The 144,179-nt window shown below is 42.6% G+C and overlaps 3 protein-coding genes and 1 long non-coding RNA gene across 26 annotated transcripts; 3 read left to right on the top strand and 1 right to left on the bottom strand.

Moving 5' to 3' along the window:
* Positions 1-23,037: 23,037 nt before the first annotated feature.
* On the bottom strand, positions 23,038-70,508 carry lmo7a (LIM domain 7a). Of its 17 annotated transcripts, none has more exons than XM_049006412.1 (35): positions 70,197-70,508; positions 69,802-69,924; positions 62,825-62,895; positions 61,275-61,344; positions 56,045-56,151; positions 48,149-48,179; positions 47,313-47,426; positions 45,982-46,177; positions 44,642-44,891; positions 43,960-44,232; positions 43,307-43,603; positions 42,832-42,993; positions 41,727-42,446; positions 40,308-40,337; positions 39,203-39,317; positions 38,293-38,435; positions 37,280-37,799; positions 36,680-36,928; positions 36,095-36,209; positions 34,866-35,027; positions 33,757-33,935; positions 33,042-33,105; positions 32,639-32,698; positions 32,453-32,494; positions 31,193-31,218; positions 30,902-31,009; positions 30,231-30,320; positions 28,922-29,262; positions 28,645-28,701; positions 27,856-27,911; positions 26,184-26,382; positions 25,384-25,647; positions 24,733-24,841; positions 23,880-23,982; positions 23,038-23,673 (listed from the first exon to the last, which is right to left on the bottom strand). In XM_049006412.1, the coding sequence occupies exons 2-35, from the start codon at positions 69,868-69,870 to the stop codon at positions 23,651-23,653; spliced, it is 5,415 nt and encodes a 1,804-aa protein (XP_048862369.1). In that variant the 5' UTR covers positions 69,871-69,924; positions 70,197-70,508; the 3' UTR covers positions 23,038-23,650. The 17 variants fall into 17 exon arrangements, with proteins under 17 accessions (XP_048862369.1, XP_048862379.1, XP_048862372.1 ...); XM_049006422.1 differs by having other exon boundaries at positions 33,757-33,854; XM_049006415.1 differs by having other exon boundaries at positions 43,307-43,600.
* Positions 70,509-78,015: 7,507 nt separating this feature from the next.
* Positions 78,016-80,235, top strand: commd6 (COMM domain containing 6). 2 transcript variants are annotated; one of them, XM_049024138.1, is made up of 7 exons: positions 78,016-78,127; positions 78,389-78,447; positions 78,968-79,033; positions 79,118-79,194; positions 79,320-79,488; positions 79,583-79,735; positions 79,912-80,235. In XM_049024138.1, the coding sequence occupies exons 1-7, from the start codon at positions 78,106-78,108 to the stop codon at positions 79,960-79,962; spliced, it is 597 nt and encodes a 198-aa protein (XP_048880095.1). In that variant the 5' UTR covers positions 78,016-78,105; the 3' UTR covers positions 79,963-80,235. The 2 variants fall into 2 exon arrangements, with proteins under 2 accessions (XP_048880095.1, XP_048880096.1); XM_049024139.1 differs by lacking the exon at positions 78,016-78,127 and adding an exon at positions 78,160-78,251.
* An 852-nt stretch (positions 80,236-81,087) lies between these two features.
* Positions 81,088-116,506, top strand: tbc1d4 (TBC1 domain family, member 4). 6 transcript variants are annotated; one of them, XM_049024016.1, is made up of 20 exons: positions 81,088-82,104; positions 95,261-95,845; positions 97,727-97,816; positions 97,964-98,068; positions 98,390-98,522; positions 98,611-98,702; positions 98,793-98,903; positions 99,335-99,454; positions 100,236-100,286; positions 101,759-101,976; positions 102,591-102,731; positions 106,490-106,650; positions 107,229-107,438; positions 108,137-108,298; positions 108,396-108,554; positions 109,934-110,178; positions 111,485-111,644; positions 111,962-112,131; positions 112,889-113,065; positions 113,566-116,506. In XM_049024016.1, the coding sequence occupies exons 1-20, from the start codon at positions 81,706-81,708 to the stop codon at positions 113,782-113,784; spliced, it is 3,708 nt and encodes a 1,235-aa protein (XP_048879973.1). In that variant the 5' UTR covers positions 81,088-81,705; the 3' UTR covers positions 113,785-116,506. The 6 variants fall into 6 exon arrangements, with proteins under 6 accessions (XP_048879973.1, XP_048879965.1, XP_048879980.1 ...); XM_049024008.1 differs by having other exon boundaries at positions 101,756-101,976; XM_049024050.1 differs by lacking the exon at positions 81,088-82,104 and adding an exon at positions 82,525-82,629 and having other exon boundaries at positions 101,756-101,976.
* Positions 116,507-122,049: 5,543 nt separating this feature from the next.
* LOC125748244 (uncharacterized) lies at positions 122,050-129,791 on the top strand. Its single transcript, XR_007399500.1, has 3 exons — positions 122,050-122,218; positions 128,576-128,640; positions 128,862-129,791. It is a non-coding gene; the product is annotated as an uncharacterized LOC125748244 (long non-coding RNA).
* The last annotated feature ends 14,388 nt before the right edge of the window (positions 129,792-144,179 follow it).

The raw sequence follows: 144,179 nt of genomic DNA, 5'->3' as shown, positions 1-144,179 counted from the left end.
TAATGGTGTATTAAAATGTGTTATAAAATACCCAATACTTTATTTTGAGAATACAGAAAATATATTTAGAGAGCAGTAGAATATATTAATGACCTGAACTCAGCATTGATTAAATACGCTCAACAAATGCTTATTTTCACAAAACAGCTTGAATGGACAGAGGTCCAGCAAGCCCTTCAGTTATACAACTAGTGGGAGAACTTAGCACGCTCGTGGTCTGCTTCTCTGTAATTGTGGCTAGCATGCCTGCGAAGGGAGTCTTTCGTGAACTTAAAGAAACTATGACCAAGATAGATCACTGAGCAGATGTTTCTTAAGCAAGATCAGAGGGGAAATTTAGAGGGATTGGCATAATTAGTCATGAGCAACAGTGTGGGAGCATATACTACATAATCATGGTATTCACCAAGCGCAAGGAAAAACAGGGAAATAAACACAGAACTGAGACAGAACTGATGTCATGCCTTAGTAAGTTTTCGCCTGCAGAATGTCATATTTGCATTTGGGGTAGAGCATTGGCTATTGACTACTGAGTGATGGAGAAATTACATACATGCATCTAGTTGCTGAGCAGAACACCAGTGCTACCTGCACGATGTAAGCTTCTCAATCCCCAGATCTGAAATTAATGAAGAGTTTATGGGATATTAAGAAATTCCTGGGCCCATTTTTTTCACCTCCAGAAGACATGCCAGACATAACACAAACTTATCCGATCGGTGCTGCATTCACACCTGCAGAATTTTAGACACTAGTAGTTTGCTGCGGTACATGTGGTCCCACATGGCATGTGGTAGAAGAAAGACATTTCAAAATTCACTGCAGAGCGAAGAGGTGTTATCAAAAGATCTACCCACAGGCAAAAAGAGAATCAATTACAGCAACTAAAAGAAACAAACAAATCAAATCAAATCAAAAACAAATCAAAATAGATGTAAGACAAACTAAAGAAGTGCCTAACTGTGAGACATTTTTATATGAATAAAAAGGAAGTCATTTGTAATGCGGTAATACTCTCTGGGAATACTTTAATGGGAAATTAAGGTGGTAGGGTGGAATAAGATGAAATGCTAAATTACTCTATATTTAATTTCATCGTAATTGACTTTGGAAGTGTTGAAATGGCCTACTGAGGCCTATTCTTTTACATCATAGCCAAAGGGAATTTAAGGGGGGATGTGATGGTGGTGCAGTGGTTAGCCCTGTCGCCTCACACCTCTGGGACCAGGGTTTTAGTCTCTGCTAGTTTTCCATGTGTGTGGAGTTTACATGGTCTCCCTGTGTTGTCATAGGGTTTTTAGGCTAACTGGAGTTGCCAAACTGCCCGTAGGTATGAATGGTGAGTGTGCCCTGTGATGGGCTGGCATCCCTCCCTGGGTTGTGCCCAGTCTTATACCCCTTACTCCCCTGACCCTGAGCAGGACAAGTGGCTTCAGAAGATGGGTGAAAGGGAATTTGCAGTGCTGTGTGGAGCTGTGTTTTGATTAACATCTGTGATTTATGCCATAAGACTGATTATTTTACGATTCGTATATCACATGTAAAGAAATTCGTTGTGGCAATTGTGGTTCTAGCATGGGTAATGGAGATACTGAACTTTTTGCCTCAGTTTTGCTGTCTGAGAATGAAAAACCTGGATAGTAAAAGACTTTTTCTTAATATAAGGAGGAAATCATTATAAGACCAGCGATATTCTCTAGCTATTTTGACTTCACATTGGTGGAAGAAAGATCAATAAAATTCAGTATTCTGGTGACATCATACTTTGAAGAAGCGCGTAAAGAAAGTTTAGGAACAGAGACAAAATGAGACTTGCCACGCCCTGCTCGTCTGATCCTCCTGTGTGCCACGCCCCCTCGTTACCTCGTGTGGAATCCCTGTGTGTTCAGCTGTCTGGAATTTCTGTCTGTCATTTGTCTTGTGTATTTAAGTCTGCGTTTTGAGTTGGTTTCCCCAGTCCGGTCATTAACGTCAGTCCAACGTGTTTCCCCGATTAAACCCCGTATTCTCCTGACACCTTGAGTCCTGCGCTTGCTTCCCCAGTCCGCATCCGCTCGATTCGTGACAGACCATGGCTAAATGTGATGAAAATAACCAATGCAACACTGACAGTTTTTGTCTCCATGGAACAATCATGAACAACAGCAGTCAAAAAATAAATCTAACTAATTAGCACTTTGCAGAGCTGAACTGAGGGACCTAGAAAAAAAAAATCAAAAGTACTGACATATTTCTAAGATTGAAGGTTGTTCAGTTTTGTAATTTCTTGTGACTTTTGGGATGTGGAAGCTGGATAATGGAGAAACAGGAACTTTTGTGTCGGCTTTTAAGAAAACTGCGGACCGCGAAGAAAGCAAATAAGTAGATTCTCGATCAAAGACGACTAAATGTTATTTTGAGAAAAATCACGAGAATTGTTATGAGAAAAACTGTTCCATGGACCTTAATTCTTGGAAAAGTCAAACATGAAAGTCTTCCATCTTCTAAGGACACGTTCCGGCATGAGGTGGATTGTAGGCCTGGAGTCTGTCCTAGACGACACAAAAGCCATTTCAGTCTGATGACCAGCAACAAAATGGATGGACTCATCATAACAATGCACATAGAACTTGGGGAACATGAAGAATTAGACAAAAGACAGGACATTCTGGAGGAATGCCGTCTATGTGGTTGTTAGCGATCGACATTAACTTGATTGCACCTAATAATAATACGGTTCTGAAAAAGGCTTTGCATTGGTTTTCCAAAAGCAGGGAAGGGCAATACTACAGGAGTCATCTGATTTTAATCATACCGTGTGGGAGTTCATTGGTGTCGGCGACATCCAGCCATTGGTGTCCCAGATAGCAGACCCATGACAGATATGTGGCATAACAACATTTGTATAGGATTTAGACTAAATCTCCGTGTTATACAATCTCCTCTTACCCCTTTCCTGGAAGTTGTAGACAAACAAAATATTCAGCTGAATTTTCTGCAGACCAGTTGCCAATTTAAGTGCTGTCCACGATCCAGAAGTTTAATTACTTCACCTCAGAACAGCCTCTCGCTGTGACATTGTTCAAAAGGTTGTTTTTCCACATTTTCCTGACTTTGATATAATTAAATCTTACCATGTTTTTACCAGAGCATGACAAGCATCCCTTCAACCACTCCCAAGCTGTTCCTAACCCACCTGACCAGAATTCCAATGGCTCGTCAACCTGGTTTATTGTCACTGTATAAAAGAATCTTGATGTCACTTATCTCCTGCTGAATGTCTCACCTTAGTGCAGTGTTGTCCTCAGGGATCCCCAGGCAATACACATTTTTGCTCCTTCCCAGCTCCTGGAGCAAAAATGTGGACTGTATGGGGGGGTCTCCGAGGACCATGTTGAGAAACAATACCTTAGTGAGTGATTGTTACACACTGTGGTTTCTCTGTCTAGTTCCTGTTTGTTTTTCCCAATTTTTTTTGGTCCTTGTCTTGAGATTTGGATTTATTTGCTTTAAGCAACCCATATCAACTTTTTGAGGTTCTGCCTTTGTTTTACAGTAACTGTGATTTTGGATCACAGTTTGGATTTGTTGGTCCATGTTTGCCCCTCACTGGTTTTTGACTCTTTGCCCGTTTGTAGACCACTATTCCGGAAAAAAAAAACATCGCTCCCACACTTGGATCCGCTCGCTGTTGAGTCATTACACATGGGACCATTTCTCATACAAAATCATGTGTTCTGTTTGCCAGTTGTGGTCTTCTGGAGTGCAGAAATTGCACAAATAACCTTTCAAAGGGAACCAAGAGAGGATTAGCATGACTGTGAAAAGACTTTGTGAAGAAAACATCATTATACAAAGCAATAAGTTAATAAGGTGCGGGCGGAAAAAAGAGGGACGATGCATGGAGCCACTCAAACAAAAAAGGGGTTATTAACAAAGAAACACAGCTAGGTAACAGAGCATCAGGGAGCAGGACTAGGAAACAACCACAGTCACTAATACACCTTCAGTGACTAAAGAACATAATGAAGGCAGGCACTTAAAATCTTCACAGATAAAAGGGCAAGTGTGGAATATGACCAAAAACAAGCAATCAGCAAAGGATAACGAGCAACATTCGGAGTAACTTACAATTAATAAACACTGAAACCTTAACAACACGAGGGAAGTAACAGGTGAGTGCAGCGTCTGGCTAGCTTTGAGCTCATGACTAGTGAAGTGCAGCTGGGGGGCCATTCCCTCGACCCACTGAACTACACAGCAGCCTTAGAAACTGGGAAACACACTTGGAGCCGAAGAGCTACAAAACAGAAGGGGGGAATTAGGATGACCAGTGACACCTGCTGGCCAAAACGGGAGAAGACACATAGGACAAGGTCGAATGGGCCCCGACCCTGACAATTAATGCTGAGTGATCATGGATTTGCATCTGAAATACATGTAAGCTATAGTTTAATAGTTTATAGTTTAATGGAATTAACAGTGTATACAATTACATTTTAGTGCATTACAATGATCTATTAAATTAGGAGTGGCCAACTCCAGTCAAATTGAACATTTTTGGACTTACCCTCATTTAACACACCTGATTCAACTCCTTGTGCTAATTACCACACGGCTCTTGAGCTGAATCATTTATGGTGGAACAGGGAAAGAACTAAGCAACACAGGGCTCTGGGCTCCCCAGGACTGGAGTTGGGCACCCCCTGTATTAAATGGTACTATAGCTCCAGTACACGGGTAGTACAGTGGTGCAGAGGTTAGCAGCGCTGTGTCATACCTCTGGGACCTGGGTTTGAGCCAAAGTTCCTAGTGTGGAGTTTGTATAAGATAAGATAAGCAGAATGCAGAAGAAAAGAATCCATCCATCTATCCATTTTCCAAACCGCTTATCCTACTGGGTCGCGGGGGGAGAAGAAAAAAAATTAAAAAATAACAGTAAATAATAGAAATAACAGAAAGCAATAACAGTAGTATCAAACATTAAAAAATAAGAAATATAAATAAAATACAATATGTACAATACGATACAATACAAATGGTATGTGCTTATTGCTTGTTGTGAAGTCTGATGGTAGATGGAAGACCTGCGGTATCTCTGTCGCACACCTTGGATGCTGCAGTCTGTCGCTGATGGAGCTGCTCAGTGCTGACAGTGTGTCCTGTAAGGGGTGGGAGATGTCCTCCAACAGGAAATGTAACTCAGCCAATGTTCTCCTGTCTCTCACCACCTCCCCTGAGTCAGGGGGACCTCCCAAGACAGAGCTGGCCTTTTTAATCAGCCGGTTCAGTGTTTTCCTCTCCCCAGTAGAGAGGCTGCTGCCCCAGCAGACCACAACAGAGAAGATGACTGTCCCCACTGTTCCCCTACATGTTCCCACTGTATCATTGCTGGCTTTCCTCTGGGTACTCTGGTGCCCCCCCCCCCCCCCATAGTCCAAAAGCATGCTGAAACCCACAGGTGTGAGTGTGGCCTGTGATAGGTTGGTGCCCCATCCTGCATTGTACCCAGCCTTGTGTCCATAGGCTACAGAGCCCATCCCAAAGAGCCGGAAAAGGATAAGTGGTTTCAGAAAATGGGTGGAAGTTTCATCACAGTCTAAAGACATGCTACACAGATATGCTAGTGATTCTCATTTGCTCTTAGTGCATGGAAACCAAATCGCTCTGCGGCAATTTGGTGTTCTGTCCAACCCATGCCATGTCTTCTGTGAAATGCTCTGAAACGTCATGACCAGGCCTATATGCATGGATATTGAAAATGGATGGATAGCTAACACCTTTGTAAAGATATCACCTCTTTGAAAGTGAATCATAAATTTTGCGTTGTGTTTTCAACAAATGCTGTTTCACTTACTGTACAGTAAAGAACATTTCCGTAAAAAATTTGGTTGTGGCCTTTTTTTTGTAATCTTAAGAGGAGCCAGATGCAGGCAGAACCTGGTCTAGTTATTATAATCTTTTTTCATTCCCCATTGCTAATTATTTTATGATTAATTCATCAGGCCAATCACGGAGTGGGCTCCATTAACATTTTCCTGCTTATGTGATGTCTAATCACCAGAAGATAAAGAGCTAAACCACAGTTGAGAAATAGCTTGTAAAAATGCAGCAGGGATGTTGTCCCTTGTCTGAAAAATCCGACACAAAAATCCTGTATTAAGTCATTTGCCATTTTTAGAAATATGTGTCTCTTCAGGTTTATTATTTTACCCTAAAGGCACATTAATATTGTTGTTTTTGTCAAGCAAATTTTCCGGCAGTAATAAATTCTAAATATTGCTGTGCATTCTCAGTGATATGGGACATATCTTTGAATTTCTGGCTTTTGGTTAATTACACTTTTCTGTGCTGCAATGTAGCAACCCTAAGAGCAGCTCCTAGTATGACTGACTATTTGTGATTCACTGTGAAAAGACAAGAATGTTTTCTTTGGGAAATTTGGGACACAATGGCCGAAATTGCAAAAGATGATCATTAAAACAGGTGTCCTTCTTTTTCATATTTTCTTTCAATCACATAGCATTTTAAATTTCATGCAAACTCAAAATGATGATGCTTTTTGGTTTTTTATCTGGTACTTTTTAAATGTTCTGCACCAAGGCAGCTCACAACACCGAAAAGAATAGCGACATTTTCTAAATGCAATTATTTTTTTCCTTTTGCAATGATCATGTCACTTATAAATTCAAATACATTTATTTATCTAGCGGATGCTTTTTTCCAAAGTGACATACAATGTAGGTTAATAGTGAATTACAAACATGACTGTCAAGTATTAATAGAGCAAGAGCCATACAGTAATTTCAAACATTACAGCAAGCTAATGGGATTGTTCACACAAAAACAAGATGCAACACTAAGCACATTCAGGGAACATAAGTGACTGTCAAGGGGAACATAGAGTGGTGCAGACTAGTAGTAATGATTTATGTTTGCACTATGAACAGAGTAGTTGTTTTCAAAAAAGAAATATGAATGAATTGTGAATGAATGTTTTGTGCCTTGTTTTTAAGTCACAAGTTCAACAGAACGAGGCTATTGTGCTCAACTACAACTACAAATGAGAGTAATGCTTAAGGAAATATACAGACTCATAGATACAGACACTCCCCTACTTACGAGCGCGTTACGTTCCGAACGGCCGTTCGTAACTTGAAATGTTCATAAGTTGCTGTTCAACATCATTTTAAGGGTATACGCAAGTACAAGGAACTGGGATGCTGGGATTACGCAAGTTACACTTCATGGCATCCAGAAGTCGTACTAGGCAGAATTGACACGCAGAAAAAAATTGATGTTTCGGGCAGGAAGCTGGTAGTCCAAGGAACACAATTTGGACTTACAGTACAGTCCTCTTCGTTCGTGTTTCTGAAAGCTCATAAGTTGAACGTTTGTAAGTAGAGGAGCGTCTGTATAGTCGGTACCTGGATGGAATCTTATTGCTTTTAAAATAAGATTTCTTTCATTTCCAAAATCTGACATCCATAAACAGTAAAGTCTGTAATCTCCTTTCTTAGTGGCAAGTTATTTTCATATCCACTGAGGTCAAATTGTACACTTTCATCAGATGTTTCCCTACATTTTGAAGGAGCTGCTTGGACTGAGCAGAATATTTCTCTAGACAAGGAGTTCTCCATTTTCCAGAGCAGCATCGATCTGCCTAGATGAAGCATATGCAAGAGCTCCATCGCTGACCTACAATTTACTGAAATAAGGCTGCTGCTGGAAGCGCGACATCGAGCTGATGATGCAGTGATCGCTTACAGGCGACAGGTAGCTCATCTGGATGACATTAAAGGCCAGTGCATCCGTCGCTATTGATTACGCCTCTCTTCCTCAGAGAGCCAGGAAGTGGCATTACACAGGATCGGCATGATTCATTTAGAGATGCTGAATCAGTTGGCAACAGTCTAATTGCAGATTAGTGGAATTTTGACCTATTACTCTCCCCTAAAAAGCTAGCAGGTGCCTCAGTTTGACCGTGGAGGGCGGCAGATGGGCTTCTACATCACCGGCAGGAAATCCTTGGGAGCTGATTCGAATTTAAAATAAAGCAGCACTATTGATCACCATTAACTTCCATTTAGTAACACAATAAAACGTAGCGTCTGGGGGAGTTTTGTCACAATCACAGGAAAACTGTTCATTTCTGGTCCAAAAATGTGTCTATGGTGAAAGAATCCAGGTTTTCCAGACTTTTGATACACTGAGGAAAATGTGCATTGTGTAGAGTTGCGACAGACCAATCAATGAGCATATTCCGTATGTGCAAATTTTTTTCTCTAGATACAACAGTACAATGCGAGAGCTTTAAGTGACTCATTTGACATTTGTAATAGACTATTTCACTATAAGAAGTTTTAAAGACACAGAGGCACACAAAGAGCTTTCAGTTTTATTTTTTACATGAATGTAATAACAATAATGATGTCAGTACTGTAAGATAATACGTACAATGAAAAAGGTATAGAATAATTGACCAGAAAAAAATATATATATACAGTATGAAATTCATTTTAGCTTTAAACATAGTCATTTTTTTCTAAATCATAATTTATTTTAAGAGAATAAAATTTAATGTTGCATAAAGCACATTTTTTTCAATGGTAGCACATGAATAAATACTAGTGGTTCTGCACCTTTTTTGCACCACAGCCCAGTGTTCGCCATGCCAGCTCAGTTGTGACCCAGTATCAAGTATCAGTCTAAATTAACGTTATGACCAAGAGTGCAGTTCACTCTGTAATTTACGCCAATCAATGCCTATCGCACAAATCTGATTGGATGTGCCAGTGAATTGTAAATTAAGCATCTGTGGTTTCGGTGTGCGGAGTTTGCATGTTCTCCCCATGTCGTCGTGGAGTTTCCTCCGGGTACTCCGGTTTCCCCCCACAGTCCAAAAACATGCTGAGGCTAATTGGAGTTGCTAAACTGCCCGTAGGTGTGCATGTGAGAGTGAATGGTGTGTGAGTGTGCCCTGTGATGGGCTGGCCCCCCATCCTAGGTTGTTCCCTGCCTCGTGCCCATTGCTTCCGGGATAGGCTCCGGACCCCCCGCGGCCCTGTAGGATAAGCGGTTTGGAAAATGGATGGATGGATCTGTGGTTTTGCTTCTTGGATTGGTTGAGTGGTCACTAGTTTTGCGCTAAGCATTTGCAGACCTAAGACCCATTTATATAGGTTAATTCTAGGATTGGGGCTAAGAAAACTGATCATGGATCAGCATAGGAGCTTGCTGGTTTTAAAATGCTTACATTTCCAACTCCGCCTTGCAACCCTTTCAGAACTTGCTGCAACCCAAATTTGGGTTATGACAAATGGGTTGAGAATCGCTGTTGTATAACATATCCTGATGGATGCATTGAAAAATACTTGTTGATCCATTTTGTGAAATGGGTCTGCAATACATTATACCTATCCCTTTGAGGAAGCCTATTCATTTTGTGAATCATATTAATATGTATGCTGCAATATAATAAATTATATAAATATTTTACTTCCTATAAAGCACAGCTAAACACTATCCATCCATCTATTTTCCAAACCGCTTATCCTATTGGGTCGCTGGGGGTCCGGAGCCTATCCCGGAAGCAATGGGCACGAGGCAGGGAACAACCCAAGATGGGGGGCCAGCCCATCGCAGGGCACACTCACACACCATTCACTTACATATCCACACCTACGGGCAATTTAGCAACTCCAATTAGCCTCAGCATGTTTTTGGACCACTGCACCACCATGCCGCCCCACTGAACACTATATGGCACATTATTAAAACATTATGTAATATATTTAAATGTTTTCTCTTTCAAAAATCAATCCATCTGGTTCATCTGGTATCAGGTTACAGTGAAGCTGAAGGCTGTTCCTGGGAAGCACAGGACAGGTGAAGAGACCCTCCAATCCAGAAATACGGAGGGGAGAAGTTTAACGCAGGACCTTGAGGCCATGATCCTACCCATTGATCTACTCGGTCATCTCGTTTAAAAAAAATGTTTTGCTTCCTTTCCTGTTTGCATTAGCAGGACTGAGAGAACAGCTGAGCACACACTTTCAGTTTCGCCCTTTGACCTTCTTTGTTTTTTTAATGTTTTCCACTGATTAATATTGAAACACACGTTTTATAACATCTGGTGCTTTTCCCAGGCCTGCCAGAAGTGACATGTCTAAACCCTTGAATTTATTATTAATGTCAATGTTGCACTCAGATATTATTAAAAGGCAGGAAAAAACTAATTACAGGAAGAAGTCAACATGTTTACACTCACCAGGGCAATTATAATTGATGGTGTGGAGACACAATGTTCGTATTATTGAAAAATGAGGCAAAGGGATGTAATTAAATTTTGAAAATGTCATATAAAGGTAAAAAAAAACAAACAAAGATTCTGATAGGTATCCTGAAACAGCACACGACTCTGGTAATGTCGTCTTATGTTCTCTTATCAATGAGAATCACATGTTTGTTTGTTTAATTACATACTAGTGAAAACACATACATCTTTCATATTACTGAATGTAGAATCATATACTAAAATCCTATGTTTATGTAGCCGGTATATTTTCATGAACAACTTGAAAAATGAAATACATTTTCCTGAAAAAAGAATCATTTCAGTTCATTTAAAGACAATTCTCACTTCAGTTAGCGTGGTCCTTGACATCTAAAGGAGGCAGATGAAACAAAGTGCTTTTCATATCAGCTGCTTGCAGAAAACAGGTTCTGAATCCATTTCGCTTAGACTCTCTAAAATCAGGGAAATATTAAAATGCACAAAAGTCATTCCCTGGTTCACCTCCATTCTCCTGATTATATGTTTAAATAGCGACCGCTGACCTCTTCATAGACACTGTACTGACTTTACGGTAGCTGAGATGCCTCATCTTTCATGCAGCCTCTGGGATGGAGAACAAAGACCTTAGTCTAACATCAAAGAACTCCACCACTGTAAATCCCAGCCTTCACTCCTTTTGGTCAGATTTACTATTCATCCATCCATTTTCCAAACCGCTTATCCTACTGGGTCGCAGGGGGTCCAGAGCCTATCCCGGAAGCAATGGGCACGAGGCAGGGAACAACCCAGGATGGGGGGCCAGCCCATCACAGGGCACACTCACACACCATTCACTCACACATGCACACCTACGGGCAATTTAGCAACTCCAATTAGCCTCAGCATGTCTTTGGACTGTGGGGGGAAACTGGAGTACCCGGAGGAAACCCCACGACAACATGGGGAGAACATGCAAACTCCGCACACATGTAACCCAGGCGGAGACTCAAACCCGGGTCCCAGAGGTATGAGGCAACAGTGCTAACCACTGCACCACCATACCGCCCCGATTTACTATTCAACTGATGTGAAATACCTTAAAATGTACCTGCGTCCTGTTGAATGTCTTACATGAAATATATTGATTGGTTTGTATCAGATCATAATGGAAGTTGATCTGATTTTGCTCACCCTATTCAATACAAGTTTGATAAAGTTTGACCTTTATCATTAAAAGTGACATTGAAGAACATCATCTCATAACACAAAGGACATATCTGGAAAACAAATCATTATTTTTATATGGAAACACTTTACTTGAGGGGACACAAATAATGCAGTATTATGCAATTACTTCTGTATTGATTAACCGCAATCTAAGTATTAACTGATGTCAAGTCACGCATCGTTTATCCCAAGCAGTCACTTTATTTGTTACAAATCTGTTAATTCTGTAAACCTTTGTGAACTACTGACTCGTTACTTTATGAAGATGTGAAGAACTTTCATAAAAAGAATGAATCCTGCTTAGTACCTAAGAGCTCTGCAACAAAACATGTCTGTGAAAAACGGGGAGGGTGTCGATATTTTGGGGTGGGGATGAGGAAAAAAGATCACCTTCATTTTCAAGGCACTTATTAGGGTTAGGAGCCAATCCCGGGCCCACTACGTGGTGCTCTCCATTAGAAAAAAGGACTCAATTCATGCCTCATAGCAAATCAAGAGCGCCATCTAGTGGGGTCAAAAAATACAGCAAATGGTTCATGAAGCTTCATTTTCCCATCATTACCAAACAACTTTGGACTGCAGGAGGAAAATCCTCATCACATGGGGAGAATGAACAAATCTGCACAGCCACAGAGCAAAGTCAGGATTAAATCCTCCAACCCTGGAAGTATGAAGTAACCGAGATGCCCACAGAGTCACCAGACCACCACATCATATGAGTCCTAAGTCATCAAACATTAAAGACTGTATTATGGAAAGGTGTTTACACTATACCTGCATTCATATGATTCTCGGCAACTTGAACAACAGAATTTGTACAACAGAAAATTTTAGGACCACCTTGTTGGACTTTGTTGAAATATTAATGCGGTTAATTCATATCTGAGCAGCTGTTCAATCAATACGAAAATTGCATTGATTAGATATTCTGGGGAATCCTAAAAAGTGTCGATCCCTCACTGTCCTTTTTCTCTGTTCATTATCCTCCTTCCTCTTCCACCCTTTAATCACTGCTACTGTCGTCTATCCAAAAATAACACGCCACTGGCCAAATGCAGTAAGACCACTGACCAAAACAGTGCAGTGAACACTGAAAAAAACCCCGGTGTCCAACGAATGCCCCGTATTACTCCTCCCAGGCAGTATAATGGTCCACCACAGCAATTCAAATCAAGTGCGTGGCTGCGACTACAGGGGAAGTCGTTATCTATGCTCTTCTATTAGACACAGAGAGATTTCCTGCAAATGACAAAGACCACTGCTAATGTGGACAGAAGATGGAGCAGAAACGCTTCATTTGTAGCCTGCGTTTCCTCGTTTCCTGGGTTTTGTCAATTTGCTCTCCTGGCAGGACTTAAAATACACTTTCATAATGATTTCATCCGCCGTTAACCCTCCTCCCCCCAGAATTGTGGAGATATACACGGTGACCTAGTTAGTAGGACTAGGAATGTAGTTACCAGGGCCTGACGAAGGCGTAGCCATGTTCAGAAATTATCATCTGTCTTTTTTGGCATACCTTCAGAAGAGAAGGAAAACAGAATGCATGTTGTGGATAGATTTATACAGCATCTAGAGAGGAACGGGTTGGAAAAATAATAGGCGTTCTGAAAATCCTCCGGAACATTTCAGTATTAATGAAACAGTGCCAAATATAATTTTTAAGGTACAAAATGTATAACAGGCATAAATCAGGCACTGGATGCTGCCTGTCAGCTTGACGATAAGCGGAACCTGGAACGCGCCCATCGCTGATGGAGCACAATCCCCACCTGATGCCAGCTGCTTCTTCCAAAATCACTTCCACAGGAACAAAAAAAAAAATCAATGGATGTTAAAATTCATCTCCTAATGAATTAGTAATATTTCTCAGCGGTGTTACCTCCTTACTTTAAAGCTTTACTGACGGCTACAAAGAAATGTCATGTGGGACAGCTGAACACAAGACAATTTAAGGTGTCCCTCTTTGAGAACATAGGTCACTCATATGCACTATTCAACTATTGCAGATATGTGCATCCATTATTATTATTACTATTATTATTAACCTTTGTTATATGTTCAAGATGATAGCTGTAAAAATATATTTATGTTGACTTCCATCATCTATTCAAATGATAATGATTTTTCACTTACAGCACTATCAAAGGACCACTGCTATTAAGGTTCAACTATAATCATGAAAACAGTGTCATCCCGGTTAGGCTGTTTCTCAAAAAGCAGACTGAGGATCGTACTGGGCTTTTGAGATAACCATCGATCGCAGTGGCCACTGTAATATGGAAACAGACCTCGTGTGGAGTGTGTATGTTCTCTGTGTTTTGTGCAGGTTTTTACCTGCAGTTTAAAGACACAAAGGTACTACGATCTGAACTTTATCAGTACTACACTATAGTACCAGTCAAAACCAGGACACACCTACACATACAACAGTTTATTTGTACTGTTGTCGACATTTAAACTATCAAATAACATATATGGAATATGCATTGGCAAAACAGTATTCAACAAAAAGATAAATATTGGGGGGGGGGGGCAGCTCTGTGGGTTGGGACTCAGGAGGTTGCAGGTTCAAATCCCGGGGTTGGCAGAGTGAACCTCCTAGGCGCTGAGCAAGAACCCAGCACATGTGAAACTGCAAGGTAAACTGCCTGTAGTCTGTGTATATGCATGTGCCCTGTGATGGACCCAACGCCCTCACCAGCTTTAATGAGATATTAAGTGTGGTAGCAGAATTCTGAAGACTTTTGAATGATCAAAAGTTGTTTTGGTTACAATGTTCAAGTGTTGCTCCACAGTGTTGCTGTCATTGTAGAATGTATGTTATTTGTAACATTCTTTGATAGTTAAATAACATTACTGCCAATATCGTTTTGGTCATTAGTGTATACTTCTAGAAAAGTGGAAGGAAACATGAAACACATGAAAACAATGCAATTCAATGCTAATAAGCTATCCTTTGCTTGGCCTAAAAAGAAATTTTTCCCTGGTGGAAATTGGGCTTTTGAACTAAAGTGCCTGATGTTTGCATACGTAAACATATTGAGCAACAAACATAAAGTATAATGTAACAAAGTCTTGTGATTCTTTGAACCGTGTTGTTGGGATCAATATTGCAAACAATTGCTGTGTTGATAAAATATTTAAAAAAATCAAATGCATAATGAAGGAAATATTTCAAAAGTCGTGGAAACGCAGGGGAGTTTCACACTATTTTAGAGGCTTTGAAAATCAAATCAGTTCAGTTTGAATATTAATATTTATTTTCGTTTGAGAGACAGTTTGTCTGTGTTTCACCCAAAAATGTAAACACAATTCTCAGTATATATAGCGTATTAAATATCTAAACATACACAGGACAAGATATTAACATATAACATCCTAGTAAAAAGCATGGGACACATATAGGTAGGAATAAAACATTTACTTCCGAAATGAGTGTACTGACATCCCTGGTGTAATCCCCGATAGAAAGTTGATTGTGAGCTCCAGTATCCATTAAAGTGTCAGTAATCTTAAATCCCACAGAGGCCTCTTTTGCTGTAATAACATATCTGTACATAGCTGCCATCTGAAAAGCCACACTGACCTGTAAAATATAACTTTAAAAGGTTTTTCACAAAGGTTTAAAGTATGCTATTGTGATGTATAAACATTCATAGAAGGGTGATCAGTTTTCCTGTCTGGTTGTCTGGTCAGGATCGGGCTTTGTTTAGTTTTATTTACATTAGATGGCTTCTGGTCAGTCTCAGATTTCAGCCGGATATCTTGCCGAGTTTCACACGGAATTTTATGAGCTGCTGTTGGCCATTCCAAAGGGCCCTATTTATTGGAAAATATTCATTAGGGAGGTCAAATTTCAAATTACACAATCACCAACATAACAGAATCATTTAGACATTGACGTACAGTCTAACAGAGAAAACAGAATGAAATATCCTACCTGCTAATATAGCAACATTCATTTTCAGCATGTATCATCAACATATGCTCCTAATAAGCCCAGCCATGCATATAAAAGAGCCCTTCTGGCACAGAAGCTAGCTGAGTAGCCTCTAGGATTAGCTATCCAAATGCCCGAGCCAGCATTTTGTGCACAGTTTGGTATTCAGTTCCTCTAATTCCAAAAACATGCAGTTCGGTGAATTGGCGACTCCAAATGACCCAGTGTGTGAATGTGTGTCAGTGATGTACTGGCATCCCAACTCGACGGCGCTTGGGATAGGCTCCAGGCTAACTGTTACCCTGCAGTGGATAAATGGTATGGAAGACAAATGGACTTGCAATAACTGGCTGAGTAGGTAGAACTATGGCCTCAAACCTTAAGGACAGTGAGATCTCCCATTGTGTTCCGATTAGCAATGCAATAGTATGCCATTCAAAGGGTCCCCATCCCAGTGCATCCTGGGATAGGTGCCGGCTTCAATGTCTCCATGCAACAGATCAGCAGCCATGTAGGGTGGATGCATGTTCAGTACAGCGCAAAGGTCTTAGGCAGTCAAAGAAAATGTGTATTTGCTCAGAAAAAAAACTATTTGAAATTAGAACGTATGCAAAATAAAAATAAATACATTTTTCTATTCTCCAAAAAGTTACTGATATGTTCGACACCTCTGCTTCGGACACCCGAGCCATTCCAAGTATTCCTATCTTTTCACCACCAGCACGATTAACAAATTACTCATTCATGGTAGTGATTATTCAAACATGGGGGGACTGTGATTGAATCAAAAAACATACTGTATGGGTGCATTGCTGCAAATACTGGGGTGATTTTAGGGGAGGTTTCAAAATGGCTACGCTGACCCACTCTGACACATAGAATATCTTAGTTTTACACCAACGTGTAGATCATCTAAGCATCATGTTCCGTCACTTCCATAGACTGCTGGGTATAATACCTTCCAAAGGCTGATTCAGACAAGACCATGTGACATCTCAGGAAATACCAGCGAAAATATAGAATTCACAAATAAAAACATTGTAACATTATAGCAGTACACCTGGGAACACTATGCATGCATGATTATATTCATTAATCTGTGTATTTATGTAAATGTCAGTATAAATTGAAATGTTGGGTTTACTGTTTGCTAGGAAAAATCCATTTGCATGTATGAGGAATTTAGACTGAAAGCTACGACATGGTGGCGTCAGACAGAGGGTGAATAGAGATGCACTATATGACAAATATAATGTTTAGGGAACATTGAAGCATCCACATCTATTGTAGCGGATCCCAAAAATAACACTACAAATGGGGAAAATGAGCATAACAGGTCCCCTTTAATAATGTGTTAATGTTTGTTTTGTATACATTTCTATTTTCTATACAGAACCCAGACAAATAGTCTTAAACATTTTCTTTGGGTTTTGCAGTAATATATGTTTAATTAACTGGTTAACAGATAGGAAACAGCGAGTAGTTATAAGAGGCACAATGTCACAGTGGGCTTGCGTTCATAGTGGGGTACCGCAGGGTTCGATTTTAGGACCACTATTGTTCCTAATTTACATAAATGATATGGATACCAATATATATAGTAAACTGGTGAAATTTGCAGATGACACCAAGGTGGGTGGTGTAGCAGATACTGAATTAGCGGCTCAGCAGCTACAACGGGATCTTGATTTAATTAGTGACTGGGCCGATACCTGGCAGATGAAATTTAACGTCGATAAATGTAAGGTACTCCATCTAGGGAGCAGAAATATAAAGTACAGGTATTTCATGGGTGTCACTGAAATAAAGGTAGCTGATCATGAGAAAGACCTTGGTGTGTATGTTGATGCTTCCGTGTCCCATTCTCGCCAGTGTGGGGAAGCAATAAAAAAGGCCAATAGGATGTTGGGGTATATCTCCAGGTGTGTGGAGTTTAAGTCAAGGGAGGTAATGCTAAGATTATATAATTCCTTGGTGAGACCTCACCTAGAATATTGTGTGCAGGTTTGGTCACCATATCTTAAAAAGGACATTGTGGCCTTAGAAAAGGTGCAGCGTAGGGCCACAAAAATGATTCCTGGTCTTAGAGGAATGTCATACGAGGAACGGTTACTTGAGCTAAATCTGTTCAGTCTCAAGCAAAGGAGACTGAGGGGGGACATGATCCAGGTGTATAAGATTCTAACAGGTTTGGATGCTGTTCAACCAAATAGTTACTTCAGCATTAGTTTAAATACACGAACTCGTGGCCATAGGTGGAAATTAGCGGGAGAACATTTCAAGCTGGATTTAAGGAAGCACTTCTTTACACAGCGTGTAGTCAGAGTATGGAATAGCCTTCCTGATAATGTAGTGCAAGCTGAATCCTTGGGTTCCTTTAAATCAGAGCTAGATAAGATTTTAACGACTCTGAGCTATTAGTTTAGTTCTCCCCAAGCGAGCTTGATGGGCCTCCTCTCGTTTGTATAGTTCTTATGTTCTTATGTATATATAGTAATTTAAAAATAAAATCCATCTTAGGTTGTTCCCTGCCTCGTGCCCATCGCTTCCGGGATAGGCTCCGGACCCCCCGCGACCAAGTAGGATTAGCAGTTTGGAAAATGGATGGATGGATGGATCTTAGAGGGTTTGGGTGTGAGAAAACAATGGCCGTGATGCAGAGGTGAGGTAAATGAACATCCATATCACCTAAGCGGACCCCCCCTGGCAAATCCCCCTGTGTATCTTGCAGCTAGCACACTCTGCAGTCCCCACTGCTTCAGGACGTAGGAGACTTTCAGCTGAAAATATTGCTGTACATAATTTAAAAAATGATTATTTTGTATCCATTGGCTTGGGAACTGCAGAGGAGCCCCATTCACAGGAAACAGCAGCTAGACTGAGTGCATTTCACTGTCTGCAAGCGAAGCCAGCTGGCCATTGAATAAGGGAAAAAAAAAGGTTGTTTTTCTTTTTTGTTTGCAGACAACTTTTCTCTGAAAATCCTGATTAGCAACTTGGCTCACTTGACCACAGTCCTTATAATGTTGGTCATTCCAAACAACTGGGCTAAACGTCAAATTAATTAACTGGGAGATATGTATTGTAGACCTTAATTATATTTAAGGAAACAGAGAATGGGAGCAACCGGCCTGAGTGTTTATATTTCAGGTACGCGGTTCTAAATTCCGCCGAACCTTTTTAGACGCAAAAATGAAGCATTTAAACGACCTCTTACTGAAAACAGTGAGGAATGAAAAGGACTGGCCAGTCAACAAGAGGCCAGAGAGAGAGCAAACAAAACAGCGTCTATGATAATGTGAATGATTTTTGTTGAAGATGAAAACAAAGCAAGATCCCTGGCAAAGCCTTATAATGTTTGTTTGGCTTTTTACCGCATGTCAAACGCACAGCAGGAAAACTGTATTTGAATAGGCTCACTCCTGCTTTCCTTAAAAGGTTCAGGAGACAGAATGTTCTAAAACACTTAATTGAAAGTCAGATTGTGGCTGGGAAAAACGACAGCCTGTTTGGGCAGAGACAAAAAGAACAGTCCACTATATAATAAGCAGTAAACAATAGGCAATTCAAAAAATGTCTGTTTATGCAAGACTTGCTCTGAAAAAGAACTGGCCGACATTTTTTTTCTGTGTTCAATGTTGACACCTGCTAAATCATCACTCATGACTAAACATTCAAATAGATTTAAATATATTCAAATATATTCAAATATTGAATTTAACTCTAGGTTCAACACCTACACTTGTCCAAACAAGACTTCATTATTCGTAACCATCTCCAATAGTAAAATGAATTAACAAATCTATTCATGCACAAATCATCTATCAAGTTATCAAAATACTCCTTGCTGATACAATAAGACATGATCCACTGCAAAAAGTTATTACACCCTGTAATTCAATTCTTAAAAAGAGGCATGTTTTCCACACAAGCCAATAGTAGCATGCGGTCAATTTGCATAACAAAATTACATTATGGATTTAGCAGTGAGAGGCACTTGGTAGTTGCATGGTGGTTCAGTTGGTTCATACCTCAGTGGGTGCAGTTTGCATATTCTTCCTTTATTGTACAGGTTTTTTCCAGCTACTCTGGTTTCCTCCCATGGTGAAAAGACATGCAGGTGGGCTAATTGGTACTTCTACATTACCCATAATGCCATGTGCCAGACTGAAATCTCATAGGCTGTTGTCCTGCCATGTGCTCTAAACTGCCTGGGGTAGACTTCAGCTCTGCCCATGACCCTCTACAGGATGAATGGTCGGGGGATATTAAAAATGAATGGCTTCTGGGTTCATTATTATTGCATTTGATGGGGGAATACCATTTCTTAACTTAGTTATGACCATCGTCCATAATTGCTTAATGACCCCCGTATAAAAGCGGGGAGAATACATACAGACATACAGAGCTGAGAGTCGGGATCAAACCTTGGTGCTGCCTGCTGAGCGACTACACCATCCATCCATCCATCCATCGTTTAATTACTTATCCTGGGGAGGGTAACAGGAAGGGTTTGGACCCTAACCCTGACAGCATAGGGCACGTGACAGGGGTACAAACTCAATTAGACGCCTGTCTGTCGTAAGACACCTCTACAGTACACATACACAATCATACACTATGTGCAATGCATAGACAGCAATTAGCCTAAGAGCATAACATCATACTATGGGGGGGGGGGGGGGGGGGGAGACCCACATGACATGGGGCGGAAAGGCAAACTCCATACGCACAGCGGGACGCGAATCCTAACAATGTGCTAACCACTGAGCGACAGTTCCACCTTTCCAGAGAATTTTAAGGGACAGAACATCAGTCTGCGGGTCCTCACTTTCATTTCAAATTGACCAGTCACTGTAAATTGGTGCCGCAAAGAGAGTCTGAAGTGTAGAAAGAGCTACGTCTGTCAGAGCTCCAGAAAATGTAATGTCCTGTGAATGAGCTGACTTAATACTGCCACCTAGTGTTTAAATGGGTTTGCACAATTTAAAATTCACTTTTTATAACATGGGAAAATCATTGCGGTCATAAACCAGACGTGTGACCAAAACACACAAACACATCACAGCATATTGTGTGCTCTGTGATGGATTGGCATCCCTTCCAAGGTACTGGTCTGCTTTTTTTCCCTTATGCTACCCAGGATGGGCTTTGAACAGTCACGTACTATGGTGGCCATTAAGTATCTATGCACTACAAATTTCATATTTTTCGCATACTGCATGCTACTTTTTGATCCAAATCAGTACATATGTACTAGCAGTTTAGTATGCATCTTCAAAAAGACAGACCTTTTCTGAAAATAAAATAAAGGGTAAACATTCAATACACCATCCGGCCCTAATGGTCCATCTAACATCATCATCCCCTGGACTCCTCTGTTGTGTTGTGCACAACACAGATTTGTAGCATTTTCTGTTTTGTGTGTGTTTTCAGAATTCACAGCACATTGCTTCTTGGACACCGTACCTTTGTCGTAAGAAACAGAGGGGAACGGTGCCACGCTTTATGCATCTTTGACCATTTCTCACTGTTCACTGAAAAACGCAGAAAAAAAACACTGCACTAAACACATAACACCAGAGAATGTGTGTATATATAGTATAGTTCATATAGTACATACATAGCATAGTACAGAGGCACGGGAAACATTGAAGGTAAGGCAACATCCAGCACCACTCTGACGACAAAAATAAAATCCAGAAGTCAGAAACAGTTACTAATATTTTCCATTGACCCTTCCGGCAAATACATGGATTTTCCCTAGTATGCGTATTCCATCAGAGAGATACTATTTATGGTAATGCATACATTTCAATTTAAATTCTAAGTAATGCAGCTAAATGCTCCCATAAAACCCGTCACACTTGGATATATATGGTATAAATACAGTGAGCAGATCCATGACCCCAAGACCTGCCTCTCACATCCTTCCAAAAAAATCAGCTTGCTATCCATCACCAGTATCGACTTGCCTACATAACCCCAAACTTCATGGAACAGAGTAGATGCTTATAAAACATTTCTTACACCTAAGTTTCTCAAATAATACTAAAGCTGACTTTTCCTTTTCTCCATCTTAAATCAAACCTGTCACTGTGTTTCCAAGCAACAGCTGCAAAGGTAGATTCATCACTTTTCAAACTACTATGTAATGTCATTGACCGCCAAGTTTTAGGTCATTGTGTTTCCTGCATTGCAGCAGATTTTCGCAAGTTTTTCTTGTGAGGAAGGAGGAACAGGATTGCAGGGGGGGGAGGGTGAGATTACCATTTCTGTATCATAAGCATTACACACCGATCAGCCGTAATATTAAAACCACCTGCCTAACATTGTGTAGGTCCCGCTTGTCTCTCCAAAACGATCTGACCCATTGAGGTATGGACTCCACAAGACCTGTGGTATCTAGCACCAAGACATTAGCAGCAGATCCTTTACGTTCAGCAAGTTGAGAGGTGGGGCCTCCATGGATCAGACTTGTCTGTCCAGCACATCATTCAGATACCTAATTAGACTGAGATTCAGGGAATTTGGAGGTCAAGTCAACACCTTGAACTCATGTTCCTCAAACCATTACTGAACAATGATTGCAGTGTTGGAGGGTGCATGACTTTTCTGAAAGAGGCCACTGCCATTGGGGAATACTGTTGCCATGAAGGGGTGTACTTGGGCTGCAACAATGTTAAAGTAGGTGTTACAAGTAGCAGTAACATCCACATGAATGCCAGGACCCAAGGTTTCCCAGCAGAACACTGCCCAGAGCATCATACTGCTTCCACCCACTTGCTTTCTTCCCAGAATGCACCCTGGTGCCATCTCTTCCCCAGGTTAACAACACGCCCACCACCGGGCCATCCACTTGACGCAACAGAAATCGCAATTCATCAGACTAGACCACCTTCTGCCATTGGTTCATGGTCCAGTCCTGATGTTCACATGCCCATTGTAGGTTCTTTCGGCAGTGGACAGGGGTCAGCATGGGCACTGACAGGTTTGAGGCTACAAAACCCCATACACGGCAAGCTGCGATGTACTGTGTGTTCCGACACCTTTCTGTCACACCCAGCATTAATTTTATCAGCAATTAGCTCTACAGCAGCTGGCCTTTAGGATCACACCAAACAGACTAGCCTTTGCAATCCACAAACACCAATGAGCCTTTGGTTGGCATTTCTTGGACTACTTTTGGTAGATACTTTCCACTGCATACCAGGAACACTCAAGACCTGTCTGTTTGGAGATGCTCTGACCCACTTGTCTAGCCATCGCACTTTGGCCCTTGTCAAAACCGCTCAGATCCTTACGTTTGTCCATTTTTCCTGCCTTCTTCACATAAATTTCAAGAACTGACAGTTCACTTGCCTATTACATAATTACACAGGTGCCACTGTAACTAGATAATCAATGTTATTCACTTTATCTGTCAGTGGATTTAATGTTAAGGCTGATCGGCATACGTCAACAAATTACATCCTAAACAAGCAGTCAAAGCCCACAGTGTAACTAAGAATGCTCATTTGATTTTAGCTTCAATAACCAAACAAAAAATGTGACAAAAACTGCACTGTAGTTTCATTTTCAAAATTCACCCCAAAACCACACAGTCAGAACCTTCAGAAACGCAGATCTGATCATTTTATTTACAAACATAACCGAACAAAAACTTTAGTTTGTGTTCAACTCCACATATGACGCAAATCACCATCCATGCTGGTAAATGTAAATGCTTTACTGTAGTGTTTCACCATCACAAAGAAAAAGGCACATATAAAACAACAAATACACGTCTAAGGAAACACACCTTGGAGGATGAAACAAAAGGAAGAAAATACTCTGGGACTTGAGGAAGCACTAAAATAGCAAGTTTCAAATACTTTAATATAAACAATTTAACAGTGCTACTCTGAAATCAGTCAAACCAGCAGAAATCACTTAGATAGACAGAACATGTAACTTGTATGTTTCTAATAAAGCATCCTATATATACACAGGTACATGCACGTCCGTTATTCACTGTACAACACATTCACCACAGTCTCATATCTCTGATATTCCCACTTGGCTTACAAAGACACCAAAACAGCCATCATATAATAAGGGCCTGTAGAATCAAAGTGAATGAGTATAAGTATAAACTCATATTGCAATATTTGAAGCGCTTAATGAATCGTGTTTAAATCTCTTCTTAAGCAGTTTCCTCTTCAATCTGCTGTAATGTGGTTAGGTCACATGGAGGTGGGGTGTCCAGCTAAATAGGAAATTAAAAAAAATGATAAATACATTTAAAACAGTCTATTGTCTAGCGTCTGATCTCCATAAGAGGAAACATCTGGCATTACGGCAGCTGAGAACACGAGCACCTATGAGGGAACACTCCGACACACAAAAGCTAAAACAAAAGCAAAATTAATTGTCTTTGTGCATTGCTAATAAGGGACACAAACTCAAACTCACTTTTGAATCTGACGTAGCAATCATTGCAGTAGAGCTGTCCATTCCGTATTCGGACCTCTGCTCCGGATTCGGACCCGCCGAGATCACACTTGCAGCTGTTGCACTGTGTGTGGGGGGGGGATAACAGTAAGATTGATGCTATGCCAATTGCCCCAGAAAATAACCTGTGGAGGCAACTACACCAGCGGTGGTGTGGACGCAGGAGGACATTCAGGCTACCCACAGGTCGGCGAGGTTAGACAGTGCAGGGAAAGGATCACCACCATGAATCACAGCCACATGGAAAGACAGCATCACCCTGTGAAGATGACCCAGCAGTAACAGCGGCCCCGTGACGGACAGCCAGATGAGGCACAAGCAGAGTACGGCAGCGCAGCCAGTGCAGAGATCATTCGGGGTAGAAGAATTTGGCACTAGTGCATTCGGAAGTGAAAACGACAGACTATAGGCAACTCATGAAGACCCTGGAAACTCATCTGCTACTCCATGGAAGCTGTCAAACTTAAGGTATAGAATGTAACTTGAAAGTTTGTGGTAAATCATGTGGTTCTGTTAAAAACCCTGGCATCCATCTCGACTGAGTGACATCTACAGGTTTAAAATTAGACTGGCAGGTGGTGACATGCCTGTCGATCAGCTGTGCCTCCGTTGGTCTCAGTGCATCCTGAAATACCATAATAATGTGTCTGAGTTTACGGGTAAAAGGTTCATGAGGAGACCGTGTTTCCTCGAGCGTCTTCCAGAGCTGCTTGGATTCGAAAGGCGGCGCACAGATCAGGTTAGTGTTGATGCGGGAAAGGCGAGGGCAGCTTGTAAGTACTGCGGACAAGCTGGTCCTGAACCTCACGCTCACCTTGAAACAACTCAAATGATAACAGAGTCCAAGGGACTCGATGACCATGGCGGCTCCTTTGCCCAGCGGGAGGTCACAATGCGTACACATTTTCCTCCCACTGACTGACCTGGGTCACAGATCACAGGCAGAGCATGACGCAAGAGAACTGTAAGGTGAGGCGAGGGGGGGGGGGGGCGATGGCTCCCCTCAGTAAGAGGGGGGATTTAACTAATTGCTAAAAAGGTCAGGACCTTACGCAGACCGGGGTCACACAAACAACACAATGATGCTATTAATACCAGTTATCGGTATAGAAAAGCAGGAGAGAAAGGAACAATTGCTGAATCGAATCTGGTATCTATTATGGGATGGGCTCATGACCCTGCATTGGACAAGCAGGTATAGAAAACAGATGGATGGATCTATTCGCTTGTTAATCTGCGTACTTCTAGTATGACGTGTGTCAGAACTTCCCAGAAGCCTTAGGCTAGCGGACGTGGAGCGACACATAGCAAGGGTTAGTTGCTGAAGTATGTTAAGTGTTCAACAATTGTCCCCAGTCTCTCCTAACAAGTAGAGTCTGTTGCATATGCAAAACTCATTGGCCTGCGGTAAAATACTAGCATACAGCAAACGTATACATTGGGTGTGGGGAGCCTCTGTTCATACCTGCTTTTCTGTGAAGAGGGATGGTTTTTAAAAAGCGACTCATCGCTGGCGCCACCTGCAGGCGGGGATGGGGAAGAGGCAGGAGGCCAGGCATTTTGCCTCAGGGAGCCGGTGGAGAGCGAGGTGGGCAGAGTGGAGGCACCAAAGCGGCTATAACTGGAGCCGGAAAAGGAGGACTGCGGCCGGCTGTAGCTGGCTGGTCCTGATGTCCAGGAAGAGGGTCTCCAGGGTCGAGCAGAATCCAGGTTATCCAGAGACTCGCCTCTACAGGCAGGAAGAAGCACGATGAGATCAGCAGAATCAATTCAGGCGGATTTAGAAGTTTCTGATCTAACAGTGCAGGTTTGTTCCTATGACTATCACTATTTTTTGTTACTATCGCCAATATCCATTTCGGTATAGCCAATATTTGTAGGCTCAAGATCCTGCTACTGTGGAAGACCTTTACTCAGACACCGATGACTGGAGTTTTGTTGCCACGGAAGTCAAAGCTTAACGGTCACAGACTGGGTACAAGACCTTATATTTTCACTGTACTACACCTAGCACAGCGGTAGGCATCCCTGATCCTGGAGTGCCCAGTATCCAGCAGGTTTTCTGATACTATCTGCCTGAGATCAGGTATGGTTCCTCAGAGTCCAGGTAGAATGGAAAACCTGCTGGATACACTCCAGGATGAGGATTGGACCTAGCAGATGCTTCCACGGTGACTTACACAGCTGATTCTAGACATCAAACAGCCATAGATCTATGCTTTAAATGCTAACTGTGACAGCACATGATGTCAATAAGATCCTGACCTCCGGATGGGACCCACGAGGGCGACGGGCTCCTTGTTAATGCTAATGCTGCGCTGGCGGATCCAGCTGCTGTCCGTCAGGAGCTGCGTCTTCTTTCTCATCTCCTGCAGGATCTGCTGGCGTTCCTGCTCAGCCGGAGACAAACTCGGGCCCCTCCTCCTCTGGCTCCAGAGGGTCTCACTCATCCCGCCACTCGCCACTAGGAACGATAAGAGCAACGAACGGTCACCGTAAGCCTGTGCCGCCAAACGACGGCTGCTGAGAACAGCTGGTCAAGAGATCAGAGGTACTCGGCAAAATTAGACATTCATAGCTGGATAACCATACATATGTAGCAATTCATCCGTCTTCAGCTGCTTAATTACATGGTACAGACGCTCCTCCACTTACGAACTTTCAACTTACGAACGAAGAGGACTATAAGTCCAAATTGTGTTCACTGGGCTCCCGTTTCCTGTCCACAACGTCAATTTTTTTTTTCTGGCCGCCAATTCCGCCTAATGCGACTTCTGTCCGCTACTCCCGCCGCGCAGCAGTGTAGCGTACGTACTCCCAGCATCCTTTGTACTTGCGTATTCCCTTAAAATGACGTTGAATAATGACTTGTGTGCATTTCAAGTTACGAACGCCCGTTCGGGACGCATCTCATTCATAAGTAGAGCAGCGTCTGTATTGGCATTAGTCAGTGATTCATAGTGGAGCAAGGCCTAAGTTTGACAGACCCTGAGACTGACCTTGCACAGTCTTGAGTGTCATGCCACCCTTCGCATCTCATTAGCTTGAACGGTTTTCCTGCTGTGTCATTACGTACCACGCATACTAATGCATAACGTCGGATTTGATCCTCAGCTAGAGGCTTCTAGTAATTAACTGTCCGATGAGTCAACCTTGGTCGATACTGCCGGTTGATATTCAAACTTTATCAAAATTCTAAAAGTTAACAGTACCAGAGCAAAAATTCACAAGTGAAATAGAGATAATTGCATAAGACACCACCCATTTGCTGTAGCATGGGACAATGGATTTCGTCAGCTTATATTTCACACTTGCAACGCGTACGTTTACATGTGCTGTTGCTACGCAAGTGGTGTTGCTGCTCATATTTGTGCGTGTAGTTTATGTAAATCTGGTGGATTTCAAGTTATGTCTGCCAGAGAGCAGTCTGAGAAACTGCTAATTCTCTAAAAGTGCTGCAGCATTCGAAAAATTTGTACCCTCTCCGCCACTTATTACTCTACTTCATGTTGAATGTTGTTAGACATCTTGTAGTAGTTACTGTTTTGGTCTTAATAGTATGGCTGCATTATATTAGAAATATCTGAAATAGTGATGAGTTTTTGTGATAAAATGAAAAAAAGTTCAGAAATGTATTTCTCAAAACCCATCTATTAGTGATTTCAACAGCAAAATTAGTATAATTGGCTTGAAAAGAACATGCAGAACTCATCCAGTAATAGTGGTAGCTAAACTAACACAGACAATCTTCAACAGGAACAATCACTAAAACTACAAAGTTTGCTGAGTTTTGTTTCCTATGACAGTAAATGTTTCAGTGAAACTTAAAAATGAGATTGCACGCACTGCATACAAATCAAGGTTGTGAATTAAAAAACGATTAATCACGCAGCCTGAGGATATAACTTGCCCATTGTAAGTGTTCGGCAAAACTCACCTTTTGCCCTGGGTTTGTCCACATCATCAAGCTCTGAAGTGGATTTGGATTTTGTCCTGTAAACCAGAAAGACGACAGATTAGGAGTAAGCACCTGGATTCAGTTAAGCTGAAATACGCGCAGGAACGGAGACCTTTGTGTCAAATGGAGACCGGCATTGAAATAAAGGGCCTTATCTACAGCTCTGGAAGGCTGAAAAATAATTCATGTGCTTTCATGCTGCTGTAAATCAGCATTTCACCCCTGACAACCCAAATTATTACACAGTGCATGATGGCTTCGGCTCCAGCTGCACTCTTAATTGTGATTCACTGAGATATTAATAAAAAGTCTCCTTATTCATATTACATCGAACCAAATTCTACTGTACAGCCATTCTGATTGTTCAATACAAACAACAGATGAAAGGAACAGCATTTTCTTTACCAAAACTTAAGCAATTACAAAATTACCTGAAATTAAATGCAACTGTTTAAGGGGGAAAAAAAATAAACCTGATATTTATGCATGTTATTTCCAAACCAAATGAAATTAAGTTTAAACCAGTTCAAAAATTACTCAGAGTCTTTGATGCTGGGGTGAATTAAATGTGATCTGATTTGTTTATATTACAATATTACGTAATGCAAATTACCAAGTAGCTCAGCTGGCAATGCACAGAAGACACAAAGTGAAAAGAAGTGGAATACCAGAGTTATAAAGCGCTGAAAACTGCTTGTCTGTATGAAGAAAGGTCTGACTGGAGATGGAGCTGATTATGGACATGGAGACAGACAAGCACCTACTGACCTGTCTGATACGGAAATCTCAGGAAGCACTTTGGCGAACTCATAGGAAGGCCCTGACCTGCGTCACAGCGGCAGAGAGAACAGCACAGGAAAGCAGTGCTTTAGAGCAGGCAGGCATGACAGGAAGGAGGCCAGGCAGACGGTCAGCCACGGGCACAATCGGAGGCGGGGCTTTCTCTGAGGGAAGCCGTATTGTGCCCAGTTGTGTGCAAAGCCTCATGGGATGGAACGCAGTGACTGTGCAGCCCCAGCAGATGCTCCCCATCTGTCTGCCTTACCACTGCTCCTCCTGTAGCCTCCTGCTCTCCTTGCACTGCTCCTCATCCACCTCCTGGATTTTGGGCCACTCGTCGACTTTCTGTTGTCGTTGCTCCTTCTCGTCCTCCGGTTGACGTCTCTCCTCTTCCTCCTCCTGCTTCTCTCGCTTCCTCTGCTGCTCCGGCAGCCACGCCGCCTCTTGCTGCCATTCCTCCCTCTGGAGCCCCTCCTCCTCCTCCTCGGGTTCTGTTGCCTCCTGCCCGTGCTTCTCGAAAGGAGGGAGGACGTGCTCGCTTGGAGGACCCAGGGGGCTGCAGAGGGTCACGGCGCTCCTGGCCGCCTCCTCAGAAATCACCTGCTCCTATTAGGAGAAGCAAAAGAGCGACTCCACACAACATTCCAGAGATGATGTATAATAAATATGTATTAATAAGTATATAAATAAGTATTATGGTACAAAAGGAGAATGAGTAAAAACTTACTGGCAATCGATCAGAATATGTTCTAAATCAAACCAGGATACTCATTTTCAGCACAGTGAACGGATACATGAATATGCAAAAATGTTCCACAGCTGTTAGCTAGTTAGTGTCAAAGTCACCAGACGGCCAGTCGCTTTGGTTTTGGGCTACATTGCGGTTTTAAACCAGGGAATACAGATACTAAACAAAAAACAGTTCTCTCAAAGGACTATAATCATTTATTGCAGCTCAATATTTAAATTAATATCTTAATTAAAATTGTACTTCACGAGATTGTCAATGATATTAATATAGACGTGCAGAATATTCGTTAACTCTGGCTTTAGGGGTAATTATATTCACGATATGTTACAGTCTCTACTGCCTCTATTCATACCAGCCATACAGCATTACCCACACCTCATTTAAGCAGTACATATCAAACTAGCACAAAGGAACCATAAATTCATATTTATATGGCATTACACCTCTGTGCATGGCCTTTATGTGGGATTAGGTGGCTAAATTAGTCACGCGTGTCCTTGTTTGTGTTACGGATGACTGGCATCCCATCCACGGCGTCTCCTGCAGTCTGGCACAAGCTCAAGAGACTCACTAGCCCAGCTTGGATAGAGTTACAGAAATCAGAGGGGCTGACTATTGTAGCTGACGCTCTCACCGAGGATCATTAAGAAAAGTGAAATTCTAGAAAGTCGGCAAAATAAAAATCAAACACTTGAACCCATATATTTTGCATAAACTATGTTATACTGCTGGAAATAGTAACATGGAACTAGTAGCTAAATATGAGCAGTATGAAGCTGCAGCTATGTGGGGGCAGGAATACGAGCATGATGGTGGCCCCCACCTCATTACGGACGGCATTATTCTTCATGGCATCCAGCTGTGCACGACGCCACGTTTCCTCCAGCACCTCCTGGTCCCGTTTGTATTTCTCCTGCACACAACAGCGCGAGTATAAAAGCCCTGGTAGCTAGAGGTGGAAAGTTCCGGTCCGGAAAGTACAAATCCAGACCAAGGTTTTGGTTTTAACCAACCAGCTGCGTATACAGAGTCACAGCCAGAGTACTCAATTGGCTGTGATTGGTTAAAACAAAACCTTGGGCTGGATTTGTACTTTCCGGACCGGAACTTTCCACCTCTGCTGGCAGCATGTGGTGCCAAACCCTGCAGTCGAATCATGTTTTATACCCCGGATGGGTTACACGCCTCGTCAAACAGCCTCTCAGAAATATCAAACTCGAGCAACACTTAGATTTTCATTCTAATGAAAAGCAGGTATCCATGATAAATCGACAGACAATTATAATACAAAAGTTCAATAGGCAGTATCCTGTTTAATTTTGTTTTTTTTTTTACGCTTTTGAGATTTAAAATTGACAAAACTCTGAAGCTTGCGGACTGAATCACCATTCCACCCTTAACTAGATTTTCCCAAACTGCTTGAAACGCCACGTGAGATACGAGGGGCATCTTGAGACTGGTACAATAGCAGAAAGAGGGAGTTGCTTTGGAAACCTGCAGCTGTCGCTCCTGCTCCTTCTGCCACTTCTCCTGTCTGCGACGCTCTTCCTCAGGGTCCCAGGACCAGCGGTTGGAGGGCATGCTGATAGAAGGAACCGGAAGCTGAGGGAGAAGAGACCAAACAAAAATACTAATTGCATTCACTAATAAAAACTGTAATGATTTGCATTAGCTGAACATCATAAAACGCAAATCAAATTCTGACCTCAAGTCTTTAGAACCAATTGCTTTAAAAATCACCAATAAAGTACTGATCCAAGAATTGGGAGATTATGAAAGACTTACATCAGATATCGCAGAGTCTGAGCCACCTGTGAGGAGACAGACAGGCTTTCATTGGAATATTGCTGAGAAATATCACACAATTCACCAAGTTTGAATAAATATCCAGATTTCACAAAGCTTTTGTTACCTAGATGTTAGAACTGGCTGCGCAAGACACTGAACACCTTAGTCAAAAAAAATAATAATTCGTACCCAAAATTTGGCCTCCACACAAATTCGCTTGAGGAACATGCAAAAACAGGTAGACATGAGTACTGAGGAACAGGCGTAAAAAGATACCGTCCAAGGCGAGAGAACCACAATGGCATCGTTCATAGACACATGCAGAAGCACCGGCCGTTAGTGAGGGCCATGACCACAATCACAGCAGGCAGAGCATGCAAGACAGGGAGAGCAGTCCGCAAACCAGACGCCAAACCAAGCCACAAGACACCACTCAGAATGGTTATGAAAGGGGGTCATTGCCTGAGATAATTTCAACCTGATTTTTTGGTTTTCTATCATTTTTCAGAAAGATCTTATTGAAGAAAAAAAAAACAGCTAACAGTATTCACACCCCACATGACTGAATAAAAAGCAACATCTTTGGATTCATGTAGGAACAACTGAAATCATCAAGGGCTACGTGTCAGGCAACTCGTGACCAGTTTCGCCGTCTGTCACGGTACAAAGTAATCCCGGTTTTATCAAACTGACCCACTTCAGGGGACACAACACACTGCTGGATCACGTCATTTACTTTTCGGCATCGTTGTACGGTTTCTGAGTATTAGTGCGTCCTCTACTGCCTTTGTCTAACAGAACGTAGTCATGTAGATGTCCAAGTGCAGCAGTTCACTTCCATGGCAGCTAACAACTTAAACGTGTTTAGACCGGTGCGGCCACCAGCAGATGCACGTGCTTCATTACAGTGGATATCCTGCTAACTCAAGTTAATACATACAGCCTCATTGGTGCGCATTACGTACCACACACAGTTGCTTAGTACGAGGTGCAAATACAGCAGAGTGTGACCATTAAATGCTGTACTGTATAATGCATCAAAAAGAGCTAAAACTATGTTTTTGCTCCCTCCAAGTTCCCTACCAGATAGTCCAAAACGTGGGAGGAAAAAAAAAAAAAAAAAAAAAAACGGATTCCAGAGGACCGGATTGGAAAACACTGCCCTAAAATTCATAGCTGGATTTCCATCTGAAACCTAAGTTTAAATGTCAGTAAAGGGGATAGAGTGGCACACTGCACACGCAACTTCCAATTTACCACAGAGGTAGACCAGCGAGCTGGACGCAGAATCTGAAGACGCTGAAGGAAGAACAGGGGGGGTGTTATGATGCAGTTACATGAGAGTGTGGCAGAGATGAAGGCCTAGCATCAGAGCACCCGGTGTCCAAAGCTCCCCTCAGCCCAAAGCTCGCGACGAGTAATAACCATCTGCAAAGCGTTTACCTTGTTGCTCAAAAAACTCTGATCTCCGTTTAAAGTTTCGCAAAGCTATGGGTTCATATTCTAAACGGGAAAAACATAGGAATAGAAGAGGTAAGATGTAGGTGGAATACAAGGGCCTTCCACTTGATTCAACAACATAAAAGCCTAGATAACTGCTACAGTGAGCGCTGGAAATAACATACGAGTTATTCACTGTGGCAGAAGCCGTCTTCCAACATACTGTATGCTACGCCACCTGCAGGTATACCCTCTTATCACATGATGCAAAGGCAAAAGTGCTGATCAGATACAAACCACAAAACTTGCCAGTGTAAGACAAGGTTACAACCAAACCGAGAAAAGACCCGACGTCATTTCATACGGATATATGCAAGTTAAAACAGCGAACCCGCACATTCCTTACCTTGGTTCCTCACGGCCATTGGTTCATCACGGAAACCACCGTTAATTCCTTTAGGTGCCTGACCCTTCAGGGAGAAGCCAAACATAGACATTAATTATTTCAACAGTTACCTTTGATATATTATAAGCTTAGATGTTCGAAAGGAAAATAATCACATGCCATTTCAGAACAGAACAAACATAGAACAAATCCTTCCATTAAATCGACCTTTGCTAAAACGTTCACTACATTAACACAGCATGCCTCTGAACGAAAACAACGGTGCGCTCCATTTGAACGGGTAAGTCGGGAGTTTGAGTTCAAAATCTTTACTAGAATGCCCCCTGAAGTGAAATTTCCAATCCGGGAAAGTCAGACGAACCTCTACAACCCCGACCTCGGAATCCAACATGGCTGCACCCCACATCAGAAGTGTAAGCTACAGTCATATACTGTTATATTAGCACTTACATCTTATTTGTGTCTCATTCTGTGGGTTGCGCACAGTACTGATCACCTTCCGTCTATGGATATGTTGCTATGGTGTATGTGCAAAATGCCATGTAATTATGCGTTAACTCATCGCTAACAAAGAACCTGACTAAAGCCGATTTTGCTAAATGGCTTTCCGACTTGCACTGCAACACGCATAACTTGAGTGTGGCGTCATTCATAGCTCCGACTTCCGAGGTACCTGGAAGGCATCATACGTTTCCCTTTTGTATCGCATACTCACTTTGACCGGCTGGCTGCTGACCTCCGTGTTCGTTACCGTCTCCCTTGGCGGAATGGAAGCAAACTTCCCACTGGAGCTGACATATTTTTCTGGGCCACCTACAATCGTTGTATCCATACTGGTCAGATTGATGGTTTTATGGCTTTTATATGGTAGGGAAGGTAGATCTTTGTCCCAGTCTGAATGGTTATCCAATTGAAAACACAACATTAGCAAAGCGTGACACATTGCCACAGAACTGACAGCTAGCGAGATCCACAGTGGGAGGAGTCTGTCGATGACTAATAGGTTAACCCAATTTCTGGTGAAGATTTCATTGGTTCCCAAAGCAACTAACCATGAACTGACTGGAAAACTCCACCCACTTTGGATTTCATGACATCATTCCTCCACCCCATCACAAGTGGTAGGTAAAAAGATGTATTGAAGCTGCTGTTAGAGACGTCTGAGCAGATATAACAGGCAGACCACCTTCCCCAGTCATGCAGTCTACAACTGAGCTTAGGACAACTGCTTTAACAACAGGATTACAGTCTCGTCTAATGCATTCTGTTCAAAGTGACATTTCAAGTTCCTGTATGTTAAATTATTTCCACTATTAGTCATCATGAGGTAAATTCAGTTTATCAAAATATTTCATTCAGATGTTCAGCTGTATTTGTAAGATTGTTCGCATCTGCTTTAAATGCAGACTCTTGTACATCTAAAAATCGATAGCTGCTTTAAGCCATGGACCGCTATAAATCAAGGGAAACTGACGTTACAGTGGATGAGCATGAGCGGATTAGTATCCGGCAAACACCTAAATATAAAGGCAGGCAGGTATTAACAGCTTATCGAGGTGGAAATCTATCAGAAAGGAACACCTAAAGCCAGTAAATAGTGTCCTTAGAATGCAACTGTGGTTAAACATTCACTGAACTACTCGAGGTTTACCGATGATTATACAAAGACCCAAAATGCATTTCGGTTAGGGGATCACCAAGGAGACAACGCCGTAGTCACAGCACGGGGGAGCGGCTCTATGGATCTAGTTTCCTATTGGGGTGGGTGCTTGACCTGGGGACTACCAAGCGGAAAGACGGAGGAGAGAGGCCCGGCCAACTTACTGTTCTTCCCATGACGACGGACATCCATCACAAGGCTGCCCTGCTGCAGCGCGGCATCCAAGCTACCTTTCCATTCGTCATAGCTCATCTTTGATACAAGCCTGCCACCTACTGCCAGGATCTCATCGCCAACCTGCAGCTGACAAAGCTCTGCAGGGCTGCCTGCAATGACAAAGCGAGCTGCCGTTCAACGTGGTGCTTCTCCAGAGCATAGAGCAGCAAAGGAGACCCCACTAATCCAGAGCAGCGGCCTGGCCCCACCCACTCAGAGTCTGACCCCTCCCATTCACTCAGACCCCTTCCACTTCAGACCCACCCCAACCACTCACCAATCACTTCCCACTCATTCAGCCAAGCCCCTCCCACTACTGAACTCATCCCTTCAGTCAAGACTCAGTCCTGCCCACTCATCAGCCCCAACTCCTCCCACAGACTGCTCACAGATGCTTTAAAGACTTGCGTTTCACAGCAACATTCTCATCAAATTCAGATCCAACCCGGAAACATTACTTTAAGTATTAGGCAGGCGTCTAACATTTAACTGCAATGTCTCTCCAAAGCTATTGTACTGAACAGATATGACCTAGAAAAGATACGTCCTATATAACCTTGGCATGTGCTGTGAAAATGATCAGTTACTAGCTGGCAAACTGAAGACAGTGCAGCTACCATCTGAATCCTCCCCCATTTTGTATGCTACTGCAGAAAGAGCAACATAAAACCCATTCTACCTACAAACCCAGTGGTAAAGTCACATTCATTCAGTGGGAATCCAGGCAACCGGCCTGTAAGCTCCAGGTGCAAGGAGGACCTCTCCTTAAATGAATCATTCATGGCCGTATCACAAAACAAGTACGACTGCTCCCAGCACACATCACACTATTCTAACAGCAAAAAAGCCAGACAGACTGTAGTCTTTTCCCAATTAAGCTTCTATGCAGACAATCAAAAAAACTCAGTTTTGAAAGTCAAATTAAGGATGCACAACATGATTGAATAAATTGATCATTTATGTTGTTCTTGTCTAACAGAATACTCTTAAAACTTACAGCTTTGAAACATTTAACCACATTCTCATGGATCTAGGGCTGTCAAAAACACACAAAATACCATCTAGTGGAAATAAATTAGTAGAGACCTGTATATATGTATGGTCTGAGCATCTCCCTTTCCTGCCTGTGCCGTTTTAGCTTATTGGCCCAGTTTGGGAAAAGCGCAGTTCGCTTTACCTTGTCGAATGGACTTGACGTGGGCTCCGGTAGAATCCCAGTCGGTCTGGAAGCCGAAGTCCTGACTGCTGTTGGGTTTCTGGTTCAGGCTGACTCTCATGTCGCTGTAATACTCCTGAAAAACACAGAAGGCGACACCTGTGGATCCGGTGTCACCCATTTCCACGGGAAACCGATCCCCCGGCCTCGCGCGCGCGCAACGAACTACGGTGAGATTCGCACAAAAACCTGCCCATGCACTGCTCCCAGTGAGAAGAGGCACACTTACAAATAGCAGATTAAGTTACATGAAAGGTACTATGCAAAGACCACTGCAAATAGCTGGATGCAGTCCAGAGGAAACTGAATTCTGTTTCAGATTGAAAGACTGGATAAGCCTTCAGACAGCCTAACAACCCAGCACATTAAATAAAGCACACTCAACTGGACTTAATGCCTAGAATTTTTTTATATATGATAAACCTAATCCATCTGTTTGTGCTAAACCAGACTGTTCTCAAACAGCAAGAATGCTGAATAATGCATTTGAGCATAAATAAGTTAAAATGCGCGCTGGATATGAAGCGGAATTGTGGGAAATCTCACCTGTACAGCATTACTCTCAGAGTTCAGCTTGGGCGCCAAATCTGGCTGTAGGGCATTCCGACCTGTTTGGGGCGCAGAAGAGGAGTTCCTCTGGTCCACCTGGCGCTCTTCCTCATCCTCATCTTCATTGCTACTCTGCACGGAGCTGGACTGCGAGCGAGTTTCGTCTTCAGATGTTACGAACTGGCTGTAGCGGCTGGGTTTGTGGCTCTCGATCTCACCGTTGAAGCGCTTGTGTGAGTCATCCATCTGAAGAAAACAATCATCTGCTACTATTTAACTGATTATTTCATGAACACTACACAACTCGCAGGCTTGCCATCGGTTGTTGAACTGCTAATTTTTTTTTTACATTTGCTTCAAATAGTTTTTAAAGATGTTTTTCATTGCAAAGCAAGTTGGAGAGATTAAGCTTAAGGCCTTTTCATTATTCAGCAGAACTGTAAAGAGATCTGGTAGCAACAGGTAACATAAGGCTTCTCCGGGAGAACAGCGCACACAACATCGTCCCCGTCCTTTGCCCCTTAGTGATTGCTTACCAGATCACGGGAGGAAGGAGGAAAGAAAAGAACACACAGTAAGAAAGGTAGAGTGACTCACGATGAAGGTCCGTGGCAGGGAGGAGATCTTGGTGGACTGGGTCCCGAAAGGTCGGGGCGTGACCACGGAGGTGAGGCGCGAGCTGTCTGACCGATGGTAGCTCCTGGGCAGGGACACGGAAACTCGAGCCATCCCAGGTTTTGTATCCATTGAATGGCTGGTGTACAAAGGGCCGGAGCTGTAGGGCCGATGATCTTCAGGCTTGCTGTTGGACGAGACGGCAGAGCTCTCCTGCGTTGTACCGGCCTGGTTGTCGAGAGCAGGCCGGATTGGGTCGGTATGACCGTGACCCGGGTGATCCCGACTGACTTCGGCTGGACCCTCAGGCAATAACGAGCGAGCTTGCCGGTTCCTCTCTTGTGAGGCGACCGTGGGTGGAACGCTAGCTCCGTCAGCTGGTGCGCAAAGGGTATCGCTAGCACAGCTCTGCCCTGGCAGGCTCCTCGTTGGGGGTTTTCTTTCAGAGGCTGAATATAGGCTACCGGCGTCTATGCTGGGTGCGACCTGCTCTCCGCTTTCCCTGCCAGGAGAAAGGAAGAGAGGTGCCAATGACGAGTGAGATGCTATTGGCTTACACTATTACACTATTCCACTATTCCACAGGATAAACATACAATCAGTAAGAGGCAGCCCTTTCTGCTGTGTGACCACATCCACACGATACACAACTACCGCACGATGTAAAAGACTTGCAAGAAAATCAGCAATAAAAATTCTCAGTGATATATGAATCTGACATGTAGACCTTCACCTATTTAAATTTGGAGCCCAGTAGATTAGCAAATCGGCACAATGCTACATTAGTCAGTCGCCACTAGAGAACCTTTCGAGAATATTTATACATATCGGCTGACAAAATTTACATCTTGAAACTGATTCACAAACCACAGCATAGAGATATGCAAATCATTTCAGCAGAGAACTGCAAAGGTGCTGTGAAGAGTCCTAATTTCGGACCCGATGAAGACCCTCTCCGGGTGCCGGTCACCGGATGCCACACCATACTCCCATACCTGTCCTCCTGCATCTCCCTGAAGGTCTTGTACCCCCTGGTGCTTCTCCCACTATCAATTTGCTCTATCTGCTCACGCTCTTCCTTTTTCTTCACGATGTCGGAGTTTATACTCCTGCGCCGGTTCTTCCACTTGGTCAGGTCCTGGCCAGAAGAGAGGTGGGTGAGAGACTGCGGGAGAGCTCACCCTTCCATGGGGAGAGACATGTGGCCACAGGGTGGGGTGGAGAGTGAGTGGGAGGTGGCCAAAGAGAGAGTGCTACATTTTCAGGTGGCCTACTTCTGCGTCTAACTCCACCCGCCTGCCGTCCCACGTGCATCGGGCCATCGGCGTGACCTACATGTAGCACGACGGCTGGAGCACACGGAGATCCACACTAACACATATCCGGCTGCTCCACATCACTCTGCATCGAGAGCCAAGCTAACTCTCAACAGAGGAGGAGAAGCATGATGAATACGGCTGTGCCGGAGACTCATTCACAGAGGACGCACTGGGGGTCAGTCTCTCCAGTGGCCGTTTATCTTTAGCTCTTTGCATGGCCATCAGGCGAACAAAGAGCCTCCTGTCTGTGAGCAAACACAGACAGGCTTTGGACATTACCCAAAAATAACCTGCTTTTTTGACTTTGCGGCACTAAAAAAAATAAATAAATAAAAATATCAAAAAGGAGAGAAGCGAAAAAGGAAAAAAAAAATTATATAAAGCTATTTAAAGTGATTCTATTTACAGTTCTGGAGGAATTTGGAATTTAGTTTTTTTACAGTTTAATCTTTTTACAGGCTGATGTTAGTTTATGCACAGCACCCTGTTCTGCCTGAGGTTCTGAGACACAATCCTCTCTCCCCCCCCCCCCCCCCCCCCCACTATCCCCCCGTGGCCGAGTGCCACTGACGGCACGCATACTCACGTCCTGCCACTTGTCCTCACACTCCTTCACCTGGGCTCGGATCTTCTGCAGATCTTCGTAGCGGACCTGCCGCAGCACCGTCGGCTCCTCTGGGATCTCGCTCACAGACTTGCTCCTGTTTTGGCCACGGAACAACAGGACGTCAAAGCTAACGTGCTAACAGCCTTTCCCCTCGCTCTCTGCTTGCTCGTTTGGGGAGAAAAGCAGGAGCTATAGTCCTTCCACAAGGACCTGACTATGCTAAACTATTGACAATTTAACCAAGTACTGCATACGAGATTCTTTGGGACAGATAGAGAATGTTACACAAAAACCCTGACAAGGCAACTCTCCCACCAGCATGATATAAATTTTCAATGAGTCAAGTATAGCAGTTCTCAAATACTTACCTAAGCTTTTCAAAATTACCTCTGCAGTCACACAATCACATTCTTGATACCTGCCAGTATTGAGGCATTTCTAATTTACCTACAATTTCATCACCCCACAAAGAAGAATTTCTAGTGTAATCATTCCGGAGATATCCCCCCCCCCCAGCCCAGCCCCACCTCTCCCGTAAACAGGATTCCTTTGGGCATACGAAAAGATTGGGCGAGCAGAGCATGGGATTCAAAAGGCACTGACGAAACGAAATTTCCATCTTGATAACAGCAAACGCACAAAAATAAATAAATAAAATAAACCCTGAGTCTCAAGAGCCTCAGAATAAAGGAAATTGTCACATAACAGGCAATTTGCAAGCACATGCACATGACAAGTTAGACAGCAATATGAAACTAAGCAGGTATGAAAGTTTAGGCAATTCTTATTTTTAAAGCCCTCGACACTGAATCTTTATACAATCAACTTACTTATTATAGATCGTACAAGGAGGAATTATCACAATCCAAAGCTCTCAAAAGCACCAATCACACTTCAATGACAATGATTTTGACTTACCCACCTTGTTATTAATAGACAAATAAACCCCACCACAATATAAATGTATGGCAAGGCAGCAGAATGCAAACTTAGCAACATGCAGAGTAATATCAAGGGTGGGGGATGAACACAAAGCATTATGGGAGCTCGGGCAAGGCATGCCTCAATGTAGCATCTGACTCACCCATTGCTACCAGAGCCCTTTTGGAGCAGTCTAGGAGACCAAGAGAGAACCACAGACAAACTGGGTCACACCAGTCCCCCAGTCTCCACAGTCACTGGACACACACGGGCGTGCGCTGATACACACACAGACACACACACACACGCATGACACAGTCAAGGCAGTCTTATGACTTTTCTTGTTTTTTTGTGCAGTATTAAAATAGTCTAAGAGCAGTCCAGGAAAAATACAAGCATGGCTTTTCCGCTTTCCTTTGAATTATGAGGGACAGAATTTGCGTGCAACACAATGGAGTCAGTCTCCAAGGTGGGCAAAGAAAAAAAAAAAACACACCATATATTTAAACAACTCACTTTTTTTTTTTTTTTTTTTAGACGGAGACAGCAGTAAGGAAGATGACATCATTGGAAATGCTTAGGTAATTTCCCACACAAAAGAAAAAGCTTTAAAAAGGACTTGGTTGTGTGTCTTTACATCTAAAATTAAGCACTCACAGTACAGACATTCAGTGTTTTTTGTTTTTTTTTTATATAGAAAAATGCTCCTCTGTAGTGCATTATGGGAATAGTATTATATTTTAAAAGCACTGTTTGAATGAGTTCAAATTGGTGCTAGACGCACAGTCTGGTTGATGTGGTAACAGGGATGAGAAATTTCAGCAGGAAAAAGCAGTGTTAGCCAACGCTAATTCGCACCATCCCAATGCACACGTTTGTTACCTCCTCGCCTTATATTTGGATCTTAAATCAGAACAATCCTCGCTTCTCCATTCACTGCAGTCGTTGGCTCCGTGTGAATTCTTCAAGCTAGCCCAAGAACATACGCGAGGTCCCATAATGCATCAATTACGCATGCTTCGCACAGCTTCGTCTTTATTGGTCATAAGTACAGCCAGGCAAATGTCAACCTTGCACAATGCCACAAAAGCACCAGATGAGAAATGCAAGTTACTCTTTCTTTGGTCAGTAATTGCAGGATAGAAGCATTCAGTTCCTAATTTTAATAAATTATAAATATTAAAATACCCTGACATTCATTAAAAGAATTGTCCCCCATTTCCACTCAGTCATAAAACAAATTAAATATATATATTTAGTTGGGGCTTCAATTTGTATATCGCATGGTAAGATAATACATTTCAGTACTGAATCGCCTTTGGTTGATGTCACCCTTAAGACACAAGGTACGATCTAAACCCTTTGTTGCATTGAAGGGGTCATCAATTAAGCAGCTTTGACCTCAACAGTCCCCTGTAGCGTGTACTGGAAGCCCACTTTAAACTCAGATGCAAGCTGGAAAAGCTTAGAACTACCGAGGTTAGGACTCATTCCCAATAAGCACAAAAAGGGATGGATGCATGATGGCGGTGGTGAGTGGGTGGGTGGTGGCAGTCATTCCTTAGGGTTGCAAAAGGCTAACCTCTCCACCATCAGCTTCTTCTTATAGCGCAGACGGCTGGCCTCCCGTATGGCCAGCCACTTGTCCACGTCCTTGTCGCTGCAGGTCGGAGGCACGACAGGAGTCGCTCGACAGGCGGTGGACGGGTTCCCGGCTGCCAGCCTCCTGAAGAGCATGTCATCGCTTTCGGCGGGCACCCGCTCTTCCTGGCTGCCCTGGGCCTCATCCTCGGATTCGGGGGGGCAGGGGATGCAGAGGAGACGTGACTGAAGTTTGCCCGGCAGCTCATGGGGCTTCGGGATGGGCAAGGCATGGTAGGAGTCAGGGGCAACCGATCGAGGTCGCTCTGCCTTGTGGAGGTTTAATTTGCGGAAGACCAGGTCATCCCGTTCTATGTCTGGGGACACAGACGCACCCCGCCGGGGCTGGGTGACTATCGCGACTTCCGGCCATGAGGGGGAGCCAGCACTCATTCTGCTCTGAAACTTCCGACTGGCTAGGCTCGTCCCCCTGAGGAAGTTATTGGTGCGACGGGCAAACATGTCATCGTTCTCCAGATCTGGGAGGTCGTCTGCCATAGCACCATAAGCCTCAGAGGGGTAGAGGGACTCCAGGGTGGAGCCATTTGTACATTTAACTAGCCGGGGGCTGCAGGAGGGGTCTAGCCTGGCAGACCCTGTCTGACAGGGGGCTGTGCGGCTGGTGTGGGGCTGTGAGACTATGTGAGGCGGCGTGTGAGAACTGCATTGTGGGCAAGAAGAGAGAGAAGCAGAAAGGAGAAGTTTTAAATGTAGGAGAACTAAATACCAAAGCAAAGCCAAGAGTCAGAGATAAGTAGGGGGTGGATTTGGGGGGGGGGGGGGAGTACTTCCTGGCTTATCACTGTTACTGTGTTTAAAATACTTTTAAAATACTTTGGCGTAGCACACACAGTACCTTTAATACTTATGTACTGAGATAAGGGGGGGGGAAATGATAAACTTTCAGAAAAGCTACACAGTTACGGGACATTTAGTCCACCATAATCGTCTACTAAACTTAATTCCAGAAAATCACCCAGGAAGAGGCTATGTTGACTGTGACTTATTATGAGTGAGTGTCTTTCCTTTGGCAATCATGCAGCAACCTTTGAGTCGTGAGATGGTGGAGGTGAGGGTGGGAAGAGCTTCCGAGTACATGTGGGTGACTGGGGGGCGTGTCAGACTGTGGCCGGCCAGATGGGGGCGCTGCATGCCAGGGACTGACATCACAGTCCGAATCCTCTGATGACGAACTGGAGATCGTTTTACTACAGCCAGAGGAAAGGAGGGTGCAGACGAGAGAGATAGTCAGCAGGACACCAGAGCACAGTGAAGAAGATATAGCCCAACACAATGCAAAAGTAAAAACGGGAAATGAAAGAGCAAAACAGAAGAACAGGTGCACTATGAAACTGCAAGATGAAAGAACCGCATTCCATGCAACAAATACTGACAGAAGAGAGTGTACCCCACACCGCCCCCTATATCACTACCACCAATTCAAATGTATAAACACAGAATGAAAAAGCACAGAACTAAGTGACAGGGTAATTGGCAGAAGGGCTCCGACCCCAGACACACCTGAATCCCTGCATCTTCCTGTACCACGGACGGCGCTGTGACCCGAGCTTGATTCTCCTCACGTGTGCGTCTTCCTCCGGTGTCCAGAACTTGGGCAGGAACTTATTGTATGATTCACTGATGGAGGATTGCAACAGCAGGCCTATCTTGCGCGTATAGAGGTCATCCTGAACAGGATCAGCACGGCCCATCTCATCCTCATCTTCATCTTCCGAGTCGTAGTACAAGTCACTGAAGGGGACGTCACCGACCTGTGCCCGTGTCCTGCCAGGTGGGGGTGACGAGGAGGCGCCGCTGCTTGAGACACAGCCAAGCGTGTCAGCTAAGGGGAGGCTATCCGGTGCTTGGTACACAGTATACATGGCAACCAGGCCCACTCACGCTTTCCGTACACACTGCCTCCAGGCCAGCATGCCGAGGTTAGTGGAGAACAAGCCCAGGGTCCACAGATTGGATAAGGGAGAGGGAAAAACTGTGACAGTTAAATAAAATATCCAAAAACACTCTGCTGGGGCGCTGGAAAACCCAAACGGGAAAGTTAGCAACTCAACCAATCCGTTAGTGACGGCACGGGAGTTAGAGATCACGAGAATGGCAGTCTCTTAGCAGCAGCAAGGCAAAAAAGGAGCAGAGCTCTCTTGCAGGTTTCTGACCTGAGGAAGGCCACGGTCTTTCGCAGGGTATTAGGAGCACTGGAGAAGAGGCGCGGGGCGCCCAGTAGCCGTGGGCTCATGGGCATGGCATAGTTGGTCGGAGGCACCGGGGATGGGCTGCGGAACCTCCGGCTGGCCAGGTCATCAAGCACCACATCTGGCTCCGGCCGACCAGCGTCCGAGTCGCTCTCGCTATCATACGCCCAATCCACTGGGCTGGCCAACGAAGCATACCCGTTCTGGTGGGCGGGGCCCGTACTAGATCTATCCTTGCTGAGAATGGATGGCAGTACCAGTCACACCCATACAAAAAAAAAAAACAAAAAAAACCAACAAATAGTAGTGGGTGAAGCGAATGGGCCGTCAAACATCTGCATAAACTAGTCAAAAGCTCAAGATGAGTGTGTTACAAACAAAAGAACCTTTCTCCAGATGTGGGAAGTAGTTCTCCCTCAGTGCGCAGAACATTACCAGTATACCCATGAAAAGAAATGTAAGCATGTTAAAGGATAGCTCTCTCAAACAACAAAAGTTAGGTTTCTGCACAGTGAGGCAAGTGGAAGTCCAAACCTTTGCAGATACTGCCCAAACACACACTAGTATGTACTGCCTATACTCCATCTACAGATGTTCCTATGTTACTTTTCCTGGAAGTAACACAGGAACCTAAGGAATTCATTACCTAGTGAAGGTGCCATCCTCCTCAGTGTACATCGGACTGGCCCAGCTCCGCCTGTTGTCCTCATGCCGCTCGGCCCGCTTCTTCCGCAGAGGTGCTGGGAAATAACCTGTCTGTCTGTCCTTGCTGGGGAGGAACTGATTGAACTGTGCAGTGTTCCTGGGTTCGATAACTAGGGAGCGGCGATACTGGAGAGTCTCCTTGCTGTCAGCCATCCTGAAGCCAAAGTCTGGCTCTACGTCGCTGCCGCAGCCTGAGTAGGTGGGTGGAGGGGGTGTCGGCAGAAAGCAGAAATCAGGTGATTAGAGGACATTCGTGGTCCACCATTGGCTGGAACAGTACATAAACAACGTATGAAGTATGGTGAGCCAGTGAGCAGTCATTAGCACTATGGTAAGAAAGTGAGGAGGAATTTCTCACATAGGTGCACGAGGAGGGAAAAGTTCGTACCAGCTCCCAGCAAATTTTTCAAACGTCAGAATCCCCATTTGCAAAGGTCGAGCCATTATGGTAATTCGGCATAGCACAACTGGCTCTCTGGATTGCAAGACGATGGATTTGAAATTTAAATTCAGACATTCCTAATCTGATTTGTACAGAAAGTATAAAAAAGATAACACTTCAAAAACTCAAGTTTCGGAAAAATTTCGCAACCTTAACCTCGAAAGCTCAAAACAAAAAAAAAAAAATTTTTAAATGTAAAACAAAAACTCATTCTGGTTTTTAATCCCCTTATCAGATGGACTGAATCTATGAAAAAAGACAGAACAGCATCGTCTGCAAAAACACACGTGATCCGCACAGACACATACAGCACAGCCCGACATTCACGTTCCGGAGGGAAAAAAAAAAAAAAAAATGTGTAGGTTTATGGCAAGACAGACGTTTAAAAAAAAAAAAGACAAAAACTATTAGATATGTTGCATTTCAACAATACTTTAGAAATATCTAATACATAGTTAGAAATGAAATATTTTAAACTAAAACATAATTCTGCAATAGTAGTATTAAGGGGTACAAAGTGGTTTATTACTCAAGTTGTCAAGTTTATCATCAAAGAATTCCATAACAAGAGTTCTACTTTGTTCAATGCTTTCGCTAGAAGCAGCAACTAGCCACTAGGGGGAGTACTACTTTCAATATCATGCGGTAATGTAAAAATCAAATGGAATGAACAATAACATCTGTTGGCACATTTACGAATAATAATTTTATACATGAGCATGCTGCTTACTATACCCTCCTATGTCAGTTCTCTACTGATTTTAGAAAATAAAATACCACACCACCAACACCACCCCCCACTGCTAAAGGGGAATGATGTGCATTGAGGAGTCCCATACCTTCGCTGCTGCCTTTGAGAGCGGCGTCAGACGAGATGTTCAGAGGTCTGGACTCCACGGAGTCCAGGCTATCCAGGGAATCTTCCCTCCTGTGACCGGACGGCAAGGAGAAGAGCTCGTCTTTCTCCGCGTACCAGCCGTCGCCAAAGCCGCTGTCCCGGATGCTGCCTTTCTGCCCTGCCGAATCCTCTAGTGCCTGGAACATGACATTCAGCCTCGGGTTTGCGAAGGCCTTTCAAAAGAAGTGCGGCTCACTCTTTGCCCCGATCTGGTCAGATATACTTGAGATGAAACTATTGTTCCTTCAGCTCTGAAGCCTAACACTACTGAATATAACACGTCGGTATTAGAAATAGACCACATAACGTACCGGTTTTCAGTACATGTAAGAAATCATTAAAAAAAAGAAAAAAAAGTTACGAGTTGAAATATTTCTGGTCCTGCTTAATATATAAATGACAACAGATCACACGCAAGCCAAAAGGGGAACAGATAATGGTTAACTTTTTGTGCATATGGATATTTATAATACACGCAATATAAACTTGTTTACCTTCTCTAATTTAGGTCAAACATATTAAAAGGATGAGAGTTCTGCTGAGCTACACTTCCACTATCAATTATTAATTACACTAGTTCTTAAGTAATTCATTTCATAATGCCTAAAAAAGTAAGTGAAATGATCCGGTTCTTTGCATAAACATGATCAATATGCCAGAACAGCTAGTAATATATCCACCTAGGGGATTACATACAGCGTTACCATTTAAGGGCAAATGGACGCTACATTATTTTCATTACATTTATTTTAAATATTTTACTGTATTTCCTGCCATATGGATCATTAATTTTTCATGTAAGAGGTCTAACTATTTGCCTTAGCCATAAAAACATTCCGAGATGAATGTATGGTTCTATGAACTCCCCACAAGACAAGAGAATCCAGCACAGCTCACATACCTTCATGTTACGGTTTATATATATAAAAAAAAACGAACCTAAAGCCAAAGTCTGTTACTTCACCAAGTATGCAGAATCCAAAGCTTTTCAGTATAAAATGCGATCTGAAATTTGTAAACACCATTGAAATACCTGTGCGGAAAATTCATTACAACGGAAAGTGCTCGTTCTTTTCTAGAAGCCTGGGAGAAGATAAACATTGTTTGTTGCAGGGGTGTGTAACGACGAAGAATAGAATCTAATCGGAAGGTGAACTGAAACTCACAAAAAAAGACACAAGACTACTCTAAGGACTTGTGTATCAATATCAATATCGCCAAAGAGCAGTTTAAAAAAAAAATTATATACACACACACACATACATACATTACCTTAGACAGTGCAATGCCCAACAATCCTTCAAAGGCTTTCAGGTTCAGGTGAGGTCCATTATAGAAAGGGTCAGCTTGTGCTTTTCTTCCCAACCAGTAAATGGTGATTAAAACCTACAAGAAAAAGGAACACGACTTGTTTAATTGGTTTTTCCATTGTGTTTTACGACGTGGTAGAGGTGCCAAGTCAGCTCGCCACCCTGCATCTCTCAGCACATTCACGATGGCCTTGGCCGCACTGGATTACAAGGCTGAATAAAATATCAGCGATATCCAACAACCTCGTCTTCACATGCATCACAAGCTTCAGGCTCCCTCAACAAGGCCAGCAGGGAGACACGTTTGCATGTGACACTACATGTAGCCCTTTTATATCTGGACAGCTATGAATGGTTTTCCAGCAAAGGTCTGTGGGGTGATAGTGTAGCCAACGCAGTGACATGGGGCTCTCAATTCACACGCAACAGGCTTTTGTGTTCTTTAATAGGTTTATCCAGAAATCCCCACTGTCTATGCAGCCTGCTGACCACACACACAAAACAGTATACTGCTGAAAGCCAAAAACCATAGCGAAAGAGGGGAAAAAAAAAGAGCCACATCTAGTGCATTTTGGCACACTGCTATGCTACAATATCACCACTCGGCTCCTACCGTACAAGCATGGGATGTAAACATTGGATGTAAACTGACTTTTGCCACAAAACACATATCTCAAAAAAGCTTTCTACCAACATCATGGGCCAGAATGATCAGTAGAAAAGCACTACACTGTTACACTGTATGTTGGAAAGACATGCAATGAGGGCGTTTTAGATAGTTTTGGATTGACCACTTACATTTTTGAGCCGTCTCTTAGTTTCCTCCTTTCTGAAACGGAAGAGATACAAGTGGTTAGATTGTCCAGCGTGGGAAAAAAAGCAATAAGACAATAGCCAAATGTCTAACCTCGTGCTCTACAATGACTGCACTACAAAGTAAGAGTACAGCCATTGCTGCCTGACCCCCCCGAAAAAACAACCCATCCCACAACCTCCCAGCACAAACAGCCCTGCTGTGAAGCGTCACACACTGACAATGTCTGTCCCCTCGAAGAAGGGCATGCTGTTACAGGGACTGCCCCCTGCTGGCCTATAACCCTATAACGATGGTGACCTAATGAGGTGTATAATGAGCCTGAGGAAGAGAGTTTGCCATACGCCAAAAGAAAAGATTTTGACGAGAAAATTTCACTCTCTCATGATGTACTTGCCACAAAACTAAAAACCATTTAACTAATTTGAGCATATTTTTTTGCTCAGTCATAGGGTCAGGTTAGAGAACTGTCAATAAGCTTAAAAGTATAAAATTTACGCTAAACCTCACAAAACAGCTACTAAATAACACCACGCTATCCAGTAACAACTGCAGGTAGGATACTACATTAGCTCAAGGACAGTGCCTCGGTAACATTGGGAGAAACGGTGCCCAAAGACGGCGTTCGCAATTGGCTATACCGTTGTGCTTCTGTTAGCCTGGCTACCTGCAAACACTATGTGCCCAAACTGAGTGAGCATGCGCCCATCCTAACAACTGTGAAGAATGAGAGACCCAAGGGGGTCCAAAGATGCCGTCGTCCATCTCTAAGCAACGCATTGTCTCGAGGAGAACGACAGTGGTGAGGTTCAGGATAAGGTGTCACATGGTTCCACCCCAGAGAACTCTGGTGCCTCTTTGCCACCCCCCACCACATTCCACGCTCGGAGTGGTATTCTGTGTCAAAGACGGTGAAACCTGCCAGGGATAACGAGAACATTCTCCTCTGACACCTGAGTTTCAGTTTTGCCTCTGACCCACAGATGGGTTTCAATCCACTAAAAGTGGACCTCTGCATTACTGCCCCCCCAACTGAACGAGTCTGGCTATAGGAAGTCCGAGTAACACCACCAGCACTGAAACACTAAATTAAACGGCATCAGAGACTCTGACTGGGTTTCACATTTGCATTCTGGGATACCAGTTTTCATTAGTGGTCAGCTCTTACAGGTATCTGTGCAAAAACAAATCCTTCCGATGTCAACAGAGATTATATTAGCATTCTGGCTGGAAAGAGAGACTATTAATAATCTCCCACAGGTGGCTAGTTAGTTAATGGCAAATTTAGGCAGGTATCTCTGTTTCTCAAGTAACTTTTAGCCGATATAGGGTTGCAAAAGATTTTTATAATCAACATTATGAAAGACCTGTGGTATAACTTTTCATAAGAACTACTTGGGGGGGGGGGGTGATATTTTAATCGAATCATTTGAACCAGATTCTTTGTTTCAGAAAGATATGGTTGTTCCTCCAGCATTTACCTCAAAAAGGTAAAAATTTGTACCTGTGCTTGTCACTGGGGCTGTACCCTTGTGATTGTACCTTTTAAAAGGTACAGGAATAGACTGAGCAACACCCCAAAAGGTACAAACAGCATTAATGTACCATTAATGGTACAGACCATTTTCACAGAGTCCATATTTTAACCTTAAAAGGTACATTAACCTAAAGCCAAGGGTATAATTGCCAGACCCTTGAGGGTACAGCCCCAGGAACAAGCAAAGGTACAAATTTTTACCCTTTGAGTGTACACACACTGCTGAGGGATTTTTTTTCCTTGTGTCCTAACAAAATCTAGTTCTTTCTGGGGATATGCATCCATGTACTAAGAAGCTACCTTTTGTAACACCTGTGATGACATTAACTAAGTCATACGATCCTGACCACCCTGTCTTAGCTGGGACGCCAACCCCTACCAGCCAGAGAGAACCTCCTTGCAAACATACAAGCATCAAAACTACAGCAAGTTAGTGTACAAAACTTAGCACACTTACCCAGAAAGGCCTGGATTGAGACGACTGCCAAAATGTACTATAACCAAGACGTTGGGTTCAGAGTTATGACTCCAAATTCTTGTGGAAAAATATTGTTTCAGTTACAGAATATCTTAAATTACAGTGCATGTCAGCAAAACCTGAAGGTATCTAAGCCTGAGCACTCAGGTTTGGAACAAAATGCAAAGCAGTGTGCATGTCGGTTTCCAGACTTTTCCAAATAATACCAATCTGAGGACAGAGATACTCAGTGCTACCACACACTGCGTTACTCTCCTGAGTACAGGGAGTAGCTGGAAAGCCAGACTTCGAGTTCACTGAAGAGTTGGTGGTCATCCTCCCACAACTCAGAGGGGAAATAATTCCAGAAGATTCTGGGCATTCCAATTTCCGTCCAAAAACACCCATTCTGTCTGGCACACCATGTTCACAGAAATGGCAAGATCTGCTCGTTAGCGATTCAAAAGCTTCTGACCTTTAAAAGCACCGAAAATCTTGTTTGTTTTTCAGCAAAGTTTAAGGTGACAACCAAGCAAACCTTTGAGCGCAACACATCCGCCAAATGGGGCTGGCGTTCATGACCCACACTGTCCGTATACATGTCCCTCTAGATAAAAAAAACTGCAACAGCACCGGAGTTTAAAATATAAATGTAAAACAGATTTTTTCTATACCGTCTCGCATCTCAACCTATGCAAGTAACCAAGAGATAATGCAGTAAGCACGTATGAAAAATGGTCATACTATAGTGTAATGTCATGTAACTAACAGGCTGGCAATATCTAAAAGTTTTAAAAAACAGAACAGAGCAAAAGGCAGTCAAAGGAAAAGGTTATTTACCTGGGTAGGCAGCGTATATGTGCTCATTACAAAAATAGATTAGAATATGTGCAAATTAAGAGCAAAAATAGAAACGAACAAGAATGTCTTCTGCCCTCCAAACGTCACTGATATCTTGTCAGAGTCAGATGAACACCATTTCAGTTTCCAAATCATCTTTCAGAGGGCACCTCAGCCATTCCGTGCATTCGTTAATTGGTGCAGTTTAACTCCAAAGCCAGTGAGGTATTGATTAGCCATATAAGGCGTGCCAGTGGCCGCATCAAAAAAAAACATGTGCGCATCACACACCTGCTGCAAATTCTGCGGTGACATTAGCAGAGATTTTGGCAAACATATTATCGCAGTCCAAGACATGGTGATCATTTAAACCAGGGGTAGGCAGCCCTGATCCCGGAGTACCAGTATCCAGCAGGCTTTCCGGGTGAGTTACTACCTGCCTGAGATCAGGTGTGGTTCCTCAGAAACTAACTAGGATGGAAAACCTGCAGGATACCGGCATTCCTGGATCAGGGTAGCCTACCCCGGATTTACAGACAATTTTCTTTGACTACCTAAGACTTTTGCACTGTACTGTAAATATGTGTACGTACACACACACACACACACACACACACACACACACACACACACACAAAGATGCCATAACCAGTGGAATCATTTATGACTGTTCTCTGTTGCTTGGGGGTAAAAATGGAGAAGAAAAAGCCAACTGAATCCAGTCAATTACCATTCCATCAGACTGGCAAGGGAAATGAGGCAGTCTGTCAGGGCATGTGCACACTTAATAGGTAGGTCCCTGAGAGATGCATCAAGACTACAGATCACTTTAGTGCTCTACTTGACACCTGGAAGAGACTGAACGGTATGGGGATATCGTTCACCATACAGAACAGGCCATACATGTTTCCACAGACACTTTACTCACACTATACAATAGTAGCTTGCGACAAAAGGGCTGCTGGTACTGAGAATACAAGACCTGGTGAACACAGTAAAAAGCAAAAATGTCTGGAGCACTGAGGCAACTATGTTAAACTGCAGCTACGCGAGTAAGCAGCCAGAGAAAAAAAAAAAAATAATAATAACGCTTATTTTTCATATACTGCGAGTAATGTTTCGATATTTGTAGAACAAAAAATTCAGACACAAACATAACATAACAAAGCGTTATTTTAAAGGGGGGAGGAAATAGCCTTGACATGCAAATGCATGATTAAACGGATACATGAGCAATGACATCAGCTCCTATCCAACACTGACTGTTTGCAGGCAAATAGGGCGAGTCTGGCCTTCCAGCGTACAGCCCAGAAGGTCCCAGGGTGGAAGCCCAAGGTTAGCATTGCCTTGTATGGTGAACCGCGTAAGACACGCATCGTGATAAAGCACCGTCATGCGTATCACGCCGTCGTTGTAGGGTACGTAACCAAACAATACCACGCCCCCACAGAGCAAACAAGGCAGGCCACCTGAATTATTTGTCCAGATTAAGAACACAAGATATAGTAGCACCTTCCATACAGAGACTACCAATGACATAACAAAAAACAATTTTAAAAAGTATGCTTACGAAGATATCAGCCCATTGAGTGGGTCTACAGCAGGGGCGGGCAATCTTATCCAGTGTGTGTATGTAGATTTTCACTGCAACTCCCCAATTAGATCACAAATTAAAAGGACTAATTAGCTGAAGAGTCCTCACACCTGGGTTTGAACAGCTGACCTAAAGGTTATCCCAAAAACCTGTATACACACCGGCCCTTTGAGGATAAGATTGGCCAACCCTACATCTTTGAGTATGCCTATTGGATAGGTGAACAGTAATTCCTTTAAAGGGAAAATGTTTAATGGAATCAAATGGTTCAAAGGCCAAATATTTCCTTCATAAATGCTTCAGTCATCATTAGCCTTTTATGGAAAGTATCTGTAAGGTAGGAAACAAGCAGCTGTAGGAAAACAGAACATCAAGTCTCAAAAGACACTCATTTACTAATTCACTATTTATCACTGCAGATATTTAAAAGCCCGTTTCAAGTGTCAAACTATTTAAGCAAAAGAACAATTCATCAGAAAAGATGTAGGCGATAGCTAAAATTCCAGACAGAGAAGGAATCATGTGGTATAATGACAAGATCTATATCTTATATAATCTATGATTATATGTATTATGTCTAGAGACGTAGACTACACTAAGACCTACCCTCACTATCTGCATCAGACAGGGTCACCCTTGACCATGAATAAATTAAAGCTCGGAGCAACAGCTCCCCCGTAGGTAAAATACCTAAAATATAGTCTTCATTACACCTCGGAACCGCGAAATGCGGCTGGAACAGGAAATGAACACACACGCCTAGCGTAGGCGAAGGCCGGACACGAAATCAGCACCAGAAATAGATGTGAGGACAGAGGTGCTTGGGACTGAGATGCTCACCTTGCCCCTAACGGTCTGATGACTCAAGGAGAGCATGGTCATTGCTAATCCCAACGTGACACGGATCTGCGCAGAACACCCAGGCGCATTCCTTTGCGGCTGACGTCTGTGTCCTCCTCCGACACGACATGGGGAGTCACAATATAGAGTATCAAAGGCCTTGAAATATGCAGAACGACAACAAAGAACTCATCTTAGATTGGCTACCGTGTATTTGACACACGCAACTTGGCCATTATGGCCTCTGCCTGCGCAATACTTCCTTTGACCTTAAAATGAAATACGAGCGACTCAAGATTTTCAGCTGCATCCTCATGGGCATCTTCAATCCAGCGAGCTGCTGCCGAGTGTCACTTGTGCAACGTTTGGCCCTCAGCTCATGAACGACAAGTCAGAAGAACGTCTAAGGGAAACGCTGAGCTGATGCTTAGAGGGGAAAAACCAAATACCTCCCCATGCAAGCTATGCACAAGTGTCTCTGAACTGGTTATCTAACAAAAGGATCTTCGGTCCTAATACACACAAAAGATTTTAAATTACTGTATGACAAAAGTGCAGTGAACAACAAAATTACAATAATCATTCAAGAAAATTCACAGTAACCTTCAGGCAAAAAAAAAATTTTAAAATTGGCTCTACTCAGTCAACCTGTCTCCTGGTGACAAGGACCTTAAATTGTTGTGTATTGCTTTTTTTAAAACCAGTATTTAGTGTTCAGTGTTCTTTGTTCCAGCCATCTGACGCTCTGCAGAACTGGCGGCGACTTAATACCCGAGCACTCTGACAGAAGCGCCACCACGTTCTGTAAATGCTACATAAAAATGTTCTGAACTCGCACTCGCCTCACTGCCACCTCACCGAAGACGACACGAGTTCACGTTGTGGGAGTCACATTAACACAAACGCTGAGCGGGGTGGCAGCTGCGAGGACTCAGGAGTTCAAATTTCAAACTAAATTTGCACAGATCTCTGATTGCCAAAGCAAAAAGACAAACAAGGACTTAAACACACAAACATACTGGGGGCTGTACAGATACAACAGACAAGTGCTCTCAGTACGCTGCAGATTCGCAGAACCCAAATGTCACAAATAGGACTTTCTGGTTCTATAATTAGCAGGACTGAGCCCCTGCATTGAAGCACCATGTGAATGCTGGAGTTACAGCCAGGGGGGGGGTTGGCGTTTACAGCCTAGAAACCGCTTGTTTGCCGCCCAGAGAAACAGCAAGGCCTAGTTGCTAAGGAAGGAAGGGCGTGGTCTGTTACTGTCCAGAAGCAGTGAAGGCTTTATACAAATGCCAGCCAAGCAGAGAGGGGAGCTCACTCAGACAGGGGAGCCTGCAAAGGGCGACGGCATGGGAAAAGTCACGGGGAAACCCCAGCCCAAAAGGCCCCAGGGCCCTGCCCCCTGCCCCCAGGGCTCTGGCCCCCAGCCCCCATTGACCTCTGCATGTGACCCAAGGGCTCCCAGGTCCCTCTGCCTCCCACCTGCACAGCAGAAGCCGAACACGTCACTCCGCCAAAAGAGGAAGGAGCGCTGACTAAATATCTCTCTAAGTTTTTTTTCCCCTCACGCTTGATAGGAACTTTTTTTGGGATATACGCGTACATTTAATACAAAATTCAGCAAGAAAATAATAAAAATAAATATATCCACACCACACATGCGCGCACACACACAGAGATACATTATATTTACATTAAACAAGAGCCATGCAGGTCTACGCTGAAGGACACAACAGCAGATAACCCGATGACCTGAATCACCAGTCCATCATCACTCCAGTTTCATAACAAATCTTTCACAAAAAGTATTGTAAAAAATTTGACTGAGCACAGTTAATTACTTTAAAATGGTTACTGCTATAAGTCACCAAGTAAGCCACCTAAAGAAAATTTGCCAAATGAATCAGAAGATTCATATACAGCTGGGATCCAGCATCTCTTCTTGAGGTTACATTTGCTTGGGCCACCAGACACACAAAACAAACAAAAGCTCTACAGCAGCTTAGCCACACACCCATTACGCTACTCATTAACTACAAATAGATCAGATTTATAAAACTAAACGTTCATCCAATCCTGAATTTTAGGTTCACGCTCATTTTTCCAGAACCTCACTTTTCCCTCCCCAACATAAATTTAGGAACAACCCAAAAAGTATACGGCAAATCACCATCTTGGCCAGATACCGAGAGTCAACCGAAATGAATGCCAATCCGACATGCTGACAGTTCAGATTTTGGGCCATTAGTGTTACAGGGCAGGATTGATGTTTGTGAACACTGAGAATCCCCAGAATTGTCAGGTTACATGGCACCTATCAGGGCAAATACAGTGATGGCAGTGTGCGATGCATTGTCTTTAGTAAAATTATAATGATAAAATATTCTAAGGGACAATGAATAAATCTGTTAGAAAAAGTGATTGTGTTTATGACAAGCAACCGATCCAGAAGTTATAGTTATACATAGAAGATACAAATTATGTGTGTATACACATCTCTCTCTCTATATATATATATAAAATATACACACACACACACACACACACACACACTTACTGGCTCCTGTGAAATTCACAACACTGCCAACTGAAAGGAAGCTACTTACTTTACAGTCACTCTGGTGGACAGGTCTTGCAGGTCTCCCGGATGAAACAGCTGGGCTTCTTTCAGTCCCAGCTTGCCACAAGCTTTCAAGAAGACATTCACGTTGTCCTGTTGAAGGCAGAAGGGATTCCCCACATCAAGCACCAACGGGATGAAAACCTTAAGAGTTTACTGATGACGATGTTGCCAAGTTTACGCTCGCAAAGTTCAGCCTTTATGTTAAGCGGATGAGAGGGCGGCGGGGGGGGTATCCTGAAAATAAACAGGCACTGCTGTCATGCAGGCTGGCCGCCGTGACAAACTGTCACTTAATCTTGCAGCACTACCTGCTACAGACCGGGGGCGGTGACCTAGCAAACAAACGTCAGTGCCACAAGGCCACTCCCAGTAAACCATGCAAAGCGCAGAATGGGTGGACACACACACACACACACACACACACACACACAGTCACACACCCAGAAACCAGATGCCAGCCCATACACATTTGCTTGAATTACTGAAAGAAAAACACACACACACACACACACACACACACACACACAACTGGGCAGAGAAACTAAAGCTAGAGGAAAGAAACCTTTAGAAAACTTTCCCCAGTAAGACCCATCTGTGTACATTTGCATGTATTTCTTAGGATCAGCTTAATTTGAAAGAAAAAAAAAAAAAAAAAGTCATGAAAATCTCACATCTACTTCCTATAAAACTCACATGTGGGTCGGAGGGGAGAAGAAGCCTCAGCATCAAGGTCGACAGCAGCTGTGTGTGTTTATAGCTGTCATTTTCCACAAGCGTGACGTTCTCCTACGTTTCCTTTGCCCAAACCTCAGGATTCAATGGATTAATGCTCTTCAGAAGCTAATCCAGTTCTAAACACCAGTGAAACATTGCCGGCTTCATATAAACTACACAATAGGGTCCACATACTGTACAAGAGACACAGTTAATCCTGCAGCAAGACTTGGCTGATGCACTTTTAAGACATAAAACGCATGTATGCAACAGCGCCACCACCTAGTACATCTCCATCCTATCATTACGTAGCTCGGTAATAATTATAGGCTTCTTGCTTTTTTTTTTTTTAAATATATATTTATATATATTTATATATATATATATATATATATATATATATATATATATATATATATATATATATATATATATATATATATATATATATATATATATATATATATTATATATATAAAATATATTTGTTTCTCTCTTATGCACATGTGCACACAATGTTCATTACGACATCCAGAGAGCTCAGCTCCTTCGGCCCTAAAATGCCGCTACCCCCCCTGAAGATAACATTCAGAAAACATTTACAGCCATTAGGTCTATATGAGACTGAAGGCTGTCTTGATAGACGTACTAAAACATTTTTCATTTATTGCATGTGATTTTGCTATGCATGTATACACTTAGACTGCTTTGGTAGCATTATAGCGAATTTTAATGACCCAGTCCTCCAGAGGCAGTATATTAAATATTTTCCCATTATAATCCTATTCCTGCCATTTAATTTGTGAAGATATTCATTCTTTCCCTCCTATACTTCATACTCATTGGACCAAAGGAGGAATTTCCTGTTCAGCTGCTTAATGAGTAAACAAACCTTTAAATACTTGCCAATCACAAACCATTACCTTAATCGTCAGTACTTACTCACATACGATTTATGGTTAAACGGCAAGCTTCAGCTTGAGAGGCATTTGCTTAGTTCTTTTACTGCAATAATGCAGATCACAAGACTGGGCTTCACTTTAATAATGGATACAGCAGTGCAAACACACACACACACACACACACACACACACACACACACACACACACACACACACACACACACACACACACACACACACACACACACACACACACACACGGCTGTATAAATTTTAAGATAAAAATTACAAATTTCAAGCAAATAAACCTCCCAAGAAAATGACAAATCTCAAAAGGGAGGAAAAAAAAAATCATGCACTGTTCTCAATCAAATCATAAATTTAAGGCACGAATATGACAAAGACTATTGATGAAAAAATATCAATGATATGATAAGACCAAGTAAATATTATTGATCGTTACAGACGAGCTTTAAATCTCAGAGGGAATGGCTGCTCACAGCTGAACATTTTAGATACCCAGAAACTACCTCCTGAATGTGCGATTCTACACAGTGCACTCCATTTACGCACCTGCTTTGGGACTATTATATGCGGCTCTCACTTTCTCAGCATTTCGCCAAAACAAAAAGCAATGTACGTAATCCAGTGTTTGAGGTTTCCAGTGTACTACATAGCAGAGAAACTTCTGAGCATCTGCAACAAGATCTAAAAGTATCACGGCTTCAGTACTTATGTCTACCTGTAAAACGGCATTCCAGCACACTGTCCATTAACAGCATCTAACATTCCGTACGCTCACTAACCATAAGAGCACCACATGAGAACAGGCCGAGCTCACAGCCTGTGTGAAATGCTACCAATTGCCTCCAGTATTTTTACGACGGTGATTCATAGTGGACAGAGCAGATAATTGACCCTGGAAAGGAAGTCAAGTGCTCTTTAGTGTTTCAGGCTATGCTTGGGAGACACGGCAACGTGCATCCTGCAGATTCAAAGTTCCTATTGTTACACCTTCCTGAAAAAAATTGCAGTCAAGCTGCGAATCTGATATCATCTGCTACAGTGAGACAAGCAAACCTCACCCTTAGTAACAGATTTCACTTTTAAATAATGCAATTTAAGGGTAACAGTAAACTTTAGCGTTGAAACCCAGACGACAGAAAACTACAGAATGAACTAAAATTACTTCAAAATGAAGTAAAGAATTTTATTAATAAAAAAAAAAAAAAATCTGCAATATTCCACCAGACTAATATCACAAAAGCATAACCTGCAATAATTCTAGGCATAACTTCATTTTATCGCTTTGGAAGGGAATGACAGAACATTCTCAATTTCAAAATGATGCTGTAAGATCGGCTTAATGCAAGTCTTTACATAAGTCGTAAGAAATGAGTTTGGTGGGAATGAGAAGCTCCCTTAGACTTCAAAAGGAGCCAAAATTAAAGACCATTTTCAGAACCAGTGGTCTCTGGGAACTTGCCAAACATTAGACCACAAGGCAAAATATGAAAAGCCAATCAAAAATGTAAATTTACTTGAAGTCCTAATATAATCCACATTAAAAAAAGAAAACTCAAGGAAAAGTTGATTATGAAAACGTGTCAACTACTGAAGACCTGAATCAAAATTCTGTCCTCAGTTTAACTTGTCCCATATGGCTATATTTAAGATCAAGTTTAAGCATCCAATAATTGGGCATTTAAATGGTTTGTGAAACTAAGGTAAAATGAAAAACACAAAACAGATGCTAAGGAGATGCTGACCTATTACTGACAACAAAACCGAAGGTATTCAACCTCACCGAACAGATCTTTGTTAAACTGGATAACGACCCTGTCAGATGAGTTCATTTTACATCCAGCAACGTACGTAATTGAAGGCTGCATATAAAAGGACATTTTCTAAATTACCCAGCTCAGGTCAATTATAGCTGGTTTATGGAGGGCTGGACCCTATGAAGTAATCACGAGTTTCTCCGCAGCACACTCCTCAGCCATGTGCGTTTCTTATGTGGGAAGACCGACCACCTCACAAAGGCAAGAGTCTCACAGCCACAGTGCAAGAAGCAGGTCCAGCTATCCAGGGAATTTCACCATGTAGCCACAGCAGAACCTTCATGGAACATCGAATCCCACTGGCATGGAAGGCTGAAGACGTGGATCAGTTGAGGCTGGCAATGGTAGAGAGACACAGGGCTGCCCTAAATCCATCTCACCAGGAAATTCACTAAAACCAGACATTTCCTCCCTCTTGCTAATGAGACATCAAGCTCAGATGATTCTGACATACTGTGTTTATCCTGCTAGATATTCTGCAGCAAAGCACCAAAAGATGAATATGGCCATATTTTTGAGAGCTAAAAAGACTAAAGCTAAAGAGACTTTCATTTTAAAGAAACTATATTCACCTCACCTAGAAAAAAATATCAGCAGATTCTGATGAAGATCTACTTTCAGCTTCCAGGCAAAGACAATCAGGTTTTAAATAATAAACTTTGACCATCAAGATAAAACACCACCCCCCCCCCATAGCCAAACGTATTGGCTGCGTATGGATGTGTCACCTGCCACCATATCCAGCGATGGTGTGCATATCCAGCCACCAATTGGCCACAACCTCTAAGGGTAGCCCAAGGGCCATTTCATTGGTGCTTTCAGTAATAGCCCTTCCCCCCAGCTGTTCTGAAGCTACAGACAATGACCCAGTGCCTGATTTATGACATTCAACAACCATCTGACTTTTCATTTGCAAGTTCTTCGCTTTTACCGAGAGCCATATATGACAAACGGCTACACACTCCTTAACTCATCTTTTACTCCAAGATGTACATGAATGCAAACAATGGTTTAATTCTCTGATGTTACAGGAATCTCCAGAGGCACCAGCAAATCAAAGTATATTTTAATTAAAGACCAGCCCTTGAACATAAAAGCAAGCTGCCAATTAACCCCCCCCCACAGTCTCATCGGAAGTCAAACATCCATACTTACGCATCTTCTGAGGACAACCCTGTCCTCATGACCCTCAATGCCGAGTCTGCAGTACCCTCCTACTCGTCTACTTAAGTTAAACTTCTCAACACACGTCTTTCCCTCTACAAACAGCTGCACGCAATTAAATCCTGCCTGCCCGATGGTCTGGGAGCCAAACCAACTGGCAGTGAAATCATAGCCTTCACTCAGCCTGCTAAACACCCGGTAAACACACAGGGATGTCTTACCATACCTTTACCTTAAATTGTTTAATAGCAGGGCAGACAGAAATGCACCCAGCAAAACCTATTAAATTCATTCTTCCCAGTATGTTAAAGGGAACAATGTAATTAATACCTGTGACACACTGCTGACTTCACCGCAACTAGTTGGGGGCTCGCTTTTTATTTTTAACATCAAGCATAAGATGAAATGTTAATATGGGGGAGAGGGAGAAAAATATTTTGTCACTGTCAGAGTTTTTCCACTGTTGCCTTCTCCAATCCAAACTAACTGCTAACCGTCATTTGTGGTATTGCTTTCAGTTCAATATTTCTGTTCTACTGTTACACCAGGAATATGGCAACAGGAGTGTAACAGAATAACCTCTTACACTTACCAAGCCGGCGATCGGTGTGGACAGTCTGTTGACTCGCTTGATGATGCCAGGCTTTATTCGGTTGATCAGACTGAAAAGATAAAGAGCAGTGATGTAACGCTGAGGGCTAACAGCGATGGCTTAGGGCCGTCGAGAGCTCCCATACGGCTCTGCGAGAATCCAGGGAATAACAAAGAAATATGAGTCACAGACAGACTGACACCGGTGTCACACGTCTGGAGCAGTGTGACATTTCAGCGGGATCACGGGTAAGGCACCGCTAACTGGAATCCACCTCATATCTGTGCTTATTATATTCTTAAAATTGCCTGCCTGTTACCGTCCTGCCCTGCCTGTTCCCACAAGGTTATAAAGTGTCACTGGAAACGCCAAAATTAATTTAAGAATCAGACCAGCGCTGATACTGGCCGATAAAAGGACACAGAGCAGACCCTTCATAAAATTATCCAAGACACAAAACAACATAATTAAACGTCGACGGAGAAGCAAATGGGATTCCTAGTGGCCACTGAACAGTTCAGCACAACACCTCAGACCTTAAATGACTTTAAGGTTTCATATATAAAATTGGAGAAACAAATGGCAATTAGAGTCCAATACAGAATAATACAAATGGGGAGTGTTATACAGTTAAATGTGATAATGAGTCATTCTATTGTGCCTATTCCTGTATGCAATCATTTTAGCTAATGCTGAAGTGCTATTTGAGAAAGGCAGCTTTGTGAGACCAGCCGTCCTGAACCAAGTATACCATGCTGTTAGGAGCGGTCTCACATGGGAGCTGTTCATTTTATTCCTGCAAAAAATAAAGAAAAATTCAGGAAGCCACCCCCTAAGGAAAGGACCAGGGCCAATACAGCCCAGCCGTGGGAGGGTAACTGCATGACTGGTAAAACTGCCCCGTTGTTCCGGTCCAAAACGCACAGCCTACGCACGTCGGTAAAAGGTTCAGCCCAAGTTGTAGAAACTGTCCCCGTTAGCAGCGTTTTTACTGGAATCTGCCGGTCCTTCCCCAAACCACAGCCGGCCAGCAGCAATCCAGGTCGGCCAGAACCATGAGAGGAGATGGAAACAATTTCCCTGAAGAGCTAGAATAGAGTGTCAGGTGTCCGTTGCTGGCAAGGCCTGTGCCGAGCGCCGCTTTGTAACAGCTGCCTCTCCACATGCTACAGCCAGGTTGGTCTTCATTAAACCTTAAAGCCAGTGGAACGTAATGAAGGTTAAATCGCTTACAATACGGAAAGACGCAGGCCTTGGCTTTATGGTTTCCAGTGACACAAATCCTAGCTTAGTGTAGCCCTACACCGGCACTTCCTAACAGATGTTTGGAAGTTCTCACGCAAAAATACAAAGGTGTTAGACAGACAGTCGCTTGGTAACAATGACAATGTAGCTAAATACTTAGACGAGAGTGTTAATTAAAGGTTTCCTTTCAGAAAGGGCCATTCTGAGAAACACCTGTAATATGTTCGGCTGAGGGAGAGACTGAAAATGTAGGCTTGGTTCACGCTGACGTTAACCATGCATCTCCAAGCTCGCACCGGACTTACTCGCACAACAGGACTCCATTCTCCAGCGCCGATCGAAAGTCCCGGTGCCCGAATTTCTTCTTGGAGACCTCCTATGTGAAGCAGAGAGAAGAATTATTAGAGAAGAGTGCAGAGGTTCAAAGCATCCACCATTTCCTGCAGAGGTCAAGGGACTGACACCATCAGATCAATGCCATTAATCAGGGAGTCCTTGTTTGGGGCTTGCTGCTGTCGCAACTCTGCAGGAGATGATCTGCAAATCACAGAGGCTAAAACCATCTGGGGAAATGTCAGAATACGCCAACGTTTAGGCCTCATGCCTTTCCAATCATCTCCAACCGTTGGCAGGGGACCCCGAGAAGACATCGCATTACCGCAACGTTATCGTCGGCGATGACGAGCACAAACGAGAGCCCGCAAGAAACCCTACCATTGATGCCGAATCAAGCCAACAATCAAGATGACATTTAGTGTAAAGATCGGACAAAGGACGTCACTTGTCTGTTCCAAATATATCCAAAGTAACACTGTAGCCTGTATGCCTTTGAGCGATTTTAACAGCAGAGGTGAAAGGCTATTTTACGTCACAGAGAAACCTATGCAACAATGACATGCCCCCGCAGAGGTCACCACTTGAGCAAATACACCGGGCTCACTCGGGCATCCAACTTCCCGCCAATTTCGCTTGATCTAGGTGGCAGCAGTTTCACGCAATTAACACACACAAACGACAGCAGAGTCCACCCTTGACATGCCCAGGGAATCTTCCGAAGCCCAGGATGAGCCATAAGAGCACAGCTGAGGCTGTAAGGGCACATTATCTCATATTATCACATTATCAACTCTGCCAGACAAGCAAAAACATACAACCACTTTTTACTATAGTCATTTGTCTGAAACCTAGACATTGTCAGCAATAAGATTAAAACTACATGGATGCATCTGGACTGATATACAATGGCTCTTCATAGGAAAAAGAATCAGAAACTGGGTTTTTCTACTGTGAAGGTTATTTAGCATTATGCCAGGGCACAAAATGCACGCATTAAATAAGCCAGGAAAACGAACAGTGCTGCACTTGTGACAGTCGGCATATGAACCCACTCTGACATATGAAATCCTGACCCCTGCTGTTGTATCAGAGAACGATTCGAATGTGACCCGACCTGCCGGAACAGGAGATCCGCACCTGAGACACAAGGCAGCTTCAGGACAGAATTTTGCCAAGCATCAAAAAAATTAAATTAAATAAATAAAAAGCTTTAAGCAGCAAATTTTCAAGAAAAAGGATAAAACTTTTCTGAAATGGCGCTACAATGTTTAATAAAACATTGTTGAAACTCTCAAACTAGCAGAGTACAGCTAACAATCATCGTACTGCTAGTTACATAAAAAGTACACTAAATATTACAAGAAAAATGGATTTTTCAGTAAAAATTGTTAGAATGGGAAGAGCCATAAAGGGAAAGTGGATTCTATAAAAAGGTTCAAGCATGTTTTTCATAGGAATGATCGCTTACCTTTTGGGTTTGTGTATTAAAATTCGTGAATCTCTACAAACATGACCTAAGCCAAGAATATTTCTGTAAATTATTGTAAAAGCGCAATGAAAGGCAGCCCTAAGTCATCCTTGGGATGCCGTTATCAGAATCCCAGAATCGTTAGTGTTATTTGTTTTTCAAATTCACAAATGAGAGCATTCATTATGTGTGTCAACCACTTATCGCAATGTCATTCATTTCAAACTGTATTTGAACGATTACTCAAGAGAACCGGAATCTATAGTTTTATTCAAAGATTTTCTTCCCTAACTTTGGTTACTGTTTTCATTACCCAAGCACGCAACATCATTAGGTGCTGGTCTTCCCTAACAGTCTCACGCTGTGATTCACACATAACTTTGCGACGTCTCTCGTTCCGTTTGCTCTAATCCTAGGTAATGTGCATGGCTTCCAAACTCGAGCACCCAGGTTGCCTGAGAAACGTCAGAACAGCAAGGTCAGGAGGTCTAATTCCACATACTGATGTGAATCTGCCTAATTAAGGGTTTGAGTTCAGGCGGAGCGTCATGTGACCCGCAGCTGGAGAGCTCACTGCGAGACACGCACACCAGGTCTTTTAAATAGATCTGTGAAGTACAACACTGTTTTCAGGTAGATGTGGGAATAGGTTTGGGGCAAATCACAAACACTAGGTTTACAAAACAACTCAGATACTCAGGAAAAAAAAAAAGTTTCTCCTTAACAGGCATATCAAAATGACCTGAACATCCATTATAGTGGTTCTCAAACTATTGTGTTCAAAGACAAAACAATCAAACATGTACAATAAGAAAAAAAAAAAGTTCAAAACATACACGAAACACCCACAAGTCATACACATGTGACTGAATTAATTTACAATTCATAGATATAACACCCAACAAAAATTTCTACTAGTGGTGCTGGATTCCACAGAAGAATACTGAAGTGCTTTGTAACCCTAAAAAGAGGGTAAAAGATCCACATACCTTCTTACGTGACAATAGATGAACTATTAGCCTCTATTCAAAAGACGCTACCGCGTTCCTGGTTTCGGGAAATAAAATAAAGCCTTTAATCGCAGGGCGGCGCGATCAAGATTCCACACAACACGAGAAAATAAAGCGTCTTAATTACAGGATAGCGGTGACACGCCGCATGCATGTTAAAAACGTAAGCTATGAAGTAAAATAACACTTTGGCATTCATATGGGAATAAATGGAATGTTTTTCCTCCATCTACTCAAAAGCCTGCATGCACACCAAGTTAGAAACTACAACCAAGGCTATTGTTCACTCATGCGAAGACAATGGGCCACTTGGTGAAAAACAGGAACACGCAGATCACTAATCTGCATCAAAAAATACGAACCACGGCGAGTCATATGCGGACAAATACAATTTAAAAGTAAAAAAAAAGCTGCTAGTCTTAAATAGAATAAAGGCGGAGAAAGAAAAACAGGCGAATGTTCCCCATGAACGCGATTATGGTTTGGTCAGTTTTATTATAGCGCATCCTACTCTCCATAATGTTATAAATGACCGTTTCACAGGGCGGCAACAGGCTTGCCAGACAAGTATCAGGAACGTGTTGCAGACAAAACCCATGAATTTTCAGCAAACGAGGCTGAAGAATTTTTGGTGAGACGACATCTGTTTTGACGGCAACTGGCCAAACTAAAATAAGAGAACAGGGCCAACCATGAATAGATCCACAATGTCCAGTGTAACTTAGCTATCTGCTGTCCAACAAGCACTTATGTAGCAAACAAAAACACTAATTCAGTACGGAAATAAAATACCACTGAAAGCTACTTTGCTGGTATTTGGTAAACCTGACGTACATGCGAGTACTGTCTTTAAAAACAGACAATATTACTGCTTTGCCAATGAAAGGAAAGCAAATGTAAAACATCGTAACAAAAAAAAAAAAAAAAATTCACTGAACAAAAATTTATGTTCAATATTGTATATAATCTAGGAATCATTTACTGTACTGAAAGCAAAATACAACTGTCCAGGATGAATTTTGAACCTGAAAAAAAAAACAGGATGCATCATACCTTTGTATCAAGTGTCCAGAAAATTTCACAGTTTCAGAACGATTTCCACAGCCTCCACAAGCCACCAAGTACAAAGGAAAGGTTCCTCCGAGGGAGCAGAATCATGCACTGCTGACATGTTAATGGATAATACACAGCAGAGCAGGCAACAGGTGAAAGTGACCTCTGACCTGCTAATTAACCGGGCAGCTTTCAAATTCCTGGTAAAACGAAATGGTTTTTCATAAAAGCTACAGTAACCAAGACTTTATATACGGTTACCTTTAACAAATGGATTCAGGAACATGGCAATGCTTTTTTTTTAAAAAAAAAAAAAAACAAAAAAGCCAACAAAGATTTGTGATTTTGACAAAAAATTCAAGTTCTTCATCTAGGTCAAATGATTATTAGGACCACAGATTTGTGTTCATCTCACCACAAAAAGCAGATTATTTCTCAACCGTGAATGCAGCAAGACGTCCAAAGCAGCACTTCATGCGAGTGCTTTAGAAGATGATCTCATGCAGATGATAACCAGTACCTGCCACAGACCAGACACACCCCACGAGCAGTTAGATCATTCCCAATTTCAGGCAACGGCACACTCTGAACTGGCCGATCGCAGCCCATAAATCTTAAGGTTTCTTACAGCAAGTAATGATTCTTAGTCCTTGCCACAGTTGCTACTGTGACTGACCCGGCATGGAGTTTGCCCCAAGAGCCCCGTCAGATCCTCGTGGGGGGGGGGGGGGGGGTAATGCAGTGCTACTTGGGGGGGGGGGGGGGGGACCAAGGCTCAGGACGATAAAACCAAACTGAGGAATGTTTCCGTGTGACGCATTCCAAACCGTTTACCCTGCTCCAACGACTCAGGCCCCCCCAGAATGCTACCACCCCAGCACAAATGTGCCCCCCAGGGTGAAAAATAAGTTAATCGTTTGCCAGGGCAACCAGTGGCTACCCAGCACCCCTCGCGCAGAGCTGGGGAAATGCTCCCAACCGAGGTCCACCGGACATGACAATAACCTAGTGTGAATCTACAGCGGACTGCTGTCACGGGGAAGGCATTCGGATTCATGAAATAAAGACAATATTTGTATAGTTCCAGCCACTGCTTGGACGTTCTGCCCCACTGACAATTCTATGAGCAGGACAGGAAAATTCTCATCGTTTTGTCAGGTAAAGGTGAGTATTGAGTATCAAATGGACCACACACACTGCTGTGCCTGGATTTAAAAAAAAAAAGCAGGAGAAAATTTTTGTTAATCAATGTTCAGGCAGGGTTGAGAAATCATTTGCATTTATCTATATTAATCTGCACAGTACGTGAGACTTTATCAGGCTTATTTGTTTTCGTCTACGAGCTGCGCAAATTTTAGTTACGGAGCATGAGCTACAGGCCTTGCAATTTGGCATTTCAGCCATTCATGCCGCGGGATATTTTGACTGAAGGGATTTAGTTTAAGTACCTTGATCGAGGGGAAAGAAGACATTAAGATTCAGACTGATCACAAGTTCCTTATACACTGCGCGATTGGATGTCTCCTAACGCCAACACCACCTTGTGGTAACAATATTAACCGTAACATTAAGCTTAAACCGGAAGATTAACAAAAAAAGCCAAGCATTTAAGGTATCATGAAGAAGCAGAGCTCAATCTGAACATCTGAGCATGCAACAGGCATAATAGAAGGTGTGGTTAATGTTCATAGGTAAACTCAGCAGACGTTGATCTATCAACTTATTTGACTGAATCCTTAACAACTGAATTTGCTATACAAGAGTGTACTATTTTGTAAGGGATTACAGTTCTTGGCATGGGAGATTTTCATGAAATAACTCCCCCAAAGTCAGAAAAGGATTTTTAGAAAGAAAAAAAAAGGACTGAGGTTTGCAGATTATGGTTTCCTAACGCTTGCCAATATTTCATTTGTGTACCGGGGACAAAGGAATGCAATGCTAGCACAGAAGTCGGCCTTTTTTTCAGTCCTATACACCATGACTACAGATTAAACAAACCAACAGCACAGGTTCCCTTACGACGTGCAAGACGACACCTTTAACTTTCATTAACACTCTACACCGAACTCACCGCTTGCACAGATGCGACAGCAAAGACACATTGTAACAAGCGCAGATTCAAACGACATTCAGCTCCTTACAATCTGCTACTAACAAAAAGCACGTCAGGATTAAAATCACAAACACGAAGAGCGACTAACACGACAGGAAACCCCCTGGAACGATAGTGAAACTTCTTAGACTGAAAACGGAAAAAGCAATCCACAACAAACCAGTCTGCTTAAGACAACCGTAATATGGCTTAAAGATCACTGTTGAGTGCGTGCACACAGGGGCAGTATGAAGATATTTTTACACACAAAGACAATATCAGTGTGTGTACCAGGGTACAAACCACACCAACTAGTAACTTCCACCTAACCCATAGTGTGAACAAGCATTTTAAACCGGGCATTTCAGCCGGATTAAGAAACCCTTATCTGTTCATGTCATGAGAGAGACCATTTATAAGCTTAGCATACAGAGAAAAGCTAACACAACTTAATGTATTTAAGCAATGAATGAAACAAACAAACAATACAACCCTTTACACTAATTACCGCGCTGCTGATTTGTCATGCGATGCTTCGATCAGTTTTTATAGGCCTGTACGACAATAAAGGAAACAAAAGGATGAATTCTTGCTTTATAAACTACGCATGTATTAAATAAGTAAGTAGGTAATTAGACCAAGATCCAATATACTTAAATGCTGATGACCATAGATAATGTCTGTCAATAACTGAACCCTGTGAAAGCTTGATACAAAATCCACTACAAGAGATCCTTTTTTTTGCCTTTTGGTCTGAATGCTAACCTGCCTACACTCATGCAAATGAATAACATGTGTACGTGTGTCACCCCCGTTCCCCAAAAAGCCCTTTGAGTATATAGTCCGCAGGTCTAGACATGACCCCACAAATGAGGGCTTTTTAAAGGATCAGGCTTAAAGCATCCAGTTTTAAAAAGGTTAGGCCTAAGCAGCCCAACAAAAAGTTAATCCCTATCCCCTTTTAAAAAATAAAATTATAAAGCATTACTCAATGTTTAAAGACATACTTCTGTACTCAAAGCCCTGCAGGATCTAACATGCTAAAGTGACTGAAACGGATCATTGCATCCTTCAGTTCTAGTTTTTGAGCCATTGTCTGCAGACGATAATAATAAATAAGTTTTATACGGTCTTCATCACAGAATTAAAAATACATCAAGGCTTTGCGAACGCGCCAGTGTCAAAATGCAATGATACTGAAGGCAGGAAAGCACGTGCGGCGTACACGTCTTAAAACAAGCCTTAGTCTATTAGGAGAAAAACCCAATAAGTAAATGGATTCGAAATAAATCCGGTTTATTTCTAACTGATTTCAAAACTTACTTCCACCCATCTCTGGGCTTCCCTGAAGGCGGCTTCGCAGCTGACCGTGGACTGCTCTCTCCACTCCATGTCGGCCCAATTCGCAGCGCGGGCTCCTTTATTGCAATTAAGAAACAGTAACACCTGGTTCAAACAAACAAAAAATATATGTGCATTCAAAGGCATTGAACACCACTCAACAAAAACGCAGCCACCCGCTAATATCATACGGAAAACGTGAATGATAGCAACTCACCAGCTGGGGTGGCAGCGTTCAGACCTGCTTTTTAAAATTTATCCCAAGTTGACAGAAATAATGTCTTTAAAACGCGTTGCATTAAGGTAGAATTTGAACTTTCGCTATTTTTTATGTTTCTCAATTGTGGAAAAAACTGCAGCAGAAATAAATGACCAACCTGTTCGCAAAGTCGTTGTCCGACATACGGGTGATGCCCGTTATGTGTTTTCGCGATCCAACACCTTTCTTTCCTTCCTCCTCCTCCTCCTCTCTCTCTCTCTCACCTTTGCAAAAACCAATCACACTGTCAATCTCCTACTTCTGCTGGTCAATAGCCACACGTTTTATACATTTATTACACTCTTAGGTATTATAGCGCCGCCACTATAACCATTTACGCTGCAGGAGAGATTTACGAAGCACACAGTTACACAGGCGACTTGAGTTCGCACTAGAAACTGCACGGTAGAAGAAGTACATTTCTCAGGAAACCACTTGCAAAGGCTAAAAAGTCCCGGCTGTTGTGCCCTCTAGCGGATTAAAGCGGCCAAGAGTCGCAAGGGAGCAAATGACATTAATGTGCAACTCAGTCACTAATAAAATACAACAAAATTTATTTAATTAACTTCACAGCGCTATGTACATCACTTAATATATATAAAAAAAAACAGATTGGATTTGAGGCATAAGCGAGTCTGCTTAGGAAGCAGAGGGCACGAGGCAGGTCATATAATGCAACTGATTTTATGTTAATGACACGCAAAATTACATTCCTAAATATCTTTGTTTTTTTATTGCTGAATATTTGTTAAAAACAATGCATTCAAAAAGACTCAAATTACACTTATAATGAGACTAAATTTGAAATAATCCGTAAAACAAATATACTGGCTGTATGATTTAGAATATTAACAATGATAGGCTCTTAATAATGGTAAGTGATATCGTCTTTGTTCAAAATGGTACTATTTTCTGCCAGCAAATTCTGTTTGTGTGATTCATTTGTGCTGCAAATGATAAAGACTTTAGAAAGATGTAAAATAGTGATAATTTTATTGACCCGCATGGGGAATTTTATTTATTTATTTGCATATCCCACCTTTCTCTGCATGATACACACAAACACAGCTTGTGTGGGGGGGGGGGGGGTCACAGCACAGGGTCAGCCAGCGTGCACCGGGGGTGTGGGCTCTGCTCAGCGGCCCAATGGCAGCATCAGTCTGCTGGCTGTGGGTTTCAAACTGGTGACTCTCTTCTTATCTGATTTGTCAACACGACCTGTAACAATCCATTACTGTCAATGTTTGAAACAAAACAGCAAGACTGTGGACGTTCCTCAATATGCATACTTGACCATACTTGTGTTCTAGCGTACTTGTAGAGGGTAAAAATCCCCGGATATCGTTCTCGTCCCGCCTCAAATATCAAGGATATATCGGCTGCATCCTCTCCAAACAAGACCAATCCCATGATTCATTGCTCCCCAAGTTCACTCTTGGAAGGCCGGTTAGCAAGACCGTTCTTGCCAAGACCACAAGTACGATCTTTGCATTCTTGGTCATGAGAAACACCCCGTGTCTACATATGCAAATTTGCGGATAACAGTATCAACGGTAATGCTGATAGCTGCAAAGGCAGTCAAATCTACCATGCATTTGAATTTTACAATGTAGGTAGACGACACAAGGTAGATACAGAGAATGTGATACTGGAATGGGTGGACTTAGACTGCGGCAAGCTCCTTGTTTGTGGGCTTGTCATGAAAAGACCACGCTGAACGAGGCAATGAACTTCATTAAATGTCAATCATGTACACTCCCACGGAAATCAGGAAACATTTTGCACCCTCCAAATCAAAAAAAATTATCTGTATCCCACACAATTTGTCCCAAATTTCTGTTTCCAGACTGAAATACATTTTAATGCAGACCTTTTAAAATTCATTGCTCTAAACCTACCAGTGCTTCCCAAGCCAGTCCTCGAGGACTAACAGACGGTCCAGGTTTTTGTTCCCTCCCAGGTCCCTGCTAGACAGTCTAACACAGGGCTATTCAGATCACGGTCCTCAAGGGCCGAGCACTGCTGATTCGCCAGCCGTCCTTTACCAATGAGCCAGGTGTGAAGCCTCTGTGGCCAATCAGAGTCAGTGATCATTAAGATAACTACATGGGAAAACTGAAAACAAGGCCTGCATTTGGGATTGACTTGATTTGTCTGCAGGTCCCATTGGACTGGATTGGGAAACACCTAACTATACCATCATAGAAAATAGTAGCTAACAACTCAAATACCTCTGTTAATGTGCCTCATTGCCTGAGAGGCAAAAGTCCCACACAGAACAGTAGAATACATTGTCATACCAGAGGATGCTGCCAACAGAATAAAATCTGTAACGTCCTAGAATTCAGGCTGTGACTCATTTACTTCAATAACCTAAATTAACTATGCCATTAACTAAAGGGCTGCTTGTGGTCCTGAGTGGATCAGCTATTTAAGGGCCACTCGATGAGCGGAGAAATCCATCCATCTATGTATTCCTGTTTCCAAGGTTAAAGTGACTGGGAGCTCTTGCAGGTTTTGCGTAGGGGAGGAAGTCACATGACCGGGCTTTGTTCTGCAGATGCCCTCAGTAAACAGCTGTGGGTCATGAATTACAGTCTCCCATTGGAGATGGCTGCATGACGCTGGTTCATCTGCAGTATCAAAGGCAGAGATGACTTTCACAGTCATTGAATGAGCGTTGTCTGCCTCTGGGAACATATGAGGCCATCATGTGCTACATTTGTACATCTGAAATAATTATCTGATAAAGTTAAACAATTAAATTGTGCTTTAACTAATGGTTTAGGCGCAGACACTACTGATGCCTGAAGCAATTACAATTACAATTACAACCTCAATTGCAAATGTCTGTCCTTCCCTTATAGTCCACTAGTCTGTCACATTCATTCTCTGTAACGAATCACTAAACGAGGCCATTTTAACATCCAGTCACAACAATTTCAGTAAATAAATGTCTGTGATATTAGGGCACATCGCAATTTAACATTAAAATCACTGTCCTAAGTGAGAAAATTGCCTGAACTTTTTACACCCAATGTAAAATTCCCCAAATTAATTAATTAAATTTTTGCAAATTAACAATTGCATAACATTTAATTTACCTATGAAACATTTTTAAAATGGTTTATTGGTAGATAATGTGTTTCTCTGCATATGCATCCAAAAGTATTGGGACACCTGGCCATTACACCCACAGGAACCTTTATGACATTTTCTTCTAAATCCATAGGCATCAATATGGAGTTGGTTCCCCTTTGCAGTTACAACAGCTGCCACTCTTCTGGGAAGACTTTCCATAAGGTTTTGGAGTGTGTCTGTGTGATTTTTCACCCATTCATCCATAGGAGCATTTGCGAGGTCAGGCACTGATATCGGACATAAAGTCCTGGCTCACAGTCTCCGTTCTAATTTATCATAAAGGTGTTTGATGGGGTTGAGATCAGGGCTCTGTGCAGGCCAGTCAAGTTCTTCCACACCAACCTCATCCAACCATGTCTGTATGGACCTTGCTTTGTGCACTGGGACACAGTTGTGCTGGAACTGAAGAAGACCTTCCTCAAACTGTTCCCACATAGTTGGAAGCGTAGAATTGTCCAAAATGTTTTAGTGCACTGAAGCATTAAGAGTCCCTTCACTGGAACTACTGTAAGGCGCCTAACCAAACCCCTGAAAACTACCCCATACCATAATCCCTCCTCCACCAAACTCTACAGTTGGCACATTGCAGTCAGGCAGGTAACGTTCTCCTGGCATCTGCTGAACCCAGACTCGTCCATCAAACTGCCAGACAGAGAAGTGTGATTCGTCACTCCACAGAACGTTTCCACTGCTCCAGTGTACAGTGGCGGCATGTTTTATACCACTGCATCCGACACTTGGCATTGTGCTTGGTGATGTGAGGCTTGCATGCAGCTGCTCGGCCATGGAAGCCCATTCCACGAAGCTCCCTGCACAGTTTTCGTGCTGAGATTAATGCCAGAGGAAGTTTGGAGTAAAGACTCAATATGTTCCTGACCTAAAGGGAAAACAAAAAAGAGCCTGTTATTCATTATTTATAGCGTTTGCATGGGTTTCCAACTGGTTAGGTGAACTGGCTTCCCTAAATTGCCCATTATGCTAACGCTATGACACACTGACACTTTTATTAGCTACTTACGAAAGTCTGAGTACAGCTACGTGGAAATGCTCTGTTTTTCACATATACCTTCTTGTTTTCTACACGAGACATATACACTCCACATGTGAGAGCAAAGGGGTCAGAGCTCAAGTTCAGTCATTTATCCAGCTGCCCTGGAGCAGATCCTGTGGTTAAGGGCCTTTCTGACAGACCCAGGAGTAATATGATAACCCTGCAGGATTCCAAGCCATATGGACACAGACCCCAGACCCACACAACAGCATCATGCTACGGATCAGTGGTCTCCCGCCATTATTACGATTAATTCTACTTTTACATAGAAAATAATATGGGGAGCTGCTGTATATTTTGCAAACCAGGGAGTCCCCCTCACCACATTTTCCAAGGGGGGGGGGGGGGGGCGAGCCTGTCAGACACCGTATATTTTGTGGGATAGATTCCAGGTTTAGCGTGACCTTGCATAGGCATGGTTATATAAGATGGATGGATGGATGGCTGGATGGATGGATCGTTGGATGGATGGATAGATGGATGGATGGATGGGACACCCAAATTAAGCCACTACCACATCGGATCACAGAGTCAGCCAAGGCATCTTATAAGGAAACTGCCTGGTAGGTTCCCAAGGGAGCTTTTCCAGTCACTGCCCCCGGGGGAGGAGGCTTGGAGCAGGCCTAGGACATGCTGTGGGGAATATATCTCCAAGGTGGTTTGGGAATGTTTGGGGACCCAACCAGAAGGTAGAGTCTGTGGCCACAGAAAGAGAAAAGCTTCTATTTCAGATTCCTCAAGTAGGTAAGGAGCAGGCACTGATACAGTGAGTTGCCGCACCCACTACATGACAAACCACATGAGAACCTGAATGCAGCCATGCGGCAGGTGATACCTCAGCACCACACTAGTCCCAATGGACCAGTGTGAGGTTTTTTTTCCAGTGGCTGGAGTGCCAATCCTGCCACCAAACCCCAAGTGTTTCCCCTGTAAGTTGGAGGACCTCCTTATAGGGCTGGATGTAGATTAACATCATACCCAGGATGAAGCAATTGCAGGTTAAGGGCCTTGCTCAAGGTCCCAATGGAGTAGAATTACTCTGGGCATTCATGGGATTTGAACCAGTAACCTTCCAATATCTGGCATAGATCCCTAGCCTCAGAGCCACCACTCCAAAATTAATGGGTTTGAGATTCACCATCTGCATTTTTATGCTGGACCGAATTTACAAAAGCCTTGGAACTGCTTTGCTATAAGTCACAGATTCTATATTGTGGCTGTGAAACAAAAAAAAATAAAATGGAAAATGCTCCAAGAACTACGGTGAATTTGAAAAATTGCTGGGGAGAAATATGTAAAGGGCTTTCTCTTTTATAGAACAGAACCACTAACAAGTAATGCTTAGTGTGATGCTTTACTGCAACACGAAGCACCAACTAATCATCTGATATTCCTTTTTTTATGTTTATTTTTAGATCCTTCTTAACGTCCCTAAAACCCAGAGCGGCAGCAAACCTGCTGCACTGATTGATGATGAAGTCAAGGACCCCAAATGTGACCATTTAGGCCACAAAACACAACAAAAATAAAAAAGAAATGATTCATGAGGAACTTTCAAGGTAATTCCACCAACAACAAATGTTTTCTATAAAAATTATTTATCCCTTAATTATTTTACCCTTCTCACTAAGGATGCCTAGCTGTACTTAACAAAGACTTAAGAACAGCATAATAAAAATGTGAAAAACATTTTAAATGTGCCTTGAACGTATGTTGTACTGGAAAATTCCTGTTATCCTGAATGGAACAGTGATCCTCTGAGTTCAGGCTAGTATGAAACGTCATTTCTACGAATATAATCATGCAATTTATATATATGAATAAAAACCTCTGATTAACACTTCAGTGTTTGCTGCTACATTATTTAATAGTGATATGATGGAAAACAAAGGTGTTGTTCCTGGCAAAGACAATAAATATGGTCAAATTTTATTACTATCATTGTTAATAATTATTATTATTAATGATAAATATTGATGTTAGTATATTCTATATAGTCCATTAGCACCAATTTGATTGTTAAGTTGAACTGCCTTAATCTGTTAAAGTTAAACCTTTTAATACTATCAACTAGTTTGATTAATCTTGAGTGATTTTTGAGGAAAACAAGGCAAAGTATTAGACCATTTAAAAAAATTGCTCAAGAAATAAATCCATTCATCTTCCAAAACCTTTTTCGGGTCAGGTTTGTGATGGAGTCTGGAGCATATAACAGACCCCCCCCCCCCCAGGCTACAAAGCTGGGTTACACCCTGGATTGGATGCCACTTAAGAAATACGGCTATTATTAAAAATGATTTAAAGGGACACTTAGTTGGACTTCATATGTGGAAAAACACATAAATGTTAATTTATTTTTAGATATTATTATTATTTTCTTTATTAGGTGGCGCTCAGTTGATGTTGGCTCCTGACAACATATAAACAGCCTTCCTCTAGAACACCCTGTCTTTTGTCTGGGCTTTCAGACTCTCCAGTGGTACCTTCACTGTTCACTCATCCATCTTGCTGCTGGTCATGTTCCTCCCCATTTACCTACAGCTTTTCCAAGCATTATGGTATTTTCCAACTGGGACTTCTCATGTAATATGAAGATATATAATTTACCTTTAATTTCATTTCATATGCTAAAAATAAGATAGGTTTTTCTCCATTCCTATGTGGTTCAAGTAGACATTTTCTTTATACGATACATTATATTTGATATAGGACATATAATACATTATTGCTTAGCTTAGATTTCTCATCCTTCCATTCATCCATCTACCTTACGTTCTCTTATCTAGGACAGGTCTGTCCCTGGAAGCATAGGCCACAAGACAGGGGACACCTTGGACTGGATGCCTGTCCATACTAAGCAAAAACTCACACACTATGGGTACCGATACACAGAATCACATGCTTTTTGAATTCGAAATAGAAGGCGAGCATGCAAATTATAGCTAAACAGAGATAGAAGCAGGAATCGAACCCCAACCACAGACATATAGCAGTGCTAACCACAAGGGGCAGATTAATGCCTAAGCCATCCTAGGCTATAGCCTAGTGCCCCGGAAAATGTCAGGGCCCCACAGTGGGAAAAATGGAATCTATAGTTAAATCAGCAACATCTAAGTCCATGCGGATGCCAGCATAGTGCTCCCAGAAAAATTAATCTGCCCCGCAAATTAGCCATTAAATTTCATGTCATGTAATATACTGTTACCATCAAAACAAATTCCTTGTACTTTTTGAACATGGTGAATAAAATGATTCTTTTGTATTTTTGGTGTTATTCATTATTAATATTATTATTACTACTACTACTACAGTAGACTACTGCTAGTGACTTATATACTAAGGAAATAGAAATATCTATGCATTCATTGCCATTAGCTTGGTACTGGCCCATGAAACGGGGTTAAACGCCAATCCGCCGCACTTGTTTGCAGCCGGAGAAAAACGATACGCGTAATGTCACTAAACAATCGCTAGGGGACGCAAAAATACTGTGGCAATAATTAAGTTATATAAATTTTCGTTGAAGATGTACGGAGGACCATCACTGAAAAGTCCTGGATTACTCGTTATACTGGATTCGTAACATGTATAATTTTGTTACTGAATAATTTATCTCATGAAGACAATTTTAATATTCACTACACGTACATAACATTTAAAAAGCTACTTCATAAACTGCATCGTTATAGTTATAGCTGAAGGTTTATGTTGTAATTCTTGACTTTGATCACGTGAAAATCCACGTAGGGAGATTTGACCAATAGTGTGCCATGGAGGCAGGCATCGACCAATAAGCGGAGAGAAGGAAGTCTAACCCGGAAGCTGAAAATCCGAGATGCGGGGAGTGGTAGCGCCTGGTGAGAAGTTCTTTGTAAAAATGATAACAGAACGCTTTTTGTTAGTTATGCATAGTCTGTGACGCTTATATGCTTACCTAATGTCACACACTGTCTTTCCCTGCAACGAGAATTATGCTGATTGGTAACTTTCAGAGAAGTCACTGAAAACACAATTCGTTTTTGTGTGCTTAGTATAGTAAAACTTGTTTTTTACATATATATTCGCATACCATTGAGCATTCGCTGCCCGAGATGTTTAGATATTATATTGTGTTATAGGTGTTGACAAAATTGTCGAAAACATCGGAAGGTTGCCCCCAGACATTTTCGCAGAAACAGTAAGGCTTTTTAAGTCCAAACATGTACCCAGTTTTTGCTTAAATGTGCACTTTTATGAAGACCTTATGTTTCGAGACACGTGTTCAATTGGTTCCTAAAACCTCACAAGATTATGACTTGTTTCCGAATATAGGTTTACTGGAAGGAAATTTTACACGCATTGTGTAGCATTTTACACGAAAATAATCTAGAAATTATAGATCATACATTTATATACCTTTATTTTATAGATGGACTTTGTCATTTTGTAAAACTGGAGAAAACATAAAAAATTACTATATTGAAGTTCTAAGCCTTTGTTGTTGCACTGTAACATTTTAAGTTTCAGATAAAAGGGGGGAAGCTTTGATAGATAGTGACGGTAGGTATCTGGTGATTCACATATGCAAATTTTAAATAATAAGATTAATTGCATCACTGTCCTGCCTTTCAAAATATGTGCGAAACGCAATGCTAGCAGGTATGACACGCTATGTTTAAGTTAAAGATGTTATAACCGCAACTGTTTTGTACTTCCAGTGTCAGCAGATTTTAAATCAGCTTCAGGGACAGACCCAAGGAGTCGATGTAGCTGAAATCAGTGACGTGAGTTTTTTTTTTTTTATCTGTTTGATAACTTAAGCATATTCAGTAGTTGGTTACAACAATTTCTACTTTTTATTAATGCAGCGATTTCAAAAAGCTGGAGTTATATTGGACCTGGAAGATGCCGAGGACATTATTAAACTGCTCTCATTTAATTTCAGGTATAAAAATACTAATGGCTTAAAAGCAGTTAAGATGTGCTTGAGTGAATAAATGGCTTAGCACATGGAGGAACAATCTGCTAGTGGGAAATGTCATTTTTAATATCATTACATTTCAACTGCAGATTAGCAGCAAAGAACAATTTGACTGCAGAGCAGTTGGTCACGAAGCTCGATCAGAGTAGCAGTGGCTGGCCGAAATGTGCCTTGCAGACTGTACGTAACATGTGGAGTGAACAGGGTGCTGTCATCCGGACCCATCAAGAGGCCCAGGTCATGATGAGCGTGGGCCAGGTAGGACGCCCGCTCGTCTCCAAGATCCCGTCTCATTTGTAACCTTACTGAGACACAGTGATGACAAGCAGTTTACATTTCTGCCCCTTTTCAGCTGGTGGATGTGAAATGGAAGCTGGGGATGGCAGTCAGTTCAGATAACTGCCGCTCCCTCAACTCTCCGTACGTGTCGCTGTTGTTGAAAGTCGCTGACACGTCAGGGCAGATAACCCACAAATCTTTTGAAATGACAGTTCCACAGTTCCAGGTTTGTCTCTCTTTATTTTAAAAATACATTATCTGTTTCTTTTTTTCATGTTTTGTTCCAAGTTTGTCTTTTTTTTTTTTTAAAGTACATTATCTGTTAATATTTTTTTTTTCAGCTTCTGTTTTAAGATAACGATAAATTGTCACTGATTTTCCCTTTTTTGTCATCTTTTCCAGAACTTCTTCAGACAATTTAAGGAAATAGCAACAGTTTTAGAAACTGTGTGAAGCTAAAAAGAATGTTTGGTTATTTCTGACATTGTTATACCTACAAATGTAAATGAGACTTGGACATTTGTTTCACTTAAGTTACCCATATAAATTCATAAATGACCCTGTAATTCACAAGCTCTTCTGTAACATTTTTTTTAACATTCCACACATTGCTATAAACAAAGAAATGTTTACTGAGAAAGCAGCCCTGTTAAATACCAAAACCTTCAGTACTGTGGGTACATTCTTTCCTCGAATTAGTATAACATTAAACATGATTGTGTATCATTTTTGGCTTGCTTGTGATATGTAATCAGTCTGTTATGTGGTAGTCTCCCAGACACTTTTCACCATGACACTGCTCTGTTGAACTAAAGGAGGCTGTGTACTGAGACCAACTCTGATGGGGTTACACGTGCTGCATATTTTATCTATTTCAGGGAGCTGCTTCCATGCTGTGGCATCTTGTTACAAGTGTCACAGAGCTGTCATCCCAGCTGCACAGTTTAGTAGTGGCTAATAAGTTAAACATATCAAAAAGGCACTGTAACTAGTTATGTAAAGATATAAAACTTTAACAGCAATAATATGCATTTCTCTTCTTACATTTAGCTTCGAAATGGTTTCTGTTGTGTGGTGAAAATTAAAATATTTTGGCGTAGACTCCTTGCAGCTATTCAAAATGTATACAAGTGTAATGCACAACGGTTTACATAAGATGTCTTCATTACAAATGATATACACCAGCTAAAGCAAAACGTAGCTTGCCACACTGCATGTATTAGTGTTATACGGTTTGCCTTTAGTCACGAACAGATTACATTTGCTAGTGAAATTATAACACGCTGGTTGTTCATTCAGATTCAACTATTTTGACCATACACAATTTTTTATAGTGTAACGTTGCAGTCCATGCACAATCAGTAGCATATCGCAGATGTTCCGATTTTAAGATGAAGAGTTGCAGAAAATCGCACTAATTCATCAGATTTTCTCGCCTCGTGGGAGACGGAACAATCTTTGCAAGGCTTGCACTGTTGCACACCGGACGGGACAGACTTGCCTACTCGGCGTCTGCCTTTCAAACATCCAGCCTCCTAAACTGCTGGGCGTAGTTAGGCTATAAGTGTGGGACAGGCTTAAAACGTGCACGCTGTCGGGCGATCGTCTCCTCCCACTGCAATGCACGGGTGAATCTCCTGTTACTAAGCAGTGCTGCATGGCTGGCGGTGCACTTCTCAGCATTACAAAGCGCAGGCAGACGCATCCATGCACATGGCAAAGGACACGATCTCAGAAGCAAAGAATGCGCCAAGCGCTTTTATAGGATCCGTGTATTAATTTTTGTGCCTACAACATTAACGTCACGAGCTGGTAGATGTCTCGCTTTCCTTCCACGTACCGTTTCCACGCGCCAACAGTCGGAAAAGCCACGGCTTTTGACGGCCAGCACCGTTGCAGGAGTTAAACGTACCATGCAACTAGTTCAACGAGAGGGATTATTTGCAAGGACACCATCCAGCTGAAGAAAACAGACACAGCCCTCAGTTGGGTCGTGAACTGAGGTGGTTCAGCTGCTGCGCCATGGACACATTAAACTCCGTCGATTCAGTAACTTTTTTGCACTAGGAAGGAAGTTTTTGATTTGCAAATCAAGTTACTTTGTATAACATTTTAAGCCGCCGTTTTATTTAGGAACAAGGATTCTTCACACAAAGTCAGCAGAAACTCGTACAATAAAATCCGAATTGTACAAAGATGGATTTCCCGAACAGTCAAGATGGGAATCACTCCTCGAAACCAGATAAGAATTTTTCACTCTGGTACATGGGATGGTCATCTTTGGACAGGCGGACCACACTGCCGATGTTGCCGTGGCTCGTGGCAGAGATTCGCAGGAAAAGCGAAAGGAAAGAGCTGGGTCCGGCTCAGGCCAGGGAAGTCGACCTCCTTATCACGCCTCCTATAATCCGTTGCGTCCCAGCAAATAACAACAACTCGTCCATTTTTATATTCGAACACAAGGCTCAGTGCATATCACGATTCATCCATAACAGTCATGACCTTAAATACTTTGCCTACCTTATTAGAAGCCAGCCGGAGGACCTCGAATCAGAGATGGCATGCCACGTTTTTAAGGCATGCGAGCCCAACCAGGTAAGCGGTGCAGATACCTCCCATCGGGATCACTGCGTGCACTTACTTGTTTAATGCACAATAATAGACTATTAGGGTTATTGCACTGAGCACGTCTATAATCCATTATTTATTTTTACTTTATCACCAGTATAAACGCAGCAGTGGACACATAAATGCTTGTGAAGTAACGCCATCTGTTGTAAAGCGCTTTCTTTTTAAGCATTAAGGCACAAACACCTGTACCCAGGTGCTACTCCATACTAAAGGTGGCAGGAGAATCGGCTTTGCGTTTGAACAAAGACAAACCACGTTGTTCTCCATTCGTATGAGTTACTAAACATGACGTCACAAGCTATAACGCATTACTAAGCACGTTACGTATAGTCTTAAGAGTCAGTGAATAAATGACTTAACAGCTCAGTTTCATTACTTATAAAAGGTTTTTTTTTTAAAATGTTGCCGTTTCAAGTTCCTGGATAGGCCTTGCCGTCCTACATTTGCTGCGATATCTTGGACGCTTGCTGTGTGATGTGGTACTTCAAGGTATGATATTCTATAAATAAAATGACATGATCAGATGGCACGGTATATTTAGAGGAGGATTATGTGCATACATATATTGTTTTTGATATAGGTAAAGATTTCTGTATTAGCTTTTGATGCATATAGTACATGTAATTTTCAGCAGTATTTAGCATTTAAAATCTTAAATCCATGACACTTTTGTAAACGTGTGGTGTGGTTTGCTGTCTTATGGCAGTTAGGTGATGCTGGTGCTCAAAGACAACTGCGAATGAACAACTAAGTTACCTCTGCATATTGCATTGACAATGGCTTTGTTCGTTTCATTAATTTGACGTCATCGCCGTGTTTTGGTTTACTACATTATTTAGCATGCTACCCTCTGCTCTGTTGCCATTGCTCCACTTTCAGTTTCACTTACAGCTGTTCTGAAACCCTTTCTGCTGAAGCTAGCAAAATATGACGTTTAATCATTGTTTGCTTTTACGAGGTTTTAAGAGATGGCAAAATATATGATTAATCAATACTCTGTGAAGTATGATTGCTTAGCTTACTGGGAGAAAAGTGATCTGTATCCACTTATTGTGCTGTTAGATCAATTACCATGAAATGCTGCATATTGAAGTATTTTCCGCATAGGATTTACTTATTAAACTGCGTTTTAGTTTACTGATAACATTTTTTATGGTGAAACGGGACCCTAAGGCACAAGTATCATGATTTCAAATACCTTTATTATTATTATTATTATTATTATTTTCAGTGTACATAAGGACTATTTTCATGTTTACGTCTATGATCTGGATGGTTCTGCATATGTACAATAGTTTTTGTTCTCCTTGTGTTTGTATGCATTTGCTTAAAGTACCCCAGTTTCCTTCCATGGTCCAAAGGCATTTTCAGTTGAGTTTGTATCTCTGAATTTACCATGGTGTTGTGCATGCCCCTTGATGGCCTGGCATCTTATCCTTGCCCCATGCCTCCTGGAATAGACTGCAGACCGTCTATCACCCTGAATTTTGATACGTAATTATAGATATTGTGTGGATGGACTTTTTGAACAGTCATCAGTGAATTAGCTGGTATGTCCAAAATTCGTAAAGCTAGAGTAAAAAATTTAAGGTCTCCTTCCAGGTTTGTCGGCTCAGTTTGCCTGGTTCACCTTCGTTTGACCCTGTGACCCTTGAGTTCAGATAATTAGCCTTGATTGTGCAATATTTTAAAGAGGGGCAGGATTATTGTTAAAGATAATTAAGTACTACTTATATTTTTTCTTTTATTTTCAGTTTTTTTTTCCATTGTTAAACCTTTAGCAATTAAGTAATCATGTTAATTAATCCCAAGTCATTACAAACTTGATTGTTTCGTAAATGACAAAAATGCCCTTGAAGCATTTTTATTTTTCAGCAATTATGCAATCATTCTGTAATTTATGTAATTAAGTGTGTTTTAAACAAATATTTTAAAAGGTTGCGTATTGAAAATACATTTTTTTTTCCCTTCAAAATTACACCTTGGGAACAAAGTTGAGAGACTCTATCTTCTGTCCTCCCCAGCAGTGCTTTGCTCTGCCTTGGCAAGATCATGTTTTCGCAGTGAACACAGTGAAGCTCCAGTGCAAAAGCACAAGCCTGCGCTTGTTCGTAAAACAACTGTTTCTCAGGGTTTCCTGATTGTTGTGAAACAGAGTTTAAATTAAGCTTGTATGTTTTCGCAGCCTGACCGGAAATTATAAATGTATTATGTGCAAAATTGACCAAGTCCTCCAGTGTCGAACGTTATCTGGCACCATTTGCAGGATGACTTACAGAGCAAGTAAAGCAGTAGAGTCTGTGTTTTCTATTTCCATTGTGTGTGTTGGGAGGCGTCAGTGACTCGGTCACCAAACGCGAAAGCATTGGGTGGAAGTTGTACTTCGTAAATGGAGCACACTGCTGAGGATTCACTTATCACATCTTGATTGTTGACGGCTATGTGACAAGGAACAGCATGTTTTGTTTGTTTTTACAGAAATTTCTATGTTCATGTTCTGTTTTTATCAACGGATCACCAGCAAAGCCCGCCCAAAAGTCAAGCTTTTCACTTGCTATTCATAAGTAACTATTCGGGGACATTTTAAAGTCACTTGGTTAATAAATTAGTCTCTCCTTGCGAACGCATCGCCTTCCCATGGTTGTTTGGCATATTCTGGCATTTTGTACTGATTAGGCGTAAGGGACCGTTGCATAATTGGCGTAGGACTATGAGCAGGTAGAAGAGGTGCATAAACCTGTTACTGAGCGGTAGTGTTTAGGCATGTAGAACGAAGTAGGGGTGCACGAGTGCCGCTTCATCTGCATTGCAGCCGCACGAGAAAAACGGGTTGGAATTGCAACGTACCTGTTGGAGTTTTCCATTTACAAAATGCGAAGGTTAGCCTGCATGTGTCCATTTAATTTCTGCTCGGTTTCCAGCGTCACCACTTTTAAGTGTTTGTTTAGTGAGTCTTTGAACGAAAAAGAAAAACACAACTCTTTACAATTTTTTTTTTTTTTTTTTGTGCTAGTTTTTTATATTGTTAAAAGGTAAGCCAGGATACCGAGACCTAATTCTCCTTCAGGCACTTACATTGAACTCTTCCATTTTCCATGTACAACACCATGAAGTTTCAACTGAATGATTTAAGGGATGAAACATGCATTTTTAATCACCTCTATTTATGGAATCCCTCCAGAAAAGGAGGCTCGCAGACCATAATGGGCTGTCGTTTATCACCAGCGCTGTTCAGATTTCACTGCTTTTTAAATGATTTTTTTTTTTTCAGGTCTGACACAATATTTCCTCGCATGAATTTAGCACGTGTGAGCATGGCATGCTGCAGTAGAATTTTGTTGCTTTTTCTCCCTTTGCATCACTCGCGTTACTCTGCACATACTCATTTGGGTTAAAAGTAAAGGAGCTGCATACCACAGTTCGCTGTGCTTTCTTTAGTGTCACCTCGACAGCCGGTTGGCGTTCAAGGATAATGTGTTGTTCCCTGTGCTCGAATAGACGGTGAGTCACTCCCGTCGTTCACTAGTTTTGTTCACATTTGGGTGTGCGACCTTTGACATGAATCCCAGATTGCGCCATGTGTCACCCAAGCTAGACAAGCACTTAGTAGGAGCAAAGGGTCTAGCATTGCAGTCTATCAGTGTTGAATGTTATACATGCCCGCTCTTCTCTCGTGGGTTTTTGTGTATCCGTGTGTGAATCTGAGAGTGCATATATCAAAAGGAATCCTGGCCTAGTAATACTTTTCACTTTTTAAGTGAAACCTGCTTCTCGATATTGCAGAAGGCTGTATTCGTGCATTTTGTGTTTGTAATTATTTGTGTGTTGAAGACACAAGACAAATAAATCGTAGCCTTGAATAATTTTGATGGTTTTCGCTCGGGTGGCTCACCATGTCTTCTGTTCTCCAGGGATTGGCATCAGGTTCACTGCAAAATGTTCCTGTTAATACCCATGGAACTTTCCAACTTGGAATATTTCCAGAATTCCCCAGCTTAACTTCCCATGGAATGGAAAGTTCCTGAAAATGTTCCACCCCTTTTCCCTATTGTATTGGACAGTATTATGGCAAATGGATTGATGGGTTATATTATATAACGCTGCTTCCCTCCAATATAAAAATGAACACAGCCCCTAATATGCTGCTTAATGGGCTGTGCCCTATATCTACAGTATCAGTCAAAAGTCCGGGCACATCTGCGTCTAATGCATTTTCCTCTGCTTTAGCTATGTTAATCATCTTCAGTGTTTCCCCTAGATTTACAGTGTTGGGGGGGGCAGACGGACACCGACAGGATTCATGGTGTTCATGTGTTTCTTTTAATGACAGCAGTCAATATAACAACTGTACTGAACATCAGAACATTTCTTTTTATGACAATTATCCACAAAGTGTGCAGCTTTAGTCACTGCAGTGTATCTTTCTGGGCTTCTGGAAAAACATCTCTAAAGCCTCCTGACATGGGAAGTCAGAGGCGTCTGGCCTATTTACTGAGAGCTGCATGCAGGCTGCAGGGTCTCCTTGCAGCCTATTGCGGATGTTTGTCTTGACCTGCAAATACATTAACTGTTTGGCTTTAAAGGTGGTAGCTGATAGCTTAAAGTAGTGATAGTTTAAAGCAGGAAAATCCCAACGTGAAACGTATTTATCACCTTGAGAGTGTTTAAAAAAACGCAGATATTTTTGTTGGCTTTTCAGGTCATATTTTCCGACGCGCGCTCTCTGTCCGCTGGTGGGAGTGTGCTCACCTGTGTGTGCACGCACGTGTCTCTGCGTGTGCATCGGGGCAGAACTCCGCCATGCACGATACAGAGAGCAGAGGAGAATTGTCAACGTGAGACCGTGTAGAGACAAAAATGAGAAGCTGTTGTGTAAATAACATAAGGCTATTTACTTTGTTTAATTAAAGGACAATGTATAGACCTGTTCCATAGGAAAGGTGACCTTAAATTACTTTTGCTGTGATCTGACGCCATATAGGAAATAAAATTTAAAAAAATTAACTTGACCTTCAAGGGGCAGGGGGGTGCCAGTGGGGGGGCAACCCCCCCCCCTAATGTAATGGTAGGGGAAACACTGATCTTATAGGCCTTAAGGCAATGAAGTAATACATATCAAATATTGCTTCCAAGAGAAGTGCTCAGCATTTCTCAATTTCTTCAAATATTTTGACTATAACCCCCTATTGAAGAGGAATGATATTTTATTGATCAGCTACGAATGGTTCTGTTGGGTCTGGGGGTTTACAGACACAGAGGCTTAGCCCACTGAGCTGCACACCACTCTCTGCTTCAATGACAGCACTGCAGACTCTTGGCATTCTGTCAGCCAGCTGATGTAGCCACCTGGAAGGCCTCTTCAACAATCCTGAAGGAGCTTCCACAAGTTCTGGGTGAATGGTGGCTACCTTGCTGTTACTCTTTGATCCAACTCATCCCAAAGAAGCTCAATAGGGTGTCGGTCAGGGGATCGTGGGGGCCAGGTCATCTGGTTCAGCATTTCTTTCCTTGCTCGCAAGATAATGCAGTACTTGAATAACCTCGAGGTGTGCTTAGGCTTATCTTGTTGAAAAACAAATGATATTTAGTAGGTGTGTCCAAACTTTGGGCTGGTACTCTGTGATTGTATGTTTTTTTTCGAGTGTGTGAATGTACTGAAGATTAATATGGGTTAATGTTTACACAATATTTTCTTTAGCTGGTTATATATAAAATATGCGTTTTTTTTTTTTTTTGTACATCACCCATCAGCCCATCTTTCAACAGCTCATCCTGAACAGGATTGTGGGTAAGGTCTGGAGCCTATCCAAACCAGCATAGTGTACATGCCAGGAACACCTCCTGGATGGGATGACGGTGCCCTCATTTCTAACTTCTGCACTCACACTTTGACACATTGCCGTTGTAAACTTTCAATAGTATAAAGAGAGTGGAAAAGTGGAGATATAAAATGCAGTTGACATTAAACATGACGATTAGTATGCTATCACAGAATGCTAGTTAAGAGCAGTAAATATAAAGTGGCAACGTCAAAACAGAGTAATCACAAGATAGAAGTGTAGTCCGTTTGCAGTGAAGGCAAAAGCGTACCACCCTTAAGTGATCACATGGCCCTGAAAACCACTTCCTGTGGGATTATTGTACACCATCAATCACTGGTAGATTTAATCCTTTTCATATTTTTTACTGTGTGGGTTTGAATCAAATACTGATTGAAAAGTAGCACAGTAATTGCACTCAGTATGGGCTTTTGAATCTGTGTTTGATTTTCCTGCCGTTAGCTTTTAGTTTGAAATCTGTAGTTTGGTCACAAACTAGAAATCAAGACGATTTGACTGAACAATCATGTTCCACGGCCATATTTGATTTTAAGATGCTAGAGCACATCTGCTGTCGTATCTATGTCCTATAAGCCCTGTGAGTTAATTATCCACAGCAGCATTTTTACACATTTACAGATTTGCGGTTTTGAACTGATTTATTCTCACTTGTTTATTTTTTTCCCGTCTTTGTTTTCGGAACATCTGTTTGTTGTATGTTCTGTTACGCCGTATTCAGACCAGCTGTCATCCACACCCTGTGTACCTCTTTTGAGCTTATTTGAATGTCCTGGCTTTCTTCTTTATTATGAATAATGTGCCTTTGTTTCACTAAATCATGATTATTGCAAAACATAATCTAGAATGTCATTTATTTCAGTCCAAGCCCTGTCTCAGAGATGGATAGGTTCACTGTCCTTGAAAACTAGAGTGAGAACTTGGCAAGACTGCATTTTTAATCCTGTTCTTCATGGACATCTGTTTTTTAATTGGTTGGCTTTTAATGAGTCACTAGGACCCTAAGGCCAATCTGCTCTGATTCTTCTGACTAATAGCTTTCCTTTACAGTACCTGTCGAAAGTCTGGATGCACCTGATTTTAATGCATCTGTCTCTGTTTTCCCTGTGTTATTCCCTAATAATTCGAGGCAATGTAGTAATACATATCAAATATTGCAATGATCAAGAGAAGTGTTAAACATCTCGAATGTTTCTCAAACTTTAGATTCTTCAAAACAGCCCCCTTTCACTTCGATGACAGCACTGCAGACTCTTGGCATTCTCTCAACCAGCTTCCAGATGTAGCCACCTGGAATGCTTCTCCAACAGTCCAGAAGGAGCTTCCACAAGTTCTGGGCACGAGCTGGCTTTTACTCTTCGATCCAACTCATCTCTAAACGGCTCTGTGGGGGCCAGGTCATCTGTCGCAACATTCTATGTGTTTCCTTGTTCACAAGATAATACTTGCCACATAACCTTAAGGTACGCTTAAAGTCGTTATCTTCTTGAAAAGCAAATGATTTTCGGTAGGTATGTCCACACTTTTGGCTGGTACTGAATGTTACTTCACTGTTTCATCTTCTGCTCCTCCTTTGATTGTGGTATTTACCATTCCAGTTTTGTGCTTGCAGTTCCAACCCCCATTGTTAATTTTTCATTTGGAATGTGACCTTAGGGCAAGTAGAAAATCACGGGGCACTTAGTTACGTAGCTGTTGGCTGGACGTTCTTTTGCTGGTCTGCACGTCTGGCACGTCAATGCTGTGCTGTTTGCCCTGAGGGTTTGGTCAACTGTAGAAGTAACTTTAATAGATAAGGAAACATTCTAGCTGTTCTAATACTTCAGTAGGCGGCCATTTGGTGCAAAGATGCCCTGTGTGCTGATTTCTGTGCTTTATCAGACTGAACTGTTTTATCAGACTAATGCTCTTGCATAATACATTCATGAGTGAAGTGTTATTTTTCCACATATTTTTTTCCGTAATTAACAAAGAATTGCAGTGAGTAGCATGGTTACCCCATACCACAAAAGACTGGGGGATGAAATTCTGCCCCCGTTTTTTTTTTTTTTTTTTTTTTTTGGGGGGGGGGGGGTGGGGTCGTATTTACCACATTGTGGGGACTGAATGTCCTGCATGTAGGTCTTGAATTTATTACAAGGTATGCTATTGTACGCAATAATACTTAGGTCAGCCATTTTCTGGCTGGGGAGTGACTTAGTGTGAGCCAGGGAGTCCACATGCCACCCAAAACACCAGCCTTCACACCCATATTAAATCACTTTTTTTTTCTTTCTTTTTTCATTTGCACAAAGGCCGACTCCATCCCACATTGGACAGAAATTCAGTTTAATGTATGCGATGGAATTTTTTTTTCATCAGACTGAAAGTGGCAGCCCTGACTATAATGAAATTCGTGGTCATTATAGGTACACATTGCTTTATTATGCCTTGTTGTCCCATGACACCCAAATTAAATTTTCTGGCATGTATATTATTTTAAGAAATGGTTAACAAAAAATATTCAGTTTCCCTGGTATAAGCAGAGGGCACAGAATAGCATATATTTTAATATAAAATGTTATTACACAATGATAGACAATACATAAGTAACAGTCATTTTTATTATGGAAAAAACTGCAAAAATAACGTCTAGAAGTTAAAGAACTGTAAATGATGATTTTGAGAAACTTTCCAGTTTAACAGGTTCTTTTTTTCTGCAAATCATACAACTGAGGCTGTTTTTACTTAATCATTCCAAGGTTTATTTTTTCCAAGTTAGGGACGCGGAGAAGTTCTGAAAGGGTTGCAAGGCACAGTTGGAAATGTAACCATTTTAAAACCAGCAAGCTCCTATGCTGATCCACGATCAGTTTTCCCAGCCCCAATCCTAGAATTAACCTATTTAAATGTGTCTTGGGTCTGCAAATGCTTAGCGCAAAACTAGTGACCACTCAACCAATCCAAGAAGCCAAACCACAGATGCTTAATTTAAATTTCACTGGCACATCCAATCAGATTTGTGCGATAGTCATTGATTGGCGAGCTGCACTTTTGGTCATAGCGTTAATTTAAACCTATACTTGATATAGAGTCACAACTGGGCTGGCATGGTAAAGATTGGGTTGTGGTGCAAAAAAGGTGGTTGAGATCCGTTGGCCTAGTGTGTGCTGGGTCGGTACCATTCGGTGAGCGGAATGCTAACACTTATCCCCAGACCGGCCTACTTTCTGTATCTTATTCACATACGGAGCGATAAGCTTCCTTGCTGGAGACAGGGCATTGACCGCCCAGCTCATCTCACACCGCCAGCCCTCACAGCTTGCATTGGCTGATAACGCTGCTTAAAGGCAGCTGGATTGAGACCCCGGTCTTATAACGGTGCTGTTAATTCCTAGCTCTGCGAGTCACAAAGCAGAGGCCTAAGACCTTTACTTGTGCTGCATGACGCAGCCTAACTTCCTGAAGATGACCTTTACAGACAGGATTCCTCCGTAAGCACGTTGTGTGATCACGTAACATATGATTTCCCTGAGATCCAAAGGCATTTTGTTACGTTTTCAATGAATTTGAAATTACTGCATGTATTATTGAAGAGTTACATAGTAACTCGGGCTCTTAGGCTGGCCAATCGCGCTTGTGTTTTACCATCCACAAGTATTTTAATTGGTTAATATGGATACATAGCAGTTTTTAAATTGATCAGTTTTTTTAACTTTACGGGAAAAATATTCCAATGAAATATAGATGTTTGTTTTAAGAGCAAGCTAAGAAGATTTTATTATCGGAAGGCAGAATTTATGCGTGCTAAAAATCTGAACAAGTTGCGTTTGGCAGATCCTGATATTTACTTGAGATCTCAAGTATTTCTGGGAAGCAAGCCAGCTGTCAGTAACAGCCCAGAAACCACACCCTCGCCACTTTTTGCACAACTCATTCCTTTGTGCAACTTTTTAAAGGGGAATATGGTGTCTGCATTTATATGGAGGTTTTAAAAAAGTTGTATTTTTCTTGTAGACGTTCATATTTCATCCCCAGATTGTAGTTACTGGAGATTTATAAAGTCTGCTAGCTCCCGTAAGCACTCGGCACTGGGAGAAAGTGCTTGACGTCTTTCCTCTCTTGACTAAATATAGTTTCTTAGGTCACTGCAGTAATTGGGCTGTTTTGATTCAAATGCTTTACTAGGCAGCTGACCTTTTAGCTGTTTGTACATAATTATTGCTGCAGGGTGCAGTGTGCAGTTTTTGTTTTTATTTATTGGAACAACTTGACCAATGTAGAAGTTTGACCTCAGGGTTTCCATATTCTTTTTTTTAAATGGCAATTATCTTCTCTGTTTACTGGAAGACGCATCGATTTGGGCGCTTTTTCCACACCGATTGCATCTTCTGGGATCTCCGGTGCATTTGTGTGAGATGCAGCGCAGATCAGGCCAGACTCCTCCTGCTCAGTTTCCCGTTTTTTTTCAAAGGAAGCGAGCGAAATGGAGGCTGTTTTGATTCCCCATGTCTGCCCCAGTGATTTTTGTTTTGCAGATCAAATTTAGTTGCAATAAATGTAAGCCGACCCCTGTGCGAACTGAACCGCGCTGCAGGTCCTCCTTTGCCCTGCGCTCATCTTCATAATTAACTGTTTGCAGTTCAGTCTCTTGTAGTCAAGTTACATTGGGACTAATGAGACATGGGAAAAATGCTGTTTATTCCTCATCTTGGTCTTATGAAATCTGACGTACAGTGGATATAAAAATGCCAGGTTTTCGTAATGCAAAAAAATGAAACCATGATGAATCATGTAATTTTTCCCCCCCACCTTTAATGTGACCTATAACCTCTACAATTTAATTGAAAAACAAATTTGTTAGGGAGGAAAATATAAACAATAAAAAAATGTAGAATAAGCTGGTTGCATAAGTGTCACACTCTTAAACTAATACTTTGTTGGAGCACCTTTTGATTTAATTACAGCATTCAGTCTCTTTGGGTGGGGCTCTATCAGCTTGTCCACTCTTCCTGTACAGCCCTCTTCAGGTCACCCCGTAGATTTTCATTTGGATTTAGGACTGGGCTCTGGCTGGGCCAGTCCAAAGCTTTCGTTTTCTTCTGGTGACGCCATCGGTTTGTTGATTTGGATGCATGCTGGGGGTCATTGTTGTACTGAATGGTGAAGTTCCTCATCAACTTCAGCTTTCTAGCAGACAGCTGAAGGTTTCGGACTGTCCGTACTTCCCTCCGCCTTGACTAAAGCCCCTTTCCAACTGAAGAAAAACAACCGATCGATTTTGGAAGGACGTCCAGTTCTCAGTAGCATCACTGTTGTCCCATATTGTCTTCACTTCTTGATGACCGTCTTCACTGTGTTCCATGGTATATCTAACGCAGTGGAATTTTTTAGTAGAGGAGCGTCTGTACTTTTAGAGGTGTGCACACTTATGCAACCAGTTAATTGTACGTTTTTAAATTTATTTTATTTTATATTTTTGTACTTTTTAAAAACACTTTTTATATGCAGTGGCGTTTTTTTCTGCAGCACTACTGAGCATTTCCGGTGATGAATAATGAAGTATCGGTAAGTGCTATTGACAAGTTCACGAACAGTTTCATAGTTAGCTAATCTGGACGTATTCACAGTGTCCTTTTTACTAGTTTGAAGTGACTCCAAAAACATAAAAAAAAATAATAATAATAATAAAATCTTACTGGCTCTGCTTTGACTTATTGTATTGCATTGTATTGTATTGTATCGTGTATCAAAACATGATTTGTTAATGTTACTGTTTCGGTATAGTAATGTTATGTACTAGTTTTATCCGCCCTGTCCAATCAGGCGCTTCGCCAGGCCTTGAGGCCTTTTTTGGGCGTCTGTTTCTGACCTTGTCCTTGAGTGGAGGGAGCCAGCCAGTTTGTGTCATGTCTAGCACAATTTTACCAGTAGAGGGATTTGTTTATAACCCCCCCGCCCACACACACACACACACACACACACACACACACACACACACACACACACACACACAACCACCCTAGCATTTTATTTACTTAGCAGATGCCTTTATCCAAAGGAACTTATAATTAATATTTGTTTGTTTGTTTGTTTTTTGAGAAAGCCAGGTCAGCCAGCCCATGGAATAGTCGCACATTTTAACAGATAAAAATGTCTGGTGCTTTTGCTGAAGTCAGTTTTCCTTGCCAGTCCCACAGATGAGCTTGTCATCGTTTCCGATACTTCCGATGGCTTCTGACCCTTCGTCCACTTCTCTCAACCAAGCAATATATTCGTTTTTGCAGTGAAACATGGCATCGTTCAGTACTTCAGTGCTGCATGCAATATAAATGAACTTTGTCGCAATGGCTGCTTTTGCACCGGTTAAAGACCGTGTACTTAATGCAGAGGTAGTCGGAGCTTCGCGTCTCCAGTTACCCCAGAAACATTTTCCATCATTTACTGTATCGACTGAGTATAGATTTCATTTCAGCTTTTTTGCGGGGTCTCAGGGCCTGGCACTGTTGTTCCACATCTCCAGGGTGTGGGTTTGGGTTTGCATGTTCTCCCCAGAACATGCGTCTCCTTTGGGTTTCCTACTATAGTCTAAAAGCATTGCTAGGTTAAATTTGCTTCTCTGAATTGCCTATAGTGTATGTGAGTGTGTTTATGTATGTTTTCTCTAATGCAGTGGCGTCGTATCTGAGCTCTTCCTTTGCCTTATGTCCTATTTTGCCTGGGAAAGCCTTCAGGAACCTGCTCTGTCCAGGATCAGTGGTTAGAAGATTGATGGAAGTTTTCCTTAGCATGTAATATCTCCCTCAGCCTCAGAGAGAATTCAGTTGAAATTCTGAGCTGCTCTGTACATCACGCAGTTGCTCTAAATGCTAGTTTGCGGCTATCAAATCCATCAGTTGTCAACTCCGGCCAAAAGAAACGTGTTTCTTGAGGTGACGGTCTGGCTGCTAACATCAGACCTAATTTCCCAGGGATCTTGTGTTACTCTGGGGGAAAATAGAGCTTCAGGATGTTGGTTTTCAAACTCATAGCCTTTGCTGAACAACATTGCAACACTTTCCTCACATTCAGTCGAATCTCCTGCATTGCACCTGTAAAGTATGGCTCCACGTTTGTGGATCTTGAAGGTACTTAGGTTTTGATTCCTGTACATTTCATTGCATATTTAAAAAAAAATATCAATAGCATATTTAAACACATGATTTAAATGTATAAATATATTGTAGTGTGTGTGACTGGAACCTATGGGAACTTCTGCAGGTACTTTGTGATGCATCTTTTGAAGTTTTGTGTTTCGCCTTCAGGTCTCTGAAGTCATCAACACCATCCGCCAGATGTCCAAAGCCGCCTTGAAGGAGGACACCAAACCCAAACCGGAGGCAGAGGAGTCGTTTTACAACTCTCAGAAGTTTGAGGTGCTCTACTGCGGAAAGGTGACGGTCGCCCACAAGAAGGTGCCCTCCACCCTGATCGACGACTGTATCGAGAAGTTCCGGCAGCACGAAGCCGAGCGCAAGCGTCTCCGTCCGACAAACGGGCAGCGCTGCTACACCGACACACCCTTGGGGCTCCTCGAAGATGAGGGGGACCCACTGATGTCACCCACCGGTGATGAGAAGGTGGATCTTGAGAGTTTCAAGGAAGAGGAGGGGAGCGAGGGGGTGAATGACTTGGGGAGACCGGGTCGGGCCGGTATGCCGGAGTGCATCCTGGAGGACTCGGGCTTTGGGGAGCAGGAAGTACGCACTCGTTGCAATAGCCTGGTGGCGGGTCTGCAGCACAGGCCCCGTGAGGTTGGGGGGAAAGCTTCAGCACGGCGCAGGCATGCCAGCGCCCCCAGCCACGTGCAGCCGTCCAATGCCGAGACAAACCGCACCATGCTCTTCCAGGTAACCATCACCACGGAACTATTCTGTCTGTCTGACTGTCTATTTAAGTATCTGTCTATCTCTGTCTGCCCATCTACTCCTGTATGTATCTATCTGTCTGTCTGGCTGTCTACTCAAGTATCTGTCTGTCTGTCTGTCTGACTGTATTCCTGTATGTATATATCTGTCTATCTAATCTATCTATCTAATCTATCTATCTGAGTTGGAGGAAAAAAATCAGTTATATATGATGAATCGTTTGTGTGCTGATTCATGTCGATTGAATCAAATGAAATTGATTTTTAAAAATTAATTTATAATTTATATATGTTTGGATTAAAGGTGGAGAAACGTTGTAGTTCCTCTCTAATCCTACAGGTGGCGTGCCCTAAGCTATGTCCATATTGACAGGCAGCACAGCATCCTGTGTAGTAGGACCCAGATATTTTCTAGGTTTGTTTAGCAGTAACGGGGAACGAAGGACGACGTAGCAGAGATTTGTGCTGCTCCTGCACGGCTTGTATCTAATGTATGGAGGAACTTTGGCTTTCAAAATTAAAACGGTAAAGAGGAGTTGGACATATGAGCCATGCTGTATGCAAACTCTGTCTCGCAAAAGTACACGGGCATTATGCTGAGAGACAAGGCAGCGGAAAAGCACAAAAGCTCAGCGTAGGTTATGTCAAGACGGCAGCAAATGTAGCTTTTTTTTTTACTTCTAATTCTAAGTGAAACTTTATACTGTTGTATTTGAAGCTATTTCACATTATTTGAATGCTGCCTTTGGTGTTTTTGAGGAGGAACATTATTTGGAGTGTGTCATGTTCACTTGTGTTCATTCAGCTGTACAGCTGTTGAATAAAGCTTTAGTGGGATGACTCAACCTTTTTTGTGAACGTGCTTCAAGGTTTTTAAATTCTAAAAGAAGAAAAAAATTGTAGTATTGAATCTGGATATTTATAGAATCACAATACTTACAGAATCGCTATACATATTGAATTGGCACCTAGGTATCCTGATAACATCATATCGGGACTCACGGGTGACTGTCTGCCTGTCTGCCTGTCTGCCTGTCTGCCTGTCTGCCTGTCTGCCTGTCTGTCTGTCTCTGTCTGTCTGTCTGTCTGTCTGCCTGCCTGCCTGCCTGTCTGCCTGCCTGGTCATTCACCTACTCACCCAATTGCCTTCTACTTTTGCTTTGGTATCAGTCACTCACGCACCTTACAGTTCTTCTCGATATATTCAGCACTGTTCCTGGTAGGTCTTTTAAAATTTTGATAACTTGGTGTTGAGGACGGAAATATCATACGTTCCCTATAGTTCCTAAATATACTGGCCACTTTTTTGTAATTTCATAACTGAACCTGTGTTATCTACACGACCAGTGCTTTGTTACATATATATATTTTTTTTATGTTGAGTCATAGTCATATGTAAGATGTGATATAATGTTCCATTTTAATGTATGTATATTTATTCTGGAGTTCAGATCAAGGTGAATCATTACACACCGTTTTCCTGTCGTCTGTGGTTGCTTGATTCGATTGTCTTTCATCTCAGCTTTGCTGGTTTTCCATTGATGTGTTTTCAAGTGTTCAAGACTCTTTGCGTGAAACTTGTTCTTTCTAATGCAGAAAAGCCTGTAACCCCTGTCACGTATCTATCTGCTAAGCTACGCACCTTGGAGATTTGCTTCGTTCAGCTCCTATCAGGCTGTGTTCCCAAACAAAGATGAATCTTTGGTCCAGCGTCTGACCTTAATCGTATTCGTTGTTGGCTCAGTGAGGCTCTTGCCTGTCTGTGGTCCCTGTCATGACATGGCTGCGATTCCTCCCACTGCCTCGTGCTCTGAAACCATAACTGTGAGGGTGTAGTTCTTAATGATCTTCATTTGCTCCATAGGTTGGACGCTTTGAGGTCAATCTCATTAGTCCCGACAGCAAAACTGTAGTCCTTGAAAAGAATTTTAAAGACATTTCTTCTTGTTCTCAGGTATGTCATTCATTTTCCTCGACACTGTAAAAATAATTGTCCCTTGTTTCAATTTCAACATTGTTTCACCTGTTTTTTTGGTAGTTTGCGTTCGTTTAATTCGCTTTCATTGTGTGCTATCTTGCTGTGTTTGCTTTTTCTGTCCAGGGCATTAAACAAACTGACCACTTTGGTTTCATCTGCCGGGACCCGGACGAATCCGGCCTGAGTCAGTATGTCGTTTATGTGTTCCAGTGCGCCAGTGAATCCCTGGTCAGTAGTGACTTCCCAGACTTAACACTGTTGCTAATGAATAAACAATGTTCAAATGAAATTGATATGTGGTGTCTTGGATTTATGAAGAACTGTCAAGTTAGAGAGATCTAATGGTCAGTGTCTAGAGCAATGTGTCTCAACCCGGTCCTCGGGGATGCACAGACAGTCCATATTTTTGCTTCCTCCCGTTATCTGAAGCCCTGGTAATTATTGTACATGCGCGATACATAATGCGATGTAATATTGGCCAACCCTAATTGGGAAACACTACTATGGCGTCGTGCGGATTTTGCGCGTGTGTTTCTGTTGCGGCCGCAGGTCGATGAGGTGATGCTGACGCTGAAGCAGGCTTTCAGCACAGCGGCAGCCCTGCAGAGCACCAAGACGCAAGTGCAGCTGTGTGAGGCCTGCCCCATGCACGACCTGCACAAGCTCTGCGAGAGGATAGAAGGTGCCAGTCTGGAGAAGGACCGTGTCGCTCTTTACTGGAGTACGGGGGCGCGACCCATGAGTTTACTGGGCCTTTTATCTTTGCCCAGGTCTTTATCCACCCAGGGCCAAGCTGGCCATCCAAACCTACGTCTCTCAGCTGAAGGATAATGAGCAGGCGGACATCTTTGAGCGCGTCCAGGTTGGAGTTCATCCACCAATTAGATGACAGGACACGGACAGCACAGGTTTCGAATCTAAGTGACATTGGGTTTGTGTTTCTCCTCTGCAGAAAATGAAGCCCAGCAATGATCAGGAAGAGAACGAGTTGGTGATTCTGCAGCTGAGGCAGCTGTGTGAAGCCAAGCAGAAGACCCACCTCCATATAGGACAGGTTCCTCAGGTATGACTCGTCTTCTCCACTATCAATCGTCATGTGACCCATATGATTCCCTCTATGCCGTCACCTTTGAATGTCACTTTGGCCGTTGGAATACGGGGCCTAATCTAGTTTTCCTTTATGAATTATGAAAAGGCATATTTGTCTTCTGAAGTGTTTTGCTAGTCATGCTATCTCCAAGTCCAGAACAACCTGGAAAAACAGAGAAGAAGCAAAGCTTATTTGTGGCTCCCAGCTGTCGCTAGTAACGCTGATACCTGGAGCCCATGTACCTATGGAAACAGTGTCTTAGGTGACAGCTGTTTAGTTAAAGTAATATTTATCCTGAGTGTTTATACAAGGTTTAATGTTTAAATTTAAATTTTATCTTTTATTTATTTATTTTTTATTGCGGCTTATTCTCTTCCACTTTCCCACCACGTTATACTTGGCAGACTGTCCCTAACAACATGGTGCCAGACAACTCTGCCACTGGGGGGCGCTTCAAGCTGGACATTCTGAAAAACAAAGCCCGCACCTCTCTGACAAGCTCCCTGGAGAATATTTTCTCAAGGGTATGAGTGTATCTGTGTGTGTGTATTTACATGTATCTTAACCTTGTACGACCCCCCTTTTTTTTATTTTTTTTCACACCCCCAGCCATTTGTTTACATGCTCACGAACATAATGTTATAAATAAAGAAATAGCTTTACAATAAAGTGTTTTCGGGAGAGTAATTTGCCAAGTAAATTATTTGTGTGTGTGTGTGTGTTTGTGTGACACTTTAATATGAACTTGCTTTTTCTGTGGTGTTGGGACAACCCACAATCCATTTTTTGCAAATATTTATATCCAAAATGATGATGAAAGTGCATTAGAGCAGGCATTAGAATGAATGTGTGCATTAGAGCATGCAGTAGAATGACTTGCCTGCATTAGAGCATGCAGTAGAATGAATTTTCTGCATTAGAGCATGCATTAGAATGAATTGCCTTTATTAGAATGAATTGACTGCATTAGAGCAGGTATTAGAATGAATTGACTGCATTAGAGCAGGCATTAGAATGAATTGACTGCATTAGAGCAGGCATTAGAATGAATTGACTGCATTAGAGCGGGCATTAGAATGAATTGACTGCATTAGAGCGGGCATTAGAATGAATTGACTGCATTAGAGCGGGCATTAGAATGAATTGACTGCATTAGAGCGGGCATTAGAATGAATTGACTGCATTAGAGCGGGCATTAGAATGAATTGACTGCATTAGAGCGGGCATTAGAATGAATTGCATGTGTTGAGATGTGAATGAAATGCATTCAGTTGGAGACTGAGTATGCAATGACGTCATCCCCAGGGCGCCAGCCGGATGCGTGGTCGTCTTGGAAGCATGGGCAGCTTTGAACGCGTGAGTACGATTCCCTGGAGTTTCTGCAAGGGAGACTGTAGGGATTTTTGTTCTTTTTGTTTCAGGTTAGGGGGCATGTGAGGGATCGTGATTCATGCAGTGGGGACACCTTTGTCATTAGCCAATGATGTGTTGCTAATCAATGACTGACAGGGGAAGGGGAACTCTGCGGGCCAATCAGCTGTCAGCTGTGACCCGCCCATGTATTATGTAGCTGATCAATGTGTTGGCATATTCATGGGCTTTTAAGAAGACGGTCGCCTGTTTGGCGTGATTGGTGCCTGTTTGGCGTGATTGGTGCCTGTTTGAACAGTGGTGCAGCATCGTGCCAAACATCCGTCCCCCTCCATTCCATGAACCAGAGGAGGCATCAGAGAGGCAGTGATACCCTGGCAGACTCAGGAGGCCCAGAATATTAGAGCAGCCCTTGAATACATAAAATCATAAACTTGTAAGGGGTAATGTGACATTGAGTCAGGGGGCTCAGAATGTTTAGATATGTCCCTATGTGGTAGTGCTGTGATAAGGGTGATTGACAAATTTGACCTCAATGCGGAGAGTCACATTTTCGTCGGTTACTGTTCAGTGTTCCTGCCATCTCTAATATGTGATCTTCCCTGTTAAACATGGTGTCAATTAAATACATTCTTAATATAATTATTGGAACAATATAAATTGGTAACTGTGACATAGTAAGCTGAAATAACCCTCACTTGAGTAGTTCTCAGTGAGTGCGATATATTTTTATGTTTTATGTATTTAATATATTAAAATGACCAATTCTGTATTTAATAGTGTTTCACTGTTCCCTCCTTTCATCTTTTCAGTTCAAAAGCTGGTAATTTTTTTTTTTTTAATTCCCTGGAAATTTTTGCAGTTTAGGAGTCCTTCTCGGGAGTGTTTAAGCTGAGCAATGATTCCGCTGTTTCAGGATATGGTGCACAAGACAGGAAATGGGTTGAGTATGGCCAAAAGAGGAAGAGCAGCACGGACCGGTCCTTCCGATACCCAGCTCAGTAAACAAGGTCGACTTCAGCAGTGCCTGCCTCCCCGCGGCGCCTGTTTTTCTGAGACACAGGATGTAGCTCATTGGCATACAATAGATTCTGGGGCTCAGATAGAGGAACTCTGGTACGATGTGGGTTATTGTCTGCTGGCCCGGGTTAGTATAGACGGAGTTCTAGGGCAGTTTTGGAGTTGGTTGTTGCTCAGGTGTCGATGTTGGTTTTGGAGGGAACCGTATCCTGCAGCGTTTGTGACTGAAAGCTGATTGCTGGTGATTCCCGAAGTGAACGTGAGTGCCGTGCGAGGGAGGCGTCGTCTTACTCTGAAGCTTGGGGGGAGGGTCTGTGTGTTTACATGGCGAGTAAATACATGTCGATTCTGGAGTGAATGAGTTTGCTATTGGTGACTGGCATGTAGCACATGCACGCGAATGGACTCGGTGTGACCCGTGATCGCGCTCCCAGCAGGACGAGACCCCTGGGGACTCCCCTCCGGGAACCCCCCCCGGCTCCTCGCCGTGTTTCCCCGAGGACGACCCTGCCGCCCCGCAATTCCGGCGCCGCGCCCACACCTTCAGTCACCCGCCCGTGAAGAAGAGGATCTCCTTCAGCGAGCCTCAGGCCCCTGTCTCCAAGGCCCCCCTCCTACGGCAGCAGTCCGTGGCCCCCGAGCTGCTACAGAGCAGGTATGGTGTCCCCACCCCGTCCTGACCCCACCATGACCTCGTCACGTGCATCGACGACCATAGCTGACGCTGAGCCTCGGGTTACGGAAGCCTCTTATAAATGCACTAGCTCTCCTTCTGGTCATTCTCAGTACTCAAGCTATAGTTGGAGCTGCTGCTGTTGTCATTAATAGATGTTTTTTTTTTCTACATAAAGTTATAACAATGTTTATTGCATGCAGTTGTGCGTTAAATGACCGTAGAGATGCATTTGCGTGAAAGGCTGAAATCTAGTATAAGCCGGCACAACTAGCATTGTGAATGAAAGCCATGCTATGCTTGGTACTAATGCACATAGGAGACACATCTAGAAACAGTTTTCCACTGCAGATATATTCCTTAAGCTGAATTTTTGAGGGGCCAGTGGTCTATATCTCTATATCATGCACACATCGCTGATCTTCATCGTTTGGTCATTATTCAGTGTTGGACTTTTGGCGTCCTTAGATGTCTGATTGTACTCTACCAGTTGTCTGATGTAGCGTTGCATTCTGGTGTCTTTGCCATGCACTGTATTTACCTGTGACATTTGTGTGCACGCGTGTCTGTGTGTGTTTTGGGTCGCCACCACCCAGCCCCGTGAGCGTTGCGAGAAAACGCAGCGTTTCTGAGAGCGAGTCCTTCAGCCTGCCCTCGTCTTTCTCGGCTCCCAATTTCCTGAAAAACTTTTACCAGGGTTCTCTAGGTTCTCCTACCGACGGCGGGCCCTTCAAGAGGTGAGATGGGCTTCCAGCCTCGCCCCGCACAAGCTCTATGTTTCTGTCAACTGTGCTGGTTGCAGCAGTGAGATAAAGCCCACTGCCATGTCAGTGTCATTAATTGTCCAGTTGTGGTTTTTTTTTTTTTTTTCTTCTTACCAGGCATCCATTCTAATGCTGAAAACTTTACTGTGGCAGAAGACAAGGAACCTGCTTTTTGTTCTTGCTGGATTATCTCTGCTTGTTGTGATGGTCGGCTTGTGTTTTGTGTCTGCATGTAGCTTGTCTAATAATCATGAAGGACCCAAGGCAGTATTTTATCATTTTCCTGTGCAGTGTGCTTTGCGTGCCAGTGGCAGCCTAAATGTATGGACTAACTTTTCTTCGCTTCTGGCAAAATGTCACCTGTTATGATGCAGTGGAGCATTTTTTTTAATCCCTTTTGGTTTATATGTTCAGGCTGATAATTTGTTGACCATTGATTGATAGAGCTGTCGTGAATTATATCACAAAATTTGGTAAATTTGGTAAAGAGCTTGTCATGGAGGGGAAGTGGAAAGCTTTGGATGATCCGAGAGTAGAGCAAAAACACCACTAACCAGCTCTCGCATGCCATTGTGTCTCTTGTGTGTCTTATTTTTTTAAATATGTCAACTAGGTATAAAGTAGATTGAAGTACTTACTGGATAAATATCTTGTCATGAAAATAGATTAACTTTCTATCTTCATATGAACTGTTTGTAATCTTTAAAACACTGTTTGTCAGTGTCATAAACATCCATAAATCTATCTTCCAAGAGCTGCTTTCATTCCCTGCTCAGCACCGCACAGACCTGCTGGCTGTTTCGCCACTCAGTGAGGAATGTCTCTGTCCACGGTCATGTTGTCCACATTCACGGAACGTCTATGTCCAGATCCGTGTATCTAAACACACAAGGGGGCCCCGTTTGAGTTATTTTTAGCTTGCAGAATAATTTATGCAGACTCAGAAATCTGAAGGGGAGGCTTGAATGTTGTGTATTTAGAATCGCAGCGGTGGAGTCAGTCTCTTTTAGTTACTGATAGGTATTTTCTGCTCCAGTTAGGTCTTCCCAAACTTTCGTTTTTATTTTTGTTTTTTCCTTTTTGTTTTATTTTCTGCTGATGTAAGTATATTGTGGGTTATATTCACCACAGTCTTACTAATTAATCTCATCAGGGCCTTTGCACCGTAAATGCACTCTTGCAGGACGCTATGCTGAGTTTATGTGCATTATGGCCTTTATTTCTGCTGCACACACAAGCTAATTGAGGTCAGTTGCAGACGAAAGGTAATTAATGGGAGACACCCAGTGGCCAGTTGGCTCCAGTATCAGGCTCTGCCCTATGGTACTATGGTATCATTTGGCTGTCATTTGGTAATGGTGCTGAATGGCTGCCCTCCTTCCTATAACAAAAGTTCTTTTTTTGGCCTTTTAAAGTCGGTAATATCTCATTCTAGCTCACTCAAAATACACTGGCAGTGAAAAGTTTTCGCACACACTGAGATTTTCCACATTCGCGTTTTACTCGGTTAACGCCTACTAAAAATGCATTCGGTATTCTTTGTTAGCAAATCATTTTGCAGTATGTTCACCATTTGAGTAAATTTATTAGCAAGAAAATATATCTTTGATTCCTCAAAGTAAACTCCATTAGCAGTTATAACAGCAGATAAAATTGAAGGCATTCTTTCTACAAAGGACATTAATTACTGCTCTGTTTCATGGGATGACAGTGTTAACTATTTAAAGGGCAGCCTAGAATCTGACTCTGCCATCACCACATAGCCAATAGGACGTCAGACATGCACTGTCACACACTCTTTCCATGTTATGAAGGAAACTTGTTTTATTTGACTTATATTTTCATTTATAGTTCACTGAACTTTCCAGTGCTTAACAGAAATTTAAAGATCTGCTGTTTATGAAATAAATGGAAAAGTGTTAAAAAAAAAAAAAAATTACCGTGATGTGCAAAAAAGTTTGACTGGTAGGGTACTTCATAATTCTTTTATTTAAGAGAAAAATTATGCTGTCTGAGGTGTGATCGAACAAAATTTGAGAAAATGCTTCTGTTTATATTGTAAGAATTTGGTGTTCTCTGAAAATTCACGAATTTAAAATTTTGGCTTGGCAACATATATGTGAGGGACATCTGTGCAATGTTAGGACCATGTGTGTTGCGTGTCATGAAATTACATGTGGGCTGGTATGTGTCACACTAACAGCTTTTCTGCAGTAACCCCTAAACTAACATTTTTTTCCCCTGGCTCTAAACTGTTGTATTCCTCCACCAGATAATAAGCGGATGTTGGTAGTGTCACGTGGGTATCCTAACAGTCGTTATGGTTCTCAGTTTAGTGGATTGCTGATGATTAAATCTATACTCAGCGGTCACTTTATTAGGTACAGTAAAACACATGCGGCTTCAAATAGCGAATCGCGTGGCTGCAACTAAGGAAATAAGTCAGTCAGATGCCAGGGTCCGATCGCAATTTGACGAAGCATCACAATGCACAACAGGTGATATCTAAGTACCTTTCATTGTGGTGTGATTGCTGGCACCAAATGTGGTTCCAGTATCTCAGAGAGAGACGCCCTTCAGGGATTTCTGCTTGTTACACTGTTACAGTGTCTTAAATTTACAGCAAATGGTGTGATAAACAAAACGGTTGTAAACCAAAGGTTTATTTGCGTATCATAAACATGAATATGTAAAATAAATTAATCAAAAGTATAACATCATAACCATCATAATGAGCTGAATTCTGTTTACTGTAAATCCCATGTTCTCTACTACTGAGTGTGACTGCATACAGTTTCTGTAGTGATAACCTCCCCTATAGCCGTAGTAATTTTTTTTTAGCCCAGTCTGAGTTTCCTGGCAAAAGCACATTAGATGCCACGCGAAGACTAACATGCAGAGGCAGTTTCTGCCTCGCTCCAGTCGTACTCACACTTGGATGATCGTCTCGAATGAGCTTCCAGCAACAGAGCCAACAGGCAGTCTTGGTCTTATCAGCTACTCTCTCTCCAGTGTTGGTGAATTTTATCGGGGAAATCAAAATGTTCCCAGCTCACCAATTATGGCTGACTGGCTACCAGCATTATCCGCAACCAACTCACACCCACAATTAGCTTAATGTTTTCCATTTGAACATCTACTTGTGAATTCAGGTTCGGCCCATGTCAATAAAAGTATTTTTTCGTTTCATTTTGTATATCAAACTGAAAATGATGTCCCAAATGGGACATGATGAATGCTTGTATGCTTCATATACTACATTTACACGGTGACCTGATGATATGCTTCACATACTACATTTACACGGTGACCGGATGATATGCTTCACATACTACATTTACACGGTGACCGGATGATATGCTTCACATACTACATTTACACGGTGATTGAATGATATGCTTCACATACTACATTTGCACGGTGACCGGACCATATGCTTCACATACTACATTTACACGGTGATCGGATGATATGCTTCATATACTACATTTACACGGTACCCCAGGTAGCTATGCCTAATAAAGTGGCCACTGAGAGTAATTTAGCTATTATTCGATTTGTTATGAGGACCTGCTTTTATCATTTGACTTGTATTTCTGTGTTGTATGGGGAGATCTGGCACGCGTGCATAGATTACGCGTTTGCGTTGTGATGTGACATATGCTATGCGAAGTAGGGCTTGTCTCTCCCCCCCCCCCCCGACTGATTTCTTGGCCCCCCTTCCGGCGCAGTAACGATGACAGCAGGAAGGGGGCCTCGTCTGGCTGCAGCAGTGACTCCCTGAGCTCCTTAGCTCCTCTCGGCACCCCGCGGCGTGTCTCCTGGCGCCAGAAGATCTTCCTCCGTGTGGCCTCCCCCATGAGCAAGGCTGCCGGCTCCATGCAGCATCCAGGTCCATATCGAACGCCCGTCCTACCAATGTGCACCACTGGGGGAGCCGGTCTTTTTAACACTTTTGACGTCTAAACGCTGGTAACCTTACATCTCGTAGGTCCACTGCCAGTGTACCTTTGAGCAAGACCAGTGCCTTTAGTGTGGTGCAGAAATAATACAGAAATACTGCATCTAATTATTTAAAGTCAATTTCAGAGACATTTGGCTTTTATTGGCTGCAGCAATAGGCAGTTCTAGACCCTTACATTTTTTTCTAAAGCCACTTAGGGATTTGTGCCATATCTTTGTATACTTCTGGTTGTCCCACTTGGCAGACTTTATCGTCACATTCCCTGCCCGCCTGGCACATCTCATCATGGGTGGGTTAAGGTGAGGGTTAAGGGTGTCCCGTATTTCTCCAGGGGACTGAGCCCCCCCAACCCAAGGGTCAGATCCTAGAATCGCCTTTGGTTGTAGCTGTTGCTTCATGTTAGTCATGACATATTTTGAATGGGTAACGGAACAATTCGGCTTACTGAGGCTGTGCCTCTCAGATCTCACCCCAACTTGTTTCCCTGCTGGGGGGTGTTGAAGCAGATGGTCTGGATGGAAGCGAGCTCCTGCCTCTTTCTCCACGGACCTCCACACACGATAGGGAACCCCTGGCGAGCTTGCTGCCCTGTGGTCCGTCTGGCCCCGGGGAGGGCTGCCAGCGCACCTCCGCTGACTACAGGGCCCTATGGAAGAAGGCCATCCATCAGCAGATACTGCTGCTGCGCATGGAGAAGGAGAACCAACGCCTGGAAGGTGGGATTCAGCCCCCTGGTCCCGCCCCCTTTCTCTGCCTTTAACGGTCATTAGCCGAAGCTGAGGTTCATGTGCAGGATGCATGGAGACTTATGAAAACTCATCTAATTATTATTAAACCCATTTATTTCCGGAGCTGATGTATTTCTTCCTGTTACTGACACTATATTCTTGTTCTTCTGGGTGCTCTCTATTAATGTACATTAAATAATAAATCAGGCTGCTGATGTAACTGCATAAAAACGCCAATTTCTGGCTATCGACCAGGCTATCATTAATTCCCCTGATACTAGTAAAAGTGGAGGAGTCTTGCATTGTTTGGCGATAATTAGGGGGTTATTGCCCTCTAGAGGACGAGGAAAGACTTTTTACCCGAGAAAGATATGTAGTTACCCTTATTTCAGTCAGTACATTTTCCCTGTTTCTCATTAATATTGATTAATCAGAATATTTGCTGTAAGAAGAAAAGTTGATCTTTGCTTATGCCTGCTTTTGTTTATTTCTATTTTTGATTTGTTGTGATTATATATGTCTCTTGTCCATGTGTCTGTATTGGATAAGTGACTTATTGGATATGTATGGAATGTCTGTGCAGTAGGATATTACTTGCCTGTCTGCTGTTCCCTGGTCAGGATGTCGGCTGCAGAGCATTTGACTGCCGCATTAGCTAACCATGGCTGCATCCTTTGCCCTGACAGCCAGCAGAGATGAACTCCACATCAGAAAGATGAAACTTGACTACCAGGAGGTGGGCCAGTGCTCCAAAGAGGTCCAGGCCGTGTGGGAGAAGAGGCTCAGCATGCCCGGCAGATCCCGGATCCAGTGGGACAAGGAGGAAATGCATAACACCCTTTGCCAGGGTGAGAGTGACCCACGATGGCCCTGAAGCCCAGAGATCTCCCTCTCTTCCTGTCCTCTTTTTGAGCCACCTGACCATCGAGTGTCCCCTGTTTCTAGGTGTGCCCAAAAGCCGGCGTGGCGAGGTGTGGCACCTGCTGTCCCAGCAGCATCGCCTGCGTCATCGGCTGCCCTGCAGGCAGCAGCCGCCTGACATCTCCTACCAGGACCTCCTCAAGCAACTGACTGCACAGCAGCATGCCATCCTTGTGGACCTGGGTATGTGCTGGCAAATGGGGGTGGAGCCAAATGGGGGGTAACTCAGGGGGGTGAATTTTTGGATGGGGGTACCCTGAGGGGTGTCAAACAATGGAGGTTGTTTTCACATGCTATCAGAATTGTGGTAAATATGCAGACTTGGAAGTTGAACAGGATTCATAGTTTTGAGTGGGAAATTCTGGGATTTTTATGGGGCCCGAGTTCCCGAATTGGGATGACGTTCAACCTTTCATTCTGTGGTGGATGGTACATAATGTTTGTTTTTAGCAATACAGCTATAGATAGCTATTGCTTGTGTACATCTGTAATCTGTGTACACTTTACTTAGAATGACAAACAGCACTGGTCTATACCACCTGTGTGTGTTATGGAATGAAAATAGGATCTTCCCAAGAAACGGGTGGGAAAAAAAGTATCGCATATGCCATTTTTTCATACCGCTCTGATGACAAAGCACACGGGTATGAAATACTGGTAACTCCGACTTCACAAATGGGAAGTAGGTCCTTCTGACTAACACGTGAAGGCAGCATTAATCTGTAGCTGAATCCAGTTGAATTAACTTGCGGTTGTGATTACTACTGAAGCATAGTTCCTTTGGATAAGAATAGGATCAAGTAGCTGGAGTGGTGCAGGGCTCAGTGGGAAAGGGGTTATGCCTGTAATCTGAGGGGGTTATGCCTGTAATCTGAAGGGTTCGTGCCTGTAATCTGAAGGTTGCCAGTTCAAATCCCATGGTTGGGAGAGCGATTTTATTGCTGGGCCCTTGAGGAAGGCCCCTAACACCAATTGCACCCGGGAGACTGGCTGACTCTGCTTAATCAACTCTGCATCGCTTTGGGTATAAGCATCTGCTAAAATGTAATACATAATATAAATATGAAATACGAGATGTAGCCCAGTGCATATATGAGAAGGCGTGAACCTGGAGAGGATGGGAACAGGCATTGCTGTTGACTCACTTTGTGGTGGAAATCAAGAATATTCTGGTTAGTAGAGAAAACAAACCCTTTAGAAGTTCCTGCCGTGATATGTGAAGTAATTGCATTTTTACTGTGCATTCAGAATACTCGAAGTAGAGTGTAAAGTACAAAGGGTGAATCTCAATATCAAGAACACAAAGACCGCACTTGTGGTCCTGCCAAGACCGGTCTTGGGAACTTGACTCCCATGAATGAACTAGGGCTGCGATGAATCATGAGACGGGTCTCGTCCTGCGAGGATGCAACTCGCGTATCCTTGATATTTGGGCCGGAACAAGACCAACATCCGGAGATTTTTACCATCCTCTGTATTTGTGTTATTTGTATTGGAACTGGTCTTGGACAATGGAAGGTGATGTGAAACGGTTGTAGCACCTCCTCCCTGTACCACCATAGGTCGGACATTCCCCACCCACCCATATTTCTCCGCCCAGCTGGGGGCGGGGCAATTGTCCCTCTACAACCTGCTGAAGGCCTACTCTCTGCTGGACACGGAGGTGGGCTACTGCCAGGGCATCAGTTTCGTGGCCGGCCTGTTGCTGCTGCACATGAGCGAGGAGCAGGCCTTCGACATGCTCAAGTTCCTCATGTACGACGTGGGCTTCCGCAGGCAGTACCGGCCCGACATGATCTCCCTACAGGTCTGTTGATGTTGATGGCGTTTTTCCCTCCCACTTGCCACATTCTTTAACCACGAGCCTTGAGTTAAATGGCTTGTTCCTCTAGGCCTAAGCCAGGTAGTGATTAACCGTCTGATCCTCCTGCCCAATCACCAAGTGTCAGTTTTCTCTGTTGCCAATGGCAAATTTTGCTGAACTCTGACTGATGCTGGCTCCTATTTCATGCGTTATTTCTGTTTGGTTTTTGCTGTACTTTACAGTAGCATAGTGGTGAAAGACCTGAACCTTTTACCAAGTAGCTTTCGGATACCAGCCCCAGGGCATTTACAGCTCGTATATTTTAGCAAAATTTAAAAATTCCCTCTCAAGATGATGTGGTCGTATGAATGAATGTGTGTTACAGTTATATGGCACTTTTCAAGACACGCAAAGCGCTTTACAGAACCAATGGGGAGCCACTTCAACCACCACCGCTGTGTAGCTCCCACACAGTGCAATCACCACATAATAGCTAAGGTGGAGAAGAGGCAGGAGAGAATTCACCAGTTAGATACAGGGGATGATTAGGAGGCCGGATTTAAAAGAGCCATAGCGGGCAATTTAGCCAGGTCATTGGGTACCAGCCCAATTCTTTTGAAAGATGCCCAGGGATCTTTTATCACCTCAGTCAGGACCTCAATTTTACAGCTCATCTCTAAGATGGCATTATTTTTTGGAGTGTTGGGATCCACAGGAATAGGCTTTTCCTGTTGGCCACGCAATGCCTCCTCCAACAGCAACCCAGCTTTCCTAGCTCGTTTCCCCTCCAAGTACTGACCAGGCCCAAAGCTGCTCAGTCTCAGACTGGTTACCTAGTCTGAACTTCAGTTCATACAGCTGCTAGCAATTTGATTGTTAAGTTATGATTGAATCAGAAAAAATGCATGGATGACTTGGGCAGGTTTGGGATCTGTGATCGTGTCCAGAAGTTCATGGGTTCGAATCCTGTGGTCGGCGGAGTAATCATATCCCTGTGGGGCTCTTGAGCGTGGCCCTTGATCCCAGCTACTACAGAGACACTGGCTGTGCCCGTTCCCTCTCCTCACTTGTATGTTGCTTTGGACCAAAAACTAAACGACCGCCTGTTAAATGGGCCGTCCGCCAAGTAAATATAATTTAGTCACGGTCAAAGAATCTTTCATCTTTTTAGCTGCAATGAACAATAAGCAACAGAAGATGATGGTTTGTTTCTTAATTGAGTGCAGCATATTCGTAGTCTAGGACACAGTGATGGGAAGATGGTATCTTGGATCTTGGCATGGGATTGATTTGACGTCTTTCACTACAGATACAGATGTACCAGCTGTCTCGTCTCCTGCATGACTACCACCGGGAGCTGTACAGTCACCTGGAGGAGCATGAGATCTGCCCCAGTCTGTATGCTGCACCCTGGTTCCTCACACTCTTCGCATCGCAGTTTCCACTGGGCTTTGTAGCTCGTGTCTTTGGTACATACCACCCTATGCACTTGTGATTTTTTTCTTTTAGATTGTCACTTTTTCTATGTAGCTTTCCAGTTTTTTTTTTTACATTCATAAGACTTACTTTATATATAGCAGCAAAACTTTGGCCAGGGTATTGAAGACGTGATTGCGATTTTGTTCCACTTAGTGTTAAAATCATGAGAAGACGGTGAGAAATGTTTAGGAAAGGTTCCCATTTAATCTCCTTGCAAGATTGTCAGTAGATATACAGGAGGGAAAGGGGTGAGGTTTCTGCAGGTAACGTGTGTTGGATTCACATGTGGCTTTTTGTGCTTTTGCAGACTTCCTGTTTATCCAAGGGACGGAAGTGATCTTTAAGGTAGCCCTGTGTTTGCTGAGCAGCCATGAAGGGGAAATAATGGAATGCGACAGCTTTGAGGCTATTGTGGACTACCTTAAAAGTACCATCCCCAACCTGACTCAGGACCAGATGGAGCAGACAATGAAGCAGGTGTGTGAGACTTTTTTTTTTTTTTTTTACAGGCTGGCCTTACTGATCCCAGCCTCCATGGGTATGTGTGTATACTGTAAACCACTCATTTTTTTAATCGACACTCAGCATTATTTTAGGGTATATATAACATATCCTAAATCCTCTATGATTAATTAATAGTATTGTTTGGAAGAGTATCATTGAGTATAGCTCAGGATTGTCTTCAGGAACTGCCTGTATTTGCCAAATAAGTGCCTTATGTTTGCAAGTGACCTTGAGTCACAGTGAAATAAGCCCTATATCATCTTGTGTTGGTGTGATGACATCAAGAAAGTGGGCAGTAGTTAACCCTTTCATTTTTTTTTAAATACTCGTAATTATGTAAAATGCAAATTTTGTAGTATTTTTGAAATACTTTAATGCAGTGTTTTCCAGTCCGGTCCATGGGGACCCACAGACAGTCCATATTTCTGCTTCTACCAGGAGCTTGGAGGGAGCAAAAATGTGGACTGTCTGATAGGGAGCTCGGAGGGAGCAAAAATGTGGACTGTCTGATAGGGAGCTCGGAGGGAGCAAAAATGTGGACTGTCTGATAGGGAGCTCGGAGGGAGCAAAAACGTGGACTGACTACAGGTGCCCGAGGACCGGACTGGGAAACACTGCTTTCAAAGCATTGTGTATTTCTACAGTATTATATGTCCGATAGTATTTTTTTCTGAAGTCAGGCTGCCGAAATGCTTATGAGACACAAGAAAACAATTCTGTGATCCTCAAGGTGCTAGAGATGGACATCTCCAAGCAGCTCCATGCCTACGAGGTAGAGTACCATGTGCTACAGGACGAAATGCTGGACTCCACAACCCTGCCCGACGACATGGACCGCCTGGACAAGTTAGAAAAGACCAATTCCCAGCTGAAGAAGCAGAACATGGATCTGCTGGAGAAGCTCCAGGTATGGTAGAGGCCGACGCGTTCATTGTTTTGTGTGCCGCTTGTACCATAACCAACCAGCAGGTGGAGCCAGAGCTTAGACTCACTGCACATGCGAAGAGACAAAGAGAAAAATTACTTTTGCTTTATCACAAATGGACTAGTATAGATGAGGCCAGAGTATAGTTCACGGCTGATATAGTGTTAGGGCATCAAATTTGCAAATTGCCAAGATGCATCTAAGACCCTCTGAAGCAATTTGCCTCAGCAGTCTCCAGGGATCAGCACCCTTAGTCTTCTGATGAATTGCAATGATATAAAACACATTATACAAATTATTTGTAGAGTTTTTTCCATTTACCAGTGACGTGAAAGGTAGGCGAACACAGAACATTGCACGTGTTCTTTATTGCAGCCCTTACTCAACTGACATTCTTGCTAGGGCAGATGTTGTGAAGGTGTGTAATTTGCATTTTAGAAATGGTCTCTGAGGGTGGAGGATGTGTGGTTTGTCTCCTACAGGCTGCACGTGTCAAGATCCAGAGTTTAGAGGTGAATGTGGAGAACTTCATGTTGCGGGAGAGCAAAATGAAGCACCTGATTCGCTCTCTGGAGCAGGAGAAGGCGTCGTACCAAAGGACCATTGAGCGCATGAGTGGCACGCTGCCCCTAGACGTGCTGTCGGATGTGGAGCTGATCCAGATCAAGCCTGGCTCCAACGGCAAAACCAAAAAGCCATGATGCCTTGGAGCAACCATCCACTGTTAACTCTCCTAACTGGATACACCAAACAGGAATATTGAGGAGGGGGGGCAGTTTTGCTAATGGTAATGTTAATAGCTTGAGCCTTGAGACATTTTAAGAAGCACAGTTTTACGGGCCAATGTAGGATCCACGCTACGGTTTTGGTGGTAAGATTGTGCACGATTAAAGCGATGGAGCCCAAGATCTGTCTTCTGCAATGCATCTGGGATTGGGGGAAGCCCTTCTGCCTTCTGGTGTGGTGATGTATTCGTCTACAGATGAGGGTTCCCTGTCGCTAGGGCTCCTCTACTAGAGACGTCCGTGTCTTTCTTTGTGTGCTTTGCTCAGGCCACGATTCCGGTACCTTTACAGTTATCCTACCACTTGTAACGGTAGTAATCAGGGACACCAATAACTGCGTGCTCATTCTGTTGGCTTTACTGCAAGAAGAATATATAGTTTTGTCTACATTACTTTGAAAATACTTGAAAATTTAGATGAACGTCCGCTTTTTCTGAAGGACACAACATCTACAGCTTGTATTGGGTCACCTTCGACTTTTTCTCTAGACTTTGCACGTAACGTTTGGGTGCCTTAAATTACAAGTCATGACATATCTGACTTGTTCGGTGAAAGAACCAAATATTTACCAGTTCTGCAATTCACAGGATGTGCTTCACCCAGATTTTTTGCAGGATGTGAGCCTGTCTGCCAGTTGGTTTCCTGTGCAATTGACCGAGATGCCAACGAGGTCGGCAGGCTGCTAGTCATCCTTTCACTTGTTACTCTCAAGCTGTTCTCTCGGCGTCGATGGGGTCTTATTCCAGTTTCCCTTTCCTTACGCAAATCCTGATGCCGAGGAGCGAGGAGTTCGTGCCTGATACCAATGGCATTTCTCATCATCTTTCTTTATTTTCAGTCTGGTATTCTTCTGACCCCTCAGTCAGCATTTCGAGTGCGTTCGTGAGAAAAGACACACAGGAAGTAGGGTGGGGAGACGGACCGTGTCGGCAGTCTGGCTCGGGTGAAGGAGGGGCCCAGTTCCGCATGTGGAAATGGCTGATACGAGTCTGATTGTCTGCCCACTTACAAACAGTATAAAACAGTTTGAGGCTTACCACCCCGCAACTGAGGTGTGCCATGTCTCTAAAATAAATCTTTTTACGTATATTTTCCTATGCTGTTTTATCTAAGGTGTATTTTCTATCTTTAGAAATGTTGTGTTTGTAAATAATCTGCGCGGGTGGGATTTTCAAGATTGATTTTTTTTTTTTTTTGATAATGGGGCACGAGATTGTTTTTGCAAAATGGTGTCAGTGGTGTAACGATTGTGATAAAGCTTGGTCAAAATGAAAGGACTGTGTTGCACCTACAATGCATGATAATTCCTTGCATTTGTGAGGTTTTGGGTTGTTTACCCGCTCTAGTAATACTGGAGTAATATTGATTGATTTTTGCCCAAGGACATTACACAACTGTAAAAGAAAAAAAAAATACAATTCCCATCTTTACTGCAGAAAACAAACTTGTTTTATTTGACTTTGAAACATATAATTGGAACACAAGCTGTCTTCATAAACCCTAATAATAAAATACTTAGAAATGGCATTTGAATAATAGCTGATTTGCAGGCTTATCTTGTGTATTCTGCACCAGTAATAGAATAGGCAGGTTTGTTGATCATATTCGCCGGAGTTAAATGATATTTTGCGTGTCGCGGGGAGCATGCAGTGCGTCATGGTGACTCACAACTCCAGGGGTGTTGGTTAAGAATTGGCCTCAGTTATCTGTGTGTGCCGTTCCCCTTGTGCTTGTGTGTGTGTTTCCTGCAGGTATTTAACTTTCCCTCCAACAGTCCAGCTTTTGCTCAGTGAATATCTGAACATGGATCCTTGTGTATCCATCCTGAGCAGTGCCCTATGACGGACCGGTACCCAGTCCAGGGCGTAGAATCTGCATCCCTTCCGATTCCCCTGATAGACTCTGGATCGGCATGATCTGATAGGTGGGTGGATGAGTGCCTGGAGGAGAAAGGAAATTGTTAAATCTATTTCATAAAATGTTAAGTTTTGCCTTTGCGGTATTAAGTAGCAACTGACCAAACTGAATCGTCATATGAATTCTTGGACATCGTACTCGAACAAATAATAGTATAGACATATTTTTTGATGTAGATTCCTAATTTCAGAGCTATTCTGCCATATGCTGACCCTTCACTCTCGCAGGACTGGCTCATTCATCAGTTTTCTTTACTTGCGTCACAGCAGTATTTCCTTCTTTGTTTTAAAGACACACTTTGTCACAAACTTTAGATTACTGTCTGCTTTAATTGGAGCAGAAAGTTCTTGGCTAGACTTTGTTTCCTCCATGAGGTGCAGTCGCTGTTGATTAATTGCATAGGCTTGTTCGCTCATTTAGTTCCCCTCCAAATGTATGATTTTGACATCAAGTGCCAAAGTCCGCATCCTCGAAGATGTTTCCTCTTTGATACCGTTGAGAGGCCCGGCGCCAAAGTGTTGGAGCTCATTCATCCAACCTGCTGCTGGAAGTTTTGATTTCTGCTTGTAGTCTGCTCCTGTGCATTATGTAGTGCAACAAACCGGAGTTTAATGATTCACTGGTGCTACGCTTTTGACACGTCCGTGTGTTATGTACAGGAAGACTCACCAGTCAGAGAAGTTGTCAGACAACAAATAAAGCTGAAATTCACTGCCTCTGATTTTATTGTCTTGTTTTTCTTGCCACCTCCATACTTAAACCCTTGCGACATTTAAATCCAAGGTGTGTAAGGTAAGACTGAATCACAATCGGAGTCAAATCAGAAACTCGTCTAGTTTAATGCTATTTGTTGAATGCATTCAGGTCGCCTGTTAAATTACTGATTTTGACAAGCGACAGGGTTTGCCACAGACCACAATAACACGGCTGCATGTATCTGATAGACACACTTGCATATGTTAAATTCAAAAGTCAGAAATTTCCAGTGACCTCAGACATATAGTTTCAGACTCTGGTGCAGCTTTGCATCCAGTTTGACCTTTATGGTGCCGAGTCCCCAAGTCAGGTGTTGGGAGGAGCTTGTAAATGAGCCAGATTGCTCAGAAGCGAACGCCTGCGATGGCACATAGGGTGGGGGCCATTGCGGTTTGGCTTGCTGATGTGCTCGATGTGGTAGGTGGTGCTCGTTTTGGGACGTGGAACGGGGGCTGCGGAGAAAGGCAGACTTCAGGTCTGAGATCGTTCCTGAGGTTGGGAGGCAGGGGACGGTATTGGGGCATGGGGGGGGGGGGGGCAACAAGCCCTTCATCAGCGCTGCCTGCTTTTCGCTCAGCCTTTCCCTTTAACTCCTGGCCCATCCTCCTGAAATCGGGCTGCTTGCGTAAGTGTTAGTTGTGTGGCTGCGGGGGGCTGCTGCCACTGGAAGGGGGTGGGGGGGGGGACATGGGAGCCGGCAGACCCTGCGCCTAGAGGGGCCGTTCCATGGGTGGGGGGTGGGATGGGATTGGAGGGGGTGAGCGAAGGAGAGTTCCTCCCGCCTTATAAGGTGATTCCCACCGCTCAGCTTTCGCTGGAGCGCGCTGGTATCTGTGGACTGGAAGCGGACACTGTGGAACAAGCTAGGCGTCGGCTTCCAGGCCCACAGGGGAAGAGGGGAAAGAATGGCCGCATCGTAAAATTCAAATGTACAGTTGTGATTTTAAAATTTCCTTTTTAAAACTTAAATAAGACAAATGATCAGGTATTAATTTCAGTTTCTTTGGGTTTTGATTAGCTATGCACATACAGTATAGCGTGCAATCCACGTTCCCCTCCCGTGCACATTCCTGTCACCGGAACGGCTTCCAGTGTTCAGTTGTCAAGTAACATCGTACAACAGAAAGTTAGTTGTTGGGATATATAGAATTTATTCCTTTTTATGGTTTTTTTTTTTAAATTGGAAGAGGTGACTGGGTTGGGAAGACTACGTCATGACAACGCAGAAGTATGAATAATATAAGGACATAAATACTGGTTGCGTAAGTGCTGTGTGTCTCGGCGCGTGTAGGGCCAGATGCAGTCGCACATTATGGGTAAAGTGCTGGCAATGAATGTGAGTCATTCGTATGAGCAGGTTACACGCTGCAGGATGAGATGGACGCCTGAAGGAGGTCATGGGGCAGTAGGCAGAGATGGAGGTGGAATTCTTTCATGGCACAGGCTCGGCAGGGATGGGGGTGTCGGGGGGCTCTGTGGGGCAGCCCGCCTTATGCTGCTGCGGCCTTCCATCCACATCCCTTGTAAGTATGATGCCAGAACTGATTGTTTTGCTTTTGTACTAACTATTCAGGCATTGTACTGTTATTTGTATTATATGACTTAATAATAATGATAATTTATGCAGCATTTTTTATATATGAAATCCAGCTCAGTCCTTATGGGATTAAAAAAGAAACATAGATGGAGAAGATGTATAAAATACACAACTAAGATACAGATTAAACAAAGTGTAGAAAGACGTAATGAGAATGTAAAAAATAAGCAAATTTAGTAAGTTTGAAAACATAAAGCAAGAAATGAGCTCGGTTAAGTACTAATAAGGAATAAATCTTTTTCGTTTTTGAGGTGTTTTGGATTTATTAATGAATTATTGGAATGAGTGGGTGATAAATTATGAAACTTTTTTTTTAATTGCAGTTTTTACAAGAATAAAGGAATTCTTTGGTTTTCACATATGCCAACTTTTGTCTCATGCAAGATACATGAGGGTGAAGCATAGATTCAGATTATAGATTATAACGGTACGTGAGGACTAAACCTGGATGGATGGATGGATGAATGGAAATTTATAACATGATAGTCGAGGGCTAAACTAGGAGGATGGATAGAAATTCATAGCATGGTGATTGACTGAACTCTTATTAGGAGAGTTTTTGTAATTTCATTTTCATGAGAGAGTGTTGCAGGACAACAAAGTCAGTGTTGGTCAGCTGACCATCTCCCTTGAGATGACCAAGGCCACAGCCCATCCTTCCCAGTCACATTCCTTCACTACCGTGGACAGCTCTGAATAAAGGGTTAATAACCAATTTAAGAGGTAATTTCAGAGACTTAAGACCACCCATTTAACTGCAGGACAATCCCCTATAGAACACAGTACTTTAGCAAAACCTTATGGAAAATAAAGACCTACATCATTACTCAACCCCCTGAATTTCCCTCTGGGATCAATAAAGATCTGCTAATCTAATCCAATCTAATCTAATCGAATCGAATGGCACCTTATATAGACCAGATGCGGGGCTGCCTTTTCCTTGAGGTATATGACAGGGCAGGGCAAAGTTATTCAATTAGGAACAATGAACAGATAACTACCGCAGACACAATCGTGCCTTAATGCTTCCGCTTTGGACCGATTTCTAGTTTCTGAATTTTGGCTGTGAGGTCATTACACATTATTTTCAATTAATACTATTAAGGTAATCCAAGCTCATTGCTGCCATGACACTATGGTTTTAGATCACTATAACTAAATTGTATTTATTTTATTGGAAGTCTAAGGATTACCCACAGTCAGTCCACGTTTTTGCTCCCTTCCAAACAGTGCACGTTTTTACTCCCTCCCAGCTCCCTGCCAGACAGTGCGTGTTTTTGCTCCCTGCCAGACAGTGCAGGTTTTTGCTCCCTCCTAGCTCCATAATGGGTTGGGAAACACTAAACCACACTAATCCTAACACCAATGCAAATGCGGTTTGGATGGATGAGAGATTGCAACCCTTGGAAATAACAGAGCCCAAATTGCATCCATTAATTTTCTTGTTGATATTTGGTAGGTTAATATCAAGAAACTTCAGGGATCAATGGGGTCTGGCAAGGGGAGGTTTAATACAAGCACAAGGACCACAAACTGGGACTTAATGGAGCTGGATGGGTAGCAGGGGATATGATGGAGGCTTTGAGATAGGGAGGGTGGGCACTGTGTTGGGGTTTGGAAGGCTTTCGTGTATAAGGGCAGGCAGCCAGGTGGTGTTTAGCTAAAAGGATGGCTGCAAACCAGTGAGCGACTGGTGGAACCTGGAGCCAATCCAGAATCGCCGTTGGAAGCCTGAAGATGGACTGCTCCAGGGCCCTCTGATCCACGATGTTCTCTGCTGTTTGCAATGAAGTTGCAGCCGCCTGCAGCTTAAGGAATGTTTAGCTTATGGAAATGCATGCTCTCACAGCTGAGTCCGACACCCCCCCGTTCTGACCTTCCTCAGGGGCTCCTGGTCCACAGGGAGCTACACCCTTGGCTTTACCAACCGATATTTGTCAGTTTGAGCGATATTGTCCAACACAGTAACAGTTATATAGGATGACTCAATGGGCTTTGTTATTCTAACCTTGAAATACTGAACGCAACTGAATAGAAGGACATAGTACATTAATTAGCTGCAAATGCTTTTATCCAAATGGACATAACAGTTGGATATAAGTGGCCAAAATTGTCGAAACACCTAACATTTTTGGCATTACTTTAAGTTACTACATGAATATTGGCGATAATGTTTATAAACAATCAAAGACTCTAACAAATATCATACTTTGGACAACGAAATAAGTAACTGGGGCAGCAGTTGATTAAAGTATGGCAATCTGTAAAAATTTGGAGTGTTTCCACAATTTTGACCACTGGTGGATATCCTTATTTTAGAACTGGATTCATCTAATTCACTTTGGAAGCCCCCCTGAGAATTAAACGTACATTGTTTTTAAATTCTTTTGGTTCCTGAGCCACTACCTCACTGCCCATTAATGCGATTATTCCATCCAGACATACGCACGCACACCATGCAAGCCCAGACCTTTTTGCCTGTAGGCTGTCTGCAATCTGGATTCTTAGCTCAACCCCCCTTGGAGCCTGGACCTCAGTCCATATTCCCCCAAGTCTGACTGCATGCCAAGCCTACCTGCTCTGTTTTTGAGTGGCCCACATCCCATGTAAGAGAGAAACAAACACAGAGAGCTTCAGGTGCTCACTCAGTCGCACTAACTTCTGCTCTTCCCACCACTTATTTAGTCTCAGGTGGCTGCCTGTGATCTTTCCCGGGGAGTCGTCGGCATTTTCAAAATGGCCGCTTTTAGTTTCTCATACTGCCGGTCTCTGCTGTTTTAGCCCCCATGTGTGATTCGGAACCAGCCGAATAGAGCTGAATTCAGCTCTAGAGTTTTCTCCACACTCTATTACTTCTGTTCTCTGTAGGGAAATTGCTGAATGTTGTCTTGACAAATCTAAATGGATAATATCAGTCACAGTGATTCTCATGTGTAAATGCGTCGCATCCAACTCATATCAAACAAAATGCGTTCTGATGAAGTGTATTATGAGTCCATTAAGATACTGCAAGGTTAGTGGCAAGGTGAGTCGTCTTCTCATCCCGAAATAAGTGACAATTTTAAACAAATCAGTGTATCTGGACTGATATCAGAGGTGAGCGTGGTGGTCATGGGTGAGCAAGCAGAGCAAATGTTCACCAGGGACTGCCAGTGAGTTTATGGGATCAAGTAGGTTGTTCATGGTAGATTTCACCATGCGGGGCTAACCTCCATCTGGATTCATGACCAAAGGCTGTGACCAGCCCTCTGTAGCGTGATCTGCTTCATTGATATCTGCAACATGGGTCAAGGGACTCCAGCACTGTAAGCTTTTCATGAAAAATACTTAGCAAACAACATTATTATTGTTATTATTTTGTTATATCAACATCATCATCAGCAACAACAGTAATATAGCTAATAATCATTATAACCATGATGACTTGCATTGCAGCAATAGCTGTTTGTCTTATTTATTGTACATCATTAGTAGCTTGTCCCTCTTAGTGACCTTATTCTTATTCTTATTCTGTGCCCCTATCGGTTAGCATGTCGAGATGCTTTGGCCTGTTTTCGCTTGGGCGTGGCACATCGACGCTTGCTGATTGGCCGGCCCTGTCATCTGTGCAGTCCAGCTGCTGCTCCCCAGAGCTGCACACAGGGCCGCATTGTGCTGAGCACAGAGAGATGGCAGCCAGCTGTGCTGAGTTAGCCTAGGGCACACCCTCAGTTCCTGGCAAACAAATCAGCCTCCCCACCCCCCAAACACACATGCACCCGCACACGTGGCACCCTACTCATCTAACTCTTGACACCACACCCTCTATTAATGGAAAACAGCCCCTCCCCAATCCCCCTGCTACCCTCCCCTCTCGCCGGCCCGAGCACCGAGCCTGGTCACGTGTCTGTTCACAGACATGGATACAACAAAATGCACAGAGGACTGCAGAAACCCAGCAGAAGGCCAATAAGGAGCGAAGGTCCTTTTTGGGATCTGCTGATGATGTAAGCCTAAGGGAGAGGAAGGAAAGAATTTCACTGGCTTATCACCCAACACATATGAACTTCAGTTGAGTCACAAGTTTTATGGCGGTACAAGGTACTGGTGAATTTCTTTCATTCCGTCATGTCTCCTTCTTTATTTCACTGAAAGAATACTTCAGCCTTTAACTTATATTCTAATTATCTTTTATTTTTATTCTGCTACTCCCCCACACACATTTTTACTTTATTTAATTAATCCATACTCTCTCTTTGGCTCAGTCATAGAAGCAAACCAGGCTTTCATTTCACTGCAAGTCGTACCAGTATATCTGCGCGTATCACAAATGAAATCTTGACTCTCTTGGGGGAAATTATGTTAAAGGACTAGATTTTATCACTATTTTATGAATGTTAATCATCTTAAGTAAGACTTCCAGTTCAATCGGTTCCTGTTCAGACTCTCACCAGTAGAAGAATGAAGTTAGAGCGACAGAATCCGCGTTAAGTACCTACCAACCACAGCTCTGAAATTTGAACAGTAATTCTGAAATTCAAACTGGCGACCTCTTTAGTCTGACTCTGCAACCACCATGGATTCTTCAGAACACTGGGGGACTTTTTTGGGGACTTTTAGCCTCCTGTTGTATCTCCTGGTTTTGAGAGATCATCCAGGCCTTTGCTGTTTCAATGTGAACCACTGCGTAGGCAGCAGTCAGTCTCTATAATCCAAAAAGCAAATGACTTCCTTTTCATTGCATTTAAAACCATAATTTATCGACTGAATCATAATGCCTTTACATTGTCAAAATGTTGACAATGTTGACTTCGTTGCGTCAACGTTGGGATTATGAAAAGTGTCGATTTTCATACGAAAAAATAACTCGATTTTGATGGTAAGCTTTGGTAATTAGTGTGCGGATGAAATTATTTCAGGCTATGCTTGACTTTTCAGTTCATTCACTCTTCATTGTAACTTTTAGTTTCCATAGACTGTGGAAAACACATTAGATACAATGCAGTGTAATTTACATTTTACTGACAGAATTATTTTGCGTTTCATGAATGTTCTTCATAAATGTGACCACCTTTTTCATGTGGAGTTTTAGTGTTATTTTTACTGCACATGTTTATAGAAACTGCTCACATGAAGTTTGTCTACAAAAATGATATACCCCATCACTCTTAGATAAAGCTAATGATTTGCGCACATTTGGGTGGGTCCTGAGTTCTAGCAGAACACAATAAAAGTCCGTGTGGAAATGATCATGATTAAAGGCCAGGTACAACTATCAATCCAGAGGAAACAAGAGTTCAAACCAGATAATGCTTTTCTCGCAATTCAGAAAAAGAAACTGCCTGCATGAATCAACAAACACCACTAATTAATGGAAAACCAATGACTGCCTTGCCTGTATAAAACCCTGATCTAGAAATTATAAACACTGTAGTTTAAATGAGTAAATGTCTGGCATGGATCTCTAAGTGGGTAGATTTAATTTATGTGCATCAAAAAGAGAGAGGAAAGATCAGCTCCGGAGATGAGGTAGTGTGTGTGTTGGCTTTTTTTAATGAGTGCGTATCCCAGCCCACTGGAACAAGAGAAACTGTGAGACTGTCGGCTCAGTGGGCTGTGGATGTGGAAATTGAATGGGGCCTTTCAGTTCTGCTGCTCGTCTCCCTGGGGGTGAGAGACCGGTTGCCATGGTTATCCCGGACTCCTGCAGCTAATGGGTGGGAGTTGTGTAGCTCTGGCAACCTGGCCTGTTCAAGGCGATATATGATCACAGTGCCGGAGGTGTGGCAGCAACGTTCGCGGACACTAGAGGTCACAGACGTTGCCGTGGTGAAACGATAAAGGGGCCTCCTCCTCCCTGCTTCTTTACATCAGTGGTTGCATGGAAGATAGGAGCACTTATCACAGGGGAAGCAGGCTAATTGCATCTGTGTTACCAGCCTTTCATTTATCTGAACGCCCACAGAAACACCTTGCTCTTCAGACTGTATTTTTTTTGTAAAGCCAGGAACACATGTGGGAGAAGAAAAAAAAAACCCATTGTTTTCACAATTTTAAACTTTAATATTGGCAGAGTGAGGATTTGGTTTCCAGTTCATCCAATTTCAAGTATTTTTTATTTGTTCTTTTCAGACCAAATTGTAATATTATAAAATCGGCTTCTGCAGAAATTCTCCGAAACGCAGACCCAGTTCTGTCAAGAGTCTGATATGCTGGCTACAGGTTACAAATGCTTTCTGCTTACTGCCATGTTTGTGAGAAGGAAAAGGAGCAGACAAACAAAATAATGCAGAAGTAGGGTTTTTATATATCAAATTCAGACAAAGGCCACATTACAGGGAAGCATCAAGGGTCAAGAAAAACTCAACAAGAATATCCCATTCTTCTGAGAGGATGTTGTCCAGTACCTCATTGTCTAACCTCTATGGAAACCACCGGCAAAGGCATCTCTCCGGACAATTCCACAGATTCCACAAATGCTTTACATACTTTAGCTCTGTTGTTTATGAAATGTGAGGAAAGAAGTACACTAAACTTCTTGGTCCTCAAACTACTTATCAACAAACAAATTCACCGGGGCTACCATTCAAACTGGTGCATCGTTAATATTATAGCATATTACAGCTTTTGGGAGATACCAAAGCATACTGTATGAGGGGGGGTGACGAGATAATGCAGTGGGTAGCTTCAGCGTTGTGTGTGGAGTTTGCGTGTTCTCCCTGTGTCACGTATTTTATCTCCCACAATCTAAAAACGTGGAGTTAATCTATTTGGTCTCTGTAAATTACCCACTGTGTGTGACTATGTGCATGGGTGTACTCTGTGATTGATCCCATCCAGGGTGTACCCCATCTTTGTGCCCTATTTTTCTTGGGATAGACCCCCCCCCCCCTTCAGGATAAGCAATTGGATGATGGATGGATACCATTGATACCCGCACAATTAATTGAAGCTCAATTCTACTTACACAAAAATGTCCTGATGAAAACTGATTGGTTCAGAGAGATAGCCAATCAGACTGTAGATGAGGTGAGTCCAAGCAACTAAAGGAGATGGAACCAACCAATCAGATATTTTGGTCCTGCCTCCTCCAATTGCTTGGACCCAGTTCCTCTACAATCTGATTGGTTATCATTTTACCTTCTGCCCTTAAATCATTTTGCGCAAGTAAAATTCCCATGAGCTAAAGTAAAACACATTCCCTTTGAAGACTACTTAAGGCTTTGGGAGACACAAAAAGGTCACACACACACACACACACACACACACTACCGGTATCATGCTTAGGAAAGTCGTGGTTCTGTGCTCACCGTTCATCCTGTCTTTCACTGTCTAGAAGAAAAACTTCTGCCCACCACTTGTACCCACCACACACATGATTTTGGCATGTGTTACAAGCAACTTGTTTATAGCAACCTAACCATGGCAAGCCACTGCGTGAGGTTCCCCTCTGACGGTTTCTGCTGACAAAGGACCTTCAGACCCACACTGATGTCTGTAATCATTCACCCATGGCTCTGCCATTTCCTTGCAGTCCAAACCATCATGCTTTTCAGTTTGACACCTCCACCCACTGTTGCTGTTCTATAGGGACATTTCTCCTTCTTTTTCCCAAGATTACAATGGCCTTGAATGTGACATGAAAGCAGCTTCTGCGGCCTTTGTCACTGAGACACTTGGCAGCACCAACAATTGCCCCCAGATAAAAGCCACTGAATTCTCCCCTTTCAAAAAATGCTCGGCCATAATACCAGACTTGAGAATGTCAACAATTGGTCCACTTAAATGTACATGACAAGAGGACTGCGGGAATGAGATCTGAGTCATTTTCGATCCATGGAAGTACTTGCAGGAGAGATGCAATGAAAATAGCAGCATTTCCTTTTTGTCAGTTTCCTGTTAGTTCTAAACAGAATTTTGAATACTGAATTGCATCACAGAAAGCCCTTAAAATGGTGAACCATGTCCAGTCATGCTCAACTGAGCTGGAAATTGCTCTATATATTATGATAAATTTTATGAACATACATTTAGTTTGGCATCACTGTAGGAGACTGTAGATTTCCTGGTGCTGGTATGATGGAAGTTCGGTCGGCACATGCATAGTCAGCTGAAGATAAGATATTAAGAAGTTCAATGTACCCTTTTCCACATTCATTAATATGCAGTCTTAATGTGGTTGAAAATTGCATGAATTTGGAAGACACTATTTTGCTCATATGCAAATGGAGACGTAATATAAGAATTACAAATGCAACGCTGCATTGGTTCTTGGCTTCTGATTCATCGGAGCTGAATTGGATGTGGGTGGCAGGGCGTCTCTGCGGCGTTTGCTCTCCTATGCTGTGGTTTGAATCCCACCTCTGTTCTAGGTGGAGTTTGCATTTTCTCCCCAAGTAGGCGAGGCCTTCCTCCTACTGTCCAAGGGCATGCAGTTAGGCTAATTAATAGCTCTAAATGGCCCAGAGTGTGTGTATGTACCCTGTGATGGACTGGCATCCCACCCATGGTGGACCCTGCCTTGTGCCCAGTGCTGCCTGGAACAGTCTCCAGTACCACACCCTTGTCTAGGATTAGTGCTTGGAAGCTGGATGGATGAACTGAATGCTTACTGAAAGCTAGAGAATATTTTTGAAATGTAGGGAAGACATATTTCTACTTCTTAAAAATAATACCTTTTTCAAGTATAGGCTACTCATAACTTATGATCTGTATTTACTTACGTTTATCTAGCGCCTCTAAACTAATTATTAATTAATGCTTTCTTAGCCGTTCCTGCCCGCTAAACAGTTAATTTAGAAAAGGTGATGCTGAAGACTGTACTTTTCAGTAGCACAAATGAAAGAAATCAGATTTCTCATTTATTGTTTTAATAGCCATTAAGCACTTATAATTATGTGCGAACAATAAATATTAGTCAGACACTGTTAAATTTGCTTATTGAGAACTTTTACACAAAGTGACTTACATGTCACGCAGTTTCAGCTTTCCATGTGGAAATGCATCAATTCAAAGCTGTTTTAACTACTTTTCACAAAGATACCAGAGCATGAACCTCTCTGGGACCTTTGCCTGGAACCTGTTATGCTCAGTCACCTACAGCATTATTTCGAAGCGGACAAAATGACTGCTTGGAACGATACCCAACATATGGTACACAGTGGGTCCCCACGACTCTGGTTGCGATTTATTTGAGTTGGACAGTGCTTGGAGTAGGTTATGCTTGTAAATGAATCCAGCATAGATCGCAATGACAGTCAGTCTGGGAAATTTCATAAATAACCTGAAAGTCGAGATGCAAACGATGAATTTAATAGTTGTTGTCTTTATTATATGTATACATCAGTGCTGTGTGGTGTGGTGCTAGATTAAATAAAGATAATACTGGGGTCTGCACTCCAGAAGTTCTTAATGTCCAGTGGAATTATTGGCAGTCGAAAAGGAACAGAATCTGCTTAAACAAAGTGTCACTCCTGAACTTCTGTGTATGCTAGAAAACAGAGCTTCCTTTACTGAATGGTATCGCTGGCAAGCGCTTTTCCAGAGACATACAACATTATTGATGATGTTTTAGATGTCTATCTTAGCATCGCTTTAATTTTAGAGCAGTACTAAGTTGCTTGCGTTTTTGTCCCAGAACACATCCTCTTGATTCTGCGCCAACAGCTATCCTGTTTTTTTGTCGTCGTCCTAGCAAAGCACATATCTTGGCTTCTGCTCCGACTGAAATCCTACCTTTCAGTAAAGCTGACCCCCCATTGGCAGTAAAGAACTTGGCTACAGCAATGACAAAATCTACCACTGTTTGGACTTGGCCAACATGCCCTTGAAATATGTCTTTTTTTCACATAAATGCTGACTTGCTTCTAAGTGAAGCTTGTCTCACCAAAAGGCAAAACTGTAGATTTTTACTGACCAGACAGAAGCAATAGCGAAGACGACAGAGAGAAAAACATGATCGCAAGATGTGTCTAAGCTTGCCAAGAGCTAGTAATGGACAAAACAGAGAATTGGGTTTGCCCCAGTAGTCACTATGCATGCTGGAATATTAACATTGGAATGGGTTAAGCGAGGAAGAAGACGCAGAGAACACAAACTGCTCAAACAGAATGGCTGCTTCAAGATTCTTGCTGGTGCTTGAGGTCAGAGCTGGCCAATCAGAGAGCGAGGGGAATTTGCAAGGCATCTCCCATTGCTCCTCAACCAAGCGCTCGGCCAAAGTGTTATGTAATTCGTCAGACTTCATAGGTTGCTGCAATATTTCAGCTTAAAAACCTTAAAAATTGTCACAAACTTGCAGTTTTTGTCAAAAAAAGGATGAATAAGCATAAATCAAGCTTGAGTCAACGTTAACTTTGTAGGACAGCATGTACGACATGAGGATGGCAATACTGCAGAAAAACCACATACAAACACATATTCATTCATGTTTGAAATCTCTTTCCGTTTGTTTTTTAGCCATACTTCAGTTTCACCTTAATCATCAAGAAACAAGATGAATCATCGGGGGAAAAAAGTAAAATGTAAAGAGTACTTTTAAATAAAATTTATTTAAATATATTCACAGAATAAAGTGTTAATTACCTTATTCATTTTAGCTTATTATTTAGTAATAATTTTGTTAGTGTTTAGTTAAATAAATTATGTTTCACTTAATCAGAATCATGCATTCAATGGATAACATTTTTATGAATTGTATTTTATTATTGAACTGTGTATTTAGAAGTGTTTTTTTTTCCCCCAGTGATATAATGCTTTTAGCATCTGTAAAAAGGACATTGGCAGTCACAGGAAATACAAACCTTCTGTGGAGTTGGACTGGAGCTTGGCGATAGATTTGAAAAAGGACGGCTGAAATGCTAAAAGCCGTCTTCAGGCACAGGACGTCGAAGTAACCCGACGCAGTCCGGCGCAGACCGAAGCCAATGGAAACATGGCACTTGTTTGTAAGGTACGGCGCGAGCTTCCATAACCCCAGCAACTCCCTCACATCACTGGCTTCAGGTTCTCACCAGCTGGCTGGGCTTCCTTGACTCCTTGCCACTGCATGCTCTCATTGTCCAAGCATTTAAAAATCCACAATGAAATGGCTTTAATTTCATCGCCATTTACTAGTCTGCTCTACGGTCTGTGGAGTACTCAGGGTCTACACCCAGACTGCACACATTTTATAAACAAGTATTGCAGTCAAACCAGTGCTCCCCACAGAAGTACCCATTAATCAATGTATGCTTCCCTTGGGTATCATTCTGGTTAGTTATAGTGTGTTTAGGGCTGCTTTTCCAGTTAATTCGTACAGAAGAGCGTACCTAAGCATTCAATATCAAATTAGCATTTTTAAAATACATTTTCAGTGATTACCACAGTCAAACACTCTTACATTTCCCTAAAACATCTGCCTCTATATGGTTTATTAATATACATTTAAAGAGGCTGTGTACATACAGTGTAATTACTACTGCAGGTTTTGTGCATACTTCATCATACTGCTGAAAGGTCTTCAGTGTACAGTGAAAGGTCCTCAGCGTACAGTGAAAGGTCCTCAGCATACAGTGAAAGGTCCTCAGCAGTCAGTGTTGGTTTTGCATGCCTGCTATCACTGATGCTATGTTGTACAGTGCATCCAAGGGTCGGCGGTTCGAATACTACCTATGCTGTGGAGTCTGCATGCTGTCCATGTATTCTTGGGTGCAGGAGAGGCAAGGCGAGCAACAGCCTGGGGCCCTGAGCTGGGAGGGACCCCGGGGGGGGGGGGGGGGGGGGGGGGAGAGAATTACATTGTTTACTTTGTTAAATTGTTTTGTAATTTTTTGTAAAAGTGAAACTGAAGGGCTTTTGTTTATTAAATTCTGTTTGTTGATATTATTATTTTAGAATTCACGCTAAAATAACGGTAATAAAGTTTACCGTATGAGTGAGAGAGCCTCAGGAGCTGCTCTGCCTCGGGCCCCCAGGAGCTGCTCTGCCTCGGGCCCCCAGGAGCTGCTCTGCCTCGGGCCCCCAGACTCCCTAGAATCACCTCTGCCTGTGATGCACCCATTTCCTCTGGGTACTCCAGCTTCCTCCCTCAGTCCAAAGACATGCAGTTAAGATAATTGGGATCTCTAAATAGCCCATAGTGTATATGTGTTTGTGCCCTGTAATAAGCTGACATCCTGTGCAGGGTGTCCCCAGTGTTGCGTCCTGTGCTGCCTGGGTAGGCTCCAGGCCTCCCTGCAACCCTGAACAGGAAAAGTGGCTGGAAGATGGATGAATTTCTGTAGTAAAAACCTTACTGAATAGCAATACTTTATCACAGATCATAGACAGACACTGTGTACCCAGATTCACTCATTAAAATAAAGGATTTGTTATAGTTTGCTTGATGGCACATCGTGTTTCTGTTATTCTAAATGCAAAAGATGTTTCCTATGGAATTTTTCATGTAATAAACAAAACGTATATGTATTATCATGTAATCAATTATGTGTATCATTAAATATGTAAAGTTTATGTGAATCGACACATACTGCAAGAAATGAAAGCCCCCCGACTGGTCATTCTGCACTGTCTATTGCTGTAGTTACAGTTATTTGTATGTTTTTTTTTTTTAAACCAAGTATTCATTTTTTGCTTTGAATTTCCAAAGGCATTATCTTTTAGTTATCTGGATGGATATCTGTCTATGTCTGCCTGGGAATAAGCAATGTATCTCATTTAATAAATGAAACGGAATTTTATTATGTTGAACACACGATATGTTTACATTTGTCTTCGTCACAAAATAAGATGCTATAAAATAAATGATTGAAATAATTGTCTAATTAAGAGCATCACAAACCTGGACATTGACCTTGAAAGCCTTTCTCTAGCCTTCCTAGAGAGAACACAATAGAGTATACACTGTTAATCAGTGCTTTCAGAGTTGTCATTACAAATCAATAATCTGTATCAGAAATTCATATTACTTGTCTTTATCCATCATTATATAGAGCAAACGTTCCGTAGAATGAAGTCCCCAGCATCTATTATTCTTGTATTAGTTTGTATTGGAATATTAATCTTATCTCGTCCACTAAAAAGGCATGAATTGTCTATATGAAACTCTATCTCTTCATTGGAAATTGTATGACAAGCCCCCTGCCTAATCTAAAAAGTGAGAGATTTTCATTATGTCATCAGTTTTCGTCAATTTATGCTTTAAGACACAATGCATTAATGTGTTAGGATATTTCCGTAAAAGGACAAGTGTTCTGTGACGTATAGCTGATTGAATTAGGTGATGTTTGCATGTATGTACGAACGTATTCAGGTGCACCGCTACAGATTTTGGGCCCCATGACAGTAGAATGTTTTGGGCCCCCAACGTAGTGCAGTCCAATTACAGCACATTCCAAATGTTTTACGCCCCCTGTCAATCAGGGGCCCTTGGAATCATCCTAACCCCCCACTCCCCCTTTAGGGCACCCCAAATGTAAATATGTATGTATGATAAGATAAAATAATAAAAATATAAACGGCCAGCCAGAAATGTGTTGTTTTATGTGCTGCTTTATTTGGACGTGGTGCAGAGTAAAAGTGAAGCCATGTCTGTCCATGCTGACAGCACCTCCCACAGAAACCCTACATTCCAGCAGCCCGAAGGTTTATGGGATTGTTCTGGCAGTACATGACCGGGGTCTGCAAAAAAAAAATAAAAAATTTGTGGGATGATGTTTCCCAGGGAATAACCTCCATGTCTTAAAAAAAAACACGCCACAACTGCGTTTTGGGGTTTTCTTAGCCCTGAGATGCACAGCTCACGCAACGCACACATGCGCTGTGATGCCAGCATAAGATGATTGCCGTTTTCCTGTAATAGTGCAGCACATGTGAACAGTTTAAGGCAGAAGCAGGTACATTTTTCTATAAAGTTCATTGATTTCGCATTTTACTCAACGTCATTGAACAGAATAATCTTATATTTCGTTTTCAAGTATATTTTAAGAAACAGAGAAATAACAAACGTAAAGAGAATAAATATAAAGGATGTAACTTACCATAAATTCTATTTACTACAAAACAACTTAGGCCTAACTCAGTACATTTAATTTTACTTACAATGCAAGCGAACTTTTATAATGGTCTTATACTGTATGAAAAAGATGAGTATGATGATTGAAATTCAATATGCATTTCTTCACTGGAATCCCATTTTTCAACTATACGATCTTTTGCTTACTTTTTAGATGGTTATCTTTATGACAATGTATAATGTTTTATGCTGTTAAGGAAAAGCTACTTTTTCAGGGGATAAAGATATTAAATAAATAACATATGAAAGTACGTATGGAAAACTTCCTTTACGATTGAACTGGTTTAAAAATACTCTCTCTCTCTCTCTCTCTCTCTCTCTCTCTCTCTCTCTCTCTATATATATATATATATATATATATATATATATATATATATATATATATATATATATATATGATTATTTTGCAAAAAGAACCGAATCTAAGTTATTCATCATTTTAATTATCATTAAAAAAATACCAATAATAAAATTAAAAGCTAAGAATCTTCATTCATTAATTATATAATACATTGCATTTCTTAAGAAACTGAATCTCATCTGTTGGCATCTTCAGAAGTTGACATTCTGCAATACGTCACACGAACGGGGGTCTGTTTGATTTCGATTAATTAAGGTTTTGGTATCAAAGCCATTCATCCTACATGGTGAATGTCTGAGAGGCGTGCAGCTGATACGTGTCTGTCCATTAGGCCTGCTTGTGATAAGGGTATTTACCCAAAGTGTAAGGGAAAAGGCCGTGCATTTCTTGCAAGGCTGAGAAGCGAGCCAGATGCTGCACACCTTCGCCCACGCCCACCCACATGGGAGCACCCAGATTATGTGCTGTGCTGCGCTCGGCTAGATAAAGAAAATCACATTTGGTGTGGGAGTATGCGGGAGTCGCTTTCGAGGACGGCCCCGGTGTTTCGCTCGCCACACACTTCACTGCCATTGGTTAATTAATCATCTCGTACTGCCTGACGGTGCATAGCAATGAGCTGCATTATAATAATCATAGAGACCCAGCTTAGGTCTGCTAAACACTTTGCATATACGGTTTACTCCGCATATACTTAGTACTTAGGGTATTCAATTACTCATTGACTGTTCAGAGCATCTGACTTAACCCCTGCACCAATATTGACTGTTGTAACGTTTTATTGTCATAGAGTTACACACATATTACACAGATTACACTAGTGGCTTCCAAAGCCCAAACAATCGAAATGTAAACTAAACAATATGCACGAGAGGTAAATGATGTACAAAAGAAGTAACATGCATAACGTAAACAATATGCAACTTATTAAAGAAACAGAGACCCTGTGTACTAGCGTTACATAGTGCTTTAGTGACAAGTGACTTTGTCATGTTATATATTGCACATATTTGCATATTGCACAATGGATTTTTGCGAAAGCGAAATGGTCTATTATAATACTTAGGTGAGAATCCAATAATAACACATTGTGGTTTCTCAGCCTTTCGTTGCCGCAGTGTCTAAAACTGCACTCTAATAAGTAAACGACCTTACTGTTCCTAAACAATATCAATTAAGCGTTCTCTAGCTCGCAAAACATTCCATTCACTGTGGCTAAGTTTTTCCAGCTTGCTGGCGGCCTCGCGGCACCGTGTCCGCGTTATTACTGTCGGCGCGCGGCTCGGCGCGCGACACAGCGCGCGCTTTCTTCTGTCAAACACGCGCCGACTTATTCCGGGGAGTCGCTGCAGCGGCCGGGCTGCCTGGTCCTCGTGGGCCCGTGCGCCGCTTCCTCTCCAATAGCTTTGAACGGTGACCGCGGCCCTGGCACTAAAGACGGACTTTAGACAGTGATGCTCTGCATTATTAAGGAAGAAGAACCAAGTGAATGCAGCAGCCAAACTGCTGGATGAAACCCTACACCCAAATCCAGGCTTTGGGCACTGGCAGAAACAAAAGCTTATTGCTCTTCCGACTCCTGTGTACTCTGTATATATATATATATATATATATATATATATATATATATATATATATATATATATATATATATATATATATATATATTACACACGCAAACCGTCTGGCTAAGCACAGAGATAATCAATATGAAACATCTGGAGTCAAATGGGGTAGATTTTGTTTCTTTTCTCTCTTTTTTTGCTTGCAGTGAGTGATTTTTGTTGAAATTCGCCTTGACAAACTGAGACAGGCTTGGTCTGGGTTGCTAGGGAGCAAGAGAAAACGTTCGCCTCGCTCAAGGCGAGGACCACATGCGGCGGAGTGTAAAACTGACTGCGGGCAACCAGTCGAACGGTATATTTTAAATCCCCGTGCAGTCGGCGAGGGGGGAAAATTAACATCGCAATCTGAATAATAAATACATCAGCCTGTCCCTCCCCCTTCCGTAAGATGCCACACGTTTTTTTCTCTCTCTCGACATCATAATTGACCCATAATTTCTGTAAATGGACATGCAAATGAGTGATCGTAAATCACAATAATTTTAAAGATTAATTCCTGCGGCTGAGGAGCTTTGCCAAAGTTTAAGGCCCAGCCCGGCGACTGCAGAGGGCGAGATGTGAACGCAACAGTCAGACAATAGCGAGATGGGCGGTAGAAGCTGCTTCTAAAAGTAGGATGGTGCGCATGAGGCAGCCTGGTGGACAGGAGAGCAGAGCGCTGTGCTGGCATCCCAGAAACCAGCGAGACCGTGGGGCTTGAGAGGCAGCCAAAGCTGCATCCCACCGAAGGGCAACTGGAGAAGGTGGGGGTGGATCAGCGGAGCATGGCCCCCACAGGGCAGGTGCGTGTGTGTGTGTGTGTGTGTGTGCGCGCAGAAGTTCAGGGCAGGCAGCCATTACATCTGTGCCGTTTCAGGCTGGCCTGGATCCTGAACGGAATCGGTGTGTATGCGCATACACGTGTGCGTAAGTTCATTTCACACGCTTTAGGCGCGTTCGTAATTAGTTTCTCAGTAAATATTAGTCTGTTTGTTTTGCATATTATCCACCTATTCCACTTCATTATTCAAGTCTGCTTTTCGATATAGGGTGCAAGAGAGAGTTGAATACTGGGGGGACACCGCACAATAATTTAAATACAAAGGTCTTTTTTGAGGGGGTGACATGTTCCCTACCCATTGCTCCTGCGCTCCTGCCAGTCTATATAAAATACTATCTTCTGTAGATACTTTAATATGTTAGATATTATAAGTATATATAAATGTGTCTATCTGATGTTTTGGGTGGATTACATCAGGAACCCAAAAACTGTTATAAGTATTGAAGGAAATACATTGTATGACAGTGGGCGTTGGACTGGCTCAGTTAGCTGTTGAGGTCATTGCTTTGGAGAAACGGGGACTGTCTCTTTAAGAGCGATGCAGCTGGGAAGCTTTCGCTTCGTCCCCTGCAGGTTCCCGGCTCTCCCCGGCTCCACCTGGCTGCTCGCAGCCACTCAGCGCTGTGCCACTCCGCAGGGTGTGGGCAGCCTTGGGCGCTGACAGAGCTCCCAGCAGGTATCGCTCTCTGCGAGGACCTTCACTGGATGTTACTCCAGCTTGGAGCGAAGCAACCCCCACGCTATTACCCGTCGGTGATCACCTCTGCCAGCTTCGCATCACAGGAAGCCTTTAAAACTCCCCTTTTGCTTTTGAGATCTCAGGCAGGGATTCATTGCTTTAAAACTGTCATAAGCAGTCTCTTCTATGGATCTGTCTAATTGAGAAATTCCGAATCATGTTTGCTGGTATAGTAGCTGGCTAATCATATGCTTGAGGTCACCAAAACTTGGACGCAATCTGGAGATTTGATGCCTGTCCACTGCAGGGCAAACACACACATAATTATTCACCCTGACAGTGTTTACGCTTAAGTAAAATTAAATGTTAATGATATTTGAAGTGGCATGGTTGGTAGTTGGTGTTTAATAATAGGGACAGTAAAGTGAGCATTTCACGTCTGAATACTCTGTTTAATATTATGTTAATAGTGGCTGTAAGGGTAGCAGGTCAGCGGCAGATGTGACACCCTGCATGGAAACAGCAGCTGCCTGTCCTGCGCGCGTGTTAATGTCCTGCTAAGTCAGGTGCAAAGATGCGCGCGGATAAACCCCCCATCTCCGAACCTCGCGAGTGAGCACGATTATTCGGCCCTTTCTAACACTTAGATAATTGTCACCGAAAGCGGACCCGTCATTAATCAGGTTCATATTGTTTGGTGCTATGCAAAACCTCGCTGAACCCAGGCTAGCTGTATTAGGTCCTGAGTGCACATATGGAACAATGGAAAAATGAGGTAATGAAGCCTTTGACTTGCCGCGCACCGCACTCCTTTTAGAGCTAATTGGGAAAAACCTAGAGGGCACTAATTTAAGCACCGCACCGAGTAAATGTAGTGCAACCAAGTATGAAGGGTGAATCAATTCATTACATCTCCACTCTTTCTTCTCCTCTAACAAGTCAGTCTGTTCGGCCTAAGATAAATGCCAGTGACTACCGGTATCAATTTCTTTATTAAGTGGGAATTGGCATCATTAACACCTGCTTGTTCTTTTTTTTTTTTTTTTTCTTTTTTTTTTGGGGGGGAGAGAATTTTTCTTTTAAAAGTGCATTAATACTGAGATTGATACAATTATTTTGCAAGTGTCATACCCCATTTGCATGGCATTATATATGTTTTAACTTCCCCTTCTATTTGGTGATTTGATAGCAACAATAAAACGAGATTTAAAATAGGTTTAAGTGCCAAATCAACACTGGATTGCCATAGTCCCATATCTGTATAAACGTACAGTAAAGGCAGCTTAATATTACGGATGTTGTAATGCCAAAAAAGCATTCACTGGGAATCTTTCACTCGAGATAAAAAAAATCATGACCTGCATATACACTTAGGTTGTGTTAAGAGTAATACTCCTGCGTTATGGTCGTTCTGTCGCTGCCTGCGGGTCGCTCGCTCCGTAGACCCCTGTCGGAGCTAGCTGGAGGAGGAGAGGCGGTCTGGGTATATCACCTCCTACGTGACAAGCCCATGGGTGGATGAGCACAGACCTAGAGGACGGGTCTTAACTGGAATTATCCCCTGCCAAGGCCACTGATTTGAGCTGGCACGCCAGACTTCCGGAAACAGGAGGCGTTGTTGTGGAAAAAAACGAAGAAAGGAAATGGGAAAGAGCGACCGATGTCTCTGGCCAAATCTGTGGAACTGCTGTACGTGTCTTTGTAAAAAAAAAAAAAAATAATAAATCAGTCAGCCCCGCCATACTAGGCGGCAACCGTGTACAGGGACACTTTTGTTCTGTGGTGTTGAAGATGCAGCTCCACCATCTGCCTCCTCCCTGTAACTCCGCCTCGGGCTACCCCGGGGGAAATAGCTGTGGATAAGTTATTCAATTAGAGGGGCATTATTGGCTTGCTAGCGCAGGCAACCGAGTTGATGATGCTGTGATTATCCCACCCTGCATTCCGTCATGTCCACGGTAACCTGGCCTCTTCTCCCCGAGCTCTTGTCGCCTGGGAGAGAAGCTCTCTTTAGATGGGAGGTAAAGGCTGAGCTGGGGGGGGGGGGGAGGTGGGGGTCGGGGATTGGGGGGGGGGGGGGATAGATGGCAATCCGTTGGAGATGCCCGACTGATTTCAATCGAACTTCCCTAGCAGTAGTCACAGATCGCACACTCCTACTGAGAGTAGAAAAATGAGAGAATGAGAAAGTAAAGTAAATGAAAAGGAAGTCATGAGAGGAGAAGAAAAAACCTGAAGGAGTCTAAATGCAAATCATTAATTTGGTTGTCATATATTTGCAACTTATAACAGACTGGCTGTATCAAACAAATGCATTGTCCTTTGTTTCATTAAAGTAAGGGATGTATAACTTATAATAATAATAATAATGTAACACTGTGGATTTTAAGCAAATAAAGAGCTGGAATCCAGTTCTTTTGAAGCACAAACACTCAACTGGCTTAACCCTGATTTATGGACTAATTAAACATTAAAGGGTCTGAATGACAGGAAATGTGATTTATGAAATGTTATTCATATGATAATGTTCATTTGGTCAGTGAATGTGTCATAACAAAAGCACAAGCGCACAGAGGAAAAGGCGCGGGTTTCAGTTCGAGCCGCATTGCATTGGTCTCCTCTCCAGCCACGAACGCTAAATTAATCTTCCCAATGCAAACGACGGCTGCCCAGCAGGAAGAAGGCTTGGTGCCTCATCTGTTGTGCAGAGAATACAAATAGGTCAGCGTTGTATAGGAGGGACACCCTGGTTGTGAAGCCCTGCCAGATGAATTCCTCAGTCAGGCTTGATGTTAAGGGCCATCTGGTGTAAATGCTGGGAAGTCGAGCACAGGGCTGGCAGCTCCCTCTTTAGAGAACCCCCCAGGCTCAGAGCCACACCTGAACCCCCTCAGCCCATGCCCCCCTCATAGACCTGTCACTTGTGCTCCTTCAGGCCCCTCCACCACGGTATCCTGGGCCATGGTGAGCGGCATTGTTCAGCGGTCAGAAGTCTGCGTCGTGTGACTAGTGCTTGAAGATCACCACGGCCCTGCAATATGGCAACAGATGGGCGGGTTAGATGTTTGTCATGGAGAAGTGCAAGGATCACGATGGTTTTTACATGCGAGTCTGGAGACCGGGGCATCTCCAGAGATGGCTGCAGCCATTGCCGGGGACTCGCACGCTTTTACAGAGTAGAAACAGGTGAAAACTGGCAAGGCAAAGTGCATCTTTATTATGTTTTAAAAAAAAATTTGGCCCAATGTTGATCCATAATTCTGTCTGGTTTTCTGGCACATGTGATCCCAATTCTGGCAAAACTGGCCAAAAGCTTTTCAAGTGACTCAACACAGAATGCAGTGCAAACTTGACGAAGTGAAGATAGGTGCGAACATGGTGATGCAGATGTCTGTCTCTTGTGAGTGAAGCGTTCCTTTAGGCAATTCACATTAGCTTTCACACTAGTATCTTAACAGGTTGAAGGCTCCCCCCCAGGCTAACAACATATTCCTGAATTTTATTTGAATCTGGCAAATATAAACCTAAATCACTGAATTTATTATTAATATTTGTATACTAAGGGACTATAACCATCGTCATTATTGTCATTACAATGGTACTAAACTAGTTCTCGTAATGTTCTTCATCCTACCTTCTTTTGAGTCACATGCATCAGAACAGCTTGCACGAATTTAAAGATTTCAACCAGCCTTGAATAGTCTGAGACTTCGATTTTTAATCTTTAATCTCTCCTGAGATCAGGATACATGCAAAGAGGATGTGTTCCATCTCGTCACTTGACACAAATCTGCATCCCGTAGGCTGCGAAATTTTATTGCTTTTTTTGTTAATATGACAAATATTTACATAAATATCGTTCTGTGAAATATGGATTTAACAGCCCTGATCTAATTGTTATTAAAACAACTCACTGACAAATATGGAATGTTCTTGAGTAGATATTTTACCGCCACCTTTCCCATTGTCAAATTTCACCACACATCCGTTGCTACAATAATTTCAACCGGTACCAGCAAATTACTGTGACCCCTTTAATCTGGACTATGACGAGGGCCCCCTTCACTTCTCCATAGTCCCTTTAAAATCAGAAAAGTAGCTAGAGAAAGCAATGCTGTTGCCATGGCTACCTGCTGGCAGCCTCCTCGGTGTATTGAAAGCCCCCACAATGAACGGCACTGGCTGTTCCCTACCCAAGCCTGGGTGGGAGGGGGTGGGGCTGCTAGGGAACAAGGAAAGGTCTCTCTACCACCCAAGAGATGAAGCCAAGGCTGCTGGCTGGTAAAAGACAAACAGAAAGCAAAACAGAAACTCAATGTTATCTGCACACATGGACTTTACACGGGAGCTTTTTGGTGCGCTCATTGATTGATTAGGGCCCCCCCCCTCATGTCTGCACAGAAACTGTTAATATGTAATCAGTTGTACTTTGCGTTCTGCGGGTGCAACTAGATTTTTTTTTTGTATTACTTACCATTTTATAGGTTATGTAAGACTACAACAGTAAATCTTTCTGCAATCTTTTCTTTTTTTACGCAAAATGTGCTGCGATCGCATTGAGATCATGTCTGCAAATTGATAGCGTTAAGAGCATTTCGCATTTCCAGATCACAAAAGGTGCATGAAGAAATGTGCCAGTTATCAGTGATTGTGCCCTTATTTGGATTCCCTCGGAAAGGAAAGGCGATGCAGGTAATAGATACTTCGGAGCAGTACGTGATACGGGGCCAGCATTACTGCAACACATAAGTCTTCTTGTTGCAATCGATATTATTCTAAACCACAATGTAGATGCGGTGTGGATGCAGATGTAGAAATAGCAGGTGTGTACGCCTGATAATTTAATTTTATTTTCTCAGTGATCCTCTTTGTTTTGGAGAGACCGGGCAGGCAGCAGGAAGCACGTTTGCGGGGCTATGCAGGGGAAGACAGTTGCTAGTGAGCACAGACGCACACCGGTCATGTTGCAAGCTCTGCCCCACCCCCCCAGGCCACCCTCCCCCCACGGAGACTAGCTGACCTTGGTTCGGCCAACAAGACTGCTAGCCTGGAGTTTGTACTGTCAGTGTGCCCTGCGAGTTTTGTGCTTGAGCAGGTGCAACAGAGCCAGGACAAACACGGCCCCCCAGGAGAGGGGATGGGGGGGGGGGGGGGGGTGACTCTTGGGCTGGCCGATGATGTGTCCTTCTCCATTCCTCTACACAATGGATGCACCACTGGACATTGGGAACAGTTATTCGGGAACGGCTGACCTCACATGCGATTGGGGTTGGCGTGTGTCTGACGATGCGCGCATCAGACAGGTTTGCCGCTCTCTTCCGGAAAAGGAGCTTGGCTTAGATTTCATGTAACACTGAAAATCACATGTGCAACACGCATGGGTGTTTCAGTAATGAAGACACTAAACCAACAGACGCTTCATAAAGATAATCTTCACCTTGTCATGTGTTTTAAAGGTAGACACTTAGACACAATCGATTCATGCCAGAAAGTAAAACAATTTACAATACATATGTGTGATACCTTAAGTACTGTATATTCTAACCCTTAATATTGCTGTAGTTTTAATGAACAAAATAATTTGGCACCGGCTTTCCATCAGAAACGATTTATTATAACATTTAACTCTGTACAGCCACCTCATCCTAACTGAACTGCTGATTTTCGTTGATTAAATTAATTCATTATTTTCTTTTATGAATAAAATCTCTTATTTCTTTTTCTAAACATCTCAGCAATGATTGAGTTGAGTTTCTTCTTTTACATTTTGCTTGGAATCAGTTCCAAGTATCAGTGTCATGTAAAATATGCACAAAAGCACGGATTGTAATATTTGTAACTTTTTTTTTAAATTGCTGTATCAAAGGATTTTTAAATGGCTTATTAAGACGTGTAACCCTTCTGACACCTAATTCAGGAATAATTCATGTAATACTTTTGTCCCTCCAGGTTAATTCATTTCCCTGTGAAAATTCCAGTTTAAGCCAATTTGTAACCATTTTACCTTATCAACTGGTCTCAACGTATATGAATTGTATTGCATTCTTAGGTCTGTATAATCAGATCAGCTAACACAGCTGCAGGTACAGTACAGCTGTTTTCAACCCACAACATTTGACTAGTTCAGCTAACAGTTTAAAACCAGCTTAAATTTCTACTGAACATTTTTTTGCAATGCAATTTTCTCTTTTGTATTTCAGTGAACAAATTACTCGAGTTTATTGTTCCAGTGGATTTCTGACAGACAGCTTGTTAGTTTGTTTATGCTTTAGGCAATAAACTGAATGTTTGTGAAGCCATCAACCTGTCTATTTCTGTCTTTTAACAAAAGACTTTAATTTATAGCTGGGAGTTTTTATTAGTTTTTGTATTTGCATATACTTTAATTCACTCACTTCATAGACAGTGTAGGCAGACTGTATTGAAACTTTGCTTTCTGGTAAATTAACAGCTCTTGAAATGATCATAATATAAAATATATTAGACCTCACCGCTGTCTCCTGTCCCATCTTATAACCTTACATTGCTTGATTGACAGGCAGAACAAATACCGCCATTGTAAACTGGTAACTGTCTCAGCAGGGGAGATATTCATTGCATCAGCACTGGGTCTTTTCTACAGTGAGGAAGTGCTTCTTTGCTAATCCTCTGTTAAGGTAATTCCATCATGCCTGTCTCTCTCGTTCTCTCTCTCTTTCTCACTGCAGGGATTAGGTTACAGGTTGTCTTCTTCCTACTCTCTTTTCTCAACACACTCATTAGTCCATGTCTTTCAAAGTTCCTGTCAATTGCTGAACTCCAGGGTTTGAGCTGAGCCAGAGATGATGCAACACCAGTTTTCCTTCAAGAGTCTTATACTCTAAACTCGAACCTGCTGCAGTCAGGTCTTGGAAGGCAGCTTCTCCTTGGCTGCATCTTTGCTGAAAGGCTGCATCTCCTCCTTCACCCATGCCTGAGGTCTGCATTCCTCCTTTGGGAGCAAGGTCTTGGAAGAACAGGATGCAGGCTCAGATTCAGCAACAAAGAGGATACAGGAATTTTTGAGGCAGTCAGAATTATTTTAAAATCACGGCTTGCATCTCATTGTAAGTGGCTTACTTCAGAACGTACAAGGAAAAACAGCTAAATATGTTTTTATTAAATAATTTTATAGCTTTTCATAGAGAGCTGAGAGTACTGTTCCTGAATTAGCACACATATGAAAGCCGGTAGACATGGAAATATGAAGATCAAGTAGAGAGATTGTGGAAATATTCAAGGTTGCGATAAAAAGCAGACGTGCTACAAAATTGGTGAATTTAAGGCTGTGAGTAAAAATGTATGTTTTATTTTGTATGCCTTTTACTCATAATGGTCACTTTCTGAACATACATAATACAGCATTTAACCAGGGGAAACAATACTGCTGAAAGAAGTGCATCACTACCTATTTCAATTATAAGTTGCTTCATTTATCTTGGACAAATAAGCAATACATTTCAACATATACTTTTCCCTGACACTCATACCCACTTGATCAGTGCCTACATGCCATAACTTTTATCTAATACTGTGTGCATTGTCATTTATTTTTATATCACTTTCAAATGAATAACTATAATTGTCTAATACTGCACCAAAAAAATATTTATACGTAAGAATACTGAAACACCTGTGTACGCATGACAGTCGGTGAAGCTATTAAGCCGTGACAATCACTGCTCAGCATGCAGAAGGCAGGTTCAAAGCGCCACAATGCTTCCTACAGCCAACACATGATGTATTCCGAGCTGTAGGCTGGATCTGGCCAGGGTCATCTCCACAAGTAGGGAGCTTCTTCAGCCTCGGCCCTATCAGGTGTCTCCCAAAGGAGGCCGGGGGGGGGGGGGGGGGGCTATGAGGGGTGGGGAAAGTCAGCCGCCCCTGCATCTTTTCCATCTTGCCTGGCCATGAGCTCAGGGAGCCATCCGGGGAACGTGTTAACGCCACCTGAGCCTACCCAGGAGCACCCAGCGCTCTCACACGTGCTCTGCAGAGAATCCAGGACCAGCTGAAAGCCTCGAAGCTCTCACTACCCATCTCTTAGGTTCCAAGCAGAAGACTCTGCCCTCTCGTTTTAAAAGAAAAGACAGGAACCTTTGCCACCGGAGCAAATAACACATTTCATTCCACTCCCCCAGTGATATCTTTATTAGACTTTTTTTTTACAGACTTCTCGATCCCTTGTCTGACTGCAAACAAAACTTAGTTTTAATTTAAAATCAATTTGCTCATTCTCACTTTTTTTTATTGGAATAAAATGCTCATTTAAAGAAGTCCACAATATTCGTTATTCAGAATTAAAGTAATTTCCAAACTCTGATTTCATTCGTATTTTATGTGCATTCATATAGTCAGCAATCTCCTTCAGAATGAAGCCTGTCGTTTCGGACCCCTGATCGAGGATATTAATACCTTCCAAACTGAGAAATATATACAGCGCTGACTGTAAAACACCAGTGTGGAAGCCTTGTCTGCACACATCATTGTTCTGCCGGACAGTATG

The sequence above is a fragment of the Brienomyrus brachyistius genome, chromosome 1 (genome assembly GCF_023856365.1).
Source record: "Brienomyrus brachyistius isolate T26 chromosome 1, BBRACH_0.4, whole genome shotgun sequence".
Classification (NCBI taxonomy): Eukaryota; Metazoa; Chordata; class Actinopteri; order Osteoglossiformes; family Mormyridae; genus Brienomyrus; species Brienomyrus brachyistius.
Note: the sequence above shows the minus strand (reverse complement) of the source record. Positions and strands in the feature narration are given on the sequence as shown.

What these genes read in the sequence shown, in the direction of transcription:
- tbc1d4 (XM_049024008.1), top strand. Translation starts at nt 81,706, where the DNA reads ATGGATTTCCCGAACAGTCAAGATGGGAATCACTCCTCGAAACCAGAT. An exon ending in ACCGCACCATGCTCTTCCAG is followed by an intron (nt 95,846 to 97,726) that starts GTAACCATCACC and finishes TTTGCTCCATAG; the next exon opens with GTTGGACGCTTTGAGGTCAA. An exon ending in GGAGAACCAACGCCTGGAAG is followed by an intron (nt 107,439 to 108,136) that starts GTGGGATTCAGC and finishes TTGCCCTGACAG; the next exon opens with CCAGCAGAGATGAACTCCAC.
- commd6 (XM_049024138.1), top strand. Translation starts at nt 78,106, where the DNA reads ATGCGGGGAGTGGTAGCGCCTG. An exon ending in GCGGGGAGTGGTAGCGCCTG is followed by an intron (nt 78,128 to 78,388) that starts GTGAGAAGTTCT and finishes ATTGTGTTATAG; the next exon opens with GTGTTGACAAAATTGTCGAA. An exon ending in TGACAGTTCCACAGTTCCAG is followed by an intron (nt 79,736 to 79,911) that starts GTTTGTCTCTCT and finishes CATCTTTTCCAG; the next exon opens with AACTTCTTCAGACAATTTAA.
- lmo7a (XM_049006412.1), bottom strand. Translation starts at nt 69,870, where the DNA reads ATGGAGTGGAGAGAGCAGTCCACGGTCAGCTGCGAAGCCGCCTTCAGG. An exon ending in CTGAGAGTAATGCTGTACAG is followed by an intron (nt 36,210 to 36,679) that starts GTGAGATTTCCC and finishes TGTGTTTTTCAG; the next exon opens with GAGTATTACAGCGACATGAG. An exon ending in CTCGCTGGTCTACCTCTGTG is followed by an intron (nt 31,219 to 32,452) that starts GTAAATTGGAAG and finishes GTCTCCTCACAG; the next exon opens with GTGGCTCAGACTCTGCGATA.